The following is a 144,179-nucleotide window of genomic DNA, read 5'->3' as shown; positions in this document are numbered from 1 at the left end:
GGGACCCTCAGGAGCAGATTGATTGCAATGCCAAGAGATCACAACACAGCAGGGACCACAATCCTCTCAGATCACACCACAACAGCAGTATGAAAAAAATAATTAAAAAAAAACAGAAGCATGAAAAGGTTGAAGTTTGAGACATTAAGTCCATATTGGAAATAAACCAAATTTTAACTTAAAGTTCAAAATCAAGAAATAGGGTAGGGAAATGAGCAAATAACAAAGAACATGATAGTAAAAAATACTGTGGTGACAGGGAAGCAAGCTCAATACAAATTCAAAAGACAGTGAAGCCAAAACAGCTACAAGCGAAGTCCCAAAGGAAAATAAATGTGAATTTTAGAAAGTCCAACAAGAATTTTAGAAAGACTGAAATATGAGCTTCAAAATCAAATAAGGGTAATAGAGGAAAAATTAATGGAGATATGAGAACAAAGGAAGAAAATTATAAAAGAATAACAGCTTGGTAAGAGGTACCAAAAAGCCCTAAAAATAATAACTTAAAAAACAGAATTGGAAGAGCTAGGTGGTGCAGTGGATGGAGCACTGGCCCTGGAGTCAGGAGTACCTGAGTTCAAATCCAGCCTCAGACACTTAATAATTACCTAGCTATTTGGCCTTGGGCAGGTCACTTAACGCTATTGACATGCAAAAACCTAAAAAAAACCCAAAAAACAGAATTTACCAAATGAAAAAGTGGTATAAAAGCTCCATAAAGAAAATCATTCCTTAAAAATTGGAATTCAACAAGTAAAAGTTACTCTAGAAGACATCAAGAAAAACCAAAAGAATGAAAAATAGAAGAAAGTATGATATTTCTCATTGGGAACAAAAACTGACCTGGAAAACAGATTGAGGAGAGATAAGAATTATAGACTACCTGAAAGCCATGATCAAAGAATCTAGTCATCATATTTCAAGAAGCAGTCTTAGAACCAGAACATAAAATAAAAATGGAAAGAATCCACTAATCACCTTCTGAAAGAGATCCCAAATGAAAATTTCCAGAAATTTATAGCCAAATTACAGAGCTCCTATGTCAAAGAGAAAAGCTTCCAGGAAGAAATCATTCAAATATTATGAGCCACAGAAAGGAATACAAAAGATTTAACAATTATCATGTTGTAGGAATAGAGGGCTTGGAATAAGACTTTCAGAGAAAAAAATAGATATTTAATGAAATAGAGCACTTCCAAGCATTCCTGATGAAAAGACCAGAGCTGAATAGAAAATTTGACATTCAAACAGAAGACTCAGGAGAAGCATAAAAGGTATATATAAAAGGGTTCAATAAGGTTAAATCACTTACATTTCTATATGGGAAAATGATTCATGTAACATTTAAAAACTTTATCATTAGGGCAATAAGGACTCTTCATAGAGAATATAGGAGTGCATTGATCATGTTGAGGGAATATAAAAAAATGGATGCACAAAGAGAAATACCCTGGGAGAAGGGGAAAGGGGGGAGAAAAAAAATGAGAAAAATCATCCCACATTAAAAAAAGCACACAGAGTTTTTATAGTAGAGGGGGAAATGTGAAGGAGCAGGCAAAGTGAATATATTTGTGTGTGTGTATATATATAGATATATATGTATATATCTATATATATATATATATATATATATATATATACATATATATATATATATATATATATATTTCTGTGGGGGTTATACACACAAACACACACATATTGGGCAAAAAAAAAGTCTATCTTACTATCTTACCCAACAGGGAAGTAGGACAGGAAGGGAATAAGAAAGAAAAGAGTGATAAAGAAAGGGCAGATAAAAGAAGGCTATGGTCAGAAACAAAACAGATTTTAGAGTAGTGAGAGAATAAAAAGAGGATAAACAGAAAAAATAAGATGCATAGCTAATCATAACTGAATATCTGAATAATAACTGAATGGGATGAACTCACATAAAACAAAAGCAGATAAAAGAGTGCATTAGAAAGCAGAATTCAATGTATTTATGAGAAATCCAATTAAAAGAGATTCAAACATACACAGTTAAATAAGGTACTGGAGTGTAATCTATTATGCTTCAACTGATGTAAAAAGTTAAGGGTTGCAATCATGAGATTATATTAAAGCAAAAAACAAAAATAAAAACATTTAAAAGGCATAAGCAGGGAAACCACAAATTGTAAAAATGGCATCCAACTGATACAAATATTAGACATATATGCACCAAATAGCTTTGCATTCAAATTCTTAAAAGATAAGTTAAAAGAATTATGGGCAGAAATAGAGTAAAACTATACTAATGGGGATTCTCAAATTTCTCCTTTCAGTGATAATATAATCATAAAATAAATAAAAAATTTAAAGATAAGAATCTAATCTTAGAAAAGTTAGATATGATAGACTTCTAGAGAAAACAAAATGAGAATAGAAAGGATTATACATTTTCTTCTGTTGTTCATGGAACTTTCACAAAAATTGATTTTGTATTTATTAAAGCAGCACTGTCCAACTTTGCTTTTAAAAGTTTTTATTGAAACAATAGACAATGTATTTTTCTCTACTTTTTTATTTTATTTATTTATTTTTTAAAAAAATTTATTTTTATTAAAAATATTATTTGAGTTTTACAATTTTCTCCCAATCTTGCTTCCCTCCCCCCCCCCCACAGAAAGCACTCTGTCAGTCTTTACTTTGTTTCCATGCTGTACCTTGATCCAAATTGGGTATGATGAGACAGAAATCATATCCTTAAAGAGAAGAGAAGTCTAAGAGGTAACAAGATCAGACAATAAGCTATCTGGTTTTTTTTTCCTAAATTAAAGGGAATAGTCCTTGCACTTTGTTCAAACTCCTTATCTGGATACAGATGGCACTCTCCTTTGCAGACAGCCCAAAATTGTTCCCGATTGTTGCACTGATGGAATGAACAAGTCCTTCAAGGTTGAACATCACTCCCATGTTGCTGTTAGGGTGTACAGTGTTTTTCTGGTTCTGCTCATCTCACTCAGCATCAGTTCATGCAAATCCCTCCAGGTTTCCCTGAAATCCCATCCCTCCTGGTTTCTAATAGAATAATAATTAGACAATATATTCTGATTAGTTTCATTCACTAAAGCATTTTTCATTTGCACACTCTACTGGGGGAGTCTGATTGTTACACTTAATATTTAAAATAGTCCTAGTCTGTTTTACCCCTGAAGAAGGAATAATCCTGAAACCAAGAGTAGGGTAAGTGATAGAGAACTATTTGCTCCAGATTGCCAAGAATGGTGAGTCTAGAACCAAATGTATTTGAAACTTGTCTCAGGTATTTAATTAGCTGTGTGTCCTTGAACAAATCACTTAACTCTTCTGTGCCTCAGTTTCTTTCTTCAGAAAATGAGAGGATTGAGAGAGATGACCTCTAATGTCTCTTTCAACCCTACAATGACCCATGATCATGCCACCAGTGAAAAATAAACTGATACTTATACATAGGTCTTCCTTCTGAAGTAAGCAGAGCTTGATGCCATAGCAGAAGGAGCACTGGCTCCTCCTATCAGGGGACCTGGGTTCAATTTCTACCTTTGACACTCTTTATGAGACCTGAGGCAAATCATTTATTCCCTGGGGCCCTAGTTTCCTCCTCTGTACAATGGGGAATAGATGCTTCAAAAGATCTACCTCCTTTTAAAGATTTTATTTGAGTTTTACAATTTCCCCCATCTTACTTCCCTCCTGCACCCCCTACAGAAGGCAATTTGCCAATCTTTGCCTTGTTTCCATGGTATACATTGACCCAGATTGAATATGATGAGAGAGAAATCATATACTTAAGGAAGAAGCATAAAGTAAAAGAGATAGCAAAATCAGACAATAAGATATCAGGTTTTTTTTTTCTAAATTAAAGATAATAGTCCTTGGTCTTTATTCAAACTCCACTGTTCTTTCTCTGGATACAGACAGTCCCAAATTATCCCTGATTGCTGCACTGATGGAATGAGCAAGTCTAACAAGGTTGATCATCACCCCCATGTTGTTGTGTACAGTGTTTTTCTGGTTCTGCTCATCTCACTTAGCATCAGTTCATGCAAATCCCTCCAGGCTTCCCTGAAATCCCATCCCTCCTGGTTTCTAATAGAACAATAGTGTTCCATGACATACATATACTATAGTTTGCTAAGCCATTCCCCAATTGAAGGACATTTACTTGATTTCCAATTATTTGCCATCACAAACAGGGCTGCTATGAATATTTTTGTACAAATGATGTTTTTACCCTTTTTCATCATCTCTTCAGGGTATAGACCCAGCAGTGGTATTGCTGAATCAAAGGGTATGCACATTTTTGTTGCCCCTTTTGAGCAGAGTTCCAGACTACTCTCCAGAAAGGTTGGATGAGTTCACAGCTCCCCAACATCTACCTCCTTTTAGATCTATGATCTTATAAATGAAATGTTCTTTCCTTCATGACAAACTACTTTTTTTTCTTTTTTAGTTTTTGCAAGGCAACAAACAGGGTTAAAGTGGCTTGCCCAAGGCTACACAGCTACGTAATTATTATGTGTCTGAGGCTGGATTTAAACTAAGGTACTTCTAACTCCAAGGCCAGTGCTCTATCTACTGTGCCATCTAGCCGCCCCCGACAAACAAACTACTTTCTGACAAAATAACTTTTTCATAAATATAAATGAAGGAAAAATCTGTCTATATGTATGTTCATATGTATGTACACACACATCTTACCTGATACCTGATTTCATTATGTTGGTTACTTTCTAGAAGGAATCCTATTAATACCTTTTAAGGGAAATTCCATCTATGAGTTCAATCTAAATTTTATTTAAGATGATTTTCTTGGAATAGCTCCAGATGGGGATGTAATGAAAGACAAAATTAAGAGGGGGATCAGGGTCCCTCAGGAAAAAGCAACCACAGTTGTCTGTGGAATCATTTCCTTGCTTCAATTTGAATCAAAAACTGAGTCATTCATTCAACTTTTGTAGATTTTCCTTAATGTTGCTCCAAATAAAATATAGGGAAATGGAAAAGAAATTTCCAAAGAGATTAGGACTCATAGCCAAAACACTTTCCTGGATGACTTGCTTTCTTTCTTAAAGGAAAGACTGTTCAAACAGAGGCACAGTGAATAGAATGTTGAACTTGTATTGAGGAAGACTAGGTGACCACAGTCAAGTCACAGCTACTGGAAGGTAATCTTAGAAAGAAAACAGCAGCTGGGGGGCTTGGAAAGTCCTCCTGAAAAATCTGGTATTGAGTTAAATTTGCGTTGGAGTCAGGAGGACTCAGACACTTGATACTTACTAGTTGTGTGACCTTTAAGTCACTTCACCCTGATTACCTCGCATCAAGGATCATCTCCAGTCATTCTGATTCTTATCTGGCCACTGGACCCAGATGGCTCTGGAAGAGAAATTGAGACTGGTGACTTAGCATAACATCCCCTCAATTAAATCCAGTTAATATGCTCATCATGGCATCACCTCCCTAATGTTGGGGTCTTCTTCAAAAATGAAGGACAAATATGATTAAAGGACACCTATAATTCTAAAAGGAAGAGATAAGGAGAAAGTGTATTTTAGTAATTGGTACAGACAGTATAAAGTCACTGAGATATGAAATGGAGTATTGTGTGTAAGGAACAGTATGGTTGAACCTTAATTTATATGGGAGAGGATGATATTTAAGAAGATTAAAATCTAAGATGGAACCAAGTAATAGAGAGCTCATATTTCCAACAGAAGGGTTTATACTTGATCCTAGATGTAATATTGTATCATTAGTGTTTACTAAGGATGTATGTGCATATGGTGGAGTGATGAAGAAGGCCGATTTTTGCCTTCAGAGGACCACATTGGCAGCCGAAAATATTTTCTTATACACATTAAGAAAAAAATAAGTAAAAAGAATCTCTCTTCTCCTCCCTTCCCTCCTCTTGACTCCTCTCTCCTCTTTTCCTGTCCCCTCACCTCCCCTCCCCTGCCCTCTGGAGCCATGAAGACCTGAATTCCCATTTCACCTTCATCCTGGTTGTGAGATCCTGGGCAAGCTATTTAAACTTTCAGTGCTTAGACAACACTTTAAGACTATAAATTATGGAGAAGTTTGACAGATTTCCCCCCTGGGGTTCCTGAAATCACAGGTCCAGTTCCTAGCCCCTCTGTTATTCTTCAACCTTCATAACTGAAGAACTTTCATTCAGGACCTTCTAATTCTGAAAGTAAATGGAGATGAAGCATTCAGAGAGATAGGAGGACAGTCAAGAGAGAGTAATGTTACAAAAGCTCAGAGAAAAGAGCACAGAGGAAGAGAGGGTGATCAACATCCTGAACGATGAAGATTCATGAAAGCCTACCAATTTGTCAACTGAGAAACCATATGCATCTGCAGAGAGAGAGGAATTTTAGCTGAAAGGGGAGGTCAGAAGCCAGATTATAATGTGAAGAGGACTGAGTGAGAGATGAAACTGAAACAGTTTTAAAGCAGTTTGATTGAGAAAAGGAGGTGAGATATAGGGTGTCAGCTGGAGGGGAAAGTAGGATCCAGTAGACTTTTCTTTCAATATGGGGAAACTTGGCATGTTTAGAGATCTTAGGGAATAAACCAGTAGATAGTGGAATATTGAAAATTTTAGATAAAGGGAAAATCATTGAAGTTGCAATCTGCAGAAAACAGAAAGAGATGGGATTAAGCTTTAGCAAAGAGAAGGGATATCACTTTTTCAAAGCCTGAAGGAAAGGAGGAGACAGTTGAAGATGCTGTCAAGGAGTTTTGAAATGAGAATTGTCAAATAACCTCAGAGGGAAGGTACTCAGGAAAGAAGGATGAGGAGAAAAAAAATGGTTTGGTACAGCTTCTGTGAGAAGTGATATGCAGAATCAATTAGATAAGAACAAAAGTATTTCTTTGCTGCAGTGGAAGCTGGATAACTTGAAGTTATAATGCATCCATTTAACACAGTTGTGAGAATTCCTTCATTCTATTCAGTAGCTGCTCATAAGGAAGAGTAGAGGAAATACATGATGAGAATATCTATGAATAATCCATGATTGAAGTTTGGCAAGAGCTGAATGGTACAGGAAAAGGTTGAAAGAAAGATTAAGGTTGAGTTGAAACGACTATTGAATTGAGATTATTGGGTGGTTTTTGTCCTTCATTCTCAAAGAAGACTATAACATCAGAGAGGTGATACCATGACAAGTCCATGAACCGGATTTGAGGGAAGGGGGCTGGGCTAAGTCACCAGCCTCACTTTCTCCAGAACCATCTAGGTCCGGGGCCATATAGGAAGCAGGATGACTAGAGATGGCCCTGGATGCCAGGCAATCAGGATTAAGTGATTTGTCCAAAAGGTCACACAGCTAGTGAGTGGCAAGTGTTTGAGGCCAGATTTGAACTTCTGTCCTGTCTACAAGGCCAGTGTTCTGTCCATTGCAAAACCTAACTGAGTGGAAATTAAAGAGGAAGGAATGTAAAGTCACAATAGAGGTAATGGTCTGAGAAATGGAGAGAATAATGATCTAGATAAATCTAAATTTATGGCCTTGATAAGAGGTTTACAAAACTCCAGACAGATTAAAATGTAACTAGGAAATGTTTAACAAAATAAATAAAAATACAATATAAAATAGATAACATTGATGTGTTTAAACAGGTACCTGAAGGGAACTGCTTTATTTGAGTTTTCCAGTTGTCAGGTTAAGGGCCTGGCAGCTAAGTAAATGTGTCTTCTTAGTGTAGCATCTACTCTGAATCTACCTCCCCAACACATTGAAATTCATGGGTTGGAAAAGGACAGTAAACTATTTCTCACCTCAGAGATCTATAGGAAGATGGGTCTCCACTGATGTTCTTCCCATTTGTTACCAGTCATCAGCTTCAATTATTTTTTAGAACAAAATTAAAAGTATTAACAAAATTGGGGAATAGTTAGAATAATTTATTCAAAACACCTCCCACCCCCAAAGCCTGTGGCACATTCTCCCACAGGTACACAGTTCATATGAAGAAAGACTTAATATATTCTAACATTAGGAAACCAATGTGGCCAACAGAAAGATCTCAACTGCTGGTTACTGGAAGAATTTTCTTCATTCCCTAGCCAGCATTCTATTCTGATTCAAAGGATCATATGTTTAGAAGCTTTTTCTTCCTTGGATGATTTTCAGAACCAATCTGTGTCTGTGTCTGTCCACATTCATCTTTGGTGTGTCTTCTCTCTCCTCCAACTTGGATACATTTTTTTCTTCATTGATTATATGGTTAATGGTGATATATAGGAAGGGTAGAAAACAGCAAGATACAGGGCAAAACTCTCTCTTTCCTCCATCACCATAACTAAAATCTTCACTCCTAGACCCTCTGACCTGAGGTCACTTATAGACCTAACTCATTTACCCAGCCTGACTCATATCTTGAAAAGAACCCTTCAAATTTCCTGTTAAGTGATTGGTTGGAGTTAAGGAGAAACCCCATCCTTATACTGGGATCATCCCATCTAAGATCAGGGATACTCAACACCATGCTGAGTAAAGGCTGATGAATTTTTTAGGAACAGAAACTCAGAATCCATTGACCTTATAAAGTATTGAGAATTATGATCAGAATTGGTGGAGAGAGGTCCCCTAGCAACAGAAATATAGATAATAAAAGTTATAATAAAAAGAAACATAAAAAGAAAACTGTGAGAATTGCTGCCCAGATTGGATTGAAGAAAACAATTGTGTAATATAAAAAAATAATATGGTATTCAGATAGCAGAGTGCTTTTTATGAAACTCTTAGCAAGCTGTAATCAGCTGCCAGAATAAAATGCAGCATCCTAGCATGAAAGAGAACATTAACCATTGTACCCCTTTCATAAAGTAGGAATAAAGAGCTTTTTTACAAAGTTGGTAAATGTAGAAATTCTGAAACTAATTAGCAGTGCCAATGCCCCCTGAGGTCAATCATATAGTCCAGACCAAGGTCCCAAAGGCATTCACTATTTTGTTGTAAGAACTAAATCAAAGAGAAAGAAGTAACTGTCAGGAAAATGATTGGCCATTGGTGGCATATGACATTGCCCAAGACAATGACATGGTACTCTAAGCTTCTCTAACCAGCTTCTTCTTGTTTTAAAAAATAAAATAGTTGACTCTGCATGCTGCTAGATTTACTAACATTAACAAAAATAAGGGCAAGATCTACCAAGGCTCTGTTGTCCAACAGTAAGTCTAAATGAGTTTGCAAAGATTCTTTACCAGATTAACTACAACAACATAATTTTCTTTTCAGCTATTATTACTTGCAAAGACCATTAGCAAAAAATTCAGACAGTGTTTAGAAGCAATAGGACTTGTAATAGCCCAAAAGACCATATATATGACACCATTTATGCCAGTAAATCAAAGCTTCAAGGCTATCATGGCCAAGAGAAATAGGTCCTTGTTACTGATAAATCCTGCATACTTTTTGAGAGGGAAGCCTTCATTTTGCAAGAGTCTAAAAACTTTTTGACTTGATTTTAGTTCAATAGAAAAGGGAAAGTATTTAAAATATACCAGGAGATGACAATCTCCTTGTGCCACCCCCATGTGTTTATTTAAAATCTCAGTACTTTTTATTTTAAGATAATATGGGGGTGTTTTGTATCCTGACACACCTATTAAAGAGAAGTTTGACTTAGATTGTATTTAAAGAAGAGATCAACTTGGAAATGTGGCATAAGATTGAGTCAGGATCTTGGAGCCAGACCCTAATAGCAGAACAGACTGCAGCATTTTCTGACCTCAGCAACAAGTCATCAGATAAGAAGGCCCAAAGTAATTTGAGAATGTTCTCATCCCACAAGAAGTGTGCAGAGTTTAGGTCTATTCCAATCCAGGAAATAAAACTGGAAGGATGAAAAAATAATAACACTAAGATATACAAACCAATGTGGGAAAGAATCAAGTGTTTGGTTTCCACAAGGATGAGAATGGGTATTGCCAGAATCTCACAGATTTCTGTGAGTATAATACATTACAAAAGCCAGGATGTCTGGTCCTTGTGGAAAACCAAAAAATGTCAACCTGTTTACAGGAAGGGGAGAGTTAAACAAAAGGGAAGGTGATTAAAGAAATAATTTTGCAGGGGTTGAATGAAGGTCTGTGTTATTGTCATTTGTACCTGCTCAAGGAGGTAGCTAGCTATTCATACTCATTAGTTAATGAGCAGGACAGGGAAAAAATGTATGGAGCTCATTGTATCAATTAGATTGTGATCCCATCAATGATTGGCACAAATTGTGATTTAGAGTCCCTTTTTTCTTAAGAGAAAGTTTTCTCCTTATTTAGAGATCTTAATAAACATTTTAATCATTATGGACAAAGTATTTATGTGTCATTGATAACACAAGGAAAATGATAACTCCAAAAAATCTACAAACAAAGCTCCAAATAAAAATAGTCTATGGATACAAGATAATTAGAATAGAAATGAAATGGAAGCTTTTAAAATGGTTTTTAAATGGTGTTTTTAATGAAATTAGAGTGCTAGAAGAATCATAAAAGAAATGGACAAAAGGAAAGAGAATCAAGATGACATGAAAATTAGAATGAACCAAAAGTCAATGATTCCATGAGAATATTAAAGCAAAGTCAAAAGAATGAAAAAATAAAAATACGAGATATTTCATATCAAAAACAACTGATTTGGAAAACAGATTGAGCAAAGATAATTTGAATGTCATTGGACTGCCTAAATACTCTTCCCTCCCCCCAAAGGCATGATTTTTATCATAACCAATATATAATTTGCTTTTCTTGATTATATATTTCTTACTTAGATTTTGTTTTCCTTTTTAATGTAAGAAGAACAGTTGGCCATAAAGCCAGCTGAAGCTGGTGCTGTGGAGTGCTTAGAGTTTGTTTAGATATTAAAGATGCCAAAGTCGTCCATTGCATCCAGAACCATCACCAGTTGTCTTGACTCTGTCTTGACATGCTGGATCATGATGACGATGAAAGAGAGAGCATGGCAGATGATTTTGTGCAACTCTACCTCACTTAAATGCAATTTACACATTCATCGAAAGATATCACCTATACATTACTATTCCTGTGGCAACAGGCAAGTGACAAAGCATCAGATGTGGATACACTGGGAGCTGTAGTCACAACCCTGCACACAGGCAGCCCAGGCCAGAGAGCCATTTCCCCACAGAAAGCAACAGTGAGATTCAGCAGCCCCTGGGTTACTGAGCAGCCCTTTGAAGGATTGTACTGCTCACCTGCTAATGTGAGGAAGGAGCTAGAAAAAGTACCCTAAAAACTGTCTGCTTATACAACCCTGGCCTGATTACTGCAGTAGGTGGGAATCCCACCAGTGTGGTGGAGACACAAAAAAACCCTATAAAAACTTCTTCAAAGAAGATTCCACTCATTATTGCAACATGGAACTTGAATACATTCATAGACAGCACAAGATCCAATAGACCTCTTGCAACTCTTGTTGCAAGAGACCTTGACAGGTATCATATCCAAATAGTAGCCCTGGGAGATGAAGGCCAGCTTACTGAAGTCAGAGTTAGATACATGGTTTTCTGGAGTGGCTGAAGTGAAGGAGGGTGCCATGAAGCTGGGGTAGGTCATGAAATCAAAACTATTCTAGTCAACATTCTTGAATGCCTACCAAAAGGAGTGAACTACAGGCTCATGACAATGAGATTGTTACTTCCAAGAAAACTCTATGCCACCATCATGCTCCCACCATGATGAGCCTTGATAACATCAAAGAAAAATTTTATGAAGACCTGGAGACCCTTATCATCAATGTACCAAAATAATTCAACCTTACAATTCTGGGTGACATTAATACTAGAGTAGGCTCAGATTACCAGGTTTTGCAGGGAGTCCTTGGGAGAAATGGAGTTGGCAAAGGCAATAGTAATAGTCGCCTACTACTGAAGACTTGGGCATCTCATGAACTTCTCATCACAAACATTGTCTTCCATTTACCTAAATTCAATAAAACTACTTGGATACAGCCTCATGTCAAACATTGTCATCTAATGGACTGTGTGATTATAAGGAGAAGAGACAGGATGTGAGGGTAAGAAAGGCAATGTGTAAGTGCAAGAGTGCTGAACTGATCCATCCTCTCTTAGCTAAATATTTACATTCAACCAAATCAGTGGCCCTAAGTCAAATGTCTTCTAAAAGAATTCATGTAAAGTGATTAGAGTGCCTCTCTGAGCAGGAGCAGTTTGTTGCTAACTTGGAGGGAAAACTGAGCCAACACACAGTTGGCATCAGTGGAGCAGAAAAAGAGTGGGCAGCTTTCAGAGATCTCATGTACAGCATTGTATTTGCTCATCTGGGTCAGAATACTCACAAACACCACCACTAGTTTGATGAAAATGATGAAGAAATACAGAAGTTGCTAAATAAAAACTGCACAGGGTTTACCAGCAAAATAGTTCATCTATTTCTAAGAAGGCAGCATTTAATTCCACCAAAAGTAAAGTCTAAGTGAAGCTTAGAGAAATACAGGACTCTTGGCTCAGTAAGAAAGCAGATGAAATTTAATTTTATGTGGACAGTAACAAGTCAAAGTGCTTTTATGATGCCCTGAATGCTATTTATGGGACAAAGACATATGGTGCATCTCAACTACTCAGTGCTGATAGGTCCACATTGATTAGGAATAGGGACATGATCACAGAGAGATGGACTGAACACTTCCATAGTGTTCATAGCAGACCATCTTCAATCAATGCACAAGCCACCAACCATTTACCTCAAGTGGAAGTTAATCAGTTCCTAGCTGAAGTTCCAACTGAAGAAGAGGTTTTGAATGCCATTAGGCTACTTTTAAGTGGCAAAGCAACCTGGTGCTGATTTTATTCCAGCTGAGATCTACAAGGTGGGAGATCAATTGCACATCCAAAATCTGGCTGAAATTTTCCAGGTTTTATGGCATGAAGAGGATTTGCCCCAAGAATTCAAAGATGCCACCATCCTCCATCTCTATAAAGGCAAGGAAATAGATTGTCTTGTGACAGTCATGGGGTATTTCTCTTTTAGTCACTGCTAGTAAGATTCTTGCTAGACTCCTTCTTAATAGACTGACCCTTCATCTGGAAGATGGTCACCTCCCTGAAAGCCAGTGTGACTTCAGAAAGGGTCGATATGATGTTTGCTTCTCGACAACTCCAGGAAAAATGCCAGGAACAGAACAGAGGCCTGTATGCAACATTTGTAGATCTGACCAAGGCCTTTGATACCATCAGTCATAAAGGTTTATGGAAGATTAAGTGCAAGTTTGGTTACCTGGAGGAGTTCATCAGTATTGCATGTCAATCTCATGATGGCATGCTTACCTGGGTTCTGCAGAGTGGATGAAGCTCTTGAGATTTTCCAGTCACCAATAGAGTGAAACAAGGATGTGTCCTTGCTCCCAAATTTTTTAGCATGATGTTTTCAGCTTTGTTGTCAAACACCTTCACCGAGGATGAACATGGCCTCAAGGTCAGCTACCACACTGATGGCAAATTCTTCAACTTGAAAAGGCTACAAGCCAAGACCAAAGTGGAGGGAATGTTGGTGCATAATCTTCTGTCTGCAGATGATTGTACACTCAATGCAGCCTCTGAAGCTGAGATGCAACGAAGTATGGATTAATTCTCTACTGCTTGTGCTAATAGGGGTCTAACAATTAACATCAAGAAAACACAGGTTCTCCATCAGCCAGAACCACATCATTCATATGTAGAAATACTGATTACAGTAAATGAAGAAGTTTTGAGTACTGTGGACAAGTTCACTTTCTTTGGTAGCGTCCCTTCCAGGGAGGTCCACGTTGACACTGAGGTTGACACACACATTGCCAGAGCTAGCTCCATATTTGGGAAGCTGTAAAATAAGTGGGGGAGAGAAGTGTTAGACTGACTACCAAATTGAAGGTCTACAGAGATATTGTGCTGACCTCGTTTCTATATGCCTATGAAATCTGAACAAAATACTAGTGCCATTTCAGGAAACTGAATCACTTCTATAAATTATCTTAGGAAGATTCTGAAGATCACCTGGCAGGAGAAGATACCAGACACTGAGGTCTTTTCTCATGCTAAACTGCCTAGCATGCCAACATTACTACAGAGAGCATAACTATGATGGGCTAGATATGTTGTTAGAATGCCAGAAGTGTGCTTGCCAAAAAGACTATTTTTTGGAAAACACATAGGGCAAGTGCTCACAAGGGGGTTCAGATGAAGCAATATCAGGATGCCCTGAAGGTCTCTCTTAAAGACTATAGATTTGATCGTATAGCATGGGAGACCCTGACACAGGACCACCCAGCAAGGCAAGACCTCATCAGAAAGGGTGCTGCACTCTATGAGGAAGGCAGAATTGAAGCAACTCAAAAGAAACATGGCATGTGAATTTAGAGTACACACCCCAGGTGTTCACATAGACTATAGTAGAGCATTCCAAGCTCATATTGAACTGATCAGCCACTGTCAGACACACTGTAATTTGTCTCAAATATTATGATATCATCTTGGTCTTCTTCAATAATGAAGGACAAGAACCGACCAACCAGGTGGAACAATTTGGAGAAATGAAATTTTTATTCATTGAACAAAATTTTGTTCATTGAAGGAATTAATTACATTTTTAAAAAGAGAATTGGTGGGGCAGAAAGGTGGGACAGTGGATAGAGCAGCAGCCCTGGAGTTAGGAAGACCTGAGTTCATATCCAGCCTTAAACACTTAATAATTACCTACCTGTTTGACCTCGGGCAAATCACTTAACTCCATTGCCTTGCCAAAAAAAAAATAAATAAAAAAAAGAATTGTCAACTGTAGCATAAGTTTGAAAGCTAGAATACAAAAGTTTGAGAAATTAATGGTTGTAAAAAAGTGAAGGCAATGGATGCAGACAGTTGGTTTTTCCAGAATTTTGACTGAGAAAAGGGAGAGGAATAGAAAACAAGCATCTACCATGTACCTAGCAAATATGAACTCATTTGATCATATTTGAAAAAGTATAAATATAAACCGGGGGTTAAATAGAACATGCTTATGATCTAAGAAAGAGTTATCAGGGTTTCTTTGGTCCTTAAAAGGCAACAACAATCCATTGGGAAGGAGTAGGAGTGAAAGAAAATTTGAGTTCAAATTTGTTCTCAAAGACTTATTAGCCATGTCACTTAACCTTTATATGCCTCAGTTTCTATTTGTAAAATGAGAACAATTGAGTTTTTTTTATAAATGAGATCAAGTGGGAATTTTTTAAAACAAACTCAGTGATTTTTATTGATGGGCAACAATTTTAAATTCCCAGCTATCATTAAACTGTACAATTAGAAACAACATTAAAGAAGAGCAGATAGCAAAATTAAACAAAGCAGACAATTATTTTACTCTAAAATGAGTGTAATGGAAATTCAGGTAAGCCTGGAAGGATTTGCATGAACTGATGCTGAGTGAGATGAGCAGAACCAGAAGAATATTGTACATCCTAACAGCAACATGGGAGTGATGATCAAACTTAATGGACTTGCTTATACCAAGAGGGCAATAATTAGGCATAATTCTGGGTTTTCTGTGATGGAGAATGCCATCTGTATCCTGAGAAAGAATTGTAGTGTTTGAACAAAGACCAAGGACTATTTACCTTTAATTTTAAAAGAATGTTGTCTTATGTAATTCTGCTGTATCTCATACTATATGTTTCTTCCTTAAGGATATGATTTCTCTCTCATCACATTCAACTTAGATCAATGCAAACTATGAGAATTATGTAAAGACTAGCAAACTGCCTTCTGTGGGGGTAGGGGGAGGGAAGCAAGATGGGGAAGAAATTGTGAAACTCAAAATAAAAAACCTTTCTAAAATTTAAAAAATAGGGGCAGCTAGGTGGTGCAGTGAATAGAGCACTGGCCCTGGAGTCAGGAGTACCTGAGTTCAAATTCGACCTCAGACACTTAATAATTACCTAGCTGTGTGGCTTTGGGCAAGACACTTAACCTTGCAAAAACCTAAAAAAATTTTTTTAAATAAAATATAATAACTAAAATCTTGTGTACACAGAAGCATATATGCAGTTCAAAATCTTCGATAGCAAGGATTACAATCACCCATGAGATATTTGTAAAATGCTTTACAAAACTTAAAACATCATGTAAATGCTAGCCAAATTATTTTAGATTCTTTAGTATGGGAACTTTTTTTCATCATTCTTTGATCCCCCCTCCCAAGAAAATATCTGTCTGTCTGTGCTTATTTCTATATCTATGTCTATGTCTATGCCTGTCTTTGACTATGTATCTATGTCTATATATGTCTATGTCCATCTATGGCTGTGTCTGTGTATGTATATATGTATGTGCATGTGAATATATATATATATAATATATGTAGATACAAGTACATATATGCAAATGTGTGTGTATATGTGTATATGCAAACTCATTGAAATTATGAGATTTTCATTCTTTTCTTTCTTTGATTTTAAATTCCTATTGTCTGACAAAGTCTGACTAGCATATAGTGGGTACTTAGCAAAGGCTGGTTGCTTGTATGATGCTTGTGCATGGTTGTAATTATTGTTCTTGAACTTCATACATAGTATCACCAGATGGCAGCAGGGGACCACAGTTATTTCATCTTACTCCATGTGGACCTTACCTAATAAACAAGAAAGGGAAAGGGAAATGAATGATAGTATAACATCCCTTCCATTCTAGAATTCAGTTCCTTCCCTCATTTCTCTTTCCTCCTAATCTAATCAATGAAGAAAGGAAATCATTACCCTCCTTTTCTCTTTCACTTTAACTAGATGATTTAATCTCCATATCAACAGAATTTCTGGGAAAAGTACTGTTCCATCAGTACACCATTTATAATTTTACATTTATCTAATCCTTTAAAGTTTGCAAAGGCCTTTACCAGGTCTTCCCAATAGTCCTATAATTTATGCCTACCCAAGCCTGTATCAAGGGAACAAGCAATTATTAAGGACAAACTATGTGCAAAGTATTTTTACTAAAATCATTTTCTAAATGAGGAAATTGAAACTCAGAGAAGTTCAATGATATGCTCAGGGTCACGTAGTTAATAAGTGTTAGGAGGTTACTTGAATCTTCTAGAGTCCATATCCTGTTTTCCATCTATTATGGAGTACTCCCTTTCAATGACATCCAGGGTCTGAATACCATGTACTTTATATTCCCTCAGATTCAAGGTTTCGTAATATTTTTGTTTCCTGAAACTGATTTTTCAGCAGTCTGGAGAAGCCTATGGACTCCTCCAAATCATGTTTTTATGTGCATCAAAACAAATTCATGCATTTACAAAGAGCAAAGAGAAGCATTTATATAAGGCCTACTCTGACAAATCCCTTACTAGGCACTTTTTACAAACATTAATTGATTTGATTCTCATAATAACCCTGCTAGGTAGGAACTATTATCTCCATTTTACAGTTGAGGAAACTGAAGTTAAATGACTTGTGCAGGGTCAGTGGGTTGGATTTGAATAAAAGTCTTCCTAATTCCAAGTCCAACCAACCCTCCATATACCAGCTGCCTCTAAAGGAAGCAATTTTACAAAGGAAACCAATTATATTGAAATATAATTATCAAAATAGTCAAAGAACAAGCTCATGGGCTCTAGGTTAAGAAACTCCTGGTTAGGTTTTTAGCATATGATAGTAAAGCCAATCACTTTTTTATTACTGAGAATTTCCCTGAGGATCCTTGGTAGCATTCTTTGACAAAGTATTAATAAGTAGTCAAAGTTGTCATAAAGACAGGTCATATCACTCATGTTTTTTTCTTTTTTGGTTAGGGATATTAAGTCAGTTACAAAAGGAAAGTTTGGGGTGTCTGGGTAGTGTAGTTTGGGGTGGCTAGATAGCATAGTGGATAAAGCACTGGCCTTGGAGTCAGGACTACCTGGGTTCAAATCCTGTCTCAGACACTTAATAATTACCTAGCTGTGTGGCCTTGGGCAAGCCACTTAATCCCATTGCCTTGTAAAAATCTAAAAAAAAAAAAAAAGAAAAAAAAAGAAAAGGAAAGTTCTATTGATGTAGTTTATCTGTCCTTTAATAAAGTGATAATTTTTCCTGTATCTGAACAAAGTAGAAAGTTGTGCTCCAAGTAATAGAGGTATGGACTATCATATGATATCATATCTTATCATAAATTATATTGAATTTTGTGCCTGATCTGTGGTACGATCTTCCAATTTCATAATGGTCTGATATTGGTCTAATCAACCACAGTAGGATACACTGTACCTTGACCCCTATATACTGATATCATTTGGGTCCTCTTTGAGAATGAAGAACAACAATAGATGATAGGTTAAGTAAATATGAAAGTGAAAAAGTGGAGGGCAAAAAAATATATATAGAAGGTAGTTTAAGATAAACTTTGCCCTAGGCTGGCTCTGGATAAATCACTAATGAAAAAAGTTGAATTATAATGTCATACCTGGTGAGTTTAATGTTTGATCAATTTGAATAAAGTCTATCATTATTTTATAGAAATTACCATAAATATTGTACCTAGTATATTTATATGCTATGTAATGTAAATATTATAAATGCCAAAATATAATAAAATAATAGTCATTTTTATAAATAAGAATTAATAGGGAACATGTCTCATGTTTTTTCTTTTATGGTTCATTATAAACCCAGAAGTTCTTAACCCTGAACCTCTAAGAGGTCTATGGATAGATTTCAGGGAAGTTGGGAAATTAGAATTTTTAATATTTTGATAATTATTTCAATATAATTGACTTCCTTTGCATTCTTATATATTTTTAAAAATTGATTCATAATCATTATTTAGAAGGCTTCACCATAGGCTTTATCAGAGTGCCAAAGGGGTCCATGATACAAAGAGGTTAATAGCCCCCATTGTAAAGTCATTTTTCCAAGAATTACAGCTACTTAAGTATTTTTTGTAGGATTTTTTTTTTTGCAAGGCAATGGGGTTAAGTGGCTTGCCCAAGGCCACACAGCTAGGTAATTATTAAGTGTCTGAGACTGGATTTGAACCCAGGTACTCCTGACTCCAGGGCCGGTGCTTTGTCCACTGCGCCACCTAGCCGCCCCTACTTAAGTATTAAAAAGTAATTTCCAAGACCATGAGTACTGAAAATCATTTCTATGTCCTTATGCCCCTTTCTTCTGAATGCAGCTATTGGGCAGAAATCCCATCACTGGTCCTCTATCTTGATAGATTCTATTCCTGTTTCTGAATTCCTGACCCTCAGAATATTGGGTACTCCCTTTCTTTTCTTTTTTTTAGTTGATATTTTGTTTTTCCAATTACACGTTATGAACGTTTCTCAACACTCATCCATATGCATATTTATGTTACACAATTTTCTTCCACCCTCCCTTCCCAATCCTTTCCCTTCAGTAACGAACAGTCTGGATAAAGTTTTACATGTACATTCGTGTTTGACATGTTTCCATATTAGTCATTTTCTGTTTGAGGAATTAAGACTAAGGGAAAAGAAAGAAAACCATGGGATAGAAAGGAAAACATAAGAGAAATTTTTTTAAAAAGTGAACATACTGTTCATTTAGATTCTATAGGTTTGGTTTGGTTTTGATTCTTCATCTGGATGTGGATTGTGTTGTCCATAACAAATCTCTCAGGGTTGTCCTAGCTTTCTGAACTGCCAAGAGAAACTGTATTCATCACAATGAACTAATTCACAAAACTTAATGTGTGCAATATTCTCTTGGTTCTGCTCCCTTCACTCAGCACCATGGATACGCCCTTTCTCTTGTGCTTGTCCTTTGGGAGAGTCGGTCTGTCATTGCTCATATTGGATCATACTACAAGTTAGCATGGTCCAAGACACGCAAGAAATAACAATCTTGGTGTTCCACAATCATCTTAAAGGATATCAGAATTTGTTTTGAGTAATTCTTCATCTTGGCTGTTTCTGAGGTACAAGTCCATGAACTCAACCAGTTCCCAAAAGACAGTTCCCTTTTTGTTCAGTAGCCTTGTGATTTCCATCAGTTTGATATGGAGTTCTCTGTGAGTAGGATTGCTTTCAAAGAAGGAACTATCAACAATAGGCTAAATAAGGAGAACTATAAAAAGATTTGTATTTTCCCCCTCTAAACCTGCTCAACTGGAAAAGTTTGGAAATTGTTTGTCTTTATTTTTTCAGCTCTATCTCCCTTGCTACTTTCTTTCCTCCCTTCATCCTTCCTTCCTCTCTTCTTCCTTCTCTCCCTCTTTTCCTTCCTCCTGTCCCTTTTAAAACTATTTATTTTTACTATATGGAATAAAGCAAGCTTTTCCATAACATAGTATAATAAAAGAATAATTACACAAAAGCCTGTAAATTTATTAAGTATAACTTGCTATTCCATTTAAATATTTAATTATGTTATATAAATTTCTTTTTTTCTTCTCTCCCTCCCACCCTAGAAGTGGCTACTGTTAGACATAAATTATATGCATGCATGCATGTATGCATTCATGTATATGTGCACACACATATAATATAAATTCATTCTATATATACATATATATACTTCTATTTATCAACTTTCTCTGGATACACATGACACCTTTCTTCATATGTCCTTTTTAGTTATTTTGGGTATTTTTAACAGTCAAAGTGACTTAGTTGCTCAAAGTCTTAAAACAATTTTGTTACTATATACAATGTTTTCTTGGTTCTGCTCATTTTGCTCTTCATTATTTTGGGCAAGACTTACCATGTTTTTCTAGGATCATTGAGGTTCATTTCTTATAGCATAGTAGTATTCCATCACAATCATATCACAAATTTGTGCAGTCACTAACAGGACATTCCCTGCAATTTCCAGTTTTTGTCACCACTTCCTCTCCTTTCTTCCTTCTCCCCTTCTCTTCTTTAATTGACTCAGTCTCCCTTTTTTTGCCAGGACTGAAAGTGAATTGACCACTCACAGATACAGTGCTGGTCAGCATGGAAGCTTTAACTTGCTCCATTTTTCCATTTCCTAGAAATGTTTGCCCCACTTTTGGCAGACTAGTGGCTCTTTGCACCTGAGACTCATGATATGAGTGCAGAACTTAGTGTGGATGGACACTTGCTAGTCTTTATCCCTACTGCAGCTCAGAACTACTCAAAGGATCCCTAAGTCTCAGCATCCCCCAAGTAGCAAGGATTGCTAGAAACTCTTCTTTTGTAATTGTCATAATAAATAATAATAAAAAGAGTTCTCATTATTATTATAATTTTAGTTAGCATTCATATAGTTCTTTAAGGTATACAAAACACATTATCTATGTTAATTTATATGTTCCTTACAACAGTAAGATGTCATTATCCCCCATTTTGTACATGAAGAAATGGAAGCTGAGAGATGTGCTGCCCATGGTAGCAATAATGGACCCCCAGGTCTTCTTCAGTCACAAGACCAGTGCTCTTTCTACTCTGTATTACTGTGTATGCTTTTGACATTCTTAAAATCCAAGTATCCCCAACTACCTAATATAATATTAATATTATATCTAATATTATATCTAATATAATATTAGTAATAATTGGCATTTATATAGTATGTTAGGGTTACAAAGTATTTTACATATGTTAATTTTCTTGATCCTCATAACAACCCAGTGATGTAGGTTCTATCATTTCCATTTTGTAGATGAGTCTTAGATTAAGTAACTTGCTCAGAATTACGCAGGTAAGTGAATATTGAGGCAGAATTTGAACTGACTCCAAATAGTGGTGTTACTGGTTAATTCCAAATTGTTCTTCAGAATAGGTGAACTAGTTCATAACCATTAGCAATACACTAGCATTCCAATTATTTTATATTCCATTTAACATTTGTCATTTTCCCTTTCTAGATGTTAGTCAATCTGATAGGTATGAGGTAGTATCTCAAAGTTGCTTTAATTTTGTGTGTAGCTTTATGGTGACTTTTTTATGTGACTATTGATAGTTTTGACTATTCATACCTTTTGTCATTCATCAATTGGGGAATGGTTCATATTTTTATAAATCAGTCTCATATCCCTACATATGAAATGTGAGGTTTTTATCAAAGAAACTTGCTGTAAATTTTTATTCCGGTTTTCCATTTTCCTAATAATTTTAGATACATTAGTTTTGTTAGTGTAAGAACTTTTTAATTTCATGTTATCAAAATGACCTACTTTATTCTCATAATCCTCGATATCTCTTAGTTGGTCAAAAACTCTTCTCTGATTAGATACTCCCCTAATTTATTTTCGATATTATCCTTAATGTCTAAATCATCTATTGATTTTGACCCTGAGAAACAGGTCTCTATTTGGTTCTTCTAAGCTTCTTTTCAGTTTTCTCACCGATTTTTGTCAAATAACAAGTTCTTACCCCAAAGATTGGAACTTTGTTTTTATTAAACACTAGATTACTATGCTCATTTTCTATTTTCTATCTTGTACCTAATGTATTCCACTAATCCACCACTCTATTTCTTAGTCAATTCCAGATTGTTTTGATGATTACTACTTTGTAATATAGTTCAAAATCTGGTACTGCTAGGCCACTTTATTTTTTTCCCATTGATTCTCTTGATACTCTTGACCTTTTGTTCATCCAAATGAATTTTGTCATTATTTGTTCTAGTTCAATAAAATAATTCTTTGGTACTTTGGCATGGCACTGACAAAGTAAATTAACAGGCAGAATTGTCATTTTTCTTTTAGTGGTTTAGCATAACCCTGAGCAATAAATATCTCACCAGTTGTTTAGATCTGTCTTTATCCATGTGCAAAGTGTTTGGTAATCGTGTTCATATAGTTACTGGATTTGTCTTGGCAGGAAGACTCAGGTATTTATATAAAAGTAATTTTCAAACTTTTCCACAGATTCAGTTTATAACAGCAGTGCTATAGTCTATTCCATAACTATGAAATGACTGACTCATTGCAGATACAGCTTTCAAAACAAAGACACAGTTTTTATTAGATGTTCAATGAAACAAATGGACAAGATAGACAGATAGAAAGACAGACAACTGAAAGAGAGAGACAGAGACAGAGAGACACACAGAGAGAAAGAGAGAGACAGAGAAAGAGAGAGAGAGACAGAGACAGAGAGACAGAGAGAAACACAGAGAGAGAGAGAGAGAGAGAGAGAGAGAGACCTTCTCTTGCCTTGAGCCCATCTCAGGTGCTATCTTCTCTCTGAAGCTATCTCAGATGCTTCAAGTGAAAAATGATCTCTGTGGTCACAGAATCCTAGAGTTAGAAAAGGATCTCAGGGGTCAATCTAGTCCATCCCATTCATAAAAAGCATCCCATATATGACCAATCCAGTAAATTATCAACTAATCTGTTTCAGAATTTCTTAGCACACTTTGGAATCTCTTCTTTATCTCTTTCACATTTGACTTTGTATCATCCTTAATGCATTGCCCCAATTAGACTATATGTCCTCCTCGTTTTTCCAAGGACTAGGAAAATTCTTTGCACAGAACCAGTACTAAACAAATAATATTTTTGTTAAATTTACTGAAGTGAAATGATTCTCTTTTGTGTGGCAAATTCAGTTTTAGACATTTCCAGGAACTCCTTTAGGAAATCTTAAACAAATTATTTTTTAATTGTTGTAGAATATACTGGCTATGAAAAAAAATCCATTTTATAACTTTCTTTCTCAGACCTCATCCCCAGGAATCAAGATACACTTCCCTCATATAGTCATTCTTCACAAAAAAACTAAAAGATTATAGGGGAAGTTTAGTATTGAACAAAATTATAGATGCTCTTGGCAGTACTATTTGTACTTGAATTGCCCCACAGGGATTGATGTGACTATATTCCCTCTGAAATAATCTCTAATTTATCTTGTCTTAATGTAAATATACAAGCAACTATATACATAGTCCATCTATGCATATGATGTATATATGTAAAGATGTATACATGCTTATGTGTGAATGCCTATATTATAGACACAAAGTGGTTTGCCTGTTGACTCTTCTGTTAAACATATGAACTCTTTGAGATCAAGAACTTTCATTTCCTTTCTTTATATTCCCAGAACTTGGCACAGTCTGATATCTAATAGATGTTTAATAAATGTTTGGTGATTTGATTTAACATGACATATTAAGTAAGGAGAATACACTGGAAAATAATTGATGTGCCTTAGACCCTAGATTTCTATGGAGTAATCTCTTAGGGAAACCTACTTTTAAGAGAAGTAGGAAAGACAAGATCAGGGCTTAGGTGAGGTTTCAGTAACTCTGGCTATAAATACAGACTGGTGAGCCACATTGGAGAGAGTAGGCTCCATAGGATTTAGAACTAATCCCTGCCTCTGACACTTCCTAACTGTGAGATTGAGCAAGGCACTAATTTTTCCTCAATTCCATTAAACATCTCTCTAAGAACTATCTACTATAATAATATAGGTCACCCTGTCCAACGTTCCCTACTGCTCTCTGTATTTGAAAGCCCAAGAAAGGAAGAGACTTGCCTAAGATCACATGGTAGGATCCTATTTTTAGTGCAGGAAAGGACTTACAAAGCTAAATAAACCAACCCTCTCATTTTTCAGATGAAGAAACTGAGACATCAAGAGGCCAAGAGATTTGTCCAAGGTCCAGCCAGTAGTGAGTCTCAAAGGTGATACTATAACAGAGGTTCTCTGCCTCCAAAGGCAATGTTGTCTCAAACATTCCCACCATGCTCCTCCTGGGTAACCAGTATAAGAACTGAAATTTGAATCTAGGGGAATGAAACTAAGACCCAGGGAAGTGAAATAACTTGCCTTAGGTCACATAGATAATGAATGGTTAGAGATTTGAACTCAGTTTTCTGACTCCAAGTTCAATACTTTTTTCTATTGATTATTTCATGCTCATCATTAGATATATTTCTAAAATAGAACCATATCATTGCATCAAAAATTTAGAACTTTAAGACCAGAAATATCTGTAGTCCAAATTCCTCATGTTTGTGAACTGTTTTTTTCTTTTAATAATACATTTTGATGTGAACCTTAGGATCAATGTGTTTCCAAATAAAATTTGCTACTAACCCTTGGTAGAAAGACTTTTCTGGGGTTTCTGATCTCAGGACAAAAGTAACCCAAGTCTGTGAGACCTCAGCATCCAGCGACACCAGACACAATTGAATATCAATGGGACTTCTTGCTATTTAAGCTGAGGAAGAGCCCTGGGCTCAGACCTTCTCCTACTACTTCCAAAGCTGAATGTAAAGAGAACTGTGGGCCAGCAGCCTGGTATACCTGCTTTAGGAACTGATAAAGATACCCCACCCCCACCCCATAGGGTAGAACTAGGAAACATTAGAGATGGTTGACAGTCTGCAGCTCATCTGAATAATCCTTCAGTCACCCCTATAATCTGGTGTCTCCTGCTTTTCCAGCTTGATCTCATTATACCCACAAAACCTCAGCTGGAAGTGTTCTCAGAGGACATCCAGTAGTGGGCAAGTTGCAAGTGTACTAGATTGCAAGAGTCCAAGGCTTCAAGTTCCCAAATCTCTAAGAGGTGTATAAGAAGACTAGAAGAGTTATAAACTTTGAATACCAAAGAAGAATTGTCATTTTGCTTTAATCTGTGTTCCCAGCATTCCCTACAGTGCCTGGAAAATAATAAACACTTCATAAATGTAACTTTCCTTCCTTCCTTGCTTCCTCCCTCCTTCTTTCTCTTCCTCCCTTCTTCTTTTCCTCTCTTCTTTCCTTCCTTCACCCCTTTCCCTTATTTTTATCCTTCTTTCTTTCTTTCTTCCTTCCTTCTTTCTTCCCTCCTTTCCTCTTATCTTCCCCCCCTTCTGCCTTTCTTCTCTTCCTTTTATTTTGCTTCCTCTCTTCTTTTCTTTCTCATGCAATAAGTGCTTATTATGCATGGCAGGATGACATAGTTGAATAATGTTGGATTTGGAGACAGGAAGACTTGACCTTTAAATCCAGTCTCTGAAAGTTAGTACCAAAAGTCACTTGCAATGTGACACCAAGCAACGTAATGACTTCTTGTCTCAAGCAACTCTGTAAGAATTGATTAGTAGGTAACAAACAGATTGTGCATCATGGTGGAGAGAGTCCCCATACTGGAAGTGCCTCACACTGATAAAATCATCAATCCCTTGCTTGTTCTAGTATTATATATTTATATGGTATATGGCATTAAATATTTATATTGCATTTGTCTCTAATCCACCTACAACCAGACAGCCTTAATCTAGGGTCTATGAATATTTTTTAAAAATATTTTGATAACTATGTTGATATGATTTTCTTTTGTTTGCCTATATATTTTACCTTATGCATTTAGCAATATGTTTCTAAAAAGCAGTCCATGGATTTCCTCCGCTAACCAAAAGGATAAATGATACAAAAAGATTAAGACAACCTGTCTTGATCCATCATTTCAGTATTTTATTTCCCCTTAAATTATATTGTATTTACTAACTAATCTGTTTCAATATTGTAACTCCGCAGTATTCATCCTTCTTGGTGCCCATATTGAACTTTAAAGTTTGAGAAGCATTTTTCACATGCAATCCCATTTGATCCTTACAAGAACTCTGTGAGATGGAGGTTATTATTATCCCCATTTAATGAGGATATACATACATATACATACATACATACATATATGCATGCATATATGGATATGTGGATATATAGATATTTATAAAAATGAAGAAACAAAGACCAGAAGAAATGATGTGCATTGCTCTATGTCACACATTAAGTACCTGAGGCAGGATTTGAACCCTAATTTTCCTGGATCCAAAGCTAATGCTCTTCCTTGCTATACTCTTAAGTTCCTCAAGGACAAGGTCTGTTTTTCCATTTATCCTCATATGCCTCAGTACTTAGCACAGAATCTTGTACATCCAAAATACTTAATAAATGCTTATTGTACTGAATTGAGTTGAATTGCTCAAATGGTATCTTTTCAGTGGAGAAAACTAATATAATGAAATCTAATTTGATTTTATAATCTCATCATCAGTCTCACTCTTTTTGACTCAATGAGGAATTGGATCTTTTACAACGTAATTAAACCCAAGTGATTTTTCTTTTGCAAGGCAATGGGATTAAGTGACTTGCCCAAAGTCACAAGGCTAGATAATCATTAAGTGTCTGAGGTCACATTTGAACTCAGGTCCTCCTGACTCCAAGGCCAGTGCTCTAACCACTGTGCCACCTAGTTGCCCAATTTTATCATAATGATCCCACAGAATAGCTAAGTGGATAAAGCACCCACCTCGAAGTTAGGAGAAAGTGAGTTCAAATGTGACCTCAGACACTTAATAATTACCTAGCTGTGTGACCTTGAGCAAGTCACTTAATCCCATTGTCTTACCAAAAAAAAATGATCCTTAAGGGTCTTATGTCATCAAATATCTATTTGTTTTACTTTTTTGCAAAGCAATGGGGTTAAATGACTTATCCAAGGACACACAGCTAAGTAATCACTGAGTATCTGAGGGCAGATTTGAACTCAGGATTTCCTGACCCCCTGGATCGGTGCTCTATCCAACTGTGCCACCTAGCTGCCCTATCACATATCTATTAAAGAAGAACATTTTCTCTCCAGGGACCTGAAATAGTCTCTAATAATGACTTTTTTTCTTTACCATTATTTCACTAATAATGGTTATAGTGGAAAGCTGCTGACATCTTCATAATAGTGATGTCCTCCCATCCAGACCTTAAAGGCTACTATTTTTTGGATTTTTGTTTTTCAGTCAGTAAGTCAGTAAGTATTTATTAAGAACTTCCCATGAGCCCAGTAGACTTTGTGCCAAATACAAAGAAAAGCAAAAGCACAGTCCCTGCCCCCCACCAAGGACAAGATTTAACCACAGTTTCGATATATATGGGGTGAGTAAGAGTTAGGACTGGGGAAATGGGAGTGAGGATAGTTTGGACTGGAGAAAGACTTGTGACAGGAAGACCAAGTGAGAGGGATGAGAAGTAAACATTTTATTTCCCTCTTCCTTTTTTCATAGGATGTTCCCAATAGTAATGCTATTCCAGGTCCTTCTCCCTGGTACCTACTGCTTAAAAAATGTTTGGAAATTGAATTGAATTGAAAAGATGGGAAAAGAAAGAGAATTGAAGAGAAAATATGGTAAATACAAAGGAGGATATAGATAAAAGAAGGATAGGAGGAAAAATCTGTTGGGTACTACCGCTACTTGTCCAAATAGGTTCAATTTTGCAAATATCTCAGGTTCCTTACCCATTATGGGGAAAAGGTTTGACGAGGAAATTCTGACAGGTTGCCTGAAGTGGAGTGAGCCTAAGAGTCTGAGCTCTCTACTTTTCTACTTTAGGCAAAAGCAAGATGATCTAAGATGAAGCGCCTCTATTGAAATAGTCCTACTTCAAACACAAAGCCCATTTGGATGCTGTGATAAAGTCTCTATCAGGTAGATCCCTCATATCATTCCAAGCCTGAATCACCAAATTCCTTTTAAACATAGGCATCTCCAATTCAGTATGTCCATATGAGAACTCAATATGTCCTTTGTGAGAATTCAATATCTCTCCCCTCAGCCCACAAATCCTGACTTCTTCCCAGGGTTCTCTCATCTTCAAGGTATGTAATCTTGGAGTCAACTTCAACATATTCTCATTTACTCCACACATCCAATTGGTTGTCAAAGCTTATCATGTCTACTTTCACAGTGTCACTCACACATGCCATTAGTACAAGGAACATCTTCACTCCTAAGTTGGACCATTGCAATGGTCTCCTGATGGGTCTTCTTGCCTTAAGTTTCTGATTCACTTTCCTACCACTTTCCAAAGTAATTTTCTCAAAGAGCATATTTGACTGTCATTCCTTATCCCACAAATCAATCAGCTGCAAAATCAAATATAAAATGATTTGGCATTTAAAGGTCTTCACTTTCTTCTTTTTCTTTCTTTTCACATTCTACTTTCTTCCACAAACCCTACAATCCAATTACATTGTTTCAGCTTCATTTCAAGGAACTGTGCCACTCTCAATCACTCTACTCTGATCCCTGCTTCATTACCTTTTCAACAGCTGTCTATTCTCCAAGCCTGGGATACTCTACTGCCTCACTTCGATTTCTTACTTATCTTGGCTGTCTTTAGGACGCTACCATCTACCAGGGGCTTGACCCTAACCTCCCAGCTGTTTTATACCTTCCATCCTCAGAATACTTTCCATTGACTCCATCTCCATAAACTATCTACCTCATTATTTATGGATTTACCTAGTGACTGTGAGCTTCTCAAGGGTAGGAACCTAGCTTCTGCTATTCTTTGTATCCCCAATGAATAATACAATGCCTAACCTAGTAAGGGCTTGTTGACTGACTAACTGATGTCTTAGAACAATGAGCAGGGCACTTTGGCTTGAATCTGGGGAGGATAGAAATATGAAAAATACCTGAAAGGTGAATTGGAGCTGGGTTTTAGAAGGCAAGCAGAGAAGTCTTATTGATAAAGGAAAATATGTTTGTCAATATTCATTGTATCAATGAGGCAACAGGAGTAGTGATAAATTAAGTGATTTGCCCAGGGTTTACACAGTCAAGATATGTGTGTGCATATACATATATATATGTATATATATATATATATGTACATATATATTTGCATGGGTATATGTCTATTTGTGTATTTATGTATATTTTAGCTATATATATATTATGCATGTACGTATAGGCATGTATATGTAGGTCTCTATATAATTATGTATGTATGTATATATGTGCATAAGTGTATAAAACTCTTTTAAGTTCAATTTACATTATTCACATTTTCTCCATTATTTTAAGTCCAGATAATCAACAAAACAAGAAATCAAGCCCTAATTGGTAGCATTTGCTGATTTCTAAGATGTAAATGCTCACACTGAAAATTTATCAATGGATCCCCATCCAAAATGGTTTGATAACACTCTTGGATTTGTACCAAGCTTCATTCTCTGAGCCTTGGTTTCTTCATTCGTAAAATGGAGATGATAATTTTACCACCTTCCTAAGAGGAACAATTCAGATGTGGCCTGACTTGAGTGAGAGGAAAACAAGATTATCACCTCCCTTATTCTAGAAACTACACTTCTTTTAATGTATCTCAAGTTTGCTTTCCTGGCAGTCTGCTAAAATCCCTAGGTAGTTTTTTTTTTCTGAATGATTTTCTAGCTATTTAGGAGCAGTCAGGTGGTACAGTGGGTAGAGTACTGGCCATGGTGCCAGTAATCACTGAATTCAAATATGGTCTCATATGCTTTACTGGCTGTTCAATCTTGGCCAAGTCATTTAACCACTGTTTACTTCAGTTTCCTCATCTGTAAAATAGAATAACAGCACCTCCACTTCACTGGGTTGTTATGATGATCTAATGAAATAATATTTATGTAACATTTAACACAGTATATAATTAAGTGCCTGTTCCCTTCTACCCATATTGTCCCCATCCCATACGTATGGAACGATTTAAGCCCCTAGTTGCTTAAGGATACATATAATGGATATCATATAATCCAGCTGGGCAGAAACAAAGTTAATGGGAGTAAAAACTGGGAATAATAGGATATATGATTGTAAGGTAAATTCAAATGGTAAAGATGCGTAAACCCTCTCTATCTAACTTTGAAACTCTGAGTTTCAGTTTTATTTAGCAGGTCATGGGGGAGGGGATAGTATTTATAGCATTTGAGCAGAAGAATGACTTAGCTTTGGCTACAGTATGAGGAAAGCTTTTGAGAGGGGTCAGGAGTCAAGACAGAAGATTTTTCAAAGTTCATTTTTCATTATCAATATGGAAGGCTAGCACAGTCAATCAGTCAATCAGTCAATCAGCATTTAGTAAATGCCTGCAGGTACTGTAGTAAGCACTAATGATACAAATAGGAAAAAAGGAGAGAGCTCCTGTCATCCAGGAGCTTACAATTTAATAAGGAAAGACAGCTCACAAAAGAAAGCTGGAAAGATGGGGGGAGGGGAGGTATCCAATTCAAGGACATAGTGGAAAAGTTAAAAGAAATCCCATAGTAGTAGAGTCAAATAGAAAATTAACTCCCTTCCAAAAATGGAAGTTTTGGACTTCATGGCCCTCATCTTCCAATCTGGGGGATAGAGCATAGTGATAGAAAAGAAAAGTGATTTTGGAGGCATTATTTGGGTTCAAATTCCATTTATGTTATTATTTCTATGACTCTGGAAAAAATACTTAATCCCTCTCTGTCTCAGTTTTCCCATATGTAAAATGAAGGTACAATCCCAAATACATGATTCTACTGTAAACAGACCAGTCAAGTTCAGTCCTTATAAACACATGTAGCATGGGCAGTTGATACATTCCTGACTGGACCTTGGAGCATGAACAGACATTCTGTAACTGGTTCCACTCCACTAACCATGTGAAAAATAGACTTCTGATTGGCTTCTGACCTGGAATTGGAAGCAACTCAAAAGGTAGGAATGGGTCAAAGTGAACCATTTTTCTTTCCTGCTCATCTGTTATAAGCCTTGGAGAGAGGCAGAGGCAGAAGCCTCAAGCCCTCCTAGATGGAGCCCACCACATGGCTCTTAAATATGAATCCCTGTTATTTGTGTCTTCATACTTGCTTTTTGCTTTGGGTGAAGAAGTGTTGGAAAATGGCTATGATCCTGTGAGTTTCCAGAGGCTGAAATATCAAACCTTAGAAATCTGGAAGCTAGAATCCGAGCCAGAATTTGCCAGAAGCCAGATGGTTAAGGAATTATCAATAAATTTTGAGCCACCCCTTTGATCCAGAATAAGTCCAGGTAGCCAAGGATGAGTTACAGTGATTTGTTCATCCATTATGGCAAAAAATGAAGTAAACTTTTGGGGGCAAATGTTAGGCAGAAACTGTCTTAAGTTTGACCCCACTCTCCCTAGGGATTAAGATAGTCTAGACAAGAGTTTGGGTTTTAGAAGAAAATGTTTTGTAGTTCAGTTGTTACTATATCTTCTCAGGGAATATCTCTTGTAAAAATAAATTGATATTAATTGTTTAAATTCAACTGAGGCACTAATTTTTGTCAGTTAGCATTGGGGAGATATTCTGGAATGAGTACTTCAGATGATAGTTTTACAGAAGAATCACACTGGCCCTCAAAGAAGGCCTTATGTATAGGAAATAGTCATGAAACATGCTACTATGTCATTTTTTTCACTACTCACTAATAACTGAAGGGAATGAGAATTTGCTATCAGTAATTGAGCTACAGAAAGAGTCAAGATAACTGGTTCCTAGGAATAATTCCTAACAAGTAGGGCTACTCAAAAAAGAAAATGAACTACATTTAAAATAGAAGGTTTCCCCTCATTTGGAGTCTTCAAGCAAAGTCTAGAGTGCCATTTGTCAGGTATATTGTGGAGAGGGAATTCCTTTTTATGGACACCTTGGATTAGGGGATCCCCAAGGCCCTTCCCAACTCTGTGGGAAACGGGTAGTAAAGTCGCTCTCTGTATAGTATTATTCTTTTTCTCTTTGATCAGTTACCATTGTTGCATCCACCTAAATGAACAATTCTTAGACCTTTTATATTCTTTTTCTTACAACCAGTCTAAAGTACTGTTTAAAATTGTTTAATTGTTTAAAATATTGTTTAAAGTAATTTTTGTCTACCTTGGTATTGATTGGATGACTTCTCATTCCAAGCTTTAGTCTTCTTAATATTCTTCCCACATGAACATGTATCTTGCATTCATATTCAGTTCTCTTTTTCATTCTCTCAAAATCAGAGCTAGTTATAGAAAACAGCACTGCTTTCTTATTATTCCTTCCCTTTTTCTTACTCCTAGGGAAAAGCTATAGTCCCATATTAAGAATTTGATTCCTGAGAACCTTCTCTCCCTCCTGAAAATATTTTGCTTCTGCAATCTTAAGACATGGAACCCTAAATATCCTATATCTTAACCCCTTAAAATCACTCTCCTTTTCCAGGAAGAATAGCACTCTAGAAATACTTAAATTATAGAATACTATAGAATAGTTGTGAAATAGTTTCATATACATCATTTTTGAACACTATAATAACTACATGAGATAGGTAGTATAAAATTATCTCCAATGTATTGATGAGTAAATTAAGGTACATCAAGATGAAGTAAAGCCTAGAATACATGTCAGACTATACTCAGAATTCCCTTTATCATGAAATCTAAGATAGTAGATGACTGCCTTCTAAGACTCCCATTGTTTCTACTTCCTTAATAACTGTTTTCTTATTGGTTATAACCCAATGTAGAGAGGGATTCCCTTTGTTCTCTAAAAATATGAAACTATCACCAAGACAAATCAAAAAATTAATCTGTTTCTCTGGAGTTACCTACAGCATATATAAAGAAAACTAAATCCATCCAATAACAACGAGCCCCTACTCATCCCATCTGTTCCCCTTTCATGTTTTCAATGAGATTGCCTTGATAATCAAAAAGATTATTCTTGTAAAGATTTTATAAAGGTGAGAATGTAGACATATAGGATAACAGTTGATAATGAGTTTGACATAGAGAAGGCACTTGATAAATGTTTGTTTTGGTTGTGAATTTATTAATCACCCATTATTAAGTGTTATTAAACTTAAGTGTTATTAAACATTTATTAACAGGCAACTAGGCAGTGCACTGGATAGAACACTGGTGCTGGAGTCAGGAAGATCTGAGTTCAGATTAAAACTCAGATACTTAATACTTAGCTGTGTGACCTTGGGCAAGTCACTTTAACCCCATTACCTTGCAATAAAAAGGCCAAAAAAAACCCCATATATTTGTACTTATTCAGGCATAATGATAAGCACTGGGAATATAAAAGAGGTAAAAGACAGTCTCTGACCCTCAAGAAGCTCATTATTATTAATGGAGGAGACAATAATTAAGATCCTCCTGGTTTCCAGTTTTGGTTTTTTTTAAAGTACTGTGTATTATCTTTCATCTTTTGGGAGAAATTTCCCCTGTGATTTTTTTTTTCCTAGGGGAAAAAGGAGTATGTACAGTAACCAAAGAAACATCAAAATTCAAAGTAGCTATCAGTTCTATGTGACTTTCTTCTACTTCTCCAGTAATAGTTCAATGGCAGAAAAGAAGGAAAAACAAATTAAGAATAATGCCATTCTGGAGCAGCTAGGTGACACAGTGGATAGACCATCAGCCCAGGAGTCAGAAGGACCTGAATTCAAAATCAGTTTCAAACAATTAATAATTGCCTTGCTGTGTGATCTTGGGCAAATCACTTAACCTCACTGCCTTGCAAAAAAAAAGAAGAATGCCATTTTTAGACACTTGGTAAACATTAATCACTGACCCTCCCAATATGTGAAAGGTAATCAATGATTAATAAGCTGACACACTACTGGAAAAATTAAACTTCTTTCATATTGACATGCTTTCCCATAAACCAAATGAGGTTGGTTTAATTTTATATCCAACAAGCAGCATCATTTTTATGATACCAGACCATCTTTGCTGCAGCATGTTCGTGATGAGTGTAAGCACAGATACAACTAAAAAAAATAAATGAACTTATGTGTCTATATCCACAGAGGATGAAGAAATGGAGACCATTTAGAAAAACCCGGATTATAGCAACTCTTTGATATTTAAATGACTTGAATACAGAACTAGGTATAAAAAAAAGTTTGTGAAAATTGTAATGGAAAATATAATTGAGAATCAATAAATAAATAAGACAAAACTTAAATACTAGGTAAAATCCTTCCTCTTGCATATCATGAATATTGGCATTAAAAAGAAAGCTGGATGGTACTAGATGTGGCAGGTATTTCCTACTCCCTTCTAAATCAAAATAGCTATGTTTCAATGGACAAATAATGACTAATAATAGACAAATAGATATAGTTAATTCAAAATAAATTGTAGGCTTGTTAGAGAAAAGTGCAAAGTAAAAAAGAAAATGAGAAGAAAGAATAAAAATGGTACTCTGTGGATTTACAATGAACTTTTTGAGCAATGGAATGAATAAAAAGAATTGTCACTTTCTATTAGAAGAGCTGGGAAAAGAAATAGCAAAGTAAAATAATCTCTGTCCCCAAGGAGCTTATATTTTAATTGAAAAAAAAAAACACCTATAGGTGAGTACAGGACAGATGGTGAAGTTATGTTCTAGGAGAGAGAAACAGCAGAGTGGATGGCAAGACCCAGTGGTCTGGAAAATATCATCAGAGTAGAAAACAAGCTATTGACTCTGGCAAAACTGAAGACATGGACTCTAGCTAGCACAAATTCCTAAGAGATGTATAACTGAGACAAAACATTTGGAACAATTAGTATATTGAAAGAGCCCAGAAGCCATCCAAACCTATAAGCACTTATCTGCCTTGCTAAGTAAATGTGTGAACTGAGGGAAATACAAGTTGAGAGTGTGAGCTAATTTGCAAAACCTTATGTTTTTATAGGACAAGCAACATTGCCTGTCAAAATTTCACAAAGAAATTGAGTAAATATAAACTTTAAGAGAAGTTAGCAAAAGACCTAACTAAAAATTAGACTCTCTGAAAAGTATCTGGACATAAAACATGAAGGACTACAGACAAATTAGAAATGAAACATGTATACCAGAAATTTTATAGCAATTTATTTTCATTAATTTTAATTATGAAAACGAGGAATGACCTCAGGAGTGATCTTTGGCATTCTGGAGTAATAGTAGTATTAGTAGCAGCAGCAGCAGCAGTAGTAGTAGTTAGCAGTAGTGGTGGTAGTGATGATGATAGTATTATATAGAATTTTAAGGTTTGAAAAGCATTTTATAAATATTATCTCATTTGATCCCCATACCTTCTATAAGGGGTAGATACTATTATATACTTTCTTAACAGATCAGAAAAACAAGGGAAACAGGATAAGAGGCTTGCACAGTGTCACACAGCTAGTATATGACTAAGGCTGTATTTGAACACAGGTCTTCCTAATCCAAGGTCTTCAATCTGGCCACTGAGCCATCCAAACTGCTCACTTCTGGGGTTTCATAAGAGGGAAAGAAGCCTTCCCAGAAAGTCACACCTGAATCCTTCTTCCCTCCTCTCTTTTCCATATCTAAAAAGATTTTATTATAATAATTTTTATTAAATAATTTTGATAACACTCAGAGATATTAAAGGTCCTCAAGGCTCAATCTTATGATACTAATCATAGTTAATAATTAGTAATTAGTAGGCAACCACTAATATAATCCAGAGATCAGTAATTGCCCTCAAGGACACAGAATGTTAAAGCCAGAAAGAACTTTGGGATCATTTGGTCCAACTATCTCCTACTACAGAAGAGGAAGTTGGGACCCAGAGAGGGAAGTCATTTATTTACTCTCATAGCTGGTCAAACTAGTTATCCATCACTAATATTCAAATTCTTATACAATGCTCCAGTGGTATCAAAGTCAAATAGAAAGTGTGGAGGGCGAAGAAAAGAAACTAAATCATATATAAGAATCCTGGGGGGCCAGTTACTAACATATTTACATTATCTGTGCTCTATTTCATTCTTATTTTTATTTTCTTTAATATCTCCCAGTTACATTTTAATCTGGTTTGCCACAATCTAGAGTGTTGTGGGACGCAGATGTTTTCCTTTCTCATAGCTAAAAATTGGCTTTGCAAAAAAAAAAAAGTCCCAACTCCTAGTCATTTTTCTTTCTCTTCCTCCTCCCCTCTGTTTGCAGTCTTTACTATCTATGATCAGAATTTCTGTGCCCACTATATCCTGAATGACAATTGCTTAAAGGAATTGTTATGAAGTTATTTATTCATATACCGCTCTAAGGTCTCAGATGTCTCTTCTAAGGGAATTTCTTGGAACTAATGCTGGGTACAAGTAAGAGATACATTTTTTTTCCAGATAACTCCATCATATTGTCACAATAATTTTGATATCCCCTATTTGAATCAAACAACAGTCACTCAATTTATTGTGATTTGATGGAGATCAATAATTGTAAGATGAATTACACAGAGTAGGATCAAGTTTCAACTAGTAGCTATTAAGGAAAGAGTTATATATGTTAGGATTAAATAATCTCTTTATGTGGTAGTGATATTGTGTCTATTAATGGTATCATTGTAGATTATAGGATAAAATCATATGACTGTTTGTCAGAGTAGCACATTACTCTGAAGTTTGCTATAGCAGTAGCCTTCATCCCTCATCCCATGAATCAGTCACTGTTCCATTGTGACCTTTCCTTTTCACCCTCCACTTCCTTATTTCCTAGGATACCACTGACTAAAACACCAGATGTCTGATTTCCTAAAACCTCTACTGAGATGGCAGGTGGAAACCTGCCGTTTATGGTTCAAAAACCAACTGACAAAGTGGTTATGATTGATGGACAAGCCCTCAATCAAAGAGTTTGCCCTGCTTCTTGTGTTAACCAATCATGAAAGTGTATTGCCTCTTTCCATTTTTAGTGCTCTCCCAAGAATATAAAAGTAGCTATCACCCAAAGGGGGGTCCCTCACTGTGAAGATCTTGGATCCAATTGGTGACAGACCTCTAGACTGCTTAAAATAAATTGAAAATATCTGGAGCACTCAGTGTTGTTTTTGGTACACACTGGATTGGAATTTGGGGGTCACAATATGGGTAATTCAGATATTACCTCCATTTTGCAAATCAATTGATGCAAGGGAAGATTAAATAAATTGCCTAAAATCTTACATATGCTAAGTGAAACTTAAACCTAGGTCTTCTGATCCCAAAGGCCTATGATATTTTCTACCATGCCACTGTGACGAATGGTCTGGAGGGGGAAAAAACTGTCAATGAAGATCTGACTTGGTATTAGACAAAGGCAAACATTTATTAAATTTCCATTATACTAAAATAAATAGAAAAGAACAAGAGGAAGTCCACAAAGGGACACTGACAAGGAGGACAAAACTGGAATTGCTGTGTTGTATACTTTTGAAAAGTCTGAGCAGTATTTACTTAGTATTTATGGTTTCAGATGGAATTCTCTCACTCTGATCATGTTTGGAAATGATTGTTGGTGTCTGATTATTGTAGATTCATAATTTTTTAACAAGGTATGAGGTAATCTTTGTTTCTGGGGAGACTGAAACTGGTGGATCTCATGAGCTCAGTTTCTGCTGTTGTAGCCAATAAGATAGGTGTCTGATCTACATCTGGCATCAAATGAATTCTAAGATCTTGGGAGCCACCAGAAGGAACCTCAGGTCCCTTAACTGGGCTGAGGAAACAGAGCAAGTCAAATGTCTAGTGGCAATGAACCCTTGAGTAGCCACTGTGTCTCCATTTTGGAGGATAGAAGAAGACTGAGTCTTAATGTTTTTTAATATGAAATTCTACTGTACATCCAGGAAAATAAATGAGGTTTAGGTTTTGTTCCTATAAAGTAACAGTGAATAAGAGACAAATCCACAGTGAAATGGGTAGAAGGCCTAGGAAAGGGTACTAAACAGGGAAGCCCAGGAGTCTGAAAAGACTTCAGAAACAGCACCTAACACTGTTTGACTTAGTGCAAATCAAAACATCTCAAATAATTCTAATAACAGCTAACATTTATATAAAACTTCAAGGTTTGCAAAGTGCTTTACAAATATCTCATTTTATCTTCCCAACTACCCTCGCAAGTAGGTGATATTAACAGTTAATATTTAAATAGCACCTAAAATGTGCTAAGTGCTTTATGACTATTATGTCATCGGATTCTCATAACTACCTTGGAAATAGGTTCTTTTATCATCCCCATTTTACCGGTGAGAAAGCTAAGACAGAGATAATTGAGTCAAAGTCAAATAGCAAGAAGGAGTCTGGGGTTTAATTTAAACTCAAAGCTTCCTCATGACAGCTCTGGTCCTCTGACCACCAAACAACTCAGCTGCCTATCTATGGGACCTTTTCACTATCATCTCTTGGAGGTTCCAGTTTCCTTCAAAGTTCAGGTTAAAGGACATTTTCTAGATGAGATCTTTTCTGATCCCTTTTCTAGTACTTGGATTCCTCTTCCCCCTCCCAACTACATTGTATTTATTTTATTTATATTCACACATACACATTGTCTCCTCAATAGAATGTAATCTCTTTAGTGACAAGGTTGGGTTTTTTTGTTTTATAATCGCAAATTGTAACTACTTAATAATTGTAACTTGACTGCCAGTTCCTTGCCTCAGAGATTACTTTCCATATACTCTGTCTATATCTTGTTAGGAGCATAAGTCATTTAAAAGTTGTAGAAGGGAGACTTCTTGAAGGCATGAACTATTTTTGCTTTTCTCTGCATACCAGTCATTAGATAAAGTAAGCACTAATTCCATACTTGGTGACAAACTGATGGGTTTATTGAAATGCCATCACTATCTTATCCTGGGATCTTTTCATCCAAGGACAATAGGATATTTATCAAGCTGAATCTTAAATCTTTAAAATAAAGTTGGTTTTTCTGAGAAGTAGATGCTGAAGAAGGAAAAACCAGCAAGGATGTGCTTTTTTTTTTCAGGGAAATTTCCAGTTTCCTGCCAACATCCAAGTCTATCAAAATGGCATCTATAAGATGAAACTATAATTTTGAATAGTAATTTTTCGATGAGAGACATACAAGGAGGAAGAGGAAAGTGGATGACCAGTCAACACTTAAAGCCTCAGTGTTGTCTCTCTTATGGTCATAGATAAAAGGGGACATGCTAGGGAAGGAATTTGTGTTGTTCAGAAAGGTGTCAACCCAGAATCTCAAGACAACCCAGACTTTGACCATAGTCATTTTCCTTCTTCAGGGTCTCTCTGAGGGTTGGTATTATTATTGTGGTAGCTGTTCATCCTTTATTTTCTAAGAGGACCAATGACCTCATGATGTTGGGGTAGAATAGTGGGTGATGGGTGATGTCTTGACTTGCCCATGTGTTGGGTTTAAATGAGGCAGAATTGCACATCAGCCTTACTCTCTTTTCCTGAGTAATTGAAGTCCAGTGGCAGGACATAAGTGACTGTCAATCTCTTTCTGTCCTGGGATATAGTGAATGACCTTAGCATCTTCAATGTCTCACCAAGCTTGAAATACTTCACCATGCCTCCTTTAACCATCTTCATGGATGGTGGAACAAATTGTTCTTATCTGCCCATTCACATGCTTGGGATATAGGCTTGAGGCCTGCATTACCTTTAAACCTGATTTAATTGTCTACTGAGATAGTTTTATCAGAGTGTGTGTCACTACATCTGAGTGACCAGGGAAACTAGCAGTTTTTATTTTAAATCTATTCTAATCCTAGACTAGTAATATTTTGGGGACCAGATTCTTGTCTGGTATCTCTCACCAGACTGTGGAGGAAAGGTTGCCCAGTCTGGCAGTACTTTGGGTTCCTCCCCTTCTAATTCCATGGCACCTCTGATGCTAATTTTCCTCCTCTCCACCACAGTGGACCAAGATCTCAGTTCATATATTTCAGAACTTCCCTCTGGGCCATGAAGTTATATATTTATAAAAACCCATGAGGATGTGCAGTATCTTATATCCACTATATATTTGTATATCCAATATACAAACAACACAATGTATTGGAATCCCAGAGAAAAGAGGGAGAATGAGGATCATAAGCAGATAATTGTCAATAGTCTTGGGTTCTGATAACATCCAGTTTGAGGGACTTACAAGAAGATGCTGTTCATAGATAATATTAGGGAGAGAGCCTGGAAATGACTGGAAAGAATAGGAAGCATCCCTCTACCCTATTAAGTCAATGTATTGAGAGGGAGAAGAGATAAAAAAAAAGGGGGTCAAGATACTAGAATTGCATAGATTAAAAGAAGGATCAGGAGAGGAATAGTGAGAATACAAATGAAGATTGTGAACAATACAGGTAATAATGGAGAATATAGAGGATAGGGAACCAAAAAAATGGTTAGGGTAGAATGATTAGAGGTGAGGTGCAGTAGCAGGGAGAAGCTAAAATGTAGGCGGTCTAGAACTCCAAATCTAGAATTTGCTAGACTTCCAAGAGTAGATTGACATGTACCTGCTAAGAGTTGATTTGATTATCATATCACTTCTTGAGTAAAAAGGATGAAGAAAGGGAGAGGAAAGGGTGGAGGAAAAAAAGGTTCAGCCTTTAGTACTAGTCCAAGCCTTGTGGTCAAGTGGTCTACTGACGAGAGAGAGGATCAGTGTGTCTGGGTCCTCACTGGTTATCCAGAGTCAAAGTGTGATTGGTTTTCTATTGTTCTTTTATTAATTTTCAGTTGCATTAAGCTCTTGAAGACCCCTTTTGGAGTTCTATTGACAAAGATCCTGTTGTGGTTTGCCATTTCCTTCTCCAGCTCCTTTTACAAATGAGGAAACTGAGACAAACCGGGGTAAGTGACTTACCCAGAATGACCCAGTCAATAAGTGTCCAATACAAAATTTGAACTTAAGTCTTCCCAATTCCAGACCCAGCACTCTAACCTCTGTGCCACCTAGTTCTCCATGATTGATACAATTTATCATGCCTGCCTTACTCAAGGTCCAGTTCCATTGATGATTTTCTCCAACTGGGAAGAAAAAGAAAGCAAGTCTTTGACTAAATCTGGTGTCCAGGTGAGCTGGTGGTAAGACTCGGAGGAAGGTCACCAGACCGGCCCAGGTCTTAGTCTAAGTCTGGTAGACCTACCTATGCTTATGCTACGGCTCCCAGTGGACTCTTTTAGTTGTAAATTTATGATTCAGCAGTGGTTGGTAAACTCAAGAGGCAAGGCAATTTGGGGGGTGAGGGAAAGGGAAACTTGAGGCCTGGGAAAGACACCTTCAAGAAGGATGAATAGAACACTTCTCTTAAGTGTTGTTGTGAATCCCAGGTTGTTATGAATCACTAGTCATGTGGCCATTAAGCTAAATTAAATAATACAAGAATTTATTAAGTACCTACTAGGTGTCAAGCAATAACTATTCTAGGGCCAAAGATACCAAGACAAAAATGAAATAATTTCTGACCTCAAAGAGTTTACATGTACACAGAATATATATATATATATATATATATATATATATATATATATATATATGAAATATAATTCCAGGGGAGGGGAAGAACTCTGACAGCAAGGTATCAGAAAGGCTTCCTGTAGAAGACAGCCATTGAGCTGGGCTTTTAAAGAACCCAGGAATCCACTAGATTAGAAGTAAGGAGGGAGAGCATTCTGGGAATGGGAAATATCCTGAGCAAAGAGGTAGGACTTCAGTTAGAGGAAACAAATCATTTGGGCAGTCAGACTAGAGTTTGTGAGGGGTGAGAGACAAAGTCATCTCAAAAGACCTTGAAAGCTCACCAAAGAAGTTTGTATACTGTCTTAAAGAAGCTTCTTAAGCAATGGGGTTTGACATAGGGCAGACCTGTACTTTAGGAAATTCATTTCAAAGGGGTATAGAAGATGGTTTGGGGGAGGGAAGGGGAAAGGATAAACAGAACCAAAGAAACCAATTAGTGGTCCTAAGGAAGTTTATATTATTGGTGCTGGTGGTGGTAGTGATTTATTTTCTCTAAGAGGATCAATGACATCATGAGGGTGATGTCTTCACTTGTTCATGTATTGGATTTAAGTGAGATTGAGCTGAAAAAAGTCATCAGCCTCACTCTCTCCAGTTATCTAAGTCCGTCGGCAAGACAAAAGTCAAGATGGTTGGTGGTCATACTCTGCATCCTAAGGTAGTGGAGAAAAGAGATATTTGAAATGGTGTGGAGTTAGAATGGAGAGGACTTGGTATTTGAGTGAGCATAGAGTTAGGGATGATTCTGGGGTGGGTGGAAGGATGGTGGTGTTCCTGAAAGAAATAGATACTTGGAGGGTGGTGGGTTGGGGGACAAGAGGATGAGCTGCAATTTGGACGTTTGAGGGGGCATCACAGATAACCAGCAAGCAACTGGAACTAGAACTCTGAAGGAAGACGACAACTTGAATATTAAAAATTGGTGTAGGAGTCATGTGTATATGGAATGATCATTGGCTCCATGATAGTTGATAAGATCTCTGAGTGAGCTAGTGAGAAGATGGCATTCAGAGCTGTAAGAATTGTCCTAGGTTACCAAGTTGCTCCCCTCCAGAGACAGATCTCTTTTCACTTCACCACACTACCTCCCTTTTGGTCACTAGCTAATATTTTAGATACTGATTTTGGAGCTACCGCGGACATTACTAACATTCTCTCATTTGCTCCTCACAATCATTCTGTTGAATAGACATGTCATATTACTTAGTCAGCAAGTTTTTGTCAAATACCTACTATACAAATACTACTAAGTGCTTGCTGTGATACAAGGCAGAAAGTGTAAGCAGCAAAGGAGAGACAGACAGTAGGAAAATATGAGGAGAGGGACAAGTTCCACACGGGAAGGTGGTATTGGGAGGCGCCTTGAAAGGAGAGGGTTATAGTAGCCTGAGAGGAAGGAAGAATGCTCACAGTATTCTCCAATGTACGGATGAGGACAACCCAGCATGGTGCAGCAACTTGGTAACCTTGGTAACCAACCTTGGTAACCCCAGAGAAAGTTTTCTTTTACTTTGCTTCACCAGGGTTGTTGAGATTAAGATCGATCCCACTTGATCCCTCCTTTCTCACATTTACCTGAACCAATCCAGCCCCATCCAGCCCCAAATGCTGAGTCCGTAAAAATCTTCTTTGGGAAAGTTCCTGAACACACATAAAAAAGAAAGGGAGATTCAATTTCCATAGCAACCCCGAGATCTAAGTCTTGTCTAATTAAGGGATTGTGGTGGATGGTCCTCTGGGGAGGGAACTTTCCAAGCTGAAGTAAGAAGCACATCCCTGACTTGGAGGAATCCTAGGAAAGTGGGTGGTGGCAATGTGAAGGGTGGCTCCGGGAGAGAGGGTTCCCCGCGGTGATGCCCCATAAGCGGCTTCAACGCAAGAACCCCGAGAAGGTGGCAGAGGGAGGCTGGACGGCTGGTGCTCGGGGGCCGCGGCTGGGGCAGAGGCGAGTCTGGCTGGGAGAGATCTCAGGCCCGACTTCAATCTTCCTGTGACGGGAGAGAGCCCGGGGCCGGCGGGGAGAGCCTGAGCCCCGGGGCCGGCGGGGAGAGCCCCGGGCCGGGCGGGCCAGAGCCCCGGGTCCGGCGGGGAGAGCCTGAGCCCCGGGCCGGGCGGGCCTGAGCCCCGGGTCCGGCGGGGAGAGCCTGAGCCCCGGGCCGGGCGGGCCTGAGCCCCGGGTCCGGCGGGGAGAGCCTGAGCCCCGGGCCGGGCGGGCCTGAGCCCCGGGTCCGGCGGGGAGAGCCCCGGGCCGGGTGTGCGGGCCCAGCCCGCCGTCAGGGCATGAGGGCTGTCGCGGGGCCGGGCCGGGCCGCGGGGCGCTGGGGCCCTCGAGGCTCGGCCGCCCGGCCCGGCGCAGCAGCCGCAGGTGGCACGGTGGGCAGTGCCAGCGGCTCGGGGGCGGGGGTCCGGCCGGGGGGCGGGGTGGGCTTGGAGGCCCCGGAGGCGCGGGGGCGGGGCCGGGAGCGCACGTGCGCCCCCACCTGCGGCGGGGGGCGGCGGGGGGAGGAGGCGGGGGGGGCGGCGGGGGGAGGAGGCGGTGGCGCTCGCCCCCCCCCCCCGCCGCCGCCCCGCCCCGCCCCCCGCCGAGAACTTAGTCAGCGGTTGGCGCCGCCCGAAGCCCATTGGCCGCCGCGAGGCGCCGCGTCACAATGGAGCCGGCGGGAGGCGGCGAGCCGGGCCGCGGCGGGGCCCCCTGAGCGCGGCCGCCCGTGCCCGCCCGGCCCCGGCCCCGGCCCCGGCCCCGGCCCCGGCCCGGCCCCGGCTCGGCCCCGGCCCCCGGCTGCAGGCGGCGCGGCTGGGCCCGGCCCCCGCGGGCGCGCAGGTGAGTGGGCGCGGGGGGCGGCGCGGGGGCGGCGGGCGGGCGGCGGCAGGTGGCCGGCGGGTGGGCGAGGGCCGGGGCCGCTGCCCGCGGGGCTCCGCCGGGGCGCGCGGGGGTCCCCGGACCCGGGCGCGGGCCTCCCCCGGCCGGCGGCTCCCGCTCCGGGCCTGGGCGGCCCCCTGCGGCCGGGGCAGCTGCCCGGGGCGGCCGGGCCCCCTCCGTGGGGCCTCGCTGGGGGGCCCCGACTGCCCCCCGAGCCTCGTGCCCGGCGCCGGGCAGGAGGGACCCGCGCCCCGCGGCCACAGCGCACGCACCTCGGCCCACGCGCGCCTGCCCGGGGCTGCCACATTTTTCATACCAAGAAAAGTTTACTTTCTGGATTCATTCTGCTAAAGGACGGCAATATTGTTTTCTTAAAAAAGCTCTTCATGGATTCATTCCTCTTTCGAAGGAATTAAAATGTGACGAGAAATGCCCAGCTGATCTCCATGGACTCATTCCCCTTTCTAAGGAAGCAGAACATTTTTTAAAAAGCTTTTTACAGATTCATTCCTCTTTCTAAGGAACTAGAACCTCTTTTGAAATAAACTTCTTTTTTTCTAAGGAATTAAAATGTCAAAAAAGACCCAGTTTATTTTCATGGATTCATTCCCCTTTCTAAGGAGCTAGAACATGGATCCATGAAAGCAAGCTTTTTTTTATTCCCCTGCCTAAGGATCTAGAACATTTTTTCAACAAAACAGAAACCCTTTACTTTCATGGATTCATTCCCCTTTCTGAAGCCCTTAAAAGTGTGTCCTGGCCACCAGTACCTGTAAGAAACGCCAAGATCCTATGCTTTCAAACCAAAAGGGAGGACCTCTTCAGTATACTCACTCCAAGAACAAGATTGAAATATTCCGGTGTTCCAAAGCGAATTCTGGCCCTGCTCTGCCACTTCAGCCTCCCAGAAGTGCAAGCAGGGGATAGCGTAAAGGCCACTAGTTGTTGTAGAGGCCCTTTACACGGGGGACACTCCACGCGAAAACCCATCAGCCTGGAGTGTGGCTGCTGAGTGGGCCTTTGCCAGAATCCTCGAAGCCCGGTTCTGCCCTCCGGACCACTCCTTCCCCTGAGAGTAAGGGGCCAGCGGACCCCTTCGCCAGTGATCTGCGGGTCATTCAAGGCTTTCAGTGTGATCTGTGAGAGCTGAAATTTATACTAGCTAAAGGGCAAGCTGCTGGTTCAGGCATCATAGCAACACAAATGTGGGGCTTACTGAACTGCGGGACCCCTGACAATCAATCTCCTCTTAACTACTTTCTGTACCTTAGGTCATTCGAGATAATGGCTCACAAATGAGCCTCAAACTCTGTAGCTGGGGAAAACCAGGACTGTTGGCAGAATTGAAAAGATGTTCTTATATGTCCAACCTTGAGATGTATATTCATGATCACATTTTATTGCCGGATTGTAGTTGACTAGTTGCCCTTTAAAAGGGAGGGGATTCTTCATTTGTGTCCTGCCCTTTCAGTTGCCAGGATTCTCAAAAGGAGGGCACAAAGCCATAAGGAAAAAAACCTTCCTGTTCTACCAGCAGCAGAGAAACACTAAGTTATATTGGTAACTAAGGTCTCCTGTTTATATGGTCATGATCTGAAATGAGCAATGCTTTTTGTTTGTTGAAACGCCACATTTAAATATTTGCAGATCTCAAAAGAAGCTTCTCTGATACTTTCTGTTCTTTGGTCTCATTAAAATTTGTCATCAGGGGCATCAAGGATGTGTTGGGGGGTTTTTCAAGACAGTGGGGTTAAGTGACTTGCCCAAGGTCACAAAGCTGGGTAATTATTAAGTGTCTGAGGCCAGATTGAACTCAGGTCACCCTGACTCTAGGGCCAGTGCTCTATCCACTGTGCCACCTAGCCGCCCCCAAGGATGCGTATTTCTTGATATGGTTCTGGAGATAATCATGTTTACCCTTTTTTTCAAATATCCAAAGACAAAAGGCCATCTCAGCCACACTCCCTGGTATATATCTGGTTTCTTACAAAATGATTCCATCACCTATTTTCCCTTTTCCACTCTCCCTTTCGCATATGTGACCATTGAAGAAACGCATAGAATTAAAAAATAACAGCATTCTTACTGTAAGTTTCTTTGAGGTTGTTTCCACCCCCTTTCACATATATGTGCTTCCCCAACTAAGGCATACAGAACAGTCCCACAGACTGAATTTAGATCTTTCCCTGCCAAAATTGAAGTAGGCTACAAAGTGTGCTATATGAAGAAACTCCCATTTTAAGCACTGTATCCCCCCCCAACCCAACTCTACTCCTTGTATATTGCCTCTATTTACATAGTTGTCTTCTTATGTTATCTACCCCATTGGACTGTAAGCTTCTTGAGGACAGGGACTATGTTTCTCTTTTAAAGCATCCTCACTAGTTAGTGCTGAATAAATAGTCACTAACTTGACCCAGTTTCCTAACCTCAAATTCTGCCTCCCTTTTCCTCCCTTTCCACCCCCAATCAGTTTTCAAAAGGATACTGGGAAGCTGGATCCAGAGATAGAATGGACCTCAGAGACCATATCTAGTTCACCCTCCTCATTTTATTAATGGGGTGACTGAAGCTCAAGCAGGTTAAATGACTTTCTCCAAGGTCACTATGGCAGGAATGTCAGAGACAGGCTTTGAATGCAATCTGCCTGCAGAGCAGAAGCTCTTCTCCCCGCATCAGATCTAAACAGTATTAAATCTGCTCCATTTTCTCCATTCCCACTAGGACTACTCTAGTTTAGACCTTTGTCCTCTCACCTGACTTTTACTACAGTCTCCTAATTTTTCTCACTGACTCTTATCGGATACAGTGTGGTTCTACACAGTGATCACCTTAATTTACATCAGACTTCTTTCTGACATTTAAAATCCTTTATTACCTTGTGCCACCCCACTTTTCCATACTTAATATAGGTATTCAGCTTTAACACCCTATAATCCAGCCAACCTGGACATTCCATTTTGTCCAGATTACATCAGCCCCAGATTTTTGCTTCGTTTGGTTTATTCCCTTTGCCACCTGATTGCTTTAAGATATTAGACTGTGGCTATGGTCTCCTAGCATCAAAGGAAGAGGGTCCTCAGGGATTGGCAGGCAATAAGGTTCCTGAAGTAGCCATCATCCAGTGCCAGTACCTACCTCCACCAACTTAGAGTCATCTGCATCTTTAGAGAACTTTCACTTCTCCCAGCTTCTTGTCCTTAGGCAAAATTTTAAAATAGACTCAGTTTCTTGGTTTTTAAGTCTCTTTCTATACTTCTTTCCCCCTTCTTAATGCTCTTCTCCCTTGCCTACATGTGTTGTCCTGAATTGTATTATCTTAAATTGGCCTAACCACTGGGCTCAACTTCTTCTTCTGCCTGATGGGAAAGTGCCTCGTTGCCCCCACCTTCATCAAAGGGTAGGTGGCTATTGTTAGAACTTAGATTGTGGTTGTCCAATCATTAGGCTGCCTTTTGCCCAGGGCTAAAGTATTTTAAGTCCTTTCCTCCCTTATGGATAGAGCACTGACTTGGTGTCTGGAGGAAGGGGGTTTGAATGCAGCCTCAGACACTTGATACTTACTAGCTGTGTGACCTTGGACAAGTCACTTAACCCTGATTGCCTTACATCTAGGGTCATCTGCAATCATCCAGTCTGGCCACTTGACCCAGATGGTTCTGGAGGAGAAGGTGGGGGTAGTCAGCACAGCCCCCCCCCCCCCCCATTTCAATCCAGTTCACTTGGTTGTCATAACATCACCTCTCTGATGTCATGGTCTTCTTTAAAAATGAAGGACAAACATTGTTATTATTATTATTGTATTGTAGGCAGAATCTGCCTAAATCTACTCATAAAGCCTAGTGATTTCTTCTTTCTCCATTCTCTCTCTCTCTCTCTCTCTCTCTCTCTCTCACACACACACACACACACACACACACACACACACTCACACATGAATACTATACACACATGATCTCCTTTGAGCAAATCTGCAGTAGCTCAAAACTGGATTTGTTTTAACTTATTTACAGATATTTTATAAATAATAAGACTCAGAGATGGAGATTGGAAACCACATCTTCCTGACTCTTGAGTGTCATGTAGTATTCACAACATAACATTGTCTGATTCTATTGAGAGTAGCTGTGAGGTAATGAGATTGTTTAAATAAGCAATCAGTCACTTAGGGAGCTGAAAGAGTGTTGTCTTTTAGATGGTCATTTGGGGAGTTTATACATTTACTCTGATGCTGCTTTAACTATTTTTAACAATCTTCATTCAGAATGTCTCCAGAAAGATTTGGCAAGCTATTCCAGAATAAAATGATCTTATTTATCTTCACTTGACCCCCCACTTTTTTAACCAAAAATTGATCATCTAGATTGATATTCATCCAACTTTGCAAAAAACCAAAGTTCACAAAGAGTGAGGATTTACAACCATGCAGGATATTCAAAAGAATTGTGGCAGACTCCAAAGACTTTTCCTTGGAATAACTGGAATAAAGTTTATAATTTTGTTGACTTAACCTCATAATAGGTGGTCTTGCTCCATTTTCTTCATCTTTCAATCTCTTCTAGGAATTGCTTTTAAGTTATTATCTTCACCTTCTTGACATTCATCTCCTTGCCTTTAGTGGTTCCCCTCTCACAGAGAATAGAGGTTCACATTTCTTAGTGTTACAAATTCAGGACTACTGTAATCTGGCCTCAACCTACCCTTCCTGTCCTAAGCACCCACAAGTGTATCATGTAAATCTTCTGCCCTTGGTTAAATATGGCATGCTTTACTCCCCCACCCCACCCCCAACCACACCATCTGTTTCTTAGCTCTACTTTTGATGTTTTCACTCCCTCCCCCCCACTTCTACGTGGCTTTTCTTGCTCATTCTGGAATAAATAACGTTTCCTTCTATTCAACCTGTTGAAAATCCATAAATAAAAAATGCCATCCCAGCTAGAAATGACCTCTTCTTAGAATTATTTAACACCTCATCTTTTACCCACATTTAGAACCTTTTATTTTTGGTTTTATCCTGTGTATATTTGTATATGTTTGCAAGTGCATTAGGTTAAATCTGCAATTTGTGAATGGGTAGGATTACCCAAAAAACTTTGTATTCTAATTGTTTGATTTTAAAAAAGTATGTTCCCCACCTATTCCCATAAATAATATTGTAAATGATGGTTAAATTTATACTAATCCCACAAAAGTCCATTTAATCTATATGTTTGAACTTTGAGGATGAGAAGAGCTAAATTTGGAAAGGTTCATCACCAGAAAGATGGCTTCAGGAGGATTGTTTTTTAGCTACATAGAATAATAGATTTTAAGATAGATGTAATTTTATAAATCATTTAGAGCAGTAGTATCAAACTCAAGTAGGGCTATTAATTTTTACTGAAAGATTCTTGTGGGCCCCATGTTGACTTAGTTACAAATTGCAGCATTTTTATTTATTTAATTGAATATTTCTTATATTTTTATCTGATTCTACCACCACTAGGAAGTGTTTTGGGTTACCCGTAGGTATGTTTGAAATTTCTGATATAGACCAACCATTTTGTTCATTTTGCAAATAAAAAACTGAAACCTTCAGAAGGTACCCAAGGCCACATAGCTAGTTAGTGGCAAAGCTGAGACTTGAACCCAGGACCTCTTAACTCTAGATTTCTATAGAGGCCCTACAGAGCGAGACTGGCTGTCATCATTTGTAGTGGAGAATGCATACACACAGATAAACTCAGAGAATTTAGAAATACTGGACTACACTATATTGATACTACTCATTTGAATTCTGAATCTTCAGAGCTAAGGAACATGGGGTATAATCAAGAAGAGGAAGAGAATTTCCTCCTTTTTCTGGCAGCTTGGCATAGTGCTTGGGACATTGAACTTTTAAGTTAATCTGAGTTCAAATGCCACCTTATTATATACATTGACTATTTGTGTGACTCTGGACAAATGTCTTAGCTTATGTGTGCCTCAATTTCCTCATCTGTAAAATGAGAACCTGAGACTAAAAACAAATTAGACTTGGCTTCTAAGGTCCCTTTGAGGTCTAAATCTTTATTTTATTAATTCCTCTATGGGATTGGACTTTAGCAAACTTTTCCTTCTCTTTGCCACTAATCTACTTGCCTTTATGCACATTCCCACTAGTGCCCCTCTCCCTAGGCTCCCACAGCTTTGCAGCTACCATAAGCTACTCACATATAACTAGGTAAGTTCCATTATTTGCAATAGCAATTCTTTATATAATTCAGTTTGGGATTATTTTCTCATGAGGCTATAAGAAAATAAAATACATCAAAGTGCCCCCCCCCCCAGTATCTGGAAAATCCACATAAAAAGTTTTTGTCCCCCTCCTTCATACCAGAGAAATCTGATTTTTTCTTTATCTATTTGGGGTGTTTACCAGTATGTTATTGTAAAATTTGGGTATATTTATTATAGTAAAAGATAAAATATATTAATGTTACACAGTCCTATAGATACACTTTATGTATTTCTAGGTTTCTAAATGTTCTTTTGTATCATCTGCTGGCCTTCACATGTCATCTGAAGCTTCAAACTCCCCCAAAATTCCCATTCAGTTTCTTAGGCCAACCCTCAATATATTGAAACTGTGTTGGGGAAAGTCGAGATGAGGAAGAGGTAACTGTAACATGCATAGATTTTTAAAAAGTCAGAATTGTATTATACTTGAGTGTTCAGGAAGTGAAAATGCTTGTAAAGGACACTAGTTATCACCAGAGAAAGTTGGCAGAGCACAGGAAAGAAAGGACTTGGGTCTCAATTTTCTCATTTGTAAATGAGGGGGTTGAACTAGAAGATCCCAGATGCTTTAAATTCAAAAATCCTTTAATCCTCTGATTAGCAGCAGGCAGACATCAGGGTCAAAAAGATGATTAGAATATTTAGTGCTGGAATGGACCAGCAGGATCATCTTAGTACTCATTCTATAGTTGGGGAAATTGAGGCTCAAATGACTGACAGCTTACCTAGTTAAAAAAAAATAAGGTCCTCTTGCCATCATTATAATGCCTACCATTTATATATCATTTTACCATTGCACTTTTATTTCCATTACTGAATTTATTCCCGTAATGGCTCTTTGAGCTAGATGGGACAGGCATTATTATCTATATTATACAGATGAAACTAAGACCCATCCAGAGCATGTGATTTAGCCATTTACTTTCATGAAGCCTAGGACAGGTAGCATGTCAGTTCTGAGACCCTGAGGAAAAAGGCAATAGCAGAAGAGAAATTGGAAAAATGAAAAATAAGGGAAACTTTAGGGAGCAGAAGACACATTTAATTTGGAAGAATCTTGCTTCAAGGTTAATTATGTAAATGACAGTTACCCCCAGAAAAAAATTTTCTTTCCCCTGCCCCTTGCTTCATTTCTCCTGCTCCCCTAGTTCCAGATAACACAGTAGTAACATCAGAAAAGCTTAACTACTTAAAATATTAAATGCTATAAGGATCTGTGCCATTGGTAGCCTCTTCATGCCCATCAGGCAAGTTTTCTTATGTCAAAAAAAAAATTTTAATCACTTGGTGGTTAACTTTTCCAGTGATGATCTTCTCCAGACTTGGCTAAGCAAAAGGAGGCATCGTGGAGAGGAGTAGCACTATTCTTGGATTGGGGGGGTCTGTTTTTCTCAAAACGCTTTACAGATGTCATCTGATTCATAGAGGCATGTCTTACCAATATTATCATCTTAGATAAGGAAAGTCTTAACAAGAATTTAAGTGACTTACCCAGAGTCACATAGTCAGCTAGTGTGAGGGACTGGCATATGAGCTCAGGTCTCCTTTACCCCAGGTCCATTATTCTAGCCACTGTGCCAACTAATTGTCTCATATATATGTAGAGGAAAGGAAGAAGTTCATTTTAGGTATTTAGGAAGACATATGTAGGTAAAGAAAAGGAAATAGGAAAGAGAAAGATGAGGAAGGAGGTGGTGTAGTAGTGATCCACTTTGGAGTATAGAAGGTATTTAAATGAGAAATCTAAAAATGATGGGCTTAGCCAAATTATGGAGGAAAGGAATTTGAATGTTAGGTTCATTATTTCTTGGCTATCATTTCTCATTTATTTTTCACTTACTTATTCAGAAGGGTGCTTGGGGAGTGGCACATTGTATGAGACTGAACAGGGATAAACTTGGGGCAGGAAAGGAAAAATTATCACTCTAGAATTGTATGGTGAACTAATGGGTTTATTACCTAGAGTCTGTTGATTTGCTCTTTTGGGTTGCTTTTTTTAAAAATTAAATTAAAATTGAATTTGCAGAACTAATTAAAAATTTACTCACATTAGTCTATTCAGCCCAAATAGTCATTGTAAAATGCTTCTAGCCTAGTTAAGAAACAGGTGAAGCCAAGTTCTAAATGCAAATATCACAGTCCCTACCCTCAAGAAGTTTACATTCTGTTTGGAAACAAAGACAAGTAAACAACTAGGTAGAGACAAGACAGAGAGCATAAATGGAGAGTAATCCTGGAAGAGAAAGTAAAAGAAGATGGAAGAAATGGGAAAAGCCTCCTGGATTAAGTGAAATTTCAACTGAATCTTATAGTAGTTCAAGGGAACAAAGAGGTAGAGGTAAGGGGGTAGTTGTCAATTTGTTTTTAAGAATATTTTGATAACTTTCAGATTATAATTGATCTTCTTTGTAAGTTTTAAGTAGTTTATTCATTTAAAAACTTCATTCTGGGTTGGGTAAAACCCATAGAATTCAGCTGCCTGTTCAAGGTCTTTATGACCCCCCAAAAAAGGCTAAGAGATTCTGTTAGATTTTGTTAGAAGATTAATTTCCTGTATGAGAACACCCATCTCCAATTTATACAGTCTCTCTCATTCCCTGCCTCCCCATGCATACACATCAACACTTTCCCCTTTTTTATATTTATAAATGGCACAATGTGAAATGTTTTACTTTAGAGCTGCCAAGGTCAGTGAGCCTGAGAGTCATCCCATACTAAATCTTGGCAGACATAGGAGGGTTAAAAAAAAAGCAAGTTATTGTAGAGGCACATTTCCCAGAGTGTGTCCTATGGATCCCTGGTGTTTGATATCTTATGAATGAAGGGTCTGTGGGAGAATTTCAACATTGGCAACATTTTCTTTTCAGCATCTTGATTTTAAGTCAGAAATGATGTGTATGTAGCGTACAAAAAAAAGAATGCAGTCTCTTTTTATTTTGAAAATTGGCTTATTTTCCTTTGTCTTGGACAAAAATTTTCCCAAGTCCTCCGTTTATCTTAAGGGATATTCCCTACTCCCAGCCCTCTCAGACCAGCATTATGAATTCTATAAAAATATTTCAAGTCCAATAGTGTTCCTTGGCCAATATTATTTGGGAAAGACTGGTGGAGAACTTTTGACCCCTTTTCTTTTGGGTCCCATTTTATTCTGTTCAGAATAGAAAACTTCATCTATAATTTATGTGTAGCTAACCCATTCTTTTTTCCTAGTTACTAAGCAAGACATTACAGATATCAGTACAGTCAATTTGGTTCCCAGATACTTTCGGTGTTTTTAGGGGGAAAAAATGACCAAAGAACTGAGTGTGGTAAAGGAAGAAATAGTGGAAAAGAAATGGTATTATTGGACAAATCTTGAAAGGGGGTTGAGAGAAAGGTGTCCTTCTTGATTTCTCCCACAGAGCCAGTCCCACAGTTAATTTCTTTTTAAGAGAATGGAGAATGACTGATAGCTTTGCCAAGAGGATGCTTACTCTACACCCACTCTAGGTGCTTGAGAGCCTTGAAGGTTCTAGAGGTGGGGGGCAAGTTTCTCAGTTTCAGTGACTTCCATCTGAGAATGAAGTAAGAGGTCTTCCCCCCCAACTCCTCAGCCCCAGCTGATTTCCTCTTGGACAGAATATGCACATTATAATCCAAAAATAATACTTGGAAGATCAATTTGTTAACTTCAAGAAAGCATTGATTATATCTATTTATCTTCCCAAGCACACTTCCTTTACAGATGTCTTTAGTATTTAATTCTGCAAAAGTAAAAAATTCCAAGCAGTAGTCAACTCTTTTTAATGCAGAGGCACATGTTCACCAAAAGTGGATACAAAAAGTTTAGCATTTTGAGGAATCCAGTTAGAACCAGATATTTCTTAAGAAAACATGGTCTTGTTCATTTCATAAGCCAAGTGACCCCACTCTGCCTTGCCTCTTATACCACCAGCTGATGCAAATCATGACCAATGTAGATTTGATTAAAACATTGAGTTATCAATGTAACCTTGAAAAATTGAACACTGATGTCATTTTAAAAGAAAAGCAGATTCAGATTTCTATGTTGCTGTTTTATGTGGATTGATATCCTTTCACAAACTGCCCCCACAACTGCTTGTAATTTCAATAAGGCAAACAAAGACAGAATAAACAATAAAATGAATTCAGCACTTGGGATGCAAAATAAAAGCCAGCTCTGACCGCACCCTTTCAATCCAGCTCTCTTAAACTTTACTGTTTCTGTTTATGATACTACCATCATTCAAGCCCCTCAAATTAGTTAATAACATTGGTGCCATCCAGAAGCCCCCCTTTTTTCCTTCACCTTTCCCACTAATCAATTGCCAGGCTTTCTCATTTATACCAAAACCGTCTTCCATATCTGCCCTTTTCTCTCTTTTCATTTACTTCAGATACTTATCTTTTGTCTAGACTATTTCAGGGACCTTTTTATTTATTTATTTTTCTAAATTTTTCTTTATTTAAGGCAATGGGGTTAAGTGACCTGCCCACGGTCACACAGCTAGGCAATTATTAAGCATCTGAGGTCTGATTTGAACTCAGGTCCTCCTGACTCCAAAGCTGGTGCTCTATCCACTATTCAACCTAGCCGTCCCCAGGGACTTTTGAAATGATCTCTTCCTTGTTTTACTTTTATCCCAATCCACATTATTTTTAATTTTGTTCTGAAATTAATACCAACTAAAATTCTATACATATATATATATATTTAAAAAGAGGATTGCTTGTGCATGCAATTGCAAATTTCAGCTATAACAAAACGGCTTTAAGTGTATAATTAATTCAACCCAAGTTATCTAAGCTGGCATCCTTGTCTGTGGTTTCTCTGGCCTGTTGTTCCCTTTTGCGCATTTTAAAAAAATGATTCAATGAGGGGGCAGCTAGGTTGAGCAATGGACACCAGCCCTGGAGTCCAGAGGACTTGAGTTCAAATTCGGCTTCAGATCCTTAATAACTACCTAGCTGTGTGACCTTGAACAGGTCATTTAACCCCATTGCCTTAATAAGTTAAAAAAATGCTTCAGTGATCCTAGTTTCTTTCCATTTATTAGTGACCTTATAGAGATCTCCCTTTTTCCTTCTTGCCACTTTACCCACTTGGTAAAGAAAAAAGAGAGAAAACCCTTATGTACAAGCATGGTCAATTAAAACAAATCCCCCTCACTGACCATGTCCAAAAATATGACCTGTTCTGTATCTTGAATATTTTTGACAGGAAGTATGGGTAGCATGCTTCTCTTGGGACCTTAGAATTCTAGTCATTTTTAATTGTCATTTCTCACTGGCTCCTCTCTTGAACTTCCTAATCCCCAGAAACACATGTCTGTAAGTCTTAACACCTCCTCAGCATTCCCTACCCCTGGGTTCCCTCCATCCTTCCTTCCCCCTGATTGGAGATGATGGAGTCTAGACATTGGAGAGCTTCTCCCAGATCCTCCACTAGTTAAGGAAGGTATCCAGAGCAGCCTTATCATTTCCCAACCCAGCTGCAGGGTTTTTATCCCCCCTGCCCCATGTCAACTTGCTTTTTTATATGTTGTCTTCCCCCGTTAGATTATGATATATCCTTGAAGGCAAGGATTTTTTTTTTTTTTTTGCTTTTTGCTAGCAGGGTATAAGCAATTAATTAATGGGTTTTGATCATTGATTATATAGTATCTGAGTTCCTAGGCCTTTCAGAGTTGGTTATTTTTACTGTATTGTTATTATGCTCATTGCTTTCTAGATTCTATTTCTTTCATTGTGTATCAGTTCATACAAATCTTCCCAGTTGAACTCTATTCTCTTCATAATTTCTTACAGAGCAATAATATACTTTTGTATTTAGTTACTATGATTTTCTCATTCATGGCCCAATGGCAACCCCTTTGTTTCTAGATCTTTTTTGTAACAAAAATAACAACTATAATGATTTTTGTGTAAGTGAATCCCCTTCCTCTTTTTTTTTTCATCTCTGTTGGGGTATAGGTTCAGAAATAGTACCACTAAATGACAGTTTAGTGAATTTGGAAGGATAGTTTCAAATAAATCTTCTTAGAGACATAGACTTAAGTCACTTTCTTGTTTACCTTCAGCATAACCCTTATTTAATCTAAGCTAATTTGCAATTGATTATCTGACATTTAAAATTATCACAGGGGGCAGCTAGGTGGCACAGTGGATAGAACACTGGCCCTGGAGTCAGGGTGGATCTGAGTTCAAATTCTACCTCAGACACTTGATAATTGCCTAGCTATGTGACCTTGGGCAAGTTACTTAACCCTGTTGCCTCAAATAAATAAAATTAGAAAAAAAAATTACCCACAATCTGATTCAAACTTACTTCTCCAGACTTATAATATCTTTTTAAAAAATTTACTTGATTGTTTTTGTTGTTCATTATAAACATTTAACCATACTCAGAAATCTCTTATAACAAAGTAAAACAAGTAAAATTAACAGTAGTGACTTCTGTCTGAAAGTGCATGCACCATTCTTCACTCATGGTACCCTAACTCTTTATTTTTTAAAATTGTTATGTAATAGAAATCTGTTCTCTTTCCTTTTCTCTACCCCATTAAAAAAAAAAGAAAAAAACAAAATCCTTGCAATAAATATGCATCTAAAAAAAAGCCAAATTCCTTCATTGGTTATATATAAAGCTATAGATGACGCATCTGCATCCTAAATCCATTGCTTCTGTTACACTATGTCCCAACTGTTAACTGAGTTTAATGTTTTATTTTCTACCTCCATACTTTCCTTAGACGCCCAAAATACAGTCCTCTTTTCACCTCTGCCCCTTAAGTCCCTTATCTTTTCTGACATTCATCTCAGTGCCATTTCCTTTTCTAGTTTTTACTGATTCCTTTCCTCCCCCTGCCACCCTTTTCACTTCAGTTAATGTTTTCTGCTTTCTTAAATAATGTTACTTGTGTATAAATGTGTATGTAGATGTAAATAATATATAATGTGCACATACAGACATATGTCTATAAAGATATACAATGATACATCTATATGTGCAAATACCTAGACTATATAAACACACATAGCCATGTATATTCATAATTATATATGTACAAATACACACACACATATATATACATATATATGTATATATATATATATATATATATATATATATATATAAAATAGAGTTATATATTATGTGCCTCTGTAGAAGATTGGATCCCTGAAGGCAGAGACTACTTTGTTTTTCTCTTTGAATCTCCAGTGCCAGTTCCTTGTACTTAAATATTTTAATTGAATTGACTTTTCATCCAAACTTCCCTCCTAGTGCTCCTAAACCTCCTAAAATTTGAATCAACTTGCTTCAATCCTTTTACTACTTGATTAGAGATGGCTTTCGACTCACTTTTTTCCCTTGTGCCTTTTTTGGGGGCATATCTAACCTACTGTTCCATTTTTGTGCCGTGTTACTATGGCAATAGGCACCATAGAAATAGAGAACAAAGCAGATGGAATATATGTTCCCAATTTGTTTTACAATTCTAAAAAGAGATCAGACTTTTTCAGGCATGACTTGTTCTTTATCAGTGGTATCACCCGACCTGGAATACAGCTGCTTCAGGGCACAGGCATAATTAGAATAGTGGGAAGCCCCTCATAGTCCCACATCATGTGTACCTGCATTGTTCCTCCTTCTATTCAGCATGCCCAGAAGTGACTGGAGGACCACTGGGTAACCCCATTATTGACTTTTCCTCCTTTTTTTTTAACTTTTTGCAAGGCAGTAGGGTTAAGTGGCCTGCCCAAGGTCACATAAAAAGGTAAATTATTAAGTGTCTGAAGTCAAATTTGAACTTAAATTCTCCTGACTCCAGGGCCAGTGCTCCATCCACTGAGCCACCTAGCTTCCCTCTTTTCCTTCTTTAAAGATTGAAGGAACACAAAATTCACAGTCAACTAATCCTTAGAAGTGATGCATCTTGGACTGGCTGTGAGATTCACCCCTTCCCATCTCCTACTCTAGGGACAGCTAGGGGATAGAGCACTGGTCTTGGAGTCAGGAAGATGGGTATTGGAATCCAGCTTCAGACTCTTGACTCTTACTAGCTGTATGATCTTGGGCAAGTCACTTAACCTTGATTGCTTCACATCCAGGGCCATCTCCAGTCATCCTGATTCATATCTGGCCTCTGGATTCAGATGGCTCTGGAGGAGAAATTGAGACTGGTGACTTAGCATAGCTCCTCCCTTCTCCTACTCAAATCCAATTCACCTGCATGCTATGGCCTCACCTCCCTGATGTCATAGTCTTCAAGAATGAAGGACAAATATCATCATTGTCACCTCTCACCCCATTCTTTATTGTCCTGTTGCTCGTGTTTTGTCCAATTGCAGGCAAGTGAATACCATTCTACTAATTTAGGCCCTTCCTCTCTCAGCATCTGTGTTCCTTTAATGGATCAAATCTAGATTATTGACTATGGACCTGGATTTTTACAAGCCTGGTAAATTATGAGTTTTGGGCAGAGCCATGATTTCTATTCATTTTGGAATCTGATGAACTATTTCCAGAAGTTTGGGGAAAATTAGAAAGACACCCACCTTCTTCCCAAAAGGCTAATTATCCACAGGTAATTTTTCTAGCAAGAACTTAAGCCACTCAAAAAAGCAATCTTACTAAATAGGAATTCCTTATTCATCAGAAGCATGATGCTTCAGTGCCCCTGTGAATACTAATGTACAGTGAGTGATTTGTAAGTGTTGATGAGCATGCCTCTTTGCTACAATATTTAATTCCTTTTATTTTCTGGATATACTTTTTTGGGGGGGAGTAAGTTTTGAATTGATAAAACTTAGCATATCTTTTGGAATTTAGGGGAATCACATGAAGTCTTTTTTTTGTTTGTTGGTTTTTACAAGGCAATGGGGTTAAGTGTTTTGCCCAAGGTCACACAGCAAGATAATTATTAAATGTCTGAGACTGGATTTGAATTCAGATCCTCCTGACTCCAGAACTAGTGCCACCTAGCTGCCCCACTACCATCATCCCCCAATCACATAATGATTTTTAGATAAGATTTTATTTTTGGAGTTGAATATGTATGGTGTATAGATTTCATTCTTGGAGTTGTATATGTATGGTAGATTAGTAGGAGGATATCAAGCAATACTCAGGGAACCCCAAAGTAGAAACTCCCTACTTGCTGAAGCAAATCACTAATTCTTAACTTCTTTTTTTTAAATTAATTTATTTTATAATTTTTCCCCTAATTTTCCCTCCCCCATCCCCCACAGAAAGCTGTCTGACAGTCTTTACATTGCTTCCATGCTATAAATTGATCTAAATTGAATATGCTGATAGAGAAATCACATCCTTAAGGAAAAAATAAAATATAAGAGATAGAAAAATTACATAAGGTAACTTTTTAAAAAAATTAAAGGTAATAGTCTTTGGTCTTCAAACTCCACAGTTCTTTCTCTGGATACAGATGGTATTCTCCATCACAGAGAGCCTAAAATTGTCCCTTATTGTTGCACTGATGAAATGAGCATAACTCTAACTTCTAATTTTAGAGAGTTGACTGTTGAAAGAGCTGAAATGAAATTCTATGAAGGGGATTTTAAATTTGTGGCACTACTAGGACAGTGGGAGGTCATACTTCAAATACTTGTCACAGACTGAACTTGAACCCAGATATTGTTGTTACCAAGGTTCGCTATCTGAAGCAGTGGTTCCCAGACTTTTTCACCTCCCTTACATCTTGCCTCCCAGGACAACCCACCTTCCTATGTCCCCTATTCAATACAGAAGGATAGCAATCCCAGAATTTATCATGCATGCTCACATGAAAAAAAATAGTTTAATTCAGTTGAGTAATGTAGTTATTTCTCAACTATTCTCCATCAGCCTTGTCAAGCTTCTTGCCCCCCCTTTTGGTATGCATACCCTGAGATGGAAATCTGTGATCAGAAAGCAATTCAGTCTAAAAAAACAAAATTCAGAAATGAATGTGAAGTAATTTAGGCTGTATGTCTCTTCCAGAGCAGTAAGCATGAATGAAAGGGTATTCAAGAGTCCACCAAATTCTTAGGTCTGTGATCCAACTGTGAAGCACCTCTGCTCTCACTGGGGGAGGCTACATTATGACTATTTGGGCATAAATTTGCCCTGAAAATCTCTTTGGAATCATTTGGCCAGTTCCATCTCTTTGCTTAATAACCCCAACTTGGGAATCTCCTTAGTGCTTCTGTCTCCTCTGGGTATTTTGTCCTTGTTGTTTGAATGAAGCGGTGGGAGTTAGGAACAGGGAGTACTGCAAGTGTGGGCTCCAATGGGCACAAGACAATTTAACCCTGTGGATACTGAGCTTTATATATTGGAAGATGTGAGTTTGGTTTGTTTTAGGGATAATGCATGCACTGATTGAGAATGTGGTTCTGAACAATGCAAAGAGCTGGATTTCTTTAATATTCTTTTTTTTTTTTTGTATCCTCCATGCTTGCTTAGCCCAGTGTCTGTGACATGGTAGAGACTTCATAAATGCTTATTGGTTGACTTTGTTGAACACTGATCAGAAACTATATTGAATCTTTTAAGAATAGTATCAGGAGCCCTTTAAGGAACCAAAAGCTCAAAAATCTACTGGAGAGCAAAAAAAAAAATTCCTCCTTTCCTAATCCTTCCTCTTTTCATATCACTTTCCTTTCTTCTCTTTCTTCTTTCTTTCCTACCCTTTTCTATTCATCCATCCATCCTTCCTATCCTTTTCCTTCCTTTCTTCCTCCCCTCCTTCTCTTCTTCCCTTTTCCTCTCCCTCCCTGCCTTCTTCCCTCAGTGGTTTATAGTTAAATAATAAATAATTGATTAAATCCATGATCTCATCTGTGTGGGTCTTCCCTCAAAATGATGCAGGTCAAAAGCTATCTGTGCCTTCTTATATCCATTTCCTCTTGGTGGTCTGCCCTAGGCTATTCATTCTGTGTGCTGAAGGCCTTCCTCTTGCTCTTTTGATAGTCCATCAGTACCAATAGAGCATGTGAGCTGCCCTGTCAACTCTCTTTTCTATATTATAGGATCATAGATTGAGATCTTGAAGGAACTGTCATGGAGGTCATATGGGCTAATTCTTTCATTTTGCAAATGATGAAACTAGGCCTGAGGATAAGGACAGATGCTCAGTAAATATTGGTGGAAAGTAATCAGTGCAGTAGAGGGACTAGCATCAATGATATTTGACTAACAGTTGAAAGAACCAGAAAATTAAAAGTCACAAGAGGTGACCTAGTAGGTATCTTCAAATTTTTGAGGAACTGTCAGGGAAAGAATAGACTGGTCTGTTTTGGTCCAGTATTGAAATGATTCCCTAAAATAAGAGATTTCAGCTCAATTTTGACTGTTTTCTCTCTCTCTCTCTCTCTCTCTCTCTCTCTCTGTCTGTCTCAATAATCCAGTGCAATGATCCATGAGTTAGAACTTCCTGTCTTTGGAGTTATTTAACGGAAACTGAATATTAGGGATTTTGTGACCCAAAATTTTTCCTTCAGTGATCATGCCTATCTCATATTGACTCTCCACACTTACCTTTGCCTCCTGTCTTCCTTCTCTAGCTAAAATCCCACATTCTACCAGAAGTCTTTTCCATTCTGCCATAATCTTAGCACCTCCACACTTTGATTATTCTGTATCTTGTTCATACACTCTTGTTTATGTTTCTTCTCCCTAATTCAGTTGTGAACTTGACAGTGGGGATTTTGTGCTACTGTTACTTGGCACAAGAGTAGGTGCTTAATAAATATTTGTTGAGTGACTGATGGACCAGATGTCTCTTAGAGTCCTTTCAGCTCAGATCCTGTGATTTAGTAGTGATTGTTGACTTAAAAGTATAAGTTTGAAGAAGTTGCAGAAAAGTAAACACAGAAATGAATCATACACTTAGGCAGGGCATTCTGTTAAGTATGCATGGTCCAAGTCAAGATGTTTTTCTTACTTTCTTCAGTAAAAGGGAGCTAGAGACACACATTGGTCCTCAGTGGAGAAGTGATCATCATCTTTAGAACTAACACTGACATTTCACTCTCAGAAACACTCTGGATTGTATATCTTTGTCCTTTGATGACTGGAAATATGAAGACTTTGGAAATTCAAGGAGTATTTATTAAGTAACACAATTTCTGGACTTCACACTCTTCCTGCCTCTAATCTGTCCTTCATGGGATAGGGACTGACCTTGTGATTTCATTTCAAGGGAACTCAGAGGTGAGGAAATTCCTTTTGGTAATGTGAGTTGTCACCTTTTCAGTTTATAATCTCAGATAGTTCTGAGCTGGTTCAGATCTGCATTGGTGAAGGGTGTTACTTCAACAGAAGTTTTCTGCATTAATAAAATCACAGTTCCAGTCAAATGCATATGAGCTTATATACATATATACACAGTTCCTATATTCCCAAAGAGCTCACATCTCTCTGGACCCAGATGAGTATAACATTGAGTACGGAATAATGGAACAAAGGAGATCCTATTGGAATTCTCTGGGAAAATTTGAGAAGAGAAAAGAAAATTCTTTCATCTGGAAGGGATCAAGGAAGACTAACAACAATGACTATAATAACTAAATAACAATGACTCGTATTTATAAAACACTTTAAGGTTTGCAAAGTGCTTTAGAAATGGAACTCTTAACCAGAAAAATCCTGAGAAACCTCTTAAAGACAAGGCCATCCACTTCCAGACAATTAAAAAAATCCCACAGAATCTGAATTAATGCTATGTTCACTTTTTAAAAAATTTCTCTTGTTTTTTTCCTTCCTATCCCATGGTTTTCTTTCTTTTTCCTTAGTCCTAATTCTTCATGTAGAAAATGACTAATATGCAAAGATGTTAAACACAAATATTTATGTACAATGTTCACTCACCACTGAGGAGAGGGGAGTGGAAGAAAATTGTGTAACTTATGAATATGCAAGTGGATGAATGTTGGAAAAACTTTAACATGTACTTGGAAAAATTGAATAAAACATCTATCAGAAAAAAAACCCTCTCACAATAGCACTAAGGGTAGATGCTATTTTTATTTCATGAGGAAACTGAGGCAGACAGAAATTAAGTGCTTTGTCCAGAGTCCCATAGCTATTATGTGTCTGAGGCTGAATATGAGTTCAGGCCTCCCTGATTCCAGATCCAAGCTCTATCCATGGTGCTGCTTAGGTGTCTTAATGTTGTTGAGTCATTTTTCAGTCATGCCTGACTCATCATCTCTCCCATTTGGGGTTTTCTTAGCAAGGATGGTATGGTTTACTAATTTCCATCTCTAATTCATTTTACAGAAGAGGAAACTGAGGCAAATAGGGTGACTGACTTGCCCAGGGTCACATGGCTAGTAAGTCTGAAGACAGATTTGAACTCAGACCAGACCCTCCTGACTCTAGGCAGAGTGCTCTATTCACTTAGCTACATACCATTTAGAGTCTTAAATGCTAGATTAAGGAGTTTGTTTTTTAACCCTAAGGCAATGGGAAATAGCTTATTTGAGCAGAGAAATGGCATGGTGAGACCTGTCATCTCATCCAACCACTATTTCTTCTTTTGTTCATAGATCTGCACTGAGACCCAGATCCACGTGCGTGTTAATCCTTGTCTTTTTTTGTTTTTAATCTCCTCCACCACTGACTTATTAGGTGAGTTCTCATGGATTTACTTTTCATGATTCAGAACCTTCCTTTACTACCATTCCTGCATTTAATTTTCCTAGGTTGTTTTTGAAGTGTGACCAAAGTATTTGGTGCCTTAGAAATGAGAACATCTTAATTGTTGGTCCAACAGGAACATGTAGGACATATTAAAATAAATGACCATCCCAGGACTGGATCAAAAAAGTCACTAAACATCTAGAACCTGAAATCATTATTCATCTTTCACATAAATGCTTAACAATTGCATTGTGTATGTAGTTCAAAAGTACTTGTTTCCTCAGCTCATAATTAAGGGAAGAACCATAGTCAGACTTTCTTCTTTTGGCCAATTTTCTAGTATACATTCCCTTAAAAGAAACCTACTGGATCTCAGGTTCTGTAAGCATGTTTCCTTCAGTCATGGGAGCTCATTGGTTTTTTTTAACATCCTGGTAATTTGACATTTGTGTGTATTCCAATTATTTTGGACCTGATAATATTTTATTTTACTGACCTAACACTATTGTTTTCTCTCATTAGTATTCAAGTTCATCACTTTTTGTTGCTGAAATATCCTCTCCTTGTTCTAACTTCATAATAGCTTTGATGTTGTTGTTTTCTTTTTTTTAGAAAATTTGAGTTCTTTTATTTTAAAAATAATTGCAAAAAAGTTTTGTCAGCTCTGAGCATTTCTGTTTGAGTTTATAATAAGAGCATTACTAAGGTATGAGATTAAGAAGTGGCGAGATGAATGGTAGGAACATGTGACTAAGAGTCTTTGGACTCTCTAGATTTGAATTGTGGCTGTATTCCTGCTTATCTGTGGATTCTTGGTAAACAGTTTATTTTCTCTCTCTCTGGATCTTGATTTCTTTATCTATAAATTGGGGGAGGGGAGTGACTTCTGCGTCCTCAACTACCTTTTAATCTATGATCTGATAATTTTTCTTTCATTTCTTTCTCTCTCCTCTTTTTTCTTCCTTCCTTTCTCCCTTCCTTTCTCCCTTCCTTCCTTCTGTGTGGGACGAATGTAACCACTTAAATAAATTTCAGATATTTCTCAAGGTATGAAGAGAAAAAGCTTTATTCAGTTCTCAAGAAGCGGACCCCATTCAACCTTAAAGACAGAGAATGAGGTAAAGGGACAGAAGACACTAAGGTTCATATATCCTAATGCAATCCGCCCCCCCCCACCACTGACCCATCCTCATCAGTGAGGAATGTGGCCTTCACAATCTAAACACATAAATTAATCTAAAGAAAAAAGCATATAATTCAAACAGAGACAGGATTACCCCTCCAGCCCCAGGAATGTGTGGACCTCAACAGATAAGACAGGGTCAGTTAACTGTACATTTAGGTCATGATACCCCAGAAGTTGCTTGTCAGGGAAGGAGGAGCAGAAGAGATATAGCACATAGTTTAACTATTTCTAATCTATAATATTCTACTGAAGAAATATCAGGCCTTATCCCACTCACTTCCTCCCTCCCTCCCTTCTTTTGCAATTAACGGGCAGATTGAATAGAGTGTTGAATTGAAAGTTAGCAAAAACTACTTGTGACATCCTGAGCAAAGCTACTACCCTAACTACTCTCAATCTCAGTTTCTTCATCCATAAAATCGAAGTAATAACAGTACCTACCTACCTCATAGCATTTTTGGTTTGGGGTTTTTTTTGCAGGGCAGTGGGGTTAAGTGATTTACCTAAGGGTGCACAGCTAGTTAATTATTAAGTGTTTGAGGCTGAATTTGAACTCAGGTCCTCCTGACTCCAGGGCCAGTGCTTTATCCACTGCACCACCTAACTGCCCCAATACCCCATATCAATTTAATGAGGATCAACAGAGATATCATTATAGAGTATTATATTAAATGCTAACTATTCCTATGATTGCTATTATTATTTAGAAAGATGGCCAGCTTTCTAATTTCCATATGAAACACTCCAATGTGGTTTCTAAGACTTTTTGAGAGTCATTTTGGGTCTTCTCTCCTAGATGAAGATATCACCTGGAAATTTTTCTATTTTGATATTAATAGATTGTTCTTTAACAAAGACAATGGTTATATTAGAATAGAGTTTGAATGTCAAGGAACTGGAAAAAAGGATCAGAGATAATAATTGTATTGTTTCCAATATGTTAGGGAAAATGGGAGGCAAATGATGAGGAATTTTGCATTTGGTTTAATTTGTAGTTAATCAAATAGAACACACATTACCTCTACTTTATCTTAAATTTGAAATTATGGAGAAAGTCATCTGACATTCTCTTTTCTGCTGATAGTCTCATCCTTGTTTATCTGAAACTTGGGGCCCCAAAGCTTTGTTCCAAGGCCAACAGCCAGATCCAGTTTCTCTCTCTGGAAACATTTTTAACAGAGATAATTTTGATGAAGCTTCTCCCTAAAAAATTTTGAAGCAAATTTAAAAAAGAAGAAAAATTGTACTTGAGCCTAATCTCAGAGAAAATAGCAGTTAAATCAAACGTGTATTTATTATTCACTCACCAGCATTTTGAGGTATTATGGTAGGAGCAAAAAAAATAAGGGAAAGAGAAGGAAATAAGCATTTATCTAGTACCTACTAAATACAAATATTATCTCATTCTATTCTCACAACAGTCCTGAGAAAGTGTGGACTATTTTACATTTATTGAAGAAATATGAGGTTAAATGACTTGGCCATGGTCATGTATGTCACTAGTGTGAAGCTAGATTTAAACTTTGGTCTTCCTGACTCTAGACCCAGTGCTTCATCCAGTTCTCCCCTTCCTCTTTCTCTTCCTTCAAGTATACAACTTATGCTTTGCCTTTGAGTCATTCCTGATATTGTGGGGATGGGCTGGAGGGTGCGGGGGAGGCTAGCACTTGGTTCTAGACCCATAGATATAAGTCCATCTACTAATACCTGGGTGATCTTGGGCAGACCATTTCTTGTTCCTGAACCTCAATTTATTCATCTGGAAAACAAGAGAACTGAATTCAATGATCTCAGCTCCTTCCCAGTACTAAATTTATGAACTGATAATCAAATACTAAATTCAGAAATCAGCATTTTTATTAGATTATAATGAAGAGAGAGGTACAAAGAAAAGGACCTTAAATGGAGGGAGGTGAATCAGTCACAATTAGTTGGTAGGCTATAGATTCAGGAAAATAAAACCAAGGAGTGTCAGATGAGGAAAACCAGGAAACAGCAATTTTATTAAAGCCAAGGAAAAGACAATATCATATCAAAAATTGCAGAGAAGGCGAATAGGTCTTTGGCAAATAGAAAAGGCAATTCAATGGAGATTTGAGACTGCTGGCAATTTTGAAGAAAGAAATTTCAGTAGTTATCAGGTCCAAAGTCAAATTTAAGGGATTGAGAAGTAGTGAAAGTTTGGAAATACAAACAATGAATAGAGAAAACTTGCTAGGAGGTTTGGCTGTGAATGGGAGAGATATAGGACATGCTTATTGAATGACAATAACAAGATAACATGAAACTGTAAATCTACTATGTACAATACTACTACTGAACTTATCCCCTAAGAGATCAAAGAAAGAGAAAAAGGCCTTATATGTATCAAAATATTTATAATAGCTTGTATATGTGTGTGCTATTCCTTTAAACATATCACAAAGTTATTAAATTTCTTTTTCCCTTCCCTCCCCTTCTAGAGTTGGCCACCATTAGATACTAATAGAAATACATATATAAATGTATGTATATATTTATATATGTATGGAATATATATATATATATATGTATGAAGATGCTGTCTGCATCCAGAGAAAAAACTAATATATTTATTAATTCTTTCTCTGGATGCAAATAGCATCTTTCTTCATATGTCCTTTATAGTTAATTTGGGTATTTATAATTTTTTAAATTTTAATTTAAAATGTGGTGCTTATACAATGTAACATGATATTCTTGATGTACTATTGCTAGTTTGTTATAAGAGTGATATTGTCACCTTCCTCATACCTGACATTTTACTTTAATGTATTCCAAAATGGATTTAACTTTTTTGGGAGTTTCTATGGCATATTAACTCACACTGGCTTTGTTAAAACCTTCACCTTTCCCATGAAGAGTTGCTAAACTAGATCTCCCTTCTTCCCCTTATACTTAGACATTTAATCTTCTGAAAGACTTAAAAATTTTCTCTATCTAAATTGTGTCTTGATAGTTTTGTTTCCAGTAACTTTGTTTAGCTGAATGTCTGATAGATCTTCAAAATTGTTGCTAAAAAGAAAAGATATAAGGCCCTTTGGCTTGCTTCTAGAGCCCTTCCTCCAGTCAATTGAACCTTAATATTTAGGCAGTTATATAATGATATATGAATTCATCAATTATGCTGTCAAATGCTTCATTTTGTCCATTTTGCCCACTAGGATATTAAGAGAAATTATGTCACATCTAATTATGAAATCAATATATATATATTATATATATGTAAAATTAAGACCTATTCCCAAGTGTCTTATCTGCTGGGCTAATATGAGAATATATGAAGGATCTCTTACTTACCAGCACTTGAAATTCTTCAAGAAAGAGCTCCTTCCAATGCAGACCACAATCTGTTAGCTGTCTTATTCTCTAAAATGACTGGTCCAAACCTTCTCATTGTTCCTGAAGCCTCCCATGACATACCTCCCCTCCCCTTCCCTTTCAGCTGTGGATATTTCATGGCAAAAATTGAGACCACTCATGGAAATCCCTCCTTTCTCCCCCATCCTCATCTTACATCAAACACCTTTTCTCCACTATCTCTTCCTTCACTCCATTCTTTATTCCTTCCCAGACCAGCTCCTCTACATGCTACTGCCTTGATTCCATCCCCAACATCTTCTGTACCAGATTGATTCCACTGTCATTCTCGCACCTTCTCTCCTGCCTTCTTTTCTGTTGTATCTTTAGATATGTTCATGTCTCCTCCACCCTTAAATAATTTTATTATTCCCTATCATCCCAGCTAGCGATCATCCTGTAACTCTCTTCTGCTTTGCCAAGGTCAAACTCCTGGAGAAAGCTATCCACACTCAATCTTCCACTTCCTTATCTCTCATCCTCTCCATAACCCCTTGCAGTCTGGTTTCCAATGTCTTCATTCAACTGAAACTTTTCTTTCCAAAGTCACTAATCTTCTTAATTATCAAAGTTAAAGGTCTTTTCTCATTCTTAATCCTCTTTGACTTCTCTGCAGGCTTTGCCACCATTTATTTCCTTCTGGACCTTCTCTCTATTTTTGTGATACTACTTCTTCTTAGTTCTGTTTGACCATGCCTTCTTAGGCCCCTTTGCTGATTTTTTTTTATCCAAATCATGTCCTGTGGATGGTTCCTAAGACTCTGACCCAAGACTCTTCTCATTTTATTCTGAACTATCTCACTTGGTGATCTCATCAGCTCCTATGGTTTCAGTTATCTCTGTGTAGATGATGCTCTGATTCATATTTCCTAGGCTCTGAATGATCAGTTGTCCAAGATGCAAAACCAGTTCCTGGATAGTCTTAGGTTCAACATATCAAAAACCAAGTCCATTATCTTTTCTTTCAAATCTTCCCCTCTTAACCTCTGCTGTTTCTTCCTCACAACCTCAGGTCATTCTTTCTCATCTCACATATCCAGTTTTTTTTACCAAACCTTAAGTTACTTTCACAATGTCTCTTATATTTCCACTCATAACCAAATCCAGGCTCTCAAAAGTGCTTGCTAGGATAGCCCCAGTAGCCTTACAAATGGTTTTCACTCTCCACTGCAAAGCCATCTTCCAATCACCTGCCAAAGAGACTTTTCTCTCCACAGCATAGGTCTAAATGTGTTACTCCTCTTCCCTCCCCAACAAGGTTCTTCAGTGACTCCCTATTAGCCTCAGTAATCAAATATAAAAGCACCTTTGTTTGATATTTAAAACTCTTTGTAACCTGGTTCCTTCCTACCTTTCCAGACTTCTCACTATCCTTCACCTTACAGAATCCTTCATTTTCCATCTTTTTATCTTGCCACTGGCTGCTCCCAAATTGAGAATGTTCTCCCCCCACCATCTCCACCTCCTCCTTTCCCTCTGCTTTCAAAACAACTTGAGTCCTACCTCCTCCAGAGAACTTTTCAGCTTCCCTTCTCCATCTGTCCTCCATTTTTTGGGGGGGTAGTTATGAGGCAACGGGTTAAGTGACTTGCCCAAAGTCACATAGTTATGTAATTATTAAATGTTTGAGGCCATATTTGAACTCAGGTCCTCTGGAACCCAGGGCTGGTACTCTGTCCACTGCCACTGTCATACCTAGCTGCCCCTCCCGCCATTGTTCCAAGTTGCTAGTGCCTCTCCTTCTAAGATTCATTACCTTCTATCTAATTTGCAGATTATCTCAGATGTACCTAATTATTTACATGTAAATTAGTTTAGCTTGTCCATGTTGGCTCTTCATGAGATTGTAAATTACTTGAAAGTAGAGTTCATGTTTTAGGGTTTTCTGGTGGTTTCTCCAGTTCTTAACCCAGTGAACAAAACCTAGCAAGCATTTAATTCTTTTTAAGTATCCGAGATCAAATTTGAACTCGGGTCCTCCTGACTCCAAGGTTGGTGCTCTATCCACTGCACCAGCTAGCTGCCCCTAAACATTTAATTCTTGCTAAATAGATTTGTTGCCGTAGTAGAAAAATACTAGGAAGTTCCCTGAAGCAATCAAATGACTTGATAGGACCACACAGCTAGTATATGTCAAAGGTGGAATTTGAACTTGGTCTTCTTTACTAGGAGACCCAATGAACAGAACATGCTTCCTGCAGTCAGGAAGACCTGAGTTCAAATCTAGCCTCAGATACAAACTGTGTGACACTGAACAAGTCACGTAACCCTGTTTGCCTCAGTTTCCTAATCTGTAAAATGAGTTAGAGAAGAAAACAGCAAACCACTCAAGGATCTTTGCAGAGAAAACCCCAAAAGGGGTCAGAAAGAGTTGAACATGACTAAACAATAACAATGACTTCCTGACTTTCTTTATCATGTAAGTATACTAATCTAATCAAGTGAGAAATTAAACTTGGAGCCAAAGGAAACAAGTAAGTCATACAAGCCCTAGTAATCATGACCATGTTTGAATAATCATAGACTTTCTCCTTGGGACAGAGCATTGAAAATCCCTAGAAATGTGGGATGTGGAACTAAGGCCAAAAGACTGACTTTGGAAGGTGGAGGGGATGGTGTTGGGGAGGGGGCAGTGATAGTTTGAGAGACAACATAGAATTTTTTCCCACTTGGGCATCCAGGGAATGATGACACTAGTTTCTCAGTCCTGTATTCTGGCAATAGGGAAAGTAATTTAGGAGAGGAAACTTGGCTTTGAATGGCAGGGAAGCAGAAAAGAGATGGAATAGAGAAGAAGCTATTGACTATAGACACTAGAATCCAAAACAGTGGAAACTAAACAGGCACCCATAAATGTGGGAACAGTTGAACAAAACTGAGTGAAGGTAATTGAAATACTGTTGCCCCACAAGATAGCTTGAATGTAAGTCATTTAGAGAAATGTGAAGATTTGGAGAAATTGAACCCAAGTGAATAAAACACAAAGTAAAATATATACAGTAAGTTTTGTCATGGGGAGAAAAATAATAGAAAAAGGCATCTGAACTCCAATTACTTGCTCCCATATTGCAATTAGGAAACTTGTTTTCAGAGGACATACTTCTTGGTAGAGAAGTGGAGGACTATGGATGCTGAATTTCAGGAAGATGAATGCAGAAGTGGTATATAGTTCATGTTGTCATGGGAAAGAGTGAAGGCAAGGATGTTGAAGACCCAGATGGCCTGGTGATATTGAGAAGGAAAAAGAACAGGCAATGGTAACTGATGGGAGAAGGAGAAAAGGAGAACGGAGAGCTTTGTTAGTCCACTGTTTGTTGGGAAAGGCTGGCTAATGTCTGTGATCTAAACCAAAGATAGGGAAGTCCTTCTACCAATTCAGAAACAACAATTATTTCATACATTATAACATGGAAAGAACACAAACATTAAGGAGAATATGCATCATAACATCTGGAAGAACACAATCATTAAGAATTCAAAATAAAAAAGAATAACTAGCAAATTCATAGTTCTGTTTCTATTTCATTTCCTATTATCATTACTAATTATGAGTTTAAAATAATATGCCTTAATATCAGAGTTATTTGCTTTGATAGGCTTAAGAACTCTGACCCATATATGATATTTCTTAGAGATCTGATGGTATGCTACTCAACTCTTGCCAGAGATGTCATGACTTCAAGATGCAGAATGGGGCATGGAAAAATGTGGGAATTTTTTTTTTGCTTGTCTACATACATGTGTGACCAGGTATTGAGTTTGCCCAGTGTTTGTAATATGGAGCCCAATGTGTTCTCATGTCATGTGAGTGGGATAACTTATTTTGATTTAACTGATTGCATCTTTAAAAATCTAGGTAACCATGTGGTACAGAGTGCCAGTCCTAGAGTCAGGAAGACTGATCTTCCTGAGTTCAGATCTTACCTCAGACACTTATTGATGTCTGACCCTGGGCAAGTCACATAACCCTTCAAGTTTCCTCATCTGTAAAATGAAATATCTTTGCCAAGAAAACCAAGTCAGGTCGCAAAGAGTCAGACAAGACTAAAAACAACTCTATCTTAAAAAACTGATGAGACTGAGCCATCTTTTTAACTGCTCTCAGCTTCTGTGTTCATCATGGATGCAGATACCATGAACTGAACCAGTGAAAAGGGGAGAGACTTTCCCTTGTCTCTCCATCTTGTGCCCAGACTCCAAGAAATGAGTCTAGAAGTTTTTGGTTCCGTTCTGGTTTCTTTCACTGTCCTCAGTTTCTAGTGCTGGAGATTATCCCCTTGGGAAATGGGAGTTTGAAATATATGGCAGTCTTGAAGCTAGGCTTGTAGGAGGGTGGTACAGCACCCCATAGAAGCCCTGGGAGGCCATAGTACCTGGAACTAGCAGCCAGAGCAGATTTTGAACCTTATCAGCTACTCTATGAAGGATTGCAAAAAATTTAGCTGAGGGGAGGAATGTAATCCCAAAGCCCATTGACATGAGATTCTCTCCTTATTGATGGACATGAATGCCCTGTTCTCTGTAGAGGCGGGGTGGAATTGTTGAAAAGATGTTGGAAATCATTGATTCAGCTCTACCAGTTTTGAGGTGCAGACAGCCTATGAAAGGAGACTGTCCCCCTTGTGTGCTAGGAGACAGCAACCTCCATTTTAGCAAACTGGAAAAGCCACTTTATACTCACTACTAAGTTTCTGTTTTCTTTTAAATTAGGGATTGGGTGGGAGGGAAAGAAAACACAAAAGTATTGATCCAAACCCAGCTTTCTGGGGACAACTGTAAAATTGATGAAAATTTAAAACACTTTAAATTACTAATGGTTATAAAGAGAGTATCACTTTCCTAAATAATTATCTTTGGGAATACAACTGTAAACAGTACATTGGTTCTTTCCTTCCAGTCAGTGCCTGTGCAGAGGAATTAAAAATTTTGTCTGCAAATTTAAAATAAATACAACTCCACCTTTAATTCTGTCTCCAAGGAGATGGTTTTAGAACACTCCCTTCTGAACATTTTCCTTGAATAATTCAAATTTGGCTATAAATTTCATATGATCACAGCAATAATTCCCTCCAGAAAGCATAAATGTTCTAGAAAGAAGTTGTATTGGGAGATATTTTATATTTATTAATACCCATTTGAAATAAACAGGAAGGCTTGGTAATATTTTGAAGACAAAGTTTTGTTTTCATGACCTTCCCATTCTGTGCCTTTTTCCTTCCTTTTTGGCCCTCCCCCTGCTCCTTAGTGCCTTTCCCTTATTTTTTCTCCCTCATCATTATAAGAGGAAAGGACCCAGTAGCTGATATTTTGAGCTGCGGGCTACCTTTCCTGAGTTTTCATTTTAAGATTTGATTCTAACTATAGAATGGAGCATCCAGTGATATCTCTGACTTCTCCTTCTGCAGGGGACTTCTTCCTATTCCTTCACCACTACCCCCACTCCAACTGGAGTCTTCCCTCTGAGATGACCTCCCATATTTACACTGTATGGAGCTTGTTCAGAGTTATTTTTATGTCATCTCCCTCCATTAGATTGATCTCCTTGAGGGCATTGACCATGCCATTGCCTTTCTTTTCTCTAACTTAGCAGAATTGCTGGACACATAGTAAACTCTTAATAAATTTGAATAGTAGCATCAGTAATTGTTTGTTCTTTGTTTTCAAAGAAGACCATGACATCATGAAGGTGATACCTTGACAAGCACATGAATTAGAATAGGGTGAGGGCTTGCTCTGCTAAGTCATCAACCTCACTTTTCAGATCTAAATCAGGATGACTGGAGATGGTCCTGGATGTGAGATAATCAGGGTTGAGTGACTTGCCCAAGGTCTTACATACAGCTAGTGAGCATCAAGGATCTGAGCCCAGCTCTATATGCTGCACCAGTAGTACTAATGATAGAAGTAGTAGTAGTAGTAGTAATAGTGGTGGTAGGCTCTTAATGGTTTTTTAAATGAACTGAATTTAGACCATATAGAGCCAGATTTGAGAGACTTTTAAATCCTGTACTCTTAAGTACCCCCTCCTGCTGTCCACACACCCTTTTGGTTAGGGATTGATGAGTAGGGGGCGGGGGAAATTGAACTGTAGGAGAAATAGCCCTAGACTTGGGTCAGAGAGCAGAGCGCATTCTGACTGTGGGGCTTCTTCCCATGTAACCCTTGGGTGAGTCATGTTGGTCAGATGAAAAATGAGGGGGCAGGAGCAACACATTGCAAAGTTCCGTTTAGTTGTACTTTCAGTGGTCTTGTCAGGAAATCTCATACTTAGGCCCCTGAAAAAGAAAGGAGACCTCAGATGTTGAGATAATCGATCTATGACCTTTATCTTTACAGCCAATAGATAGAGTATCAGACCAGGACTCTGGAATGGCTGAGTTTTTGTGACCCTAGATCACTCAACCTCTGCCTTACTCAGTTTCCTTCTTTAAAATGGGGATGATGATAATAATGACACCAACCTCTCAAGATTGTTAGGCTAAAATGAGGTATCATCTGTAAAGAATTTTGCCAACAATAAGGTATCATATAAAAACTTATTCATTATTATTATTGTTTTTAATATATGTAGCTGAGTGTATATAAAGGATTAAGGAAAATTCCCAATATTTTCTCTTATTGTAAAGTAGAAAACTTTTAAAAGAAAAGAGAATAGGCAGTGAATTCTTGGTTAAAGTATTACTTTTTTTTCCCCACAACCTATTATAATGCATGAATTTTTTTTTATCTGTACCTAATTAACAATGCAACAAAATAATGTTGAGATTAATATTGAAGTAAGTTTTAGTTGATCACAACAGTAAGCTCTTTACATGGATCAACATCATTTATTGCTCTGGTGCCTTAGTCATATGCTCACGTCTAAAAAAAAAGATGATTGATGTCAGACACCTCATTTATTTTTAGTGAGACAGACATCAGCTCTGCAATGTGTACAGTTTCAAATGACAAAACAATGGGATATTGAATTGAATTTGATCTAGAGAAATGCAAAGTATTTAAAAATCTAAGTTCTTGTAAAGGCAACATTTTGGTGAACACAATGCAGTGGGAATCAACTATACTTTACTTCTTAGGGTAAATGTAAACACTGGTAATGAGGTAGTGATGAGAAATGCATTGGAGCTTCTTTTCCCTCATGTGAAAACATCACAGAGGAATGGGGACAGAGAGACAGCTATAGAGGCTAATAAAGGTAGGTAGGTGACAACACAGTCCCGGAGCACCAGACCTGGAGTCAAGAAGACTTGAATTCAAATCCATCTTTAGATAGTCATCATATGACCCTGGGCATGTCACTTAACTAACCTCTGTCTGCCTCAGTTTTTTTTATATGTAAAATGGGGATAACAAAACCTACCTCTCAGTGTTGTTGTGAGTATCAAATGAGATGATGTAAAGTACCTTGTAAATCTTAAAAGGCTATGTAAATGTTATTGTTATAATAATTTCTACTATTATTATAGCCTCCCTACCCACACAGGGTGCAAAAGTCAAATGCCATTAGTGCACATTTAGATAGCACCTTTGAGTTTTCAGACACATTACCTATATTCTCCTTTCACCTTCTCAACAAACCAAAGTAAATTCAAAGTAATTTCCTGAGATAGGAAGTCCTAACAAGTCAGGCACCTGGGCAAAGAGGAAACTGCTTATCATATGAGGTAGAGGTGAGGCATGGGGTGAGGGGTTCCAGATCTGGGGAACCCTGTGGGTCATGTTTGGATTACAACTAATGACAAGTCTAGAGGGCTTGAAAAGGGAATAATCATAAAGAGGATTAATTTAACTATAATATTTGAAAAGTATTTTACTAGTATTAGTTTATTTGATCCTCATAGCAATCCTGAGTGATAGGTGCTATCAGAACTGGCCCCATTTTACAGATGAAGAACCTGAGGGAGACAGCAGTTCAGTGTGTATGAGGTTTAGACTCAGTTCTTTCCTATTCCAGGCTCAAGTTCTCTTGTCCTTTGTGCTGGACTCGAAAGGTAAAAGGGGACCAAATAAGAAAATGCTTTAAATCCAAGCCCAAGAAGTTTATAAGGACACTAGGGAATTATATTTTTCTCTTTACTGACTGTTCATAGCCCATGAGAAGTTATTAAACCCTGCTGTTTGCAGAACATGGGGAAGATACAAAGTGATCCTGGAGCCCTGGGGGGGGGGGGAACAAATGCTTTTATTACTAGATTTTTAGAAGACTTCCCAGAATCTCAAATTCATTCCCAACATTTGTGTGTGGACAGCATTCTCTTTTATCAATATAAAAACTAAAAACTATATTCTTAGGTGACCCAAAATCGAATTTTTTTCCAAGGGATTCCTTATCTCAATTACTCAACTAAGTAGCTGATTAGTTATATTTATGGAATCATAAAATTGAAAGGGATTTTAGAAATCGCACCAAGTTCCAAGATGACTTGGAGGCTGAGAAGCCAAGCACCAGCCAAGGTCACTCATCTTGGTGACCAGACAAGATTAGAAACATGGTTTCTTAGCTCCCAGGCTAGTGGGGGTTTTTTTTACCCTACCACAGCTGTCTCTCTTGAACACAGATGATATTTAGAGCTCCAATCTCATTTCCTCTGCTGCTTTCCAATAACCACCTGTAGTTTCTGTTTATATGTTGTAAAAAAAAAAAATTCCACATCTAGCACGGTCTGCTTCCTGCAAGGTAAGAGGAGAATTGGACAGTCTTTAAGCCTTCAAACAGGGAGATGAGACAGCTGGGTCTTGAAGCACCTTAAATTTTCTATTTGTTTAATTCTCTGGTCCTCTCATATTCTACAAGGGCAGCAAGGTGGTGCTTTTAAGAGAGCACTGAGTCTGGAGTCAGGAACATCGGCATTCAAATCTGGCTTCAGACACTTACAACCCGTAAGTCATTTAACCCTGTTTGCCTCAGTTCTTCATGTGCAAAGTGAGTTGAAGAAGGAAATGACAAAGCACTCCAGTATCTTGCCAAGAAAATCCTAAATGGAGTTATTAAGAGTTGGACAAGACTGATTGATAACAAATCTTATTCTATCTATTCTGAACTGTGATGGTCTTTCACTTAGCCCTCTGAACTCCAGCCTCCAAATCTTTTACTTCATTTCTACTTACATAACTACTTTGATCCATGTCCTAACTGCTTTCTTTTTCACTCCATCCTGGTGACTTGAACCACAACTCTTTATATCCACTCATTGCTTGACAGTACGGGATGTTGCCTCACTTTCTAACTATAGTGGTTGAGCAAGGATTCCTTGTAGTTTCTTTTTATCTCTATGACTGTCTCAAATCCCTCTTTCTCATAGACCTGGCTCCTCAAAGTATATTGTTTTCTCTGATCTTTACCACTACAAATTAAAGTAATTTTATTGCATTCCAAACTGGCTGAATGGGAGTATCCTGTTCTTTCCCTAGCATGCTTTTTGCTTAGTTAATTGGAAATTATCTGGATAAATTCTATAGAAGCTGGGGAAAACTATATACAAGATGAGTTTCAGATCAAGAAACAGACTTAGCAGAATATTAAGACAAAGATGCATCCATATAGTTAGCTGATTATACTTGATAAGATAGGAGGAATGTATTCCAGTTTTATCTCTGATGCCCACACATCTAATTAGAAAGACCTGATGTTCTACTCAACTCTGAAACCCTGATTGTATGTAAACTAATCTATGACCTCAATCCCTTGGATGGAGTCTTAATTTAATTTATAGCTTGCCTCATTTCCAGATGCTTCAATTTTGGAGCAGACTAGGACCATCTGCACAGAAGACAATTCACTTGACAACCACACTTCCCACTGCCCTAGTGCTGCTCCTTTACTTTGGCAGTGATTCAGTTCTGCTAAACTGAATATAAATTGAGGGTTTCTCAGCTATTGAGTGCTTCTGTGTAGCTGAGCAATAACTTGCTTTCATTCTTCCTGCTTCGCCTTGGGGGTGCTGGTATACATGGTTGTCATCTGCCAAATGGACTCGCCCTGCACCCATCCTCTTTGCAGAGGAGGAAAAATGGTTTATTTCCTTGGTTTGTTTTTAAATTTTGTCTCCCAGTCCCCTATAGAGTCTGCAGCTTGATTCCTCTGACTCAGTGGGACAATAAACTATACATAACAATGTCCTGATTTTATTTGATGAGAGACAGGCTTTCCAACAGAGGCTCATCTGTGTGAACCTGTTAAGAAAATAATGTCTTCTAAATTGAATGGTAAGATCTTATCAAAAGATTTGTTAGCAAAATTTGAGTGAGCAAGAGATAGAAATCTGGTTCAGTGCCTAAGGAAATTTGTGACTAAAGCTACATCACATATAGAAACTGTAAAATTCAGGAACAGGTGGAGTCCCCGATGGTTCAGCATAGATTTCCCCAGGACCCCTCTTTTTTATGTTTAGGGGATAGAGCCCTGAACATGAAGGCTGGATTTGAATTCAGGTCTTCTAACTTCAGACTCTTATCTACCACACCACCTATCTGCCCAAATCTGTCTCACATTATCTGAGTTTAGTTAGTAATTGTTATTGACTTGACCATGATTAGATGTCCTAGAACAGAGGTTCTTAGTCTGGAGTCCATGGATCCCCATGAGTCTGTGATAGATTTCAAATAGTCCATGAACATGATAACTATTTCATTATAACTAGTTTTCTCTGTAATTCTATATATTTTATGTATTAAAAACATTCTGAGATGGGTTTTCCCCCTTCAAACTTGAACCTTTAAAGATTCCCAGAGATCCATGAAAAAAAGGGAAAAAGATGGGACTCTAAAATCAGTCAGAGCTATATTCTGGCACATTTCACACCCTCGGGCTATACTTGTTTGCACATGTCCACTCACCAATATGCATTGGCTTCTTTCCCTGGTGTTGAATCACATACTCAAGACTGGAATCATTTTAAAATGTCTTATTGGAACTTGATGTCTCATAATAAGTTGTTACCCACTTTTCTTTTGGAGTCCCCAATTCTAAAGGAAGGCATCCCCTAAGAGTGCCTCTTGGGCATGACCCTCTTACCCATTCCTACCCACCTCACTGCAGTAATCCTTGGAGCTAATGATGAAGCCAGAATTTGTAGCCAAGGAGGGAATGTGGGTAGGACTTACAGGTGAACCTGCAGAATATTTTTCAGAGGGTCGAACAAAGATTTTCTTTTTTTTAATCCTTAAACAAAATAAAATTTAAACATGCCCAGTCTCTCCTTTCCTGACAGCCTCGGTTTGATAACTTCTCCTGAATGAGGGGGCTTGACAGTCAGCAGCTCCCAAGGGCTATCTATCAAATGTTATTTCTTTCTGATCTATAATTACTTCTGGTGTTCTGTACTCCCAGAACTTAGAAGTTAGATTGTGTGGAAGGTGAGTTCTCTTCAATTCCAGTAACTGTGACAGTAGAGAGGCCAAAAAAGGCAGGGAGAAAAAGAAATAGCATTAATGAGAACAGGGTTGTTGCTCCAAATGTGAATACTTTTGTTGGTATCTAGGAGTATTCTCCTGGTTTGCCTGTATTGATAGCTCAGTTGAATGAAAAAAAATCCTCCTACCCTAATGAGCAAGAACAAAATGAAAATGTTATCTTGCATAACACTAACTTTACATTGCATTTTATAACTGATAAGATGCTTTCAAAGTAATGACCACATAATCATATCCATTTGGTACATAAAGAAACTGAATCTTAAAGAACTTAAGTGACTGAAATGTAATAATGTAAACTCTACTTTATATAGGATAATACATAGATTTATAGATAACAGGCTAGACAAGATCTTGGAGATCATCATTCAGGAAAATTTAATAATTGAGGCCCAAGATTTGAACCCAGATCTCTAAATCTGATCCTCTTCTCCTTACACTCTGCTTCCTTTCAAAGACTGAGGTTCACCTGTCTCCTGTTAATTGTGTCCTCTGGGACCTTGGTGGGGGAGAGAATCTCTTCACCTCTCTAGGATTTAGTTTTCTCATCTATAGAATGGAGCTGGGATTAGGGGTGAGGGGGAATTGGACTAGTTGACCTCCAAGTTTCTAACTAAAATAATTTGATTTGTCACCAAGCTAATTAAATGAAAAATTTTGTTCTCTTCGGTTGTTAAGTCCAGTGCTTATTCCAACTACCACTCCTTCACAGGTTCTTTCCTTTAGATTCAAGGGGCATACCACAATAAAGCAAATATTTCATTAAAGTGGGCACAATATGTCTATAAAAATTTACATACTTTGATTAAAAAACTTCATTGCTAAAAATATGCTAAGCCTTCATCATCTAAGCCTTCAACAAGTCCTAATTTTTTCCTAACGAAGCATCTTGCTTCTATGTTGATGGCTGCTGACTAATCTCTGATCAAGATGATGGCTGTTAAAGGTTGAAGTGACAGCAGCAATTTCTCAAAATAAAACAACAATGAAGTTCACTATATCAGTTGACTCTTCCTTTCATTTGAACACTCAGAATCCATCGTAGGATTATTAGTTGGCTTCATTTCATTATTGTTATCTCAGGGAATAGGGAAACCCAAAGAAGAGGAGATAAATGGGGAATGGGCTGATGCATGTCAGAAGAAACTAATTTATTGATTAATTTGGGTGCCTTATTTGGGTGCCATTCACAGCAACCCAAAACAATTACAGTAGTCAGATCAAAGATCATTGATCGCAAGTGACCATAAAATATATAATAATGGAAAGTTTAAATATTGTGAGAATTACTAAAACAACACAGAGATATGATGTGAACACATGCTGTTGGAAAAATGATAGACTTGCTCATTATAGAGTTGCCACAAGCCTTCAATTTGTAAAAAAAAAAAATGCACTATCTTTGAAATTCAACAAAATGAGATATGCCTATAATAAAAGATTTAGCAACGAAAGATTAATTTTATATTCCCCCCTCTCTTGTTTCTGATCTACCTCAGCTTGGGGTGATCCATCACCATAATATCTTCCACCTGTAGGCTAATGACAAATCCCAGAGAATAAAACTTAATGTCCAAACTACCTTTTCTGTCATCTTAATTTTAGCCTTGTATTTTTCAGATTTACAGCTTTAGGGTTGGCAGTGCCTAGGGCCACACCCAGGTTGACTGGGGAATTGGGTCGTGCTGACTCAGCCTCCTTTGCTGTGGGGCAAAGGGAATTTGCAAGGATGCTTCTCAGCAGTAGGAGATTTGTCAAAACAACAAAACAAAGCCTTGGGCTTTTGAAATATCTCTTACTAGCGCTTTAATTAAATTGATATTTCCAAAGAAATGGATTTTAAAATGAAATCTAAGAGGCTCATTTAAATGGCCCTCTTTCATTTGACTTGACTTTCACAATGGATACACTCTCCTGTTTTCATTTCCTCTTTCTCTTCCCCCTCCCTCCAAAGCCTGCTGGGAAATGAATCTGTAAGCTAATGAAGGGAACTATTCTTTCAAGTCCCAAAATAGTTCAAATTTGATTTTTACATTTGCAAGAATTTTTCAGAATTCAACATTTGGATGGACCAAACCACACAACCCCTCAGAAGAGATTTCTTCTGAGAGCCCTAAACTGAATTAATTTTACTTTGTAAAAATACCATCACTTCTTCCAAGCAGCTGTGAGGTGAAACAGCAGTTGTAGAAACTAATAAAAGGTTGGTTACCTAATTATGGTGTCTATAACTTGATTTTGGCATTTCATGGTGACAATGTCCAGTGATGCATGTGTAAAAACAAAGGTGACCTATAGGTTGCTGTTCTTGGGTATTTATTGGAATTAGGGGGTGTTGCGTCAGATCTGAGTGTTTTAAAGTGAATATAAACATCAGAAGGAATTTGTCATAGAGTTTGACCTTTGAATCAAGAAAGCTAGGGTTCCAGATCTAATTCTAGCACATACCAGAAAGCTGGATAATTCTGGCAATCATTTCACTTCCTCTGGCTTAAGAATTTTTGACTTATAGTAAGCTAAAGACCCTGGTTCTGCATTTATGAAGAAACACTTCCTCCTCCTGGACCCCTTATATAGAAGAAATTACTGGTTAAAAACCTAGAGGGGGAAATATCTAGAGTAGAATGATTCTGTTAGTTTCATCTTTTGAATAATTTGTATCATGATCTCAAGAATATTAAAGAACTGGGTTAGGGATTGGATCTGTGATTTTGAGAGGATAAAAACTTCCAGGTAAGGAAAATCCCTTGAATAGTACAGCTCAGCATCTCTGTAACATATAATTTAAAAGTTGCCTAGAACCCTGAGAGAAGATGTTTAAACTCAGATCTTCTTGAGTCAAAAAAAACTGCAGATATTAATTCCTAAAATGGTATCTTCATTTGACGCTTGATTTTGAGAAGCTCTCTAGCAGGACCATAGGCTTATTGACCTAATGGCCTTTTCTCAGTCCTCATCCTTCTTGACATGTTTGTGGTCTTTGACAGTGTTGTTCACCCTCTTCCCCTTAGTCCTCCTCTCTGTTTTTCATGAGGTTACACTCTTCTTGTTCTCCTCCTACCTGTTTGACTATGCTTTCTCCATCTCTTTTGCTGGATCTTCATTTAGGTCATAGCTTCCAAATTTGAGTTTCCCATAATTTCACTTGGTGATCTCATAGCTCCTGTGGATTTAATTTTCATCTCTGTGCTGATGTTTCTGAGTTCTACTTATCCAGCCTTAACCTTGCAACCTTAACCTCTTTTTTTCAAATAATATTTTATTTTTCCAATTACATGTTATGAAAGTTTTTTGACATTAATCCACATGCATATGCATATTTTTAAGTTACATTAATTTCCTTCCACCTTCCCTTCCCAACTCCTCTCCTCAGTGGCAAACAGTCTGTTGATTATTGTACATATACATTTGTGTTTAACATGTTTACAGGAAGTAGGATTAAGGGAAAAGAAAGAAAACCATGAGATACGAAGGAAAAACACAAGAGAAATTTTAGAAAAGTTAATGTAGTGTTCATTCAGATTCTGTAGGGTTTATTTTTGGCTTGGTTTTGTTTTTCTTCCTTTGGATGTAGATAACATTGTCCATAACAGGTCTCCCAGGGTTGTCCTAGATCTCTGAACAGCTTCTGAGAGAAGCTGTATCCATCAGGGTTTGTCAACTCACAATGTTGCTGTTAATGTGTATGATGTTCTCTTGGTTCTACTCCCTTCACTCAGCATCAGTTCCTATAGTTCTTTTCATGCTTCTCTAAAGTCCAGTCATTCATGGTGTCTTACAGAACAATAGTATTCTATAACAAATATATACCATAATTTGTTCAACCATGGTCATCCCCTCAATTTCCAATTCTTTGTCACTACAAAAAAGCTGCTATGAATATTTTGAAACATTTTTTATGATTTCTTCTGGAAATGGGTCTATTGTTGGTATTGCTGGGTCAAAGAGTATGATCAGTTTTATTGTTCCTTGGACATAGTTCCATGTTGCTCTCCAGAATGGTTGGATCAATTCACAACTCCTCCAGCAATGCATCAATGTCCCCATCCTCCTACATCCTAACCAACATTGAACATTTTCCTTTTCTGTCATCTTAGTCAATCTGATAGGTGTGAGGTTGTACCTCATAGTTGTTTTCAATTGCATTTCTCTAATCTTTATTGATTTGGAGCATTTTGTCATATGATTTTGTGTATATATATATATATATATATATATATATATATACACACACACATACACACACACATACATATAGCTTCAGTTTCTTCATTTGAAAATTGTCTTTTCATATTCGTTGACTATCAATTGGAGAATGACTTGTAGCCTTATAAATTTGATGCAATTCTCTATATATTTTAGAAATGAATCCTTTATCAGGACCCTTAGCTGTGAAAATTGTTTACCATATTTCTGTTTTCCTTCTAATTTTGGCAGCATTGTCAACAATAACCTCATAAGTCTTGCATATCCAGATGCCTGATGAATGGACAACTTGATCTGGATATCTCAAAGTCATTTTAAACTTGGCATATCTAAAACTGAACTCATCTTTCTCCATCCCCCAAACCCTCCTTTCTTCCTTACTTCCCTATTGCTGTGGATGGTGCCCACTCCTCCCAGTCACCCAGGCTCATGACCTAGATGTCATCCTTACCTCCTCACTTACCCACTCTCACCCTTTCTCATATCCAATCTGTTGCTGAAATCTGTAGATTTTACCTTTGTAAAACTTCTCAAATGCTCCCTCTTGTCTATTCTGGTGCTGTTGCCATTTATCACATTGATCCTGGACCTACTAAAGTGATCTTCCTGAAGTTCAGTCTTGATCATGTCACTCCCTCCTCCCAAATAGAAAATCCTTCATAACTGCCCCTCCCCCTTCTCCTCCCCCTACATATGTCTCTCTTTTCTTATACCTTATACCTCATCGATATATATTTTCATTTGTTCAGTCAGTCAATCAATAACACTTATTTGAATGTTTATTGATCATTTATTTCTTTGTTTATTTAAATACTTATTGACTCATTTGTTTTGTGGTGGGTCTTTCCCTTGACATCACAGTAGTCAGTATCTGTAGTTTTCTTGGTTCTGCTGACTTCATTACAGTAACATTAGAAGTCTTTCCAGGCTTCTCAATCGGCATTTACTTTAAAAAAAATTTTTTTTCTAATGTATTTTGGTTTTATGCTACCTCTATTTTTTACTGAAGAAGCTTAGAGAACCTTTCCCTTCTAGAGATTCTTCTCTATCTTTTTTTAAGGCAATAGGGTTAAGTGACTTGTCCAAGGTCAACACAGTTAGGTAATAGGTATCTGAGATCAGTTTTGAAACTCAGATCCTCCTGACTCCAGGGCCTGTGCTCTCTCCACTGTGCCACCTAGCTGCCCCTAGAGATTCATCCCTTAAAGAATAAAAGGAGGAAAAAAATCCCAACATTTATTCAGCCATGCATTTCACCCCAGGCACTCTTTCTAAGCATATCTCTTGTTTCTCTTTTGCAACCCATTATCCTGCCTGATAACCCAGTGAATATTCCTTGGGCTTTTCCTCTGAAAGGCAGCATGATGCATTGGAAAGAACCATGGATTTGGATTCAAAGACCTGGGTTCAAATCCTACCTTGTGATATAAGGCAAGTCAGACAATCTTAGCCTCATTTTCATTTTCTTCATTTTAAAAAGAAGCGACTCTCTAAATGGTCCCTAAGGTCCCTTATAGCTTGAAATCCCATGATTCTCCTCTTCTTCTCCTCCATTCAAATTCTAACCATCTCTCAAAGTTTGGTTTAGTCATCTCTTCCCTGAAGTCCTTCCCATATTATTCCAGTTGTCATCCACCCCCCCTCCCCTGAATTTGTAGCCTAGATCATCTGTAGCAGGAATTCCCTATTTTTAACATTTTTAACAACATTTTAAGAGCGTAATCAGTTTTTGACAGTGGCCTCTAACCTAGTCTTGCTGAAGCACTTGAAACATAATGGGAACACGGCTCAAACAAGGTTGGGTGTGGAAGCAGGAGCCAGATGGTTGAGGGCTTGGCATGTCCAGCTTAAAGAGTTTGGAGTTTATCCTAATTGGGTAAATCATAGATATTTGAGGGGATTGGGGCTAATGAGATTTATGAATGGAGAAGAGTTATTAGAAGCTTGTGGAGGGCAGGGGATGTCCTTTTTTTGACTCCCCCAGGCTTAGCACTTAGGAAGAACTTAATGATTTTTAAAAATCATTTATTAGAATGATTATTGAAGAGGAGTAAAGCATATGTCCGAGATCAAATGACCATAGTTCTAGAGCTAGAAAGGGACCTCAGGGACCTTCTATTGAGATCCTATAAGAATTGCTACCATTTCTCTAGCAGTTAAAGGTTGGCAAAGGTTGGCAAAGCCCTTTACTTAGATTATCTCAGGTAATCCTCAGAGCAGCCCTGTGAGGCAGGTGCCTTGCCATTTATGTATGCTTTATTTTCCCCCAATAGAGACTTATTTGTAAATATTGGTTAATTTGTAAAGGTATGGCCTATTGTGATATATACAATAACATATATGTATACTACACATAAATTTATATATGTATATGTTATACATATATATATATATATATATGGAACATTGTTTTAATTGTTAAATTACACACAGGCACATAAAACAAGGGAACATAATTATGAAATACTCAGATGCCTTTTGGTCCTAAATGTGTTCTAATTGTCTGTTGTGTTAGAGAACCCATCTCAGTAAAATCACAAATTTATTAATCAGTAAAACTGTCCAAAATTGGGACTGTTTCAGGAAGAGTGAGTTTCCCATCACTGGAGATCTTCAGTCACTGGATGGTTGTATAGAGGGGTCCTTTTCTTCCTTTTATTCATTGAATTCTAATTTACTGTTGCACTGTTCATACTGTTGGCCCTTTGGGGTTTTCTTGGCAGAGATACAGGAGTAATTTGCTGTTTTCTTTTCCAGCATATTTTATGGATGAGGAAACTGAGGTAAACAAAATTAAGTGGCTTGCTCATAGTCATCCAGCTTGTAAGTGTCTGAAGCCCAGATTGGAGCTCAGGAAGATGAGTCTTCCATATTCCAGTTTTTACTTTCTTTCAAACCTCACTAAAATGCTACTAACTTCCCTGACTCATCCAGGGTCTTCTTGTTTCTCTATGATTTATATAATACTGTGGGTTCTGTTCCCCTCCTTGCTTGTGTCTTATTTGCCTTCCTACCAGTCAGGAGGTACCTACTCCTTGCAATGGAAGGAGCATTGCTCCAGAGCCTCTCAGTGACCTGGTTTAAATCCTGGACCTACCACTGTCTGATACTGGATACCTCTATTTCTTTGAGTCCCATTTTCCTCTTCTGTAAAAATTAGAAAATTGAACAAGATTGCTTCAAAGTTATTTTCCAGCTCTAAACCTGCAATCCTCTGTTCCATAATGGCAAGTATTGTGTTATCCATGCTAGGCAGGTGTATATAGTAGACACTTAATAAATGTTTATTGACTTTTTGTGTCTCCTGTTGCTGCACCGAGCATAGAATAATAGATGTTGCTGTTCAGATACACCCTACCGTGTCCTTGATTCTGTAATTCAGGATTTGTGATACAAGCAATCATTCAGTGATTGAACATCTCCAATAACAAGAAACTCTCTATCTCCTGAACCACAGTCCCTTCTGATTTGGGGGAGCTTTAATCCAAAGTAAAAAGAACCAAGATTTGAATCCTGGCCTTTTCTACGATTCTTGGGGGACCTCAAGTAAGGCACTTCATTGATTGAGAACTCGGTTTTCTCATTTGTAAGACAGAGGGAGACTAAGCTAGCTCTTCTCTGGATAGTCCTTTCAGTTTTCTAAAATCCTCTGATGCGATGATTCCAATTACATTTGAGGCTAACTGATGCAGTTCTTTATTCCAACAGTTCAGATTGTAAAGATGAAAGTGACTCTCCATAGCCGTTACCTTCCTCAGGGAGAAGAAGAATGGAAACAGATGGCATTCTTAAATAGAAATAGAAAAATATTTCTTGAATATAGATTATACAGTCAAGATGTAGGAAAATAGAAGGACGTATGTCATAGCAATTTGGAGGAAATTTTCCCTTTACTCACACATCTGTTTCCTAGGCAATTACTGGGCATTAGTTCCCAGGGAACATAAATTATTTTCCAGGGCTGTGTCATTAGTGTACCACAACTTAATTTGTGTTCTTGAACTACAGCAGGGGTTTGCCCTAGTTCCAGAATCCTGTGCTTATGTTTCCAGGTAATGTTTACTTAGAAGCTGAGGAGAGAATGGATTGGCATGAGAAAGAAGGCCACTGTAATAGTGCAGCTGAGACTAAATGGGCTGATGAGATTGTAGTCTGTCTTTAAGAAGACATTATATCAAGACCATGGGAAATTGTTCTCCCACAGCACTCTGCTGTGGTTCTACCACTTCTAGAGAATTACATATGGTTCCATGCACCACACTGAAGTAAGGACAATTGACTTGATGGACAGTGTCCAGAGGAGGGTAATGAGAATAATGACTGAAGGAACTGGGGATGTTTATCAAGTCTCTTTGCTCTGGCTCCCTGTTAAGTCACCTAGTCTAGATCTGTTATGATTTTGGTTTTTGATGGGATTTCTGAGGCATTGCAAATGACTCTTGGTGAACTATTTGGTTTGGTTCAGCAACCATTAGCTGTTAGGCATTGGAAATTCAAAGACAAAAAAGGAGATAAAAGGAATTTACATTCCACATGAACTTTAACAACTGGGCTAGTTCCATGTAGGAACTAATAGCTAAATGTTGCAGATGAAAGAAGAAATGAATGAGGAAAGCAAAGGTTCAGTCTCCTGGGCATATTGATTTATTAAACAGTGCATGCTGATTGCCTAACAAAGTGGAGCCAGCCCTCCTCAGCTTAGGCCTAGACATCAAATACAAGGGGAGATAGATTTTTATGCATAAGAAATGTTAATCAAATAAAACCACTTAATTAAAAAGAAATACTAAAACATTAGGTAATCTGAGTTTCTAATCAGATGAAAGATTAGAGACTTTCCAAGTTGGGAGGGGGAGAGTGAACAAGTACAATTCTCTGAATTTAGAAAAGGAGGTATACCACTCCTCAAGTATCTGTAAATAGTCAAGGAAACATTGAATCAATAATTGATTGATCAGTATGGACTAATTTTCACATTAAATGGATTTCTTGAACTGTACAATTGTGAGAAGACTCCTTGCATCATCAGTCTTTGGATATGACCAGATTTCTAGTCAGCATAACCCAGGTCCTTGAATAATAGTCTCTCTTGTTTGTCCTTTGCTTTCAAGGAGGGCCATGACAACAGGAAGGTGAACTGAATTTGTTAGAGAGGATTATGAAAAATCACCAGCCTCACTTTCTTCTCTGAAGCCATCTGGGTTCAGATATAAATAAGGATGACTGGAGATATCTGGACAAGATATAGATCAGGGTAACTGGAGATGATCCAGGATTCAGTGAGAGACCTTGGCCTTTTTAAATTAAGGTCTTTCTGGGTTTGTTTCACTGAGGCAATGGCCATTCAGTGACTAAGACTAGGTAAAAATGAGGCAAAGGTGACCTCTTTTATCTAATTAAAAAAATCACCTAGTTTAAGAAAAATCTTTTAGTTAAAAAAAAGAGTTAATGGTCTTTAAATAGCAGACAGGTATTCTAGTTTCCCAGCCACATAGGACTAAGTTAAAATAATGGAATAAATAAGGTTTTCTCTTAATTCCCACAATTGAATAAACTTTTGTCACAGGACAGAAATTGGACTAGACATATGATTGAACTGAATGAGAACTAAACTATCTCCACAACCGAATCACAAGATGGATTCAATGTGCTTCCTTGCTGCTCCAATTCTCCCAAGCCTTGGGTGGAAGGTAGAAATTGTACTAAATCTTTTTTTGAAAGATTTTATTTATTTTGAATTTTACAATTTTTCCCTTAATCTTGCTTCCCTCCCCCCCCCCCACAGAAGGCAATTTGCCAGTCTTTACATTGTTTCCATGGTATACAATTGATCTAAGTTGAATGTGATGAGAGAGAAATTATATACTTAAGGAAGGAATATAAAGTATAAGAAATAACAAAATTGCATGATAAGATAACAGGCTTTTTTTTAATTAAAGGTAATAGTCTTTGGCCTTTTTTCAAACTCCAGAATTCTTTCTCTGGATACAGATGGTATTCTCCATCACAGATACCCCAGAATTGTCCCTGATGGAATGAGCAAGTCCATTAAGGTTGACCATCAACGCCATATTGCTATTCGGGTGTATGATATTCTTCTGGTTCTGCTCATCTTGCTCAGTATCTTGAAAATCCTTCCAGGCTTCCTTGAATTCCCGTCCATCCTTGTTTCTAATAGAACAATAGTGTTCCATGACAAACATATACCAGTTTGTTAAACCATTCCGCAATTGAAGGATGTTCACTTAATTTCCCATTCTTTGCCATCACAAAAAGGGCTGCTATGAATATTTTTGTACAAGTGATATTTTTACTCTTTTTCAAAATCTCTTCAGGGTATAGACCCAGTAGTGGTATTGCTGGATCAAAGGGTATGCACATTTTTGTTGTCTTTTGGGTGTAATTCCAATCTGCTCTCCAGAAAGGTTGAATGAGTTCACAGCTCCACCAACAATGTTTTAGTGTCCCAGATTTCCCATATCCCTTCTAATATTGATCATTGTCCTTTCTGGTCATATTGGCCAGTCTGAGAGGTAAGAGGTGGTACCTCAGAGATGCTTTAATTTGCATTTCTCTAATAAGTGGTGATTTAGAGTAATTTTTCATATGACTGTGGATCACTTTGATTTCCTCATCTGTAATTTGCCTTTGCATATCCTTGGACCATTTGTCACTTGGGGAATGACTTGTTTTTTAAAAAAAATTTGAGTCAATTCTATTTATATTTTACAAATAAGTCCTTTTTCAGAAATACTAGTTATAAAAATTGTTTCCCAATTTACTACATTTCTTTTTGATCTTAGTTACAATTGTTTCGTCTCTCCAAAAGCTTTTTAATTTAATGTAATCAAAATTACCTAGTTTGTTTTTAATGATGTTCTCTACCTCTTCCTTGGTCAGAAATTGCACTACATCTTAAAGGAACCTATTTCCTTTATCTGAACATAGGCCACTTTCTTGTCAAAGCATGAAGGCTAGAGATGGAATGTCATATATATATATAGAGAGAGAACAGTAGGTAGGCTAATCTAATTGGAACATATGAGTACATGAAGGAGGTGATATGTAATTATGCTGAAAAATTGTTTGGAGTCAGATTGTTAAGAGCAATGTTCGGGAAATTTATTCTTGAGACTATAAGCAAGAGTGAGCCACCAAGGCATTGTCAGCAGGAAAAGAACGTGGTCACATCTAGATTTTAGGAATATGAATTTGGCAGTTGTGTGGAAGATGTGTTAGTGAAGGGGAGAACAATTAAGAGGCCATTTATAATAGTGTAAGTGAGAAGGGATGAATCTGAATTGGGGTAGGGAAGCAAAGAAAAAGGGGGAAGATGCAGGAGATAGTGTTTATGGATAGTAAAATTGGCAAACTTGGCAGTAGATGGGATATGGAAAGGATCAAAAATGTAAAGTCAAGGGTGATTCAAAGGTTGTGAATCAGTGATTGGTAGAGTAGTGATACTCAGATTATACCCTATATAGAAATAAGCAAGTTTGGGGACAGAGTGAGTTTAACAAGAAAGAGGCTAAATTTTGTTTGAGTCTATTGAATTTGATATGCCTGTAGGACATCTAAATTGACCTGTCATTCCAACAGTTGGAGATGTGGGACTGGAGCTGAGGAGGGAGATATGGATGAGATTTGGGAGTCATCTGAAGAAGAGATCCAAGAGTTTGACCAAACACTTGATGTTCATTGTCAATGGGTTTAGTCCCTTGATTTCTGTTAATTACTTGTGTTTTCCTGGTATGAACTAAACATCATTCTGGGTGTATGGGATCAATTCTGCCCCAAACAATTCCATAGAAATGATCCTGGATATTTCTATTTGATAGAGATCTCCTTCCCTCCATTACCCTTAGATGGACATTAAGGGAAACCAAGAAGAAAATTTTAGTGAACTTAAACTGTTATGGTGGATGCCTTGGCAATTGTGGTACTTGCTATCTGCCAGCCTCTCTGAGGATCAGATTTTATGTAGCACAGATAAATAATTGAAGACATTAAATAGTGATTGGGGAGACCTGGATATAGTCTTCAGAAAGTTTATAGACTAGGATTGATTAAAGAATCATAGAGGATGAGCTGGAAAAGATCAGCGAGGACAGCTAGTCATTTGACATTTGAGAAAACAAAAGTACAGAGAGGCTCTCTTCTTAAGGCACACATCTGTTAAGTGTCTGAGGCAGGATTTGAACCCAGGTTTTGCTGGCTCCCAGTCCAGTGCTCTGATGAATCAGCTGTTCTGAATTAAGAGAATTCTTAAATAAGGCTCCTTTCATGCCATAATGTTTAAAATAAAACAACAAAACCCAAGAAAAACCTTGACTCATTGTTACTTGACAACATAGCAAGAGCAATAATGTGAGAACCAGTAACTTTAGCAAAGTGAAGCAGTCCTAGGCAGAAAGAAGGTAGCAGATCAATCAGAAGAGGATAAAAGCTTATCTGATATGGGCACTTCCCCTTCACCATGTTGACCTATTTTCCAACCCTGTGCTTCTATCCGGAACTTTGTCATTTTCCTCCTTGGGGAAAGTGGTAAAGATGTGGCATGGCATGATTTAACTTAATTTCATTACCAACATCCTTGGCTACCTTGTTGGAGTAGTAAGCTCATCTTGGTTGGTACTACCCCCCTTCCAAGGAGCCCTCTAGCTGTGTCCTTTTTTTTTGGCAAGGCAATGGGGTTAAGTGACTCACTCAGGGTCACACAGCTAGGAATAAGTGTCTGAGGTCACATTTGAACTCAGGACCTCCTGACTCCAGGGCTGGTGCTCTATTCACTGTGCCACCTAGCTGCGCCCCAGCTGTGTCCTTTGAAGGTGGAGGGGACCTTAAGGGGCATCTCATTTGACCCTCTTATTTTACACCCAGATTGGTTTGAGTGACTTGCCCGAGAAAGAGAGAGAGAGAGAGAGAGAGAGAGAGAGAGAGAATTTAACTTGATCTCTCTGACTTCAAATCCACAGTCCTTTGCATTTATACCATGCTGGCCCATATATCTTCCCAAATGGTCCACTTAATGTGCAAGAATAGGTTAGCAATATTTTTTTCAGAAAAAAAGTCATTTTGATTTTCTGGTATAGTTATGAGACACTAACCATTTATGACAAGAGCATGAAACAATGATGAGAATGAGTCAGAAAAAAATGGGGATTTTAAAACATCTGATTGAATGAAACATCATTTCAAGGGAAATAATGACCTGTTTACTACTACCCTGCTATCAGGACTGAGGAGCAGCAGAATGACCCAGAAATTTCAACAGTGAAGGAAGGATCTGTTTCTCTTGTTGGTCAAGCCCTTTCCAGGTTTCTTTTAACTCCAATTGAGAGTTTGCATACCAGACATTGACCTTGGGGCATTTGCTGTTTTATCTTCTTTGGAGACCAACTTCTGAATTAAAGTTTATTCTTTAGATAAATCCCTAAGGCCAGAGACAGCCTCCTGTTCAAACCATTTTGCAAAATTAGTCTTACCAGACAAGGACCTAATAAAGTCCTGCCCTCAGGAATTAGTCTCTTAAACACTGATCACATGAATGGGCCTCATACTTTTTCAACATCAGTTAAATATTCACTGTGTCTGAATCTTTTGGAGGACCATCAAAGACACAATAAATGACAAATTTATTATTCTAACTTTTGAGATAACACTGAAGAAAGTACAAAGGAGACAGAAAATTTAGAGAAGAACCAAGTCCTTGTTCCCATGTAGTCTACAGTCAGAGAGGATAGTTACCTCTTAGTGTCTTATAATTTGTTGTTGATGAGTTGTTGCAATCATGTCCAACTCTTTGTGACCCATTTGGGATTTTATTGGCAAAGATACTGCAGTGGTTTTCGATTTCCTTATCCAGTTCATTTTACAAATGAGGAAACTGAGGCAAACAGGATGAAGTAATGTGCCTGGGATTTCACAGGTAGTAGTGTCTGAGGTCAGATTTGAAATCAGAAAGAAGTGTCTTCCTTACTCCTGGTGTAGTGTTCTCTGCCTTAGGCTTACAGTGGATTTCCCTAACCTTCATTTTCATGCTAAGATTGTACAGACAAAAGTCCTGGCACCTGTCCTTTATATACAGGTCAGTCTAGTGGTTTACTGGCTTCCCTAGTACTGAATTTGATAGGTAAGTATCCTTTTAGATATGTGGGAAACAATACCATGGGAAGCAGATTGGCAGACCTTGTAAACCCCCATCCTTTGTAAAATGTGAATGGCTTATAATGGCCTAGTCCTTACTGGGCCTCTTGACCATGGATAGGCTTTGTAGCAATAAGAATTAAAATCTAACTCAATGAATTTAGTTTTATACAGTCTCTTCTCTGCCCCACGTTCATCTTTCTGGGGGACAGTGTAGAAATCAGGACAATTACTCTCCTATTCTTGATAATGTTTCTAATATCCCTTGAAAATGGCTCAGCACTCACATCATTCTGCCAGTTCTTTTAATATCAAAGGATGTAATTTTATTTGCATTTGGAGACTTGAGAACTCATCAAAGGCAACTAAGTGCTTCCTTACTATGGCAACTGAGTGCTCTCTTCCCATCTCCCTACTTAATCTTGAGTTTCAGCTGCCTATTAGTCATTTTTCACTTTCCTCTGCAGTTCAAAGATAATTCTTCTTGACAGGAAACAAATAAAATAATTGAGGAGTGGCATCCTTCTCTTTGTTGTTTCTCATTATCCTGGGCATCATTTCTTATTTCTTCTTTGAGGTTTTTCTTTGTCTTAGTTAAACCAGTCCTCTTCTCTTGTCCTTAGTTTGGCTTGCCAACAACAGTTCACTGGGTGCAGTAACATTCCTGATACTTGTATCCCCAGACCATTCTTTCAAAAGTATTTATCATCTGCTACCTTCTCTTGATTTCTTCTTCTGTAAATATTCTTTTAAAGCTAGGGTTGCTTGGTGATTTCCCTGTATGTTCCTGTCATTTCTTTACATCACTCCCCTGTTTCTTCAGAAAAATCAGGTGTTTTTGTTTTGTTCTGTCTTCTGCACCTGGTTCTCTCTAGCTTCCTATCATCAGACATGGTACATTTTCTATCACTGTCCCTCATACCCAGGATTCTCTGCTTCCTTGCTTTCTTGGCTTTCTTTAAGTCCCAATTGCTGTTACCTTCTGCAGGAAGTGTATCCAAGTGCCCCCTCAATGCCAGTGCCTTTTCTGCTGTTGATTATACTCATTTTTCCTTTTTTTATAGCTTGTTTATAAATAGGTCTTGCCTCATTAGACTGAGCTCCTTCAGCACAGATTGATTTGGTTTGGTTTCATTTAGGGAGTTTTGCCCTTCTTTATGCCTCAGGTGTTTTGTGCAATATCTAGCATATAGTAGGCACTTAACAAATGCTTATTGTCTTGACTTTATTATCTTGTAGCTGGAATCCTTAGTCACCATTCAGCAATATCTTCTCTACCCTAGACCGTGCATGGCTGGCCTTGTATCTATAGTTCTTCCCCATCAATTAGCAATTTGCTGCTTCTTCATCAGAGAGCCCAGTTCCCCCTCCTTCGGGAAGAACGTTATTTGTTTCTTAAGTCCAAGTGTTTACCATTCATTTCTTCTTTTCCTCCTATGACACATGCTTATCCCCCACACTCTGTTTCACCCAGGTCAGAATTCTGTTCTGTCTCTTCCTCATTTTCACATTGAAACTTTTCCTGCTTCTGCTTTGTTATGATTTAAGGAATGCTTCATTTCACTTTGGAGACCTGGGACTATTCCTTGAGCCTCATTTCTGTCTCTTAAGGGGAAGGGTTATAGTGTCTTAGACATAGAGATGAAAATCACTTTAGAAGTAATCTACTCTAAGCTCTGTCAGATAAGAAAATGGGTTTATAACAGAGGTTATGACCTCAGAAGTTCAGTGATTCACCAAGGGTCATATAAGTACTTACATGGGAGATTTGGAGTTTGAATTCAGATCCCCTGACTCTAAACCCCATGTTCTTTCCATTGGACATTTTCCATTTGTTGTAGGAATTTTCTTGGACACTAAGAGGTTAAGTGTGTGTCAGGCAGCATTTGAACTCAGGTCTTTCTGATTCATTTTGGGAGATGGAGAGGTGAGAGTGGACTTGTAATTGTCCATCAACCTTCTTAGCACCTTGGTAGCCACTCCAAATATCCCTTGCTTTGCCTTACTATAGATTTATTTACAACTTCTTTTCTAGGGTTTTACAAGAGAAGAATATACGATGTCTGTAAACTAGAGGTTCTTAACTTTTCTGTTTTTTTTTTTTCACAAACCCTTTTGGCAGTCTGACAAAGACTATGGACTCTTCACAATAACATTTTTTTACATGAAAAATATGTAAGATTACATAGGAAGCTAAGTGTTGAAATATAGTTATCAAAATATATTTTAAAAGCCCCTAAAATCTAAAGTAAGAATAAAACTCTCTTTAATCAATAATGAGTTCCTGGCAAACATCTGTGATGTGTGGTGGATAATGCCAGTGGACTTTTAAGTTTTGCAACTTAGAAACATCACCTTATTTCCTCATCACAACAGTCCCATGAGGTGAGTACCCAGAGGTGAATTATTTTTAACTAGATCTCTGATTCTATTGGTAGAGGTAACTTTCAACAAAATTCCTCTCCCAATGCAAATTGGCTCCTGCTTTGCAATTTATAAATCAAGAGTTTCCTAGGACACTAAAAGATTAAGTGTATATCAAGAAAGATTTGAACCCAAGTCTTTCTGACTGATGTCAGCTGCTTTCTTGTTATAATTATCCACATCTTATAGATGAAAAAAGTAAGATTTGAGAGATGTCTACCAAAATCATATAGCTGCTAAGACTCAGTGATGGAATTTGAAGCCAAGTCTTGTCTTTACTTAGAGTTCAATACTTCATTCTAACATTCCATCATAAACTAATAGAATTAGTATGGGAATCTTTTTCTTATTATTCATGAAAATTATTTCTTTAGAAAATGTTGTGCAAATTTTTAAGGCTAATGAATAGCAATGTTGGTTAGCTACCTTGGTTAACCCAGGAGAGCTTTGTAACTCTGGGTGACTGTTCATCCAGCATCTGGTTAATGAGATAAAAGGAGGGATACATCCTTTCATGTGATGTTCAGACTTCTCTTTGGAATCCTCAAGAACTCCTAACCCTTTGTCTTACAACATTTTTCCAGACTTAAACTAAAAGATAAATGTTGACTATTAGAGAACCCTCTCTGAGATGATTAAGCTATGGAGCTGAGTTTTACATTTCTAATCCTATGATACTGCTGAAACATCAGGAGGTGTTGTTAGTTCATAGGACCTCAACCCCTAAGAGGCAGAGGTAGGGTCTGAGGCAAATCTGTCAACTTTCCCAGAAAGGTATCAGGACATTGTGTTCTCAGAAGCCGGTTAGCCTCTGATGGCCTTCAGATCCTTAGCTGTTGCAAAGAGCTCCTTTTCTCCTTGGGGTGTGATTTGACAACTAAAGAATAACAGACAATTCGTTGAAAAGCATAACTTTCTGATTGCCAGTTACAGGTCCTCCAATATACCTGTTATTTAGTCATTTTGGAGACTGCCTTAGACCTAAACAGAACATTTTCCCTCCCTCTTCTAATTTTTTACTGTTTCCTTTGGAGAGAAAAGATAGATTTGATGAGTTGGTAAATTCAGTTTTACAGCAGTCTTGACTTGAATGTATAGCATTAAGGCAACAAAATAGTCATCTTGGCAGACTACTGTCTAAGCAGCTGGTTCTCTTAGAACCACTATATCCTTTTCTCATTTCTGTATGACTACAAATATCTGTAAACTTTTCATTTTCCTTTCCTTTTTACTTTGTGTCACTGGTGAGAAGGAAAAGAGGCTAGCAGTAGCTTTTTGAAAGCAGGTGATACGTAACTAATATTTACATTCTCCTCAAGACCAAAGCAGACAGCAGTATTAACTAGAACGGAATGTTCTAGAGATATCTCGTTGTGTTTCCTATATCAGTTATTTCTCCTTAATTATTTTTATTCCATAGAATTAAGGGGTTAGTATAATCTGTGGGTGAGGGGTACAGTTGGGAGAGATTCCTCCTAATGACTGAGACTAAAGGCACCAACAAAACATTTTAAAATCAGGTCAATGGTATGATAGTAACCTTAATTGAAAAACGGAGCTACATTTCCCTATCCTTACAATTGGAGAGTAATATCTGGAACCCTGGGTGGTGGGTTACCATCACCATGAGAGAGCCTTTCTTATGCATATATTCCCAGCAAGATGTCCCTGTGGATAGGGGTAAATAGTTTGAGAGTACCACAGTTGGACCCTGCAGTTTCAGAATGGATTGGGCCTCAGGTGTAGAATGCATATTTTGTTAGTTGTAATGTTCTATATGAATAATGTAGTCTTATTTCAATTTTTTGATGATGAAACTTGCAAAATTCCAACTTAGATCAACATAATATATTTAGTGATTTTTTTTATTTAAAGAAATACCTTTCTCGTTATTTCAAGAACTATTTTTTTAGGTTTTTTATTTTTGGGCAAGGCAATGAGGTTAAGGGGCTTGCCCAAGGTCACATAGCTAGGTAATTATTAAGTGTCTGAGCCTGGATTTGAACTCAGGTACTTCTGACTCCAGAGCCAGTGCTCTATCCACTGCACCACCTAGCTGCCCCAAGAGCTATTATTTATTTTTAAAAAAGATTTTATTTATCTTGAATTTTAGAATTTTTCCCTTATTCTTGCTTCCCCTTCCCCCCCCCACCCCCCACAGAAGGCAGTCTGTTAGTTTTTACATTATTTCTATGGTATACATTGATCTCAGTTGAATGTGATGAGAGAGAAATCATATCCTTAAGGAAGAAAAATAAAGTATAAGAGATAGAAAAATTATATAATAAGATAATGCTTCCCCCCCTTGCCAAATTGAAGATAATAGCCTTTGGTCTTTGTTCAAACTCCACAATTCTTTCTCTGGATACAGATGGTATTCTTCATCACAGATACCCCAAAATTGTCCCTGATTGTTGCACTGAAGGAATGAGCAAGTCCATCAAAGTTGATCATTGTCCTCCTGTTGCTGTTAGGGTGTACAATGTTCTTCTGGTTCTTCTCATGTCGCTCAGCATCAGCTCATGCAAATCCCTCCAGGCTTTCCTGACTTCCCGTCTCTCCTGGTTTCTAATAGAACAATAGTATTCCATGACATACATATACCACAGTTTGTTAAGCCATTCCTTAATTTGAGGACATTCACTTAATTTCCCATTCTTTGCCACCAGAAACAGGGCTGCTATTTTTGTACAAGTGATGTTTTTACCCTTTTTCATAAACCAAGAACTATTTTTTTAAAAAGTATGAGGTAGTGGAAATTTAAAATCCAACACTTGTATTTGGACATGTTTATAAATGTATCACAATAGGCAATTGTTGAAAACTTTTAAAAAGCATAGGTAGAGAAATGTAGTACTGCATGCAGAAAATATAACATTGTACCTCTGATTTCTCTTTAGGAATTCCTACATCAGAAACTGTAACTGTTACGGCTCTAGCTGATCGGCCTTCAAAGGGTAAGACCAGAAGTCTGAACTTGAAATCCTGTGAGGCATAGGGAAGTTGTATTCCTTGTGATTGAGCCCCAGACTTCCAACAGAATTCTGTCTCTCATGGGTCCCCCAGTTTTGCTTACCAATGGTAGTAATCCCTTACTAGCCTTATCCCCACTAGACTCTCTCCAATCCTTGCAGCTCTCTACAAGTATCTGCAATGTGAAGATTAACCTCGCAGCTAAGCTAACATCTGCCTTTTCTGTCTTTGCTTGTTTATATTGAGTGGGGGGAGGGGTCGTTAATTGAAGATTTCTGAAGCACAAAAATCAACTGACTTTTCCCAGTTTATCTTTTGTCTATATTCTTCCTGCATGTCTCTATCCCAATAGCTGGATCCTAATAGAAATAATAGAAGATTGGGCACAGGTAAATAAGGAAATACAGACTAAAAAGTCTTTTGGGAGGTATCTCGTCATGTCCCTTAGGTCTTGTAAATGTCAGGAAACTTTCTGGGCATTCATTTTCTTGAAATTCAACAAATAGTTATTAATAATTAAGTGTTTTTTGTGTTGAAGGCAATAGATCAGGTTAGAATATATAAAGACAAAATATTCCCCTTTGCTCCAGGAATCCCCAACTTACTGGTACTTGTCTTCACCTCTAAGTCTGTCTACATTTCCCTTATTTACAAATTTGCTATTACCACTGAACCCCAGTTTGAAAAATCTACGTTAGTTCCTGAAAGCTTCTTGAATTCAGAGATCTGGCAAATCCAATGCCTCCTCCCTTCTGCCACAACCCTTGTAAGTGCATGCCCAGTTAAGTATCCTCACACTCTTTCCTCTCCTATCCCCTGAGACCACACACTCAAGATAATCAAAAATATGTTGCTGTGTTTTATTTTATTTACAAAGATAAGGAGACTAAACAGATCCGAAATGAAATAACATGGTAAGGTAATTAGACGTTCATACAAAAAAACTACCTCAGGTTAGGCAAACTTAAAGTTTGCCTAGCCTGAGATCTCCAGATCTAATTTTGCTTGTGATCTTCTGTAGGTAACATCCCAATGTCAGGATCTTGTGTGAACAGAAGAGGAATTCTATTTTCCATTCCAGAATATTCTCTTAGCCATTTTGAGTTGGACAAACTCATCCTTCTTTGTTTTGAAATCAAGCTAATTGGTCCATTCTGTAATCTCAGGTGTTCACTGTCTACCTCTGAAGAAGCCTCCTGAAGATGTGGTAGGTTTGTGGTTGCTTTGTCATCATTCCTACTTAGTCATTTGCTTTCTAATTTCCCTTTTTTCACTACCAAGAAAAAAGTCGAGGAAATAAAAATATATGATTCATCCCCCACGTTCAGTACAAGCAAACAAAAATACAGAAAAGGCAGATGTTAACTTAGCTGTGAGGTTGTCCTGTACGTTGCAGATACTTAGAAGTTCAAAGATCAATATGTCCTTGACCTCCTTGACTTTATCATCTAATAGGGGAGAGGAGACCCAATTTTCCCTTATCAATTGACTATTTCTCTGCTGCCTATAAACAAGACCAGGTGTCCTCCATCCTTCAAAAAAAATTTGATCCTAACCTATCATCTACTCTAGATATCATCCTATCTCAAGTTGTCTACATTCATCATGTTCCATTTCCTCTTTCCAACCCTTTGCAATACTGCATTTATTAACCTTTTCAAAGTTCTTCATATACTACATAGAGTAGCCACATGGAGTTGCTTGCTGTTGTTTGTCGGATAATATTCTGTCGTCTTTCCCCATGCCCTTTCACAGATTTTTTCCCCTTCATGTCCCTCTTCATCTTCTAATTTTAACATTCCTGACCTCCTTCAAAGGTCAACTGAAATACTGTCTTCTATATGAGTTTGTGAAAAAAAATACCTTACATTGCTTTATTTTTAATAGTAACACATATATATGTTTCCCCAGATAGGATATAAGTAAGCTCTTTTAGCTTAGAGAAGAAAGGGTTTAGGGGGAATCTGGTCATTGTTTTCAAGTATTAAAAGGATTCACATGTGGGAGGTTGTATTCTAATTTGCACCAGAGGGTAAAGATTTCACAGAGTTATAGATTATATTCAGTGTGGAATAGTAGGCTTCCAGTGATGGTAGGTATCCCTCCCTGGACGTCTCAAAGAAAAACTGGATGACTAGTTGTTGAATATTACTGAAAAAACACTTGTTCATAGACATTGTTCTAAATGATCTCTTAATGTTCCTTTCAACTCTGTAACTGGTCATGAAACTACTAATTGGTTCTACTAAAAATTTTGTCTTAGTTAATCTCCCCTGAACCCTCAATGTTGTTCAACCAAGCTTTTTTCTTATAAACCGTGTAATGCATTCTTTATGTGGGAGGATTACACTTCCCAAGAGTGGGCTAGTCTCTCCAAAGGAGACAGCATCTGTAATGGTATTCTTCACAGTAATGTTCCAGATCTTTTCCATTCTTGTTGAACCTCCAAATTCCCTTTCCAAGCAGGTGACCTCACCTCTCAGTTATCACCAGATAAAGTACAAGTTCTTTAGCCTGACATACAAAGGTATCTTCAGCCTGGCTACAATCAACCTGTTTGTTTGTAAAGTACTGTATAAGAGTCAATTATTGTAATAGTTATTTCCTCAAATAGCCCATCTTATGGCAGAGTTGCCAGAGTAGAATACTTAAAATTCTATGATCTAATTTTGTTTTCCTACCTCATTGCCCTGTTCCATCTATCTCCTTGCTTAGAATAATCTCTCCATTGTCTCTGCCTCTTGAAATCTCCTCCAGGTCCCAGTTGAAATGCTGCCTCCTTCTTTGATATTCTCTCAGCTATACACACACACACACACACACACACACACACACACACACACACACACACACACACACAAACACACACACCCTTCTACACCCAAACCTACAAGTGATCTTTTGCTCCCCTCACCTGCTATGCTTCTTTGTTACCTCTCTTAGATTCTATTTTGTGTTATGTATGCATCTTTTGCTACCTTACTATTTTCTGTGCTCTTAGAGGACCAGGACCTGCATTAATGATCTTTTCATTTTTTTTCCAACTTTTTTTTTGTAAAGTCTGACTTATGAAATCTGAAAGAATTCAGAGAATACAAAGTCATTTTTAGGTTTGTGTTTTTATCATTCAGTTATTAGTATTAATTGTAACTTAATAATCTTAAGAGATTTTGAATAAACCTTGAGATTTTTAAAAAATCTACTTTGGGGACAGCTAGGTGGTGCAGTGGGTAAAGCACCAGCCCTGGAGTCAGGAGTACCTGAGTTCAAATCCGGCCTCAGACACTTAGTAATTACCTAGCTGTGTGGCCTTGGGCAAGCCACTTAACCCCAATTGCCTTGCAAAAACATAAAAATAAATAAAATAAATAAAAAAAAATTTTAAATCTACTTTGGCTTTCAGTAAGGAAGTCAGCTGCATAGCCTTACTTTTCAAAAAGTCATCACATTTGGAAACCTGCTTTAAAAATATTTGAAATACTGGGAAACCTAAAATGTCAGACAGACCTGAATCAGCTACCCTATCACCATGATTCATGTGATTTAGAGGCATAGTCCTTTGCCTGAGAACCACTGGTTTACTTTCCCCTATCTGCAGAGCACAGTATGGAAAATATACAAATCCTGGGTCATTTAGTTTACTATTTAAAGGATTACTTTGCTTATAGAGTTTTGAAAAATTAATCTTTCCTTTAATTCAGTGACAGAAGTTTATAGTTTCTTATGATGAATGATTTATACATTAGCTTGAAATATTTTGGAAAATTGTGTTCAAGTTCCAACAGCTTATGAAAAATATTGGGCATTGCAGACCTGATTTTGCTCTGAACTCTGGGAGGGCTTTCTTTCAAATACACAGTTCCTAAGAAGGTCAACAAATACTCAACAGACCCTGGAAGGCCTCTAGGATTTCCTCCATAAACATATACTCAAGTCAGTTATTTTTATTTTTTAGAAATCTTGACCAAATTTCAAAAAGAAAAATTTAAATATCACTCAAATTTATACATATCTCAGGAAATGTAGTTTAGGGCAGACTTTATTTCAAGAAGTCTGGGATCATAGCTAATGGCTAAGATTAAATTTTACAGGCAGTACTTTGGCAGATGATTAGTTAATTCTCATAGAGAGCTGGTTTTACTGACTTTGAGTATATTGCATATTTTGAATAATATGCCTTATTAGCAAATTGATTAATTACCAGGTGAGTTCTAATATACTGTCAAAGAAAATCCATTTTAAAAGAACTATAATTTTATATGTGTGACTATTCTCTCCATAATCGCAAATCACAATACTTTCATATCTTAGTAAATGATATTCATGAATTATGATTTTCAAAAATTCATAGGCTTAACCCCACTATCTTGAAAAAAAAATTATAGGATTTAGAACTTCAAAGAGCTGCATTGTTCATCTAGTCCAAATGCTTTATTTTATTTTATTTTTGCAAGGCAATGGGGTTAAATGACTTGCTCAAGGTCACACAGCTAGGTGATTATTAAGTGTCTGAGGCCATATTTGAACTCAGGTACTCCTGACTCTAGGGCCAGTACTCTATCCACTGTGTCACCTAGATGCCCCCAAATGCCTTATTTTATAAATGAAGAAACCAAGGCCCAAGCAAGTATAGTGACTTGCCCATCATTTCATTATCTGATGACCAACTTTATCATGATATTCCTATCTGATCCTGGCCTCTGGTGACAAATACGTATTGTTAACTCTCTAGTCTGATTTAATCTGACCTGAAAAAAATAACTAATATACAAAAGAGCAATCCAGTTGCCACTTCCTCTGGAAACCTTCCCTTATTCTCTCCTCTTTCTTTGAATGTTAAAGCCCTCTCATTATTCATCTTCCTTCTATTTGTCAGTTCATCAGGCATCAGTGAAATAAGTTACTAAGGTTAAGGTACTATAGATACAAAATAAAAACAATCTCTACCCTCTGGAAACTTGGGTTCTATCGACAGACTAAAAGAACTAAATAGAAAATTAATTTCAATACAAAGAGAAGACTTGCAACTGTTGTTTCTCATTCATGGACAAGAACTTGAGCTGAGTCTTCTTGTGTGTCATGGACTCCTTCAATTCTGGTGAAGCCTATGGATCCCTTCTGAGCATAGTGTTATTTTAAAGATTCATAAAATATATAGGATTACAAAGGAAATCAGTGTGTAAATAAAATTATCAAAATATTTTAAAGTAGAAGTCTATGGCTTCCAGGTTTAAAAATCCTTGGAATAAATCAACATCTTCAAAGTCTTACCATCATCTACCAACTTCTCAATCAGTCTCTCACTTTTCTCTGAATTTGGCATCCATCTGTGTCACTCCTTTTCCTTCTGTCATTATCAAGGATTTCAATATTCTTCTTAATAAATACCCTATTCTCACAATTTTTAGAATTCACTTCCTATGATATTGCCATCACACAAAAGTACTGAGCTTTTAAAATTTTGTACTTCTGACTTCACCTCTCCATAATCTCCTTCCTTCACCTTGTATTCCCTCATTCCTCCCATGCCTGTCCCTGATTCAAATATTTGCCCCCTTCTAAATTTCACCCTCTCCTCCAAATCTATCAGCCATGTTTGTTTTTCACCCATTCTTAACCCTGTGGTCAGCCACTTGGACATTGCCCACTCTTCAACTATCTTTTGAGAACCTGGGCTTGTCACTTAACCTCTTTTGCCTCTTTTTTCCTCAGTTGTGAATGGAGATAAGAATAGTATCTACTTCCCAAGGCTGTTGAGAGAACCCAATGAAATAATAATTGTAAAGTTCTTAGCATAAATTTAGTCTTGACCTTTCTTTGTGATCTTGTTCCATTTATCTGTTTTTTTTGGTTCCTAAGGTCTTTTCGTCTCTGCAAGCTGCCTGCTCTTTGACTTCAGGATGCAAATATTCTCCCATTGCCCCAGATAGTAAGCTCTTCCTTTGGCTGTGCTCAGTCCATCTCATTGACTACTGAAAAAGACTCATCCTCATTTTCATGATGATCCCCTCTACAGCTCTGAACACTGGAGATCAGTGCCCTTGTTCTCTGTATCATTGTTTCCTTTGACTTCCCTGTACTCTGTACTCTGACCACTCTCCTCCTCCCCCGTGACTATTTTCCCTTCCATTTTCACTGTTTCTCATTCTCTCCTTATCTCTTAAACCATGCCTTCTCCCATGCTGTCAATGTTCTCTTGCCATTCTCTCTCCTTTAATGATCTTACACATTCCCTTTACTCTAGTTATCACCTCTAGATTTCCATCTCAACTACCTCCCCATCACCACTATCTTTTTTTTTGTTTGTTTGGGGTTTTTGGCTAGAAAATAGGGTTAAGTGACTTGCCCAAGGTCATCTAACCAGGTAATTAGTGTCTGAGGTCAAATTTGAACTCAGGTCCTCCTGACTCTCGGGCCAGTACTCTATCTACTAACTAGCTGCCCCACAGACACTACCTTGAACTTAGCAGCTACCTATTAAATATTTCCATCTTACTGTTATTAACATCTCAAACTCAAGATGACCAAATTCTTCACCCTTATAATGGTCTCTCCTCTTAACTTCTCTGATTCTGTCAATGCTGCCACTATCCTCTTAAGTCATTCAAGTACAAAACCTCAGAGGTATATTTGTTCTTTCTGTTTCCCCCATTGTTCATTCAAATCACTTCTAGGTCTTGTCAGCTCTACTTTAAACAAGTCTCTTACATCTTTGCAGAGTTCATGGATTTAAGAGGTCATTATACTTTTATTTCCCAACATTTACCAACCAGTGCTCTTATGTTAATAATAATTTGGTAAATATTACTCTAAAAGGTGAAAGCAAAAACAAATCACATATATACCAGTAAGATATGTGTTATTACAGAGATTGCTTAGACTAAGACAAATCTTGGATGGATAACAAGTACAAGAAATGTGAGAGCTGCTAATAGCTCCCTCAGGTACTTTCCAATGATGGACACACTCCTCTAGGCTTATAAATTTTCTTGTGGTCCTGTGCCAGTCTTCTTCATGCCAGTATCAATACCAATATCCATGTAAGGATTAAAGATGAGTCTTCAGCAGCAAAGCAATTTGAAGCTCAATTGGTTTATACATGTAGTGGTCCTAGTAGAATCTCACAGATGACCTCAAAATATTATACAGTCAATGACATTTAGAGGTGGTGATGAGCTCTACTTGAATGGCAATGATGATGATGTTTGAAATTCATTTTCTAAGAAGATCACAATATCAGGGAGGTGATACCATGACAAGCACATGAATTGGATTTGAATGAGGGGGTGCTGTGCTCATTTTCTCCAGAGCCATCTGGATCTAGCAACCGAATACAAATCAGGATGACAGGAGATGACCCTGGATGTAAGGCAATCAGAGTTAAATAACTTGCTCAAGGTCATACAGCTAGTGAGTATCAAGCATCTTGATTCCAAGGCCAGTGCTCTATCCACTGTACCTTCTTGCTGCCCTCTATACTCCCACCAATACCAGTAAATAAGCCTAGAATGACCTTGGTAAGAGCTACTGTTATTTAGGATCAGGGCACCAGTTGGTTGTCTGTAGTGGTAGTGGTTTCAAAATTCAAACAAAAGAAAAAATTCATGCATTTTTGATGCATATTTTTGAGACTACAGGGAGCCATACTTCAAGGAAAAAAATATTAATGTGAAATAATAGGATAGAAACTGGATTGGTAAAATCAACTTGGACATGAAGAAATTTCTTCCATCAATGCAGATTAGCTCCTTCTCTCTCATTTCAAGTCTTAGGGGAGTTGCCTTGGGCATATGATCTTGAGTCACACTGTCCTGGATACAAGCAAGTCCTGGATGTACCCAGTTTTTCCTGGCTCCAAAAACAGGTTGCCCACCACCCTCCCTCCCCCAGTCTCTGTCTATTTCCTCTCCCCTCTCCCCTCTCCCTCTCCCCCTCCCCCCTCCCCTCTCCCCTCTCCCCCTCCCCCCTCCCCTCTCCCCTCTCCCCTCTCCCCTCTCCCCTCTCCCCCCTTTCCCCTCTTCTCCACCCCCCAAACTCAGTTGTCTTTGGGTGATTTATGGCAAAAAATTCCCCAATTCAAAAGTTCCTCCTACTTGGGGAAGGAATTCCAAAAATGTGGATTGCATATTCAGTTTGGGTATACAATTAAGTATTATTAATAACAACATCCATTACTACAATTAGGACCCTAGGCTTGATCCATGACTTAGCTTTACTTTTAAAAGCAGAAATTCATATATCCACAGGACTTTAGATGGAAGGGTTGGGAGATGACATACAAGTTAAGGCACTGGCCAGTGCTAAAAGGTCAGCATCCTTGCCTCAAGGCAAATCACCTCATTTCAGGCCCTGAACTCTGTCATTCTGTTGTGGCCTCCTCTTTGGTCATCTTGCCTTCAGTCTTGTTCACATTCAATCCATTGAACACACCACTCCAATCAGGCCATTCTCCTGCCCCAAAGGTCATAAGATCTGTAGATGATTTCATCTCAGTGGAAGTAGACTTTTGGTCTTTATAGAGTAGTTATTTGGTGTGTGTTGACCTTTGAAGGATGGGTAGGAATTTAGGGGGAAGGAGGGAACCAAAGGAAGAGAACAAAATGCTGAAATGTATGGAGCTGGAAAAGCCCACATGCATTTAGGGGTCAAAGAGTCAGTTAAGATAGAAACTAGAATATGCAATTATCCTGGAAAGTGTGAAGAGCAAGCTTTAATAAAAAAAATGTGGGGAAGAAAAATATTGTTAAACGGTTGCAGTTTGGGGGCGGCTAGGTGGCACAGTGGATAGAGGACTGGCCTTGGAGTCAGGAGGTCCTGAGTTCAAATCCAAGCTCAAACTCTTAATTACCTAGCTGTGTGGCCTTGGGCAAGCCACTTAACTCCATTGCCTTGAAAAATCTAAAAAAAAAAAGTTGCAGTTGAAGAGTGACATTTCAGCATTCTGAGTCTTTGAGATAAGAAGGTCAATTTTTAAGATAGATATTAACATGTCTGAATTGCTAAAGGAAGGTGGGAAAAGAAAGTCATTGATTTGAGCTATCTGATCAGGATATGAGCAGGGTTACTGATGAGGAAAACTTAGGTCTATCAAGGATAATGGTAGAAGATAGTTGGGGTGATGAAGAAAGATCATTACCTAAATCCAGAATTCATTGAGAAAGGCAACAGAATAAATTAGAGATGTAAAGAGATGACCAAAAGAAGGAAAGGAAGAAGATTGCATGGATTTCAGAATCCTTGTTGATTGATTGAAAAAAAAAAGAAAGATTTTTTAAGTATGGAATATTAAAGAAGTAGTCTAAAGATACGTTAACAGGAAGAAAAAAAAATTCTTGACAGTAAGTTTCTTACTTTTTTTATTTTTTAGGTTTTTGCAAAGCAATGGGGTTAAGTGGCTTGCCCAAGGCCACACTGCTAGGTAATTATTAAGTGTCTGAGGCCGAATTTGAACTCAGGGCCTCCTGACTCCAGGGCCGGTGCCCTATTCACTGTGCCACCTAGCTGCCCCCAAGCTTCTTACTTTTAAGAGAAAGGGAAATATTTTAAGATTTCAGATACGTACAAAGTAAACAGATCTTGATGCCCCATAAATTTAGAATTGGATGGGGCTTAGAAGCAATCAAGTCCAACTTCATTTTATAGATGAGGAAACTGAGGAACAGAGTGTTAAGTGACTTGCCTAAGTTCAAACAACTAATAAGTTTACAAAGTAGGAATCATATTCACATCTTCCTGACTTAGAAATCCAGCTCTGAAACCCCTTATTCTACCTTCCTTGAATTGTTTGGCAGAATTTGTGACTAGAAAGCAGGGACCAAGACTTTAAACTTTGAAGTTGACCCAAGAACTTGGAATCTTATGAATATAAAAATTTGTGTATTTTTTCTTTGATTATTTTAGAGAGTTTTAACTGCAAAGTGAGATTACTGGGACATAAATATGCCTTGCTTTATTGTTGTTAATCCAGTTTGAGAGACTTAGGAGTAAGATTGCCAAATAAATTCTTGCAATTTGAAAAGCTTTTTTGGCTTTATAATGAAGGTGAAAAGTAAAGGGAATTGGATTTAAACCATAAAATCCCGTTCACATCACATTGTTTCTTTGATCTGATTTAATACATTCATATATCCAAAATGAAGATCTGATTTGGACTAAATACTTGCTAAGATGCTATGGGGATAGGGCAGCTAGGTAGCATAGTGGATAAAGCACCAGCCCTGGAGTCAGGAGTACCTGAGTTCAAATTCGGCCTCAGACACTTAATAATTACCTAGCTGTGTGGCCTTGGGCAAGCCACTTAACCCCATTTGCCTTGCAAAATCCTAAAAAAAAAAAGTGCTATGGGGAATGAGAAGGAATAAGGAATGTCTTTAAACAATAGAACCAAATAATTACAAAAAGACCAGAAAAAAAAAGTTGGTTTTTTTTCATACTCTCCAACTTGCACTACAATGAGAAACAAGTATCACATAGACTACAAGGGCCTTTAAGTCTTGTTGCCCATCATCTGATCCATAAAGGGTTTACTTTTAAATATTAAAATCTTGGAGACTGCACAAAAGATCCATACAGATACCTGTCTGTGGCTTAGAGAAAAGCCTTGGCATCTCAAAGTTCATGTAAGAAGAGGAGGACAAACCCTGGCAGGCTGTGCCAAGCTCAGAAAATCATGCCTAGGACCTGGCTCCAGGGTCCAAGGACCAGTCAGTTTAGAAGAGCCCATTGCCAGGAAATCTTCAGGAATGGGAAACTTTCAGCCAAACTGACTCTTGGAGACTTTTACAGTCTGTATTGCCAAAAGTGAATACCCAAACCAACACAGCCCTTGATCTTTACAGTGCTGAAATAGAAGTCAAATCTTCAAGCTGTAGACTTGTGGGAATTTTCTAGTAGAACAATGGTTCTAGGCAGACAAAGTGGATGCTGTATGGTCTAATAATAATAGCATCTACAGAAAACTTTCAAGGTTTGTAGGGTGCTTCTCATATAGAATCTCATTTGATTCTTTCAACAGTCTTAGGAGTTTCTATTATCCCCAATTTTATAAATGAGGAAAATGAGGCAGGCAGAGGTTAAGTGACTTGTTGAGTGTCACACAGCTAATAAGTTTCTAAGGTTAAGATTTGAACCTAGGTTTTCCTGATTCCAAAGTCCACCACTCTTATCTACCCTCAGATTTTACCTCTTTCTTCTTTTTTAAGTTTTTGCAAGGCAATGGGGTTAAGTGACTTGCCGAAGGTCACACAGCTAGGTAGTTATTAAATGTCTGAGGTCACATTTGAATTCAGGTCCTCCTGACTCCAGGGCTGGTGCTCTGTCCACTGGACTACCTAGCTGCCCCAAAACTGTACCTCTGTCTGAACAGACTGTACCTCTTCTCCCAGGAGTAGAAAATCCTCTTGTGTCAGAGAATGACCCACTTATACTTTCCCTTGCTTTTGTTTTTGGTTTTGTGAGGCAATGGGATTAAGTGACTGGTCCAAGGTTGTACAGCTAGTAAGTGGCAAGTGTTTAAGGCAATATTTGAATTCAGGTCCTCCTGATTTCAAGGTCAGCACTCTTTCTACTGTGCCACCTAGCTGCCTCCACTTTTCTCTTATTTAATAAGAGAGGTGCACTATATATATAAAACTGTATAAGGAGAGCCCTTGATTTAGTAAAATTGTATAGAATCTTCAAAAAATTTATGTTGGTTTTTTGCTTTATCATGATTGATAAAAGATTGTGTCAATGAGACTTTAAATATTGGAGTTTGTTTTAATACACACCCATATTTAACACAGAAACACTGGTTAAAGAAAGCTTGGAGAAAGTTGCTGTTCATATTGCCTCCCCCAGGGTTTTGTTCCTGTCCCATTTCCTGGAAGATCAGTTTACAGTGTGATCTCATTAAGATCATTTGAGAATGCACCCAGTTCTAGGAGCTCATATTTTCCTCCATTTAGCAGAGAAAGAGAGATAGCGACAGAGACAGGGTGGGGAGATTTTGGAGAAAGTATATATTTCTTGAAAATGAAGAAAACAAAGTAAATATTGGTCTCTGTTTTGGAATGCAATGTGCAGTAACTTTCCTTTATACAATGTCTTTACCACATACCCTATACATGCATAAGATTGGGCATTGGAATTTTTTTAAGCTAATTCCATGAAATCATGAGCTACTACCAGTCAAACATTTCATAGCCAACATACCTACCCTCTTGTCAGGGTTATAACCCCATGCCAGTGGCCTTGAGCATTATGATGGGGAGTAGTAAAACAGTTTGGTTTTGTATGCATGGTGTTTGACCATGAAATCCAAGACACCTTGTCTAGATGATTTCAGTGAGAAAATGAGAGATTGTAGCTGGAGTAAAGCTATCATTTTCATAACATGCTTTGGTTTCTAGGTAGTGTTCTGAGATAGTCAGGGGTTTGTTACTACCCCTGTGTTTGAGAAATAATAAATACTCTGACCTGTTTTTTTTTTCCCTTAAAACTATGTGAGCTGCTGGTTCCAAACCTGATCCTCTCTAGGGAAAACATGTGAATCGAGTCTCTCCCACCATTTCTTTGCATGCCTGTATCATTTTTCTATTGCTGAAACCTCTCTTCTGACTAACTTTTGCCACTCACCATTTTTAACAGAAGAATTTGCCTTAATGAATTCCTCCAAGGCTACATTATACTAGACTCTGAAGTTTCCCTTTTGCCCAAGGAGGATGCCCATCTCTGAAGTACATCTTTTTTTTTTTAAATGTTTCATTGATATTTTATTTTTCCAAATGTATTTTATGAAAGTTTTTCAACATTCATACAAATGCATATGTATATTTTTAAGTTACAAAATTTCCATCCTCCCTTCCCACCCCTCTCCCCTCAGTGGTGAACAGTTAGGTTAATATTGTACTTACACATTTGTGTTAAACATGTTTATAGATTAGTCATTTTCAGTATGAGGAATTAGGAATAAGGGAAAGAAATATACAAGAGATATTTTTTAAAAAGTAAATGTAGGGGTCATCAGAATCTGAAGATTTTTTTCCTTTATTTTGCTTTTTTTTGTTTTTCTTCTTTTTTGATGGGGATAGCACTGTCCATAACTGGTCTTGTTAGACCTTATTAACATTTTCCTCGCTCTCTGAACTGATGAGAGGAGCTGCATCCATCAAGGTTGATCAACTCACAATGTTGTTGTTAATGTGTAGAATGTTCTCTTGGTCCTGCTCCCTTCTCTTACAGATTCTGTAACTCATTCCATGCTTCTCTAGAGCCTGACCATTTATGGTGTCTTATAGAACAATAGTATTCTATAGTATTCATGTTCAACCATTCCCCAATTGATGGACATGCCCTCAATTTCCAATTCTTTACCATTACAAAAAGAGCTGCTATGAATATTTGGGAATATGTAGGACTTTTCCCTTTTTTCTAAAATTTCTTCTGGATATAGACCTAGAAATGGAATTGCTAGGTCAAAGGGTATATCAGTTTTATTGCTTTTGGGGCATAGTTCCAAATTGCTCTCCAGAATGGTTGGATTAGTTCACAACTCCACCAGCAATGCATTAATGTCCCAATCATCCTACAACCTCTCCAACATTGATCATTTTCCCTTTTTCTCATTTTTAGCCAATCTGATAGGTTTAAGATGATACCTCATAGTTATTTTAATTTGCATTTCTCTAATCAGTAATGATTTGTAGCAATTTTTCAAATGTTTATATATATATATATATATATATATATATCTGTAATTTCTTCATTTGAAAACTGCCTATTCATATCCTATAGCCATTTATCAATTGGGGAATGACTTATAACCTTATAAATTTGATGTATTTCTTTGTATATTTTAGATTGAGACCTGTATCAGAACTTCTTGTTTCCCAGCTTTCTACTTTCCTTCTAATTTTAGCAACATGGATTTTATTAGTACAAAATCTTTTTAATTTAATATCATCAAAATTATTTATTTTTCAATTTATAATGTACTCTATTTCTTGTTTGGTCATAAATTTGTCCCCTTCCCATAGATCTGATGGAGTATTTCTTAATCTATTAATTTATCTAAGGTGTCACCCTTTATTGTCTAAAACCTGTACCCATTTTGACCTTATTTTGGTATAGGATATAAGATGTAGGTCTGTGCCTAGTTTTTGCCATACAGTTTTCCAGTTTTCCCAACAATTTTTGTCAAAATGTTCTTATCCCAGAAGCTAATGTCAATCAATTACTCTGTTTCTTAACCAGTACTAGGCATTTTTGATGACTGTCACTTTATAATATAATATAGTTTTAAATCTGATAGAGCTAAGCCACCTTCCTTTATGTTTTTATCAGTTCCCTTTACATTTTTCTCATAAGTTCCCTTGCTATTCTTGATCTTTTGTTGCTTCAGATGAATTTGAAATACATCTTATTTGGCAGGAAACACTATTCATTGCTAAGTTTATCTCTGTCTTTAGTCATTCTCACATGTGTTCAAATGAGGTCAATTGATGTTTGTATTCGGTTAGTTTATTTGACTGTTAGAATCTATGGCCAGTCATCTTCATTGGCTGAAAATTTAGATAACTTTGGTCTTATTTTCTATGAATGGAAAATAAAATTTCCCAGAATTAATGATTGCTACATGAAAAGGTAGCAAACAAGGCCACAAGTTATAACCAATACTGACCTGAACTATTTCAGTGGCAGCTTCATTGGGCTTCATGTTTGATCTTCAGTGTCTTATTGGTGATGATGTTGATAATGATGTTTTGTCCTTTGTTCTTGAAAAAGACCATGGTATCAGGGAGGTGATTCCATGACAAGCATATGAATTGAATGTGACCACATACGAATCAGGCCAACTGAAGACGGTCCTGGATGCAAGGCAAAAGAGGTTAAGTGACTTGGCTAAGATCTCACAGCTAGTAAGTGTCTTAAGTGTCTGAGGTCGGATTTGAACTCTGATCCTCCTGATTTTAGGTCCAGTGCTCTATCTACTGCATTACCTATCTGCTTGGTATTCACATCTGATCAATACCTTCTGCTCCTGTGACTATGGAGAGCAGGGCCATGATCTCTAGGTCCTCTATTTATGGAGGGGGTTTGGTCCAACTCTACCACTTTAGGACAATCTTTAGACTTCTCTAGCATGTCCCATGGATATGGACCTCAGGGGCCTTCTTTCCACTTTCCCTTTGTTTCCTTTTGAGTATTGTCCTTTTCCCTTAGATTAGAAGCATCTTGATGCCAAGAAACATTATTCTTTTTATTTGTATTTGTGTCCTTAGTGCTAAGCACAGTGCCTAGCACATGGTAAGTGATTAATAAATATTTGTTGCCTGACTGACTTATCCAGTCCATCTTCCTCACAGCTTCCAAAATCATCTTCCTAAAACATTGATCTGATTTCCTCACTTCTCTGTTTAAAAACAATCTTTATTGGTCTTCTTTTGCCACTAGGAAAATGTATAACTCTATGCCTTGGCATTTTTAAAGCTCTTCCCAGCTTGGCTCTAGTCTAATTTTCCATGTTGGTTTCACACAACGCCTATTCCAAATTCAGCAGTGCCCCCTCTCATCCACCACCTCAGGATCTTTGCCCAGGGTCTCCCACATCTGGAATATGCCACTTCTTAGAATCATTAGATTTCTTAAGGTACTACCTCAGGTACTACCACCTCTGAAAGATTTTCCCATTTTCCCTTGGTTGTTAGTGACCCCTACCACCTCAAAGTTATTTTGTTTACTTAAAATAATATTTATAAAGTGCCAAATAAATGCTGGTTATCATTATTAATCCATGTAAGTGTTGTATCTCTTCCTCTTTTCCTGCTGTCTTTGAATCTCCAGTCCGCAGGACTATACATAGAAGTCACTTCATAAAAACCTGTTGAATGACATTGACTTCTTCCACTGACCCAGTCATTCTCTTTTGTTGTTATTATTTTAAGCAGTGGGGTTAAGTGGCTTGCCCAAGGCCACACAGCTAGGTAATTATTAAGTGTCTGATGCCTGATTTGAGATCAGGTCCTCCCGACTCCAGGGCCAGTACTCTATCCACTCCACCACCTAGCTGCCCCAACCCAGTCATTCTCAATTAAGGGCATCTTCAGAATCCAACTGACCATGCTGAAGCAGTGGTCTGTCCCCAGAGCAAAGCTCTTAAGTAATCCTCCTCTAAGGGGTGCGAATGGATAGATACAACATAGCTCCTTATACAAAGATTCATTTAAAAGCACCCACTTCTCTTTTTTTTTTCAAAGAGTTGTCTTGTTTTAAGTCTAAAAAAATATGACCTAAAAATGTCAAATTAAACAGTCTAAATGATGTTAATTCTAGCAGTCAATTCTAACTGTTCTGCCTAGGTTGATTTCGTCCCCCCCCCCAATCATATAACTCAAATAAAATCATTTTTTTCAATGGCCTGAAAATTTCCTAATCTCTCTGCAAAGGGTTTTGAGTTCCTTGGAAGGCTTCCAGTCAATAAACATTAAGTATTTACTAAGGACTTAATAATTTTTTTAGTTAAACAGTAGATTTATTTTGGTGTAAATATTCATATATAGACTGTTGAACCAACTATTTAAGTGCTTTCTAGATAATATCTAATCTTTCATCTTTCTGTCTGCCTGGAAAATGGCAGATAAGTCATGTTCTAGACTTAGACCAGAGAACTGAAGCTGACAGGGCAAGAACTACTGAGTTAAAGAGATTAGCTTGCTAATATCAGCTGTGTTGGAGCCCTTATGTGTTGCTGTCCATTCAGTACCTTGTCCTGTCATTCAAGGATGGCAGTACTCATTGTTTAAAGTATGATAGCCCTGCTCTATGATTTGTTGAGTTTTCAAGCTTTTAGGAAGAAGAACTGTTTTCATTTATGGCCAGTTAAGGGGAAAAGTTTGATATATTTCTAACTACACTAACCAGTGGTAGAACGTTGTGATACTATTGCCAGAAATAGTATGTCCAAGATTTTTTAAGTCTTTGAACTTACAAATATGAAAAGTTAATATCAATTGCTAAAGATAATTTTTAAAATTGCTTGATCAAATTTTAAGCAAACTCCTTTCACTCCTGGAGGTTTGAGTGGGGAGAGGAAGGAAATGGACTTTCTACTTACCAGACACTCCTAGTAATTAGTTACTTGATGGAGAGAGTGTGAAAAATCACCAATTCAGAACATAGTCATTGCATTTAAAACTTCTCACTATTAGACATCCAAGTTTTGGCAGGAGACCTAGCTTTTTACCTCTAGATGTTACTAATTTCCCTTTATAATTGAAGAGAACCAAAATAACATCACTATATCAAGTTAAATCTACAGTGGGTCCAAATGAGACTGATCACACCAATTTGAGCTTAGAAATGTCTACCACAGGTTAGGCACAAAAAGTCTATATTAACATTGGGAATGGAAATGTCTCAAAATTTTCTTCTAAATGACTCAGAAGTCCTTATTGAAAATGGAGACAGGAGGGCTAGTGATAAATGCTTTAAGGTTTGCATGGCACTTTATAAATACTATTATCTCATTTAATCCTCACAACATCACTGCAAAATAGGTGTTATTATCTCCCATTTTAGAGATGAACAAACTAGGCAGACAGAGTAAAAGGATATATGACTTGCCCAGGGTCACAAGATATTACCTCTAGCATTACAAATGCCCATGGATCACTGCCATCTCATTGTTTGGAATTTTTCTTGGGAATGAAACCTACATATTCAGAGATCTATATTAACTCAAGCCCTAGTATATTGTACCTTTGGCAGAGTTTCTACTTAATAACTACTTACCTAGTGATTAACTATCTAGAAGAAATTAAGTAGCATCTGTTTAATCTAGAAATGATAGTAGCATCTTTATTCATTAAGTAGAAATTGTCCCCTGTTTCCATTTTCTGAGTCTGAAAAAGTCTCTCCAGGAGAGTCTTCCAGTTAGCATGGCTCCTGCCATCAAGTAGAACTTACTGAGGACAGATGTGCTTGCTTAAATACTCAAGGCCAAGAATTTCTAGTTAACTAGGAATTGATTTTCTAGTGATAGATTTTAGCCTTTGAGCTCTTAAACCAGGAGGGGCAGAGATTGTATGAAGCATCCAGACTCCAATTTGAAGACTAGTATTGGTCAAGTAACTCACTTCCCTTGGGAATGTCCTGGGGAGCATGTCTGTGGGTGCAGCTTTCTATGGATCTAAGCAGAAAACTCCTTGTATAGAACCTTGAGATCCTGAAATGAGAATTGACCTTTTGTGTGACAGCATCTGTTATGGGTTTTTTGATGGAAGTCAGGGAAAGTCTCTGGGCAAACAACTTTCCCAAAAGGTGAGTAATGTTTATAGTGAGCAAGACTGTAGGAATTTGTTTCCTATAGCCTGTCTTATAGGGGATACCTTGCAATAGAAATGATAAATGTGTTCCAAATATTGTTGCTACTTTAAGATGCCTGTATTTTTTCCACCTAGAATGAAGACAAAGTCAGAGATGGTGTGCCTAAGAAACTTCAAAAGGTGTAGACCTCCTGACTGAAGAGAGTAGTATACCTGCTTTTCTCCCTTTTACCAGTGTAGTAAGTATAACTATTTAAACTATGTGCATTTCCATCTGGACTACCCTTACACAAATAATATGTGAGAAAATAATAAAATCACTATTAAACAATTAATATGTGTTACCTAACATCATCAGTATTTGGTCTGTTTTAGAGATATTATTCCTTTTTGACTTGCACCATTTGCACTTAAATACAGAATAAGCCTGCAGTTCCTTCTATATAGGAGCCTTTCAGATATCAAAGACAGCTCTCCCTCTTTTTTTTAAAGCATTTTCTTCTCCACACCAAATCCCAGGTTCCTCAACCATTTCACAGAGAATGTCCTTTTGTATAAATACAGTCTAGTTTGTCAGTGACTCTTGAACAGTGGTAACCAGAAGTGTATATCCATGCCCAGCTATGACCTGACCAGTATGGAGAGTATACTCTCTTTACCTGAAAATTCTTCTTCTATTCTGTTGCCTAGAATTGCATCAGCTTCTCTGCTGGCTTCTATGGAATCAACTAAAACATAAAGAACTCTTTCCATAGATTTCATACAGGCCTTTCATTTTGCCCCTATTAAAATCCATCTTGTTGTTTTGGCCTCATTCAAGGTTGCTGAAGTTTTTAAACACTGATTTTTCCTGTATTCATTACTTCTCCTAACATTGTTTCATTTGCAGATTTGATTACTATGATTCATCCAACAAAGTGATAAACAGGACAATTCACTTAATTTCTGTCTGCCTCAGTTTCCCCATCTGTAAAATGGAGATCATAATAGTGTCTACCTCCCAGGGTTGTTATGAGGATTAAATGAGCTGGTATCTCTAAATAACTTAATCCAGTGGTTGGCACATGATAGGTGTTTAAGACAAACTTGGATTCTTTTCTTCTTTGTCTCATTTGGAAGATGATTCTTTTTGATGAGGAAGACTAGCATTGTGAGAGTGGTCCTTCAGTTTTCTGTATCTATACTGCACATTTTTTTCTCTGGCCATTGGTCTTATTTACTTTTCTTCTTGCTTTCTTTTATGTTGCAGGCCTTTGTCTTCCCTGCAATATTATTACAGGTTAATTATTTGGAACCCTGGTGATGTTTCTGCTTTAGTCTTGTCTTCATTTAAATCTCATCCAAGAACTCTTCGATAGCTTTGAAGAAGGAAAAACAAAATGATAGCATTATTTTAATCCCATATCAGTGATGGCAGTCTAGGACTCCAGGGGAGTTATGATCTCATCCATGTGGATGTGATGCAAATCTCACCTCCTCTATAACCACCTATCCTTTGAGAACATAGTCACAGTGGGAATTAGTACCGATCCTGCATCTTCCACTGACCCATTCTTCGAAATTTCAGTCAAATTAAGACTGTATGTGTAGACTTAGACTTGGGGTATCCCATGTACCACTTTACTAATCTTGCCACTGAGTCGGGGTCTTTAGTCTGAAGGAACTAATGATTCTGGGAGAACTAATACACAAGTGCAAGGCAGAGCAAAAGAGGGAAGGAACATTTTTCTATCCAAATTAGACAAATAACTTTCTAATTTTGGACTGGAAAATCCAGCTTGTTTTCCTAAAGAGAAATCACCATTTAAATAATAGAGTACAGTCCAACTAGGCCAAGCATTTAATCATTTGTCATAATCTGTGACTCAGAAGCAGTGGTCTCATCTTCAAAGCTGCAGATAATTTTGTGCATGGGAGACATTTCTCAGAATGCACCCATTTGGCTCCGGGCAGGTCACTCTTTTCCATCTCTTCTGGTGGCTAATCCTGTTTCTGCCCAGCTTGGAAAGACCCTGAAGTTTGATGAAACCAAATTGTTTAAAGATAGCTTGATCAAAGGAGATTAAAACTGTGATATGGAGTTTAATGAGATGTGTGCTTAGTGGATTGATAAACCTTGAGAAAGAAGTTTTCTAGAATGAGAATTCTTGGATGTCTTTTGATAGCCTGGGAAAACTCATGGACATCTCTGTGAACAGTCTTTTTAAAGATATAAAATAAAATAAAATACACAGGATTGTCAAGGAAATGGATTATAATTAAGGATGTAAATTTTTTCCCCACGCAAATTATCAGATCTCTCCCGAATTTTATTTAGAGGGGTCCTTTTTTCACCTTCACACGCAGCAGGGAGACCCCTGTCAGATCATGAACAGCATCCAGACTCCAAGGCCTCCCAGCAATGAGATTCTATTTATTGATCAAAGGTCAGGCTCCCTAGGGGTAGCATACCCTAAAGTCTGAGGGTTTTATTCAGACTCCTTGAAGAAGAGAAATTAGAATGGAAATATTCTGAAAACAATACACCTACTGTCAATTTAAAAAAAAAAGTTTGGCCTGTGTTTCTCTAACAACTTAACTATGAACAGAATTTGGTGAGGATAAAGGGGCCTTTATTGAATGCCACCCTTTCTCTCCTTGAACAGAGGCTCAGATATGGATCTGAGCAGGCCAAAGCAAGTCTGTTCTCTTCCTTCTAGAGCTTGACTTGCCTGGAATGGCCTAAAGAGAGTGCTAGTAAAAAACAACAACAACAAAAACAGGTAACTGAGGCGCTTTGTCACCAGTCAACCCATCCACCTGCTTTCAACTTATTCCTCCTTAAGAAGGTGGAATGTTTGGTGAGAAACTTGTTTGTCTAGCTCATTGTCTCCTTTCTGAGCATCATGATTGTATTTACAGGCAGGTAGGTGATGGAGTGAAGCAATTAGGTGGTGCAGTGGATAAAGTGCTGGGTCTGGAGTCAGGAAGACTCATCTACCTGAGTTCAAATGTGATCTCAGACACTTCCTAGCTGGGTCATCCTGGACAAACCACTTCACTCTGTTTACCTCAGTTTCCTCATCTGTAAAATGAACTAGAGAAGGACAGGGAAAACTACTCCTGTATCTCTGATAAGAAAATCCCAAATGGTATCATGAAGAGTCAGATAGAACCAAAAAAAGGAAAAAAAAACATTTAAAACAAGAGGAAGAGAAAGTGGATAAAACATTCATGCCCTGGAGTCAGGACTACTTAAGTTCAAATCCAGCCTCAAAACATTTACTAATTGTGTGACCCTAGCCAGGCCATTTAACAGTTTTTTCACTTGTAAAATGGGGTGGGACTAGTTCTTACCTCCCAGAGTTGTTATGAGGATAAAAGGTGATAATATTTTCGACCACTTTTTAAAAGCATTAAAACCCTATTTAAATGCTGTTTATTATCAGTTCTTCTTATGACAGCCAGGTGGCACAGTAGATAGATATCTGGATTTGGAGTCAGAAAGACTTTGAGTTTAAATCCAGTTTCTGACAATTTACTGGCTGTGGACCCTGGACAAATGATGTAATTTTAACCTCAGTTTCTCCATCTCAAAAATGGGAATAATAATCATACCTCCCAAGCAACTTGGTGTGAGGATCAAGTGAGAAAATATTTGTAAAGTATTCCTCTAGATCTTAAAGGATTCTATAAATGCCAGCTCTTGTGATTATCTCGTGTGATTGGAAGTGCATGTTGGGGATCCCTGCCTGACTGATTTTCTTTGTTGTTCTTTTCTAGTTGTTTTGTCTCCTTCCAAGTGAACACCATGCTCTCGTTATCAGAGCTCAAATCCATAGCAGATAGCCAGTGTTCATATCACATCTTAAGACCATGGTGGGACGTCTTCTGGTACTATCTCACCCTGATTATGTTGCTGGTGGCAGTATTGTCGGGAGCTCTTCAACTTGCTGATAGCAAAATCTTGTGCTGTCTTCCCTGTAAAGTAGAATTCAACAATCATTGTGTAGTGCCTTTGGAAATGCTTAAACTCAACAGCACCTCCTCGAATTCCCTGTTCCAAATTATGCCACCCATCCGGATCCAGAATGACCTTCACAAGCAGCAATATGCCTACATCGATGCGGTGTGCTATGAGAAGCAACTCCATTGGTTCGCCAAGTTTTTTCCTTACCTGGTGCTCTTGCACACTCTCATCTTTGCTGCATGCAGTAACTTCTGGCTTCACTACCCCAGCACCAGTTCCAGGATTGAGCATTTTGTCTCCATTCTTCATAAGTGCTTTGATTCTCCCTGGACCACACGCGCCCTTTCAGAAACCGTAGCTGAACAGTCTGTAAGAATCCCCCTCAGAAAAGGCAAAGCTCTGTTTTCAAACTATGGATTAACTACAAATGTCAATGCTAGCCATCAGCCATCATTTGTTGGGCAGGCAAACATGGAATCAAGTGTTGAAAGCCCAAACACCAGTGTCCTAGACAAAAAAGAAGGGGAACAAGCAAAAGCCATCTTTGAAAAAGTCAAAAGATTCAGATTGCACGTGGAGCAGAAAGACATCATCTATAGAGTATATATGAGGCAGATCATAATCAAAGTCATTTTATTTATCATTATCATAGCTTATGTCCCATATTTTTTGACCTATATCACCCTAGAAATTGATTGCCCCATTGACATGCAGGCCTTTACAGGATATAAACGCTACCACTGTGTCTATGCCTTAGCACAGATATTTCAGGTACTTGCTTCATTTTACGTGATTATGGTTTTATTCTATGGTCTCACTTCTTCATATAGCTTGTGGTGGATGCTGAGGACTTCCCTTAAGGAATACTCCTTCGAGGCTTTAAGAGAGAAAAGTAATTACAGCGACATCCCTGATGTCAAGAATGACTTTGCATTCATCCTTCACCTTGCAGACCAGTACGACCCACTCTACTCCAAACGCTTTTCCATATTTCTCTCTGAGGTAAGTGAAAACAAACTGAAACAGATCAACCTCAATAATGAATGGACAATGGAAAAGCTAAAAAACAAGCTGGTGAAAAACTCCCAGGACAAGGTGGAACTCCATCTTTTCATGTTGAGTGGACTCCCAGATAATATCTTTGAGCTGACTGAAATAGAGGTGCTCACCCTAGAGCTGATTCCTGAAGTCAAGCTGCCCCCTGCCATCTCTACACTAGTCAATCTCAAAGAACTGAATATTTATCATTCCTCCCTCCTGGTTGACCACAGTGCACTGAGCTTCTTGGAAGAGAATTTGAAAATACTCCGCTTGAAATTTACAGAAAGGGGGAAGATTCCTCGTTGGATATTTCACCTCAAAAACCTCAAGGAATTTTATGTGTCCGGTTTCATCATGTTTGATACTTTGAGCACAGCCCAGGGTCCAATACTGGGCTTTCAGGATCTCAAGAACCTAAGGACACTTTACTTGAAGACAACGTTGTCTCGAATCCCCCAAGTGATCATTGACACGCTGCCTGGGTTGCACAAGTTGTCCCTTGATAACGAAGGAAGCAAACTGGTGGTGTTGAACAATTTGAAAAAGATGGTAAATCTGAAAAGCCTGGAGCTCCTCAACTGTGACTTAGAGCGCATTCCTCACTCCATTTTCAGCCTCATCAATCTGCATGAATTGAACTTAAAAGAAAACAATCTCAAAACCATTGAAGAAATTATCAGCTTCCAGCATCTCCAGCACCTTTCATGCTTAAAACTCTGGCACAACCACATTGCCTACATTCCTGCCCAGATCGGCACCCTTTCCAAACTAGAGCAACTCTACCTGGACCACAACAAGATTGAGAACATGCCACTACAACTCTTCCTCTGCACCAAACTAACCCACTTGGATCTCAGCTACAATAACCTGATGTTTATTCCCGAGGAGATCCAGTTTCTGACGAACCTGCTGTATTTTGCAGTTTCAGACAACTATGTAAGTGGATTGGGTCCCTCCCACTATCAGTATTCTGGCATTATTTTCCATGACTTAACTTGTATTATTGTAAGACCAAAGCAGGTAGTTAGCACCTAACCTACGTGGATGGATAACAGGCAGGTGTACAGGTAGAGAGATAGGCAGAAAAGTAGATAGATAGCTCAGATCACTGGGGAGAGAGAGGCTAATCAGTAGGGGAGGAAAGCTGATAGGAGGGAGGTACACAGGTGGGGAAGAAAACAAATTAGATGGGAAGGGAGGCAGAGAAGTAGAGGAGAAGACAGATAAGTAGGGGAGGGAGGTAGATAGGGGAGGAGGCAGATAAATAGGAGAGGGAAATAGATGAGAAAGGAAGCAAAGAAGTAGAGGAGGAAGACAAAGAAGTTGGGAAGAAGATAGGGAGGGAGGCAGGTAGAAAGAAGATAATTAAGTAGGGAGAGAAAGACAAATAATTGGGGGGGGGCTGATGGCTGGAAAAGGCACCTAGTTGGGAAAGGGGGCTGAAATAGAGGAGGAAGGCAATAATTAGGAGAGAGAGAGATTAAGTAGTGGGGGGAAAGCTGTTAGGGAGGGAGCCAGATAAGTAGGGGAAGGAGGCAGATAAATTGGCAGAAAAGTAGGCAGGTAGGGAGACACTGTATATTCTGTATGACAAAGTGGCATCATGAATAGAGAGCTGGCCCTGGGAGCTAGAAATATGTAGACTCAAGTGTTTTGCTTTATATCAGTTCTGTGGCCCTACCCAGGTTATTGAACTCTAGAACTCCTATCTAAGACTTTCCAGCTCCATCTGTGAGGAAGTTTTTTCATCTGAAGCATCTCACACCAAGGAAATCCCAAACCCTGACCAAAGCCAAGCTATCTAGTGTCTCTGTGTCATGGATATTGAGGCAGGATGACAGAGTTAGAGTGCTAGGCTTGCCCCAGAAAGACCCAGGTTCAGATCCCTGCTTCTGCTGAGGCTGTGTGATTGTGTTCAAGTCACTTAACCTTTATGTACTCACAACCATTCCCTACGTTTTATCCTTGAAGTCTTAGTTGGGTTGTGAACTGCAGATGTGTATGGCAGGGGGTGGGGGTGGGGGAAAGATATCCTGGCCCTCAGGAAAACCCAAGTCCTTCCTCTGTAGGCTGTGGCTTGTTGGGCTTGTGGCCCAATGTGGGATACAAGGATGAATGATCAGCTGCTAGGGCATGGATGTAGAGTGTGAGGCTTAAAGTCTGGAACCTTGGGTAAATAAATTACTGTTCTTCTCAAACTGCTAAGTAAATAGAAACTCCTCTTATTAAGAAGATAACAGATTCAACCCTAGGAAACCTTCTCTCTAGCCAGGATGCTGGGGAGCTTGTGAAAAGGTAAGGCACTGAGAGAAGGACCATGAAAGGAGGAGTCCAACTGAGGGAAGGATATTAAAAAAATGGGAGGGAAGAGTACATGGAACTTGTGTTCTTCTCAAACAGAAAGCAAAAATAGTGAGAAAATGTGAAAATTCTAGGCCTGTTCCAGAAGATTTATTCAATCAACATTTATTAAGAACTTACTACATACCAGTCATGAGGGAAAACACCATGAGCAGGTATGCTAGAATCTATATAAAGTGATTTCTGGGCAGAGGGCACTAATTAAGAAGAGGAAGAGTTCAGAATAGAATTTTTCTAGGAAGAGACGTTGGAGCTGAGTTTGGAAGGAAGTTAAGGATGAAGGTGTGGGCATGGAACAGCCTGGGCAAAAGCTCAGGGAGAAGATAGACTGTCATCTGAAAGGTGTAACAGTTATATCTGTTTGCCTTAGAACATTAAGGCAACAAAAGGCATGGCTAGATGGTACGGTACCATAGTACACAGAGTGCCAGGTCTCTAGTCAGGAAGACCTGAGTTCAAATCTAGCCTCATAAACTTACTAGCTGTGTGACTCTAAACAAGTAACTTAATCCTATTAGCTTTAGTTTCCTCATCTGGAGAAGGAAATGACAAACTATTCCAGCACCTGTGCCAGCAGCAGACCCTTAAACCAAATGGGTGAATATTGTTCTGCTAATGGGACCAGAAAATGTCACTGGAACATCTTGATCAGGGGAAGTGATGTGATCAGATTTTTTTTTCTTTAGGAACAATAAATTGAATTGGAGAATGAAATGAAGAGGGGGAACAAGAGAAGTTAGAATCAGGACAGTCTCTCAAGAGGATGGTGATATTAGACCCAGATTATTGTCTGAAAGAAGTTGGTGGCTATATGAGTAGAGAGAATGGAACAGACTGAGATATATCATGCAGGCATATTTGCCAAGACTATTTGATTGAATTTGAGGGGTGAAGATGAGAGAGAAGAGTCAAGAATGCTGACTTCCATTTCAGCACCTGAAAGGATGCAGATCCTCCTCAATAGATGTGTTTTTTCAGCATATATTGAGAGTAATCATATGACTTCTATTGGTTTTGTTATTGATATGTTCAATTATGTTGATTGTTTTCCTAATATTGAACCATCCCTGCCTACCTGGTATAAATCTTGGTTTATTATCCTAGTAACAACTTGTAGTCTAAAATTGTTCTATACTTTTCTTTGTTTTGGCTCTTCCTAATTTAGATATCTGCACCATATTGGTGTCATAAAGAGAATTTGGCAAAACTCCTATTTGTAAAATAGTTTATATAGAATTGGAATTAATTATTCCTTAAACATTTGGTAGAAATCATTTTTAAATCCATCTGAGCCTGGAGATTTTTTCTTAAGTTGCTTATTGATGGTTTCTTCAATTTGTCTTTCTGAAATAGGTTTATTTAAGTATTGTATTTCCTCCTCTGCTAATTTGAGTTGTTTATATTTTTGTAAATATTCATCCATTTTACTCATATTGTCAAATTTAATGGCATACAATTTGGGTAAAATAGCTCCGAATCATCTATTTAATTTCTTCCTCAATAGGAAGAATTTAATTTTTGTTTTTGGTAATTTGGTTTTCTTCTTTCTTTTTTAAATCAGATTAATCAAAGGTTTATCCATTTTAATTGGAGATTTTTAATTTGTCCATTTTCTAGCTTTATTAGCTGCATACGCAATTCATTGATCTCTTCTTTATTTTATTCATATAAGCATTTAGAGATATAAAATTTTCCCTAAAAACTGCTTTGGCTACATCCCATATATTTTGGTGTGATGTCACATCATTATCATTTTCTTGGATGAAATGGTTAATTACTTCTATGACTTGTTTGATCTACTCATTCTTTAAAATTAGGTTATTTCACTTTCAATTAATTTTTGGTTTATCTTCCCATGGTCCTTTATTGCATCATGATCTGAAAAGCATGCATTTATTATTTCTGCCTTTCTGCATTTGATTTTAAGGTTTTTATGCCAAGTACATGGCTAGTTTTGGTATAACTTCCATGTATTGCAGAAGAAAGAATATATTCTTTTTCATCCCTTTTCAGTTTTCTCATAACTTCTTGTTTATTTTGTGGTTAGATTTATCTAATTCTGAGAGATTTTGAGATCTCTCACTAATATAGTTTTGCTGCCTATGTCTCCTTGTAATTCATTCAGCTTCTCTTAAGAATTTGGATGTTATACTTGGTGCATATATGTTTAATAATGAACAACTTCATTGTCTATGATACCTTTATCCCTTTTAATGAGATCTATTTTTGCTTTTTGTCTGAGATCAGATTTGCTACCCCTGATTTTTTTTACTTTCACTGAAGCATAATGTATTTTGCTTCAGCCTTTTATCTTTACCTTGTGTGTTTCTCCGTGTTTCAGATGTGTTTCTTGTAAACAACATATTGTAGGATTCTGGTTTTTAATCTATTCTGCTGTCTGCTTCCATTTTTCTGGGAGCTTTCATCCCATTCATATTTACAACTAAGGTTACTAATTCCCTCCATGCTGTCTTTCCCCATTTATACTTTTTTCTCCTTCCTTTCCTCTTATACCTCTTCCTCAATGCTTGATCCTTTTCCCCTTTAATTTCTCTTTTAAATTTTAATATCAACTTTTCTTTTACCTTTGTCTTCCTTTTATCAATCCCTTCTTCCCCTTTCCCCCTACTTTCCTGTAGGGTAAGATAGATTTTTAAACTCAATTAAGAATGTGTGTTATTCTTTCTTTGGGTCAAATCTGTTGAGAGTAAAATTTCATACCCTTCTTTCCTGCTTCTATAATAGTTCTTTGTGCCTCTTCATGTAGTGTTACTTACCCTCTATTGTCTAGCCTTCTCCTATTATAATCCTTCTTTTCTCGTCTCTGTGGTTTTAACCCTGTCTGATAGCCTCAACCTTCTGTCAAAATATATTCCTTTTATCTACCTTGTTAAAGTTTGATTGATTGATTGCTTGATAAGCTACATTACTTCATAGTCACTGCCTAAGTGCATTCCCCCCTTCTGTCTCATTAGAAGTAAACTTCTCAAGAGTCATAAATCACATCAAATTAGTCAATTTATAGCACATCCTCTTTTCAAGTACCCTCCATGGACACAAAATCCTCAGCAGCCAAAGCATCATGCAAAAGCCAAATCATTTCATGAACCAATTATATCCCTCTCTAAGCATACTTCCTCCAATTGTAATCAAAGCAATAAGCAAAGCTTCATGATCTTTTTGTTCCTTTAAGAACACTCTTCTCCCACTGTCCTAATAGCTTTCTAACCCTAATATTATAGTCCTCCCCAACCAAAGTATCAGGTACTCTCTTTCCCTCTATCCCTAATAGCATTAAAACCTTAACAAAAATATTGGGCACACTCTCACCCTCTGTCCCTATAACTAAAGTGTCTAGCAAAGTAAGATCACTTCATGTTTTAATTATATATGAATCCTCTAAGTACTCTCCCTCCCTCTTTTTCAATAGCACCCTCATAACCAACATTGCTTCTTGTCTCATTACATCCATAACCTTGAAGTACAATCCCTTCAACTCTATTCAACCTTCATTAACTGAGGTATTAGCTAAAGGCTCAACACTTTCATGGTCATCTTATATCCATACCCTCTCTCTAAGTATGTTTCTTTTAACTATCCTAAGAGAATTAAAATTCTCAAGAGTTACAAGTGTTATCTTCCTGAGGCTGGATTTGAACTTAGTTCTTCCTAACTCCAGAACTAGCATTCTTTCCATTGTGATACCTAGGTGATGCGCTGAGGAGGGCAAGTAATCCATTTGATTGTAGCCTAGAGTATATGCTGATGGGCTCTCTGAACTAAGGTCTGTCTTTTCATAGAAGAAACACAGAATTACAATTCGTACATCAAAGGAATCAAAAGTTCTGACAACCGATTACTGGTATTTTGTCTTTTTGCAAAATGCCACCTTGTTCTTTGTCTTACAAAATTTTTTTTTAAGCCACCTCCATTGTGCTTTGTTTTGTATGATTCGGTTTTTTAAAAAGTATCATACAATTATTCTGAGAATGCCATGAAGCATAAGAGATTCACTAAAAAACTGGGAAGGCAAATATTGAGGTTGAGTTTTCAGACAAGATAAGTTATCTTAGTCATCACTTTTGACACTTTCGACTGTTCTGATAATGGAAGGAAATCTCAAGGGTTTAAAAAATTGCAGGATTATAAAGTTTCTTAGGCTTGGTCTGGAGAGAGGTTCCTGGTCAAGGAAGCTTAAGTATTCAGGTGCTATCTGCTATTCAGATGCACTGCTTCCCCAGAGGAGCTCATAATGACCTCACAAGAAACTCTCCAAAACATGGATCACTGTCATAAATCCCAGTTGATTTCCTTGGTATCTGAGACTAGGCTGAGCTTAGCCCATGGAGTAATTGACATTTGCCCAACTTGGAAACTCAGAAATACAAATTGAAAGTGGCCATCAGTATAGGTGCTTTTATGTTCTATGAGAGAGTTATGGGAATAGAATCTAGAAATGTCCATTGAAAAAAATAGTCACCTTGAACAAATAAGATTGTAGGATTGTACTTGGGAACACATGAGTTCAAAGGGCTATCCACTGTCCAGTGATTACTGGCATATGAGAGGAGGGGGAAAGAATTGAACCTCTCATTTACTTACTGAGCCTTTGGACCTGAAATAAAATTCTAACTCCAGTACCACTAATTTTTTTATGTGCATTTTGGAAAGTCAACCTTTTGGCTTCTGTTTCATCAACTTCAAAATGAGGATAATGGCCCTGTACTTGTTTAAATCAGGACTTGAGTGCCAGCTCCAACAATTAATAAGCACTCAGCCACCCATAACTCACTTCCCTTTATGAACCACCCTTTCCTTCATCTGCAAAACGGATGCAGTGATCCTTGTATGACCTATCTCCATGGAGCTGCTCCCATGGCCTTTCCCCCTTCCTCTCCCACTTAGACACTCAGCTTTTTTACCTTCATACCTTTGGTCTTGCTGCCTTAAATGTTTGGTGCACTCTTTCCCCACTTCCACTCATTGAAAGATATTTTTTCTTCAAAGGTCAGTTTAGATGCCATCTCCCCCACAAAGCCTTCCTTAATGATACAATCATAGATCGACAGCTATAAAGACCCTAAAAAAGCAATGTCTTCTAATTCACCTTCTTCATTGAGGACACATAAGGCCCAAAGAAATTAACTTATTTGCCTATGTTCACACAGGTAGTTAGTGACAAAGCCAGAATTGGACTCAGTTTGCTCCATATTCAATATTCTTTTCATTGCACCATGCTGCTTTCAATATAAATGATTTTTCTCCCTCTGAACTTGATACCTTATTTTGTTTCCACTTCTCATACACTTGACTGAGCATTGGATTTGAAATAATAAGAGCTAGATTCTAGCCTCCATTCTGTTATTTATTGTTTATGTGCACTTTGGAAAGTCAACCTTTTGGACTCTGTTTCTTCATCTGCAAAATGGAGACAAGGACCCTGTATAAGCTGTTTTAAGTGATTTGTGGACCATAAATGACCATAAAATGTCAATACAGTGTTTTCATTATAGGCATTTTTGTCTCTGTCTCATATTCCCTTTCTAGTCCCTCCAGGTACATGAGGTCAAGATACACCTTTTCTCTACAATTTTGCATCAACCCCACTTCTGAGCACACTGTTCGAATACAGTCAATGTAGAACAAATTCTCAAGTGTTAACATTGGAAAATCCCTCTAGGAATCTTTCAGCTTAGATACTGTCTGACTCTTGCCTCAGAGTTTATACCTAGAAACTGAATAGATTAGTCCATACAAAGTCATTCAGTCAACCATTCCTGTCTAGAAACACAAGTCCCTTCCTTGTCCCCAATTGGCTGGAGATTGCCAAGGTCAAAGGCCTATCCAAAGGACCCAATTCTCTACCCACCTGGGTTCAGATTCCTTTTTAAACCTCCCCTTCCCCACAATCTGGTAGTCAGACTTTGAAAGGGATAACACTGATGTGTGAACCTGACTACTGGTGCCACTTCCTTCACTAATTCACCTAACCTGCTAATTCTATGGTCCTTTGTCTTCCTCTGCCAGTCCCCTTCCTCTCCATAGAGAGAGAGATTCCCCTAGCCTCCTAGTAAGATGTAAACTAGCTGGATTTACACCTGTAAGCCAATATTCCTCAGATTCTAAACTAAAGTTTCTTACCTCATCTTCCCTAATTATTTCTCTGTAAGATATAAACTACTTTTCTCATCTTCCCATAACTAATGTAGAAATGAAACCTAATCACTTATCACACCTGCCTGAGAGGGTCAATAATTGAGAGGAGAAAAGAAATTTTATGTAGCATCTTTGGGGAGTGAAGCAGTGAATCAGTGAGGGAGCACTAAAAAGGATTGCCTTGCTTCACCCAGGGCCCAGTTGAAGCTGAGTGGATCTGGATTGGTAATTATACCCAGTAAATACAGTTCATTGACTTCTAACTTGTTTTAGTATGTGACTACAGAAGTGAAGGAGCATATGGTGGGAGGAATTCAGGACTAGGGTTTGGCAAAAGATGATCTGTGATGGTTGGGGGTGGCAAGAAATTCAAGAACAGAAGATAGTGTGAAGTTGACTTAATTAACTGGAAGGTCAAGATTAGGAAGCTAGGTGGTGCCATAGGGCACATTCCCCAGTTCATATCCAACCTTACAGCTTCCTAGCTGTGTGACCCTGGGTAGATCTCTTAACCCTGTTTGCCCCAATTTCTTCTTCTGTAAAATGACCTACAGAAGGAAATTGAAAACCACTCCAATAATTTGCAAAGAATAAAAACAAAAACCAAATAGGATCTTGATGATTTGAACATGAATGAAAATGACTGAAAAAAATCAAGATGGGAAAGAAAGGAAAAATATGTCAGAAGTGGGAAATAAGATAAATGGAAATAATGGGTAATTTAGAAGATAAAAGCAGAAGATGTTTTAAAAAATGGAGGGGTTTTTTTTAAAGAGAAAATGCAGCTATAGATCTCAAAAATACTTTCTAGAGGAATATTTGACAAGAAAAAAGTATAAGAAGTAGCACTAGACAAATTGCATACATTTTCTATTTAAAGTTGATGATGATGATTGTCGTTTCTTCTCAAAGAAGACCATGACTTCAGGGAGGTGATACCATGACAAGCACATGAATTGGATTTCAGTGAGGCAGAGCTGTTCTAAGTCACCAGCCTCCCTTTCTCTTCTGAAGCCATCTGGATCCAGTGGCTAGATATGAATCAGGATGACTGAAGATGGCCCTGGATGCCAGGCAATCAGGTCAAGTGACTTACCCAGGGGTAATACAACTATTAAGTATCAAGTGTCTGAGGCTGAATTTGAACTAAGTCCTGACTCCAGGGCTGGGGCTCATCTACTGCACCACTTAACTGCCAAATTAAAGTTACAAAGGATAGTATATTCAGAAACAATGTGAGACTTGTGTCTCACAGAAAAAAAGTCACAAATCTAGGATGAAGGAGAAAGTAAATACCACATTTCAGGAAAAAAAATTGCCTAGAGATATTGAAAACTGAAAGTAACATTCTGTTTTATAGAATCCACAGATCACTGAAAGAAAATAGCCTGGCAATTAAGTCACTAAGGAATAAAGTGATTATAACTATCAAAAAGAAAAGTATTGCAAGTAATTAATAGCCATTAACTATATGAATAGTTCAAGATTAAACTCTGTTTACAAGGAAACAACAATATAAAGGATTAATTTTCAAAAAGACCTTTTTCCCCAAAGAATGAGATACTTGCTAGAATCACATCTTGCAAAGCTGAACATTCTTTTCAACGAAAAAATAGACATTCAACAAATAGGTCATCATTACTCCAAAAAAGATCCCAGATGAACAGACTTTACTGGGTAACTTTTAAACAGAAGAAATCTAAGATAGCTAAATAAGTACCATTCATGAGGAAGGACTAACCAAAAAAGTTTCATGTTCAGATTTTTTCCTACATTGGTGAAGAACCAAAAAGAAAGGAAGGAAAGGGAATAAACATCTGTACTTCATCTCCTATGGGCTAGGCACTGGTGTAAGCATCAGTGCTGCAAAGTAGATACTATCCACATTTTATAGGTAAGGAAACTGAGGCAGACAGAATTTATGACTTTCTCTGGGTCATTTGCCCAGTTAGTAAATATCTGAGACTGGATTGAACTTAGGTCTTCCTGACTCCAGGCCCAGCACTCTATCCACTATTGAGAGAGAGGAAAAAAGATCTAAAATGATTATCAATTTAAAGGAATCAAATCATGTGAAGGAGAAAGAATGTAATTAATAGTCCAGGGACTAAAATCCACCTTACATCATAAAGAAATCATTATGTCTGCAGGGAAAATGGAACATTAACTCTGAGGAAAATCCTTCTGGTTAGAAGAAATAAGATATGAAATAAAAATTATTTGGAGATATTTCCAAGATACTTCCAAGTCTCTTCTCAAAGACAGTCTGGTATAGCAAGGAAGTCTCTTCTATCCTTTTAGTTCCTTAACCCATAAGGGAATATGGAAGAGTGAGATAAAAATGCATTTTGCTACAACAAGGGGAATGGATGTCAGGAGACACAGTTCTCAAGAGTAAGCTTTAAATCTATGGTCCTATGAGGCTTTGAGTGGCAAGCTAGATTTCAGATTAAACTAGAAGTGGAAAGGAATAAAAACAGAAGTAAATTATTTTAGAAAAGGGTGCCACAAATGAATGTCACCCAGAATATAAGAAATGATTGATTGGGATGGAGATGGAATGACATGCTAAGAATTCTGAATAATTATAGACTGCTGAAAAGCAAGTAGACTATAATGATAAAATAAATTTAAATTTAAATAATTCAAGAAACTTGATCAAAGTATCTTAAGTAAATCTAATCACAGAGACTACATACTGACTTAAGAAAGTGGAAAATCAATATAAGATAGTTAAGAAGAAGAAAATAAATATCTAAAAATTATAATTTTGTTAGTGGTTAAACTTCCAATAAAATATAAAATAATGACAAGATAGTTAAGGAGACAAATCTCAATAATTTGCTTCCTACCAGAAACTGGATATATGGGGAGTAAAAGCTTGAGGAAACAATATCAGTATTTCAAACCTAAGCAATGGGAGAGTTACTTAATAGGAAAGTTAGTGTCTGCTTTGATGATTCTTTTTGTTAATTGTATTATTTTGTCATATTTTAAATTCTGAACTCTCTCCTTCCTTTCCCACCCCACTCTATACAAAACCAGACATGTTGAATTTAAAAATGCTTAGAGATATTCAGATTGTAAGGAGCTAAGAGAGAGGTGAGGAAGTGAAAGGGTTAAAAAGTTTAGACAGCTTTAATATATGTTGTGCAGAGTTCATCCAGAGATGGATAAAGGCATGAACATTTGACCCCATTTATAGTTAAATAACATAAATTTGTAATGAAATTAGTAGGCATGATTCCTTGACTTCTATAGCAGAATTAAATAGCATTTGAGCAGGAAAATGAAGTGCAGTAGGACAGTGGGTCAAGAGATTCCAAAATAGAAGATAGTATACAATGGAGAAGGACTGGAAATCATGATGACATGTTCTTGGGAGGCATCGTGGTGAAGTGGATTGGAATCTGAACTTGGAGCTAGGAAGACCTGAGTTCATATCCTGCCTTAGATAATATAATAGTTGTGTAAAGCTAAACAAATTACTTTACCTCCTTATACCTCAGTTTTCTCATCTGCAAAATGTGGAGATTTGGATTGAGTAGCCTCCAAAGTCCTCTTCTAGCTAAGTTGACCTATGTTTGGGATAAGTAAGTTAAACAGAATGACATCAGAATGGGAGTTTACAATCAGAGTGGAATTGCCAAATTTGGGATCATTAATCAAATAAGATGTATTTTATTAGCCATTTTATTTATTCCAGTCACTATGCTAGGTGCTAAGATACCTGTAAAGCATCAAACAATCCATATTCTTAATGAGCTTGCATTCTAATGGGGGAGATATTAAATACATAATAAATTCAAATATATCCACTCCAACATAATTTGGGAGAAAGGTCATCAGTAGTTGCCAGAATATCAGGTAAGCCTTCAGGCAGAAGATGATGCCTTAAAGGGACAATAGACTCTATATGGTAGAGACCATGAGGAAGGAGTGCAATTTAGGAATGGGAGAGAGCTGATGGGAAGATGCAGAAGGGGAAGATGGAGAGTCCTTCAGGAGAAATAGAGGAATAGATGGCAGAATAAAGAATCCAATGAAGATTCCAAGGGAAGATTTTAAAAATTAAGTAGAGGTGTTTACTTAATAGATAACCACTGTAAATTGAGTAAAGGAGTCATGTAATCAAATCTGCAAGGAAAGAAAATTCCTCTGGCAGCAGTTCAAAGGATGGTCTGGATCAAAGAGAACTAGAGGGAGGGAGATCAGTGAGAGGCTGCTGCAATAATCTTGGGAAGATGTGGAGAGAAGAGGACAAATGCAAGAGGTGTTACAAAGGTAGAAATAGCAAGATTTGGCCACAAATTGGGTATATGACATGAAGGAGGGAAAGAAAATAATATGGTGATGACTCAGAGAAATACAATTTGGGAAAAAGTAGGGTTTGGGGCAAAAATGAGTCATATTGAGGTCTGGTTGTATATGACTGCAGTAGAGGGATGCTAGTTTGAGGTCATAGGGACTGATGATTGAATAGGATTGCCAGCCTATTCAGCATAGTGTTGCTGCCCCTTCAACATCCAAAATAGCAGCATAAAATTTAGGGTGGAGAAGACTTGTGAGCCAGGTAGCAAACTCTTTGAAAAAGAAGAAAGACGCAGGTCCCTAAATGACTCTGACTCCAAGTTGGACTGGATGATGTTGTTCAGTCTTTCAGTTGTGTCTGACTATGTGATCCCATGAACTTTTTTCTTAGCAAAGATACTGTATAATTGTTATTTTATTCATAGTTCATTTTACTGATGAGAAAATTGAGGCAAAGAGGCTTAATAGATTTGACCAGAGTCACACAGCTGGTAAATGTCAAAGGCCAGACTTGGACTGAGGTCTTCCAGACCTGACACACTATCTACTGTACCTACCCTTTAAATGGAGTGCTCCTCTTAAAAGAAAGTTGCTGAGTGATGATTCTGAAAAGATAGATTGAATATAGTCATGAAGAACAAGGAATACATGAACCACTCCTGGCCCAGTGTACTGGGCCCACTTTAAGAGATATGCACACCTGGTATTTAAGAAGATGACCAGGGTCTTCTAGAGAGGGGCAAGTTTCCATTACCACAAAATGGCAGGTTATAAAATGAGATTCCAGATAAAGGGGACCTTGACCAGGAGTTCTGAAGTACACTAACCAAAGGGATACTGGAAGGGGATGTAAACTAAAGAGGCAAAGCGGATATGGATAAAGATGAGAGTATGGGGGGAAAAATAAGAGACTTTTGCCTCGATGAATGAATCTTATGGAAATAGCAAAAGCAAGGATTTTCCTAGTCCAGCCATAATTCTGAGGGACACAGAATAATGGATAAAGAATTAGCCCCCCCCAAAAAAAAATTAACCCCAGACACAAAAGAAGCTCTGTTCAGACCTTGCTTCTAACCCATTTAATCGTTTAGTGCTTTAATTAACTCTGAGTTTAAGTGGCAGCAAAAGGCCTAATGGCATTGATAAAGGAAATTCCTTATGAATTTTACTAAAGAAATCACAAGTTTGTCTACTACTTTTCTAAGCCTAATTCATAGTAATTTTGAGATGGAGTGGGAGATTAGTAACTGGGTAGAAAAAAGATTCAGGCAGGTCTCATAGAAAGTGACCTTTGAACTGAGCTTTGAAAGACATTGGAGGGAGGTGGTGGTGGTGTGTTCTCAGAGAGGAACATGGTATCAGGAAGGTGATGCCATGACTTGCAAATGAATTGATTTAAGTGAGGGTAGACTGTACAAAGTCTCCAGCCTCCATTTCTCATCCAGAGCCATCTGGGTCCAGTGGCAAGGTATAGATGGCACCAAATGAAGTGGCAGAACTTGGCCTTTTTAAGTGAAGGTCTTTCCCAGGTCTCAATTTGACTGAGGCAACAACCATTCAGTGATTAAAGTTAAATAAGAAATAAGATAAAGAAGTTCTTTTTGTGATGGCAAAGAATTGGAAGTTGAGAAATGGCTGAACAAGTCATGATATAAGAATGTAATGGAATACCAATGTTCTATAAAAAATGATGAGCAGGCACATTTCTGAAAACCCTGGAAAGACTTACATGAACTGATGCTGAGTGAAGTGAGCAGAATCAGAAGAACATTGTACACAGTAACATCAACACTATGCATTGATCAACTGTGATAGATGTGGCTTTTCTCAGCAATACAATGATCACTTGTTTGTTCATTTGTTTTTTGCAATGCTGTAGGGTTAAGTGACTTACCCAAGGTCACACAGCTAGGTAATTAAGTGTCTGAGCTGACTTTGTACTCAGGTCCTCCTGACCCCAGGGCCAGTGCTCTATCCACTGCTCCACCTAGCTGCCCCTAGCAATACAATGATCTCTTAAGACAATTCCAAAAGACTCATGATGGAAAATACTATCCATATCCATAGAAAGAACCATTGGATCTGAATGCATATCAAAGCATACTATTTTCACATTTTGGTGATTTTTCCTTTTATTATGATTACTTCCACAATATGACTAATGTGGAATATATTTAACATGATTATATATGTATAACTTACCAGATTGCTTGTTATCTTGAGTAGGGGGAAGGAAGGAGGGAGAAAAATTTGAAACAATCTTATAAAAATGAATGTTAGAAACTATATGTAATTCAAAAAAATATTTTAATAACAGTATAGTAGTAAAATAAAAGCTTAAGTGAGAAAAGAAGTAAGTTACAACTTTAACCAAAAAAAAAGAAAAAGAAGAAATGAAGTAAACAATGGTCTCTCTTACCTAGTCAGGAAAAAAAAATCACCTGGGAGGGAAGACTCAGTTTCTGGCCAAAACAGAAACAATTGCCATTTACACTCACTCTGAGAGTGATGAAATACATTCCAGAATGAGAGTCAGCCTTGCAAAGTCATTGGGGCAGGAAGTGGAATAACTTATGGGGAATAACCAGAAATCCTGCCTAAGTCTGGGACACAGAATATGTTCAGGAGACTAATGAAGGAAATGGACCCCCATGAACTGGTTTTCAGATGGATAAAGTAAAACACAAAAGATTGCAAAGAAAATCAGTTGAAATTCAGCTGTTGAAATACATGGTATTTTTTAAAAATTTCTACACCTCAAGTTAAGGTACCTCTTAAAGCCCTGAGGACTCTTCTAAGTGGTGTCTTTTCTGGAGCATTGGGTGATAGCAAGGGACACTCTCCCTCCATTGAACTAAGGCTTCAGTTACCATGTCTTCTTTTTTTCCTTAGATTGAAACGCTGCCAAATGGATTGTTTCAGTGCAAAAAGCTGCAGACCTTACTCTTGGGGAGGAATAGCTTAATAACTCTGCCCCCACTCATTGGGGAGTTGACGAACCTGGTACAATTAGAGCTCATTGGAAACCACCTGGAGGTCCTTCCGCCAGAGTTGGAAGCATGCCCATCCCTGAAGCGGAGTTGTGTGCTTGTGGAAGAAAACCTACTGGATACCCTGTCGCCTCCCCCTACAGAACGGTTGCAGACATGCTTGGATAAATGTTGAACTAAGGATGGAGACTCATCGTGTCTCAAAATAATAATGAAAATAAATATTCCTTGGGACTTTGAATGAAAAGTTGGGGGTTTGGGGGGGGAGTTTTTTTCCTGTTTTTTGTTTTGTGTTTGAGTTGAAAGAAGGAAAAGCTGATAGGGAGAATCTGTGCATCAGACATACATACATACACAAGACCTCATCTAGCACTAAACCTCATGGGTAAAAAGAGTAACACTGAAGAGTATGTGCTTTCTGAGACTAATCAGCCTTCAGTTTACTGAGCTGCTCTATGCAGGATGAGTCTGGTAATGTCTGGAGAGGCACAATTATCTTTGGAACTGGAAGAGTCAAATGGGGTTATTCCCTTCCCCTTCCCAGTTAACTCTCTAAGATTTCTGGTTTTAAATGGCTTTCTCTCTCTTTTAACATCTGAGACCTAGATGATCAAGTTAAGTGTCTGGAAATATCATCACTGACTTTGATTAATATTCTTCAAACATATTAGCCTGGATACATTGTTGAAGAGGTGGGTTTTCCCCCCTCTAAACACTAACTTCTTTTCATTGGTTGAGTCTTCCTTACTCATTTTCTCTGTGGGAGAGTCAAAGTGAGGAACCCCAACAAATCTCCTGCCTTAGGCCATTGCACAATTCTAGAACAGGGTATTTGGGAAAGGTGAAAAAACTTGCATGCTCTTTAAAAATCTTTTTCCCTTCCTATTTCACCCCCAAAAGCCCATTTTAAAAAATTATCCCAAAGTTTTATATTCATGGAATCTACAATATACAATTGTTTTATATCACATAACTGGAGACTACGAATCCACAAGATTCATCTTTCTAAGGCACAGAGGATCTCGGGAAATTTATATTTCTTTAAGCAACTTCTAGTAATGTAGTTCCTGTTTTTGCCTCTTTAGTAGGATTCTCAGGTTTGTCTTGTGTTTAATTCACCTATGCTTTACTTGTCTGTAATCAATTGCTTTAATTTACTGTCATGGATAGTATAGCTAGTCTTTCATCAGGGGATTGAACAAGGACCCCTGCTGTATTTATTTAGTGGCTCCTGCATTTTCAAAGAGAGATCCTCAAAGTCTACCTCTTTCTTCCTCAGTTGCTGAACTATTGTATGGATACAAATTCTTATTTACATGCAAAAAAACCAGATCAAAAGCAAAAAAAAAACTTTGGGGGAAAGGGGAGAAGGGAGGTTATAGAAATGAATTTTTAATCTTAATTACTTGACAGAAAATTAGTAACTATTAATTCAAAACATTCCATTTTTTCCATATGCATGATCTCTCATAACAATGACAGTGCAAAAATTCTCTGCCCCTGATGTTTGCTCATGATGAGTTCTCAAACTTGCAAATATGTCACTTAAACTCTGAAATTTATCTTACCTCTTTATCAGGTTCTTTAAGAAAATATATCTGCTTCCTCCTATAAAGAACTTTGTGTTTTGCCTTTTGTTGTATACATCATTGCAAAAATAAATAATAAAACTGATAGGCATGCTTTCAGGAATTCTACATTTTAATGTCTTTCTGTACTCTAACATGTTATTAAAAAGCCTCATTGAGGACCTAATCTATATAGTCTTCTGTTCAAACTGGAAAACATTTTGGGAATAGAGTAACAATCATAAGATTTTTGTATTTTTATATTTTTTTTCTTAAATTGTCATTTTGTTTCAGAATAGTAAAAAGTTAGTTGTTCATTCTTAGGAATATCTAACTTATTTTATCTTTCTCTAAGATGGTGGCACAGATTACCCCAAGGGCTGGTGTGAAGATCTGGGAGGGGGGAAAGAGGACCAGACAAAAAGAGGTAAGGTGCCTTAGGGCTACCTACCCTTTTAATATTTTTGTTGGGTAGTGAACTGAGTGAAATCTCCCTCCTTGCTTTAACTTAAACCCTATAATCAGGGCATTCAGGTTCTCAGGGATCTCAGCAGAGGGTGGTCAGATTTTGTTCTGAGACTTTAAAAAAAGATTCATAAGTAGTAGATATACAATCAAGGGGCATATATCTGAATATCATGCTTTCTATCCATATACCTGTGGATATGTGTGTACATAAATGCCTGCATGTGTACATGTGAATAATCATACATATCCATATAGTGATATACCTATAGATGGGGAGAGGTGTGTGTATATATATACATATATATATATATATATATATGTATATATATATGTCATAAATGATGACAAGCAGCATGGTTTAGTGAAAAGGAAGATCCAAGTTCCAGGTAATTGTGGGTTATTTTTTCCCCATTTCCCCCTCAATTGCCCTAGGCAATTAAGTAATTACAAGTTACCAATGTTCCAATGGAGGAGAATTTCAAGGATTGCCCTAAAAATGGATGAAAATCCCAGAGTTAGACCAAAAACACTAACAACCCAACTCATAGATCATAGGTAAATATGGTGGCATAGAGATATTTGCTGTATGTGTATATATGCACACAATCATATATCTAGGTGGAGCTTCCTATGTGTGTATGTACTATTTATGTGATACTGAATTAAAAACTTCCAAGTCTAATTTTTTGATGAAAAAGTTTATTTTAGATTTTGCCTGTATTTTTGGTCATTCTGTCAGTCTCCTGGGGAAAGTAGAAATATTTGCAGACCATATAATTAGCCTATAAAGGCAGTAAGTGGTATACTAAATAGAGCCCTGAGTCAGCCAAACTCTTCCTGAGTTTAAGTCCAGTTTCAGACACTGATCAAGTAGACAAGCCACAACCCCTTTTTTGCCTCAATTGCTTCATCTGTAAAATGTGCTGGAGAAGGAAATGGCAAATCACACCAGTATATTTGCATGTCAGAGTCATACTGAAGTGAAATAAGTGTACAACAAAAATTAGCCCATAATACTTCTATTTTCACTACCACTCAAAAAATAAGGTTTTCTTTTAATGAAATATGCATTTTCTACCACTTAGCTAAAGAGATTTGATTTGCTCTTAGTGAGCGACAAGCTGCCACATTGAATTAATGCAACTAAATCTAGATAGCTGAATCTTTTCTAAGTGATCTGTGGATCCTCCCCACCACCACCACCAACAACCTTGCACTAACTTTCAGGAAAGAATTTACCAGCTGGAGGAGCTGTCCAGCAACAGACCAAAAAAAAAAACCTGATGAGATAACAAAGATGGCATTCTGGCATTGGAATAACGTCATTTGTGCCATCAGAGGAAGATATCATCCACACTTAAATCCTCATGGGTAGGTGGAATTAGTTTTGTTTTGTTTTTTAATATGACTATGCTAAATTTGAACTAATAGCAAGTTGGAGAAGAAAAAACATCTAAGGTCATTTAAAAGCAAAATTTTAATCTACAAGGACTTTAAGAGAATTTTAAATGTTGAAAGTTTAAACCACTTTAAAAACTTGTAGCACTAAAATTTGAAAAAATTTCAAAAAGATATTTTTCATCTGAAAGTATGGCTCTTTGCAGAGAATAAAATGGTTTACTTCAGCAATGATTTTGCTCCATTTAAAAATAATCTCAAAATGTAGCTAACTTCACTCTTTTATACCTTTTTTCTTTCTAAAAGTCAGATCTATACTAAAATATTTCCTTTTTCTTACGATCTCTAGTATCAAGATGTTTCATTTCTTTAGTCATAACCTATTAAAGAGAAACGTTCAAATTGTTCATGAAATAATTGAACGTTCATAGAATGAAGTTGATCAACTGGTAGACCATTTTCTGGATGCCATTGTTATTCCTTCTCTACAGACTGGTCTCTATTCTCAGACAATATCCACAAAAGAGAAAATTAACCATATTCTGCATTGCCACTGGACACCAATGTGTACTTAGAAAGTTAAACAGGATGAATCGAACCCCCCAGGGACTCAACTAAGGAGACTCACATGCCAGCTGATGGAGGATTCAGGAGTGGGAACCACAAGGCATTTGTCAGCATGGAATCCTTATTTGATGAGAAAGAACATTCATTTTCACAATCTAAGTTCTGTCTTGATTCATAATTTTGTGTAATTATAACTCTGCATGTTCTGTGATTGGCTCAGAAGTTATTAAAATGGCCAGATGGCAACTCTGTGACCTTATTGCTGTCTTTTATCTTCTTAAATTTCCCAACATTTTCCTTTCATTTCCCAGCAAAATCCAAATGTTTTGTCAGAATGGTAAATGTAATTGATCTAGAAACTTTTGGGAGCCAATAACCTTTCCTATACTCCCACCAATCCCCTTTAAGTGTATTTCATTAATATCAGGGGACTCATTTAAAATATTTGAAATGAAATCCCAAGTTGAGATGCTTTGCTACGATAAGCCAGGAAGACTGCCTAGTAGAATGAAGAGAACCCTGAACTTGGAATTAAAAGGCCCAGGTTACAATCTAGCATTGCTGCCAGCTAGCCATGTGACCTGAACAGGTCCCTTAAAAGTTCTCTGAATCTG

General features: G+C 37.8%; 1 protein-coding gene across 7 annotated transcripts; it reads left to right on the top strand.

Annotated features, from left to right (window-relative positions):
* The first annotated feature begins 44,701 nt into the window (after nt 1-44,701).
* Nucleotides 44,702-141,319, top strand: LRRC8B (leucine rich repeat containing 8 VRAC subunit B). Of its 7 annotated transcripts, XM_074221714.1 has the most exons (7): nt 44,702-44,784; nt 64,636-64,717; nt 100,382-100,438; nt 101,621-101,661; nt 118,892-118,995; nt 122,519-124,682; nt 139,467-141,319. In XM_074221714.1, the coding sequence occupies exons 6-7, from the start codon at nt 122,547-122,549 to the stop codon at nt 139,737-139,739; spliced, it is 2,409 nt and encodes an 802-aa protein (XP_074077815.1). In that variant the 5' UTR covers nt 44,702-44,784; nt 64,636-64,717; nt 100,382-100,438; nt 101,621-101,661; nt 118,892-118,995; nt 122,519-122,546; the 3' UTR covers nt 139,740-141,319. The 7 variants fall into 7 exon arrangements, with proteins under 7 accessions (XP_074077815.1, XP_074077812.1, XP_074077818.1 ...); XM_074221711.1 differs by lacking the exon at nt 101,621-101,661; XM_074221717.1 differs by lacking the exons at nt 101,621-101,661; nt 139,467-141,319 and adding an exon at nt 126,182-126,286.
* Nucleotides 141,320-144,179: the final 2,860 nt, after the last annotated feature.

The sequence above is a fragment of the Macrotis lagotis genome, chromosome 2 (genome assembly GCF_037893015.1).
Source record: "Macrotis lagotis isolate mMagLag1 chromosome 2, bilby.v1.9.chrom.fasta, whole genome shotgun sequence".
Classification (NCBI taxonomy): Eukaryota; Metazoa; Chordata; class Mammalia; order Peramelemorphia; family Peramelidae; genus Macrotis; species Macrotis lagotis.
The sequence above is the reverse complement of the archived record's forward strand: the minus strand, read 5'-3'. Positions and strand labels throughout refer to the sequence as shown.

What these genes read in the sequence shown, in the direction of transcription:
- LRRC8B (XM_074221711.1), top strand. Translation starts at nt 122,547, where the DNA reads ATGCTCTCGTTATCAGAGCTCAAATCCATAGCAGATAGCCAGTGTTCA. An exon ending in TTGCAGTTTCAGACAACTAT is followed by an intron (nt 124,683 to 139,466) that starts GTAAGTGGATTG and finishes TTTTTTCCTTAG; the next exon opens with ATTGAAACGCTGCCAAATGG.